The sequence below is a fragment of the Natator depressus genome, chromosome 5 (assembly GCF_965152275.1).
Source record: "Natator depressus isolate rNatDep1 chromosome 5, rNatDep2.hap1, whole genome shotgun sequence".
Lineage (NCBI taxonomy): Eukaryota > Metazoa > Chordata > Testudines > Cheloniidae > Natator > Natator depressus.
Genome location: NC_134238.1, coordinates 5,438,789 through 5,582,488, shown reverse-complemented (window position 1 = coordinate 5,582,488; position 143,700 = coordinate 5,438,789). Strand labels below are relative to the sequence as shown.

General features: G+C 50.3%; 1 protein-coding gene across 2 annotated transcripts; it reads right to left on the bottom strand.

Moving 5' to 3' along the window:
- Positions 1-68,287: 68,287 nt before the first annotated feature.
- On the bottom strand, positions 68,288-141,499 carry NOL6 (nucleolar protein 6). 2 transcript variants are annotated; one of them, XM_074953878.1, is made up of 26 exons: positions 141,363-141,499; positions 138,829-139,050; positions 137,104-137,220; positions 136,412-136,591; positions 135,332-135,500; positions 134,101-134,235; positions 133,362-133,525; positions 132,487-132,607; positions 131,971-132,029; positions 131,541-131,642; positions 128,067-128,182; positions 127,343-127,520; positions 126,537-126,659; positions 125,220-125,368; positions 124,354-124,429; positions 120,122-120,262; positions 119,137-119,254; positions 118,762-118,916; positions 110,445-110,608; positions 108,525-108,677; positions 107,618-107,715; positions 98,235-98,359; positions 97,688-97,777; positions 80,054-80,254; positions 70,215-70,316; positions 68,288-68,771 (listed from the first exon to the last, which is right to left on the bottom strand). In XM_074953878.1, the coding sequence occupies exons 1-26, from the start codon at positions 141,417-141,419 to the stop codon at positions 68,619-68,621; spliced, it is 3,468 nt and encodes a 1,155-aa protein (XP_074809979.1). In that variant the 5' UTR covers positions 141,420-141,499; the 3' UTR covers positions 68,288-68,618. The 2 variants fall into 2 exon arrangements, with proteins under 2 accessions (XP_074809979.1, XP_074809980.1); XM_074953879.1 differs by lacking the exon at positions 141,363-141,499 and adding an exon at positions 141,005-141,092.
- Positions 141,500-143,700: the final 2,201 nt, after the last annotated feature.

Below are 143,700 nucleotides of genomic sequence, written 5' to 3'. Positions count from 1 at the left end.
AATTGGCCTGGGCTACCCCAGAGCTGGAAATCCAGCATTTACTCACCATGATCAACCAGCTCCATTCTCTTGGCTCAGTCAATAGGTCAGTGAAGTCAGCAGTGTTGCCAGGCCTCATGATTTTGTCATGAGTGCCGTGACAATGATCGGTTTCCTTAAAGCCCCAGCTCCTGGAGTCAAGTGGAGATGTGACAGTTTCAGCCTTCGCTCTTAAAGAAAAAGTAAGTTTCTCGCCCTCCTGGCTGTGGGGAAAGCTTCAAAATGTGACCCTAGGGCACCCTAAAGGCTCAGAAAGTAGAAGGCAATTCAAAAAGGCCACCCAAGCTCTTCTTTTCACAAAAGCTCATGGTTTTAAAGTCAATCTCCTGATTTTTGAACTTTTGGAGCTGGCAATACTGAGTCGGTGCCATTGCACCTTTACCCTCACACCCACTGACCCTTTCAGGGAGTAGAAGAAAACCACAGGGAAAGTCCACACTTCATGGGCCAAATTCTGCCATCAGTGGAGCCACCCAGACATAAGGGTGGGCGGAGTTTGGACAGTAGCAAAGAAATATGTAAGTGTAAGTGTTGCTAGGAGCAGGGAATAATTCTGCTCGTCTGCTTGATCCTATGAAATGCTGACCCCGCTTTGCCCCAGCCGTCAGGGTAATGATGATGATGGTTGTCTTTGGAACACTCTAAATGGCCTCACTGGTGCTCATAAAAGCTGAAAGGCTGACAGCATGGCCAGAAATAATCCTGGCATGCGGCTCTGATGGCAGGCCTCGATTCTGACTCAGCTCACTGCTGAGTTCTAGGCCCCTCCGCAGCTCTCTGTGCACCATGAATCAACCTGAGCTGGGTCCCTTCCACACAGCCCCGACAGCGCACCTCAGTCCTGACCTGCAGCCCCTCCTGGGACTCGATTGCCGCATCCCCTGCACACAGCTGTGCTAATTCGATCGTGTGGCTGGGCTGCAAGAAAATTATAGTAAGCAACGGCACTGGCTAAAATGCATGTGTTGAAGTGTGTGTGTGTTGGGAGGGAGGGGGGACTTGTAATTCAGAATAGCGCCACCGGAGGGAAGCAGATGGACCCTGCTGTGTCTGAGGAAATGGTGGGCGTGCTGCTGTGTGATATCACCCTGACTCTGCATGAGAGGCCATCATGGTTTGAAAACATCCCCAGTACATTCTTGGCTGTGTCAAAGCTGCATGAAAACAGGCTACTACTCTGAAACCTGTACTAGAGATGAAGAGCTCCTAGCAATGTAGGCTTTTTCTGCAGGCAGAATATCTACAAGCAGCTCGCAGCTTCCTCCAGTTCATTCTTTATTTCGAATCGCTAGAAATTCCTTTAGTCTGAGGGTGGATCGGGAACAGTCAGTTCTCACTAGTCGCTAGTTTAGCCATGTTGGGTAGTTGTGATTGGCCAGCTCAGTATTGCTTCTGTTTCACTATCCGGACAAGTGCCACAAACACTGCTGTTGTGGAAAGTCATGTACGTGACTTTGCAATTGGCTTTGGGCCATCAATCGTGTCAGTAAAACTTCACTGCGTCTGACTCGGCTTCCCAGTGGGAACGCTCCATTGTTTTGGAGACTTTGCAGAATCCCCCTACTCTGTTTTTCACTTCAAACACTGACCCACTCACCTTTAAATTAAGGATTCCAGGTATTGTAGTCCGACAGGCCTATCCTTAGAGCTATGGCTACAAAACTCAGATCCCCAATTAAATTTTATTATCCCTCCCTTGGCTAATAATCTCATAGCAATCAACAGAAACTTTTGCCTGCCTAAGATCTGAGTAGGGCAACAGGAGTGAGCAGTATGTGCACGTTACTGAATTACGAGCTAAGATCACTTCGCCTTGGTCTACACTACACAGTTAGGTCGAGGTAAGGCAGCTTATGTCAGCCTAATTATGTCTGTGTCTACACTAGAATGCTGCTTCCATGGAAGTAAGTGGCTTGCTACACTGACATAACAACTCCAACTCCACGAGGGGTGTAGCACTTATGTCGATGTAGTTAGGGCGATGCAGTGCAATGCAGTGTCCCTGTAGGCACTGCGTTATTTACCTCAGCTGTTGGCTGTCATTCTTGTCAGTTTCAGGATCTCCTTCAACCCCAAGCTCACAGCTGGAGCAGTGAAATTGACAAGAAGGTCAATTTCAGGGCTGGCAGGTTCCCTGCTGTGAAATTGAGCCTGCACCTGGCTCACAGCTCAGGCGATCATCCTGGGGCGGGTGGGGGTCTCTAGCTGTGGGCCCTCAGGGCTGTCAGTGCCCCACACTTGGCTGTCAGCGCCCCACAATGCTCCACTTCAGTCAGTGCAAGCGCTCCTGGTGAAGACGCACCCCACCGGTAGAAGTAGGGTAGTGTGGACACCAGCAGCAGATCAAATTACTGCGGTGGCTGTAGATTGACCCAAATAAAATTGACCTAATTTTGTAGTGTGGACAAGCCCTTACATTAGGGGTCAATTTCCTCGTGCAAGTGCTGGAGGAACCAACTAGGGGCAGAGCTCTTCTTGACCTGCTGCTCACAAACCGGGAAGAACTAGTAGGGGAAGCAAAAGTGGATGGGAACCTGGGAGGCAGTGACCATGAGATGGTCGAGTTCAGGATCCTGACACAAGGAAGAAAGGAGAGCAGCAGAATATGGACCCTGGACTTCAGAAAAGCAGACTTTGATTCCCTGAGGGAACTGATGGGCAGGATCCCCTGGGAGAATAACATGAAGGGGAAAGGAGTCCAGGAGAGCCGGCTGTATTTTAAAGAATCTTTATTGAGGTTGCAGGAACAAACCATCCCGATGTGTAGAAAGAGTAGTAAATATTGCAGGTGACCAGCTTGGCTTAACAGTGAAATCCTTGCTGATCTTAAATACAAAAAAGAAAGAAGTGGAAGATTGGACAAATGACCAGGGAAGAGTATAAAAATATTGCTCAGGCATGCAGGAGTGAAATCAGGAAGGCCAAATCACACTTGGAGTTGCAGCTAGCAAGGGATGTTAAGAGTAACAAGAAGGGTTTCTTCAGGTATGTTAGCAACAAGAAGAAAGCCAAGGAAAGTGTGGGCCCCTTACTGAATGAGGGAGGCAACCTAGTGACAGAGGATGTGGAAAAAGCTAATGTACTCAATGCTTTTTTTGCCTCTGTCTTCACGAACAAGGTCAGCTCCCAGACTACTGCACTGGGCAGCACAGCATGGGGAGGAGGTGACCAGCCCTCTGTGGAGAAACAAGTGGTTCGGGACTATTTAGAAAAGCTAGACGAGCACAAGTCCATGGGGCCGGATGTGTTGCATCCGAGAGTGCTAAAGGAGTTGGCGGATGTGATTGCAGAGCCATTGGCCGTTATCTTTGAAAACTCATGGCGATCAGGGGAGGTCCCAGACGACTGGAAAAAGGCTAATGTAGTGCCCATCTTTAAAAAAGGGAAGAAGGAGGATCTGGGGAACTACAGGCCAGTTAGCCTCACCTCAGTCCCTGGAAAAATCATGGAGTAGGTCCTCAAGGAATCAATTCTGAAGCACTTAGAGGAGAGGAAAGTGATCAGGAACAGTCAGCGTGGATTCACCAAGGGCAAGTCATGCCTGACTAATCTAATTGCCTTCTATGAAGAGATATCTGGCTCTGTGGATGAGGGGAAAGCAGTGGATGTGGTATTCCTTGACTTTAGCAAAGCTTTGATATGGTCTCCCACAGTATTCTTGCCAGCAAGTTAAAGAAGTATGGGCTGGATGAATGGCCTATAAGGTGGATAGAAAGCTGGCTATACCATCGGGCTCAATGGGTAGTGATCAATGGCTCCATGTCTAGTTGGCAGCCGGTATCAAGCGGAGTGCCCCAAGGGTCGGTCCTTGGGCCGGTTTTGTTCAATATCTTCATAAATGATCTGGAGGGTGGCATGGACTGCACCCTCAGCAAGTTTGCAGATGACACTAAACTGGGAGGAGTGGTAGATATGCTGGAGGGTAGGGATAGGATACAGAGGGACCTAGACAAATTAGAGGATTGGACCAAAAGAAATCTGATGAGGTTCAACAACGACAAGTGCAGAGTCCTGCATTTAGGATGGAGGAATCCCATGCACTGCTACAGGCTAGGGATCAAATGGCTAGGCAGCAGTTCAGAAAAGGACCTAGGGGTTACAGTGGACGAGAAGCTGGATATGAGTCAACAGTGTGCCCTTGTTGCCAAGAAGGCTAACGGCATTTGGGCTGTACAAGTAGGGGCATTGCCAGCAGATCAAGGGACGTGATCATTCCCCTCTATTCGACATTGGTGAGGCCTCATCTGGAGTACTCTGTCCAGTTTTGGGCCCCACACTACAAGAAGGATGTGGAAAAATTGGAAAATGTCCAGCGGAGGGCAACAAAAATGATTAGGGGACTGGAACACATGAGTTATGAGGAGAGGCTGAGGGAACTGGGGATGTTTAGTCTGCAGAAGAGAAGAATGAGGGGGGATTTGATAGCTGCTTTCAACTACCTGAAAGGGGGTTCCAAAGAGGATAGATCTAGACTGTTCTCAGTGGTAGTAGATGACAGAACAAGGACCGATGGTCTCAAGTTGCAGTGGGGGAGGTTTAGTTTGAATATTAGGAAAAACTTTTTAACTAGGAGGGTGGTGAAGCACTGGAATGGGTTACCTAGGGAGGTGGTGGAATCTCCTTCCTTGGAAGTTTTTAAGGTCAGGCTTGACAAAGCCCAGGCTGGGATGATTTAGTTGGGGATTGATCCTGCTTTGAGCAGGGGGTTGGACTAGATGACCTCCTGAGGTCCCTTCCAACCCTGATATTCTATGATTCTATGATTAGTTTCACTTGAGGCCTGGGTGGTAACCTCCATTCATATCCAGCTGGGGACAGCCTTGCAAAATTTTCACGAAAATGTACTGGCCCAGCGACAAAACCTATGTACCACCCCCCTTCCCATCACGAGCAAACTCAGAGAACTCGCCTGTTGAAAATGATGATGTGCCCCCAGCAAATTGAGGGGGTGCAAAGCTAAACCAGGTGCTCAACCTTGCACGCTAATCAGCCGCATTAACTCTGCAGGGAATTCATACCCCAGGGGCTTAGCAGCCCCTCTGTCAGCCACTGGGCTGATGCTTGGAGGAATTAATATGACCGCCTGCTTAGGCCTGTCCAAAATATTGCTGCCAGGGGACATGGATGTTCAACCCCTGCTCGGTTTTCCATGTCTGTTGACTCGAGTTCAATAGCTTAAGGCGAGCAGCATCAGAGGGTCCATATCTAGGGACCTCCTTCCAACTTGTAGACCCAAACTCACAGCCTGGGAGAATTCAGCAGAGTGCAGACACAATCCGGGGGGTGCTCAGAGCAGGCTGGTGTTTGCAGAGCTCTGGGGAGCCTGCAGCTGGGATTGCAGGGAGCGGGAGGGCTGCAGGTCAGGACTGAGGTGCATTGGAGAGCTGTGGGGAGGCAGGCACTGGAAAGACAAGGGGGGCTGCAGGTCAGGACTGAGGTGCGCTGGCAGGACTGGGTTTGGGGACGTTGGCACAGCACCTGCCTGTGCACCATACCTAGCTCCAGTGAGTGCTGTTACTAATCTGTCTCTTTCCCAAGCACTCCAGGAGGCCCAGAGAGTCACAGCTGCTGCTGAATTTCTGGAAGCCAGCCTTGTGCACTCAGGGGCGTATGCGTGGGAAAGCCCTTCCAGCTCCTTGGGCGGCTTCAGTGCTAAACCCATGATTGGGAGCAAGTTCCCTTGTTTTAAACAGACCCAGCCTTGATAAACGCTGCTTCACCCACAGGGTCTTTTCTCCTGGCGCCTCCCCAACGTTAACCCCCAGGGGCCAGTCCCGAGTCATGGCCCTCAGGGGTTCGCTCAGTCCAAGCCAGCCAGCCCAGGTTGACGCCAAACTTCCTGCTGGAAGATGCCAGAGCAGATAAACGATGGGCTGTGAGACAGCAGAAGAGGGTGAGGGAAGCAGGATAGAGGGAACCTGGGTCAGTTTCACACCTTGCTCAATTGCTTGCCTAATCCCTGGGGGTACAATGCCTCGTGCACCCAACAGATGACTCAGTGGGACAGAAGGTCTCCCGTGAAGCAGGAGGCACGCAGCTCTCTGCTCAAGCCACTGCGTTTACAGGCCCCCCACAGCAGCCAGCCTGCTCCCACCCCACCTTCTCCCTCCCTCACGCTTTGCTGACACGTTCCAAAGCTTTGGCCCACCCGCCCCGGATTTGCTGGAGCTCACAGAGTGCCCCCGGGGTGCAGTGCCTACCTAGAACCGGCCACAGGTCATTCCCTGGGCACAGGGCACTGCATAGAACCACAGAAATGGAGGGCCTTGAAGCAGGACCAGGTAAATCTAGACCATCCCTGACAGGTGTCTGTCCAACCTGTTCTTAACAACCCCCCAATAACAGGGATTCCACAACCTCCCTTGGAAACCTACTCCAGAGCTTAGCTCCGCTTTAGAACGTTTTTCCTAATATCTAACCTAAATCTCCCCTGTTGCAAATTAAACCGATTCCATCTTGTCCTCCCCTGGGAGGCCAGGGAGAAAAACTGATCACATAAACAATAACGGGGGGGTAGCCGTGTTAGTCTGTATCCACAAAAACAACAAGGAGTCCGGTGGCACCTTAAAGACTAACCGATTTATTTGAGCATAAGCTTTCGTGGGTAAAAACCCCACTGATGCACCTGAAGAAGTGAGGTTTGTACCCACGAAAGCTTATGCTCAAATAAATCGGTTAGTCTTTAAGGTGCCACTGGACTCCTTGTTGTTTTTATAAACAATAGCAGCGCACAAGATGGGGAGCCAGGACAGCTGGGATCTCTTCCCACCTCTGACACATTGTGTGAACTTGGGCCAGATCCTTCCCTTCTCCAGGTCTTCAACCTTCAACCACGGAGTCTCTGGTGTTTCTCCCATTTCCAAAACTGCTTGGATTTTTGGTGTAGGGTTGTTTAAAATGTTAATTTAATTTTACTGAGGTTTTTTTCAGGTGGCTTGCATTCAGGGGTTTTGGGTTCGTGGAGGCTGGCAGAGGGTCATTCTTAGGGTGGAACTCATTTTCAAAGAGGAAGCTTTTGCAGCATTCCTAAGTCTTGGGCTATGTCCTCGCTGCAAAAGGGACATGTTTTTACATGGAGATCACTGGCTCAGGGTGAATCCTAGCGCAGACAATTTTACCTCGATGTAGCTAGTCAGGGTCAACCCTATCCCTCCTACCTGGGGTGGATCCTGACTCGTTACGTTGCGGTGGAAGCTACCGGGCCTGGTCTCCCCTGGGATTTCACACTGAGATAGTGATCTCCATGTAAAAACACCCCTTGTTTTTACAGTGACAGAGCCTCGGTTACCCTGTCTGTAAAATGGAGATAATGCCTGAGCCACCTATGTAAAGCACTGGGAGATCTGATGAAAAGAGATCCCAGGTCCATCTCCATTTCCATTAGCCTTCATGCGTGCTCCTACCCTGCTATTCTGCTCACTGGGCTTTGACCTGCTGGGGACGTGAGAGGTGTGACAGTGACTTTGCTACACGAACACCCTGCCAGTTTGACTGCAAGGAAAGTTGCAGGACAAGGTGGGGGCCTTGAGCCATTGCTTGTAAGGCTCATGCCTAAAGCCAGCCCTGTCCAGGGCCAACACACCAGTGCTAGCTCTGATTGAGCTAGCGCACGAAAAATAGAAGTGTAGCCCCAGCAGCGGGGGGGAGCTAGCCACCTGAGTACGATCCCCTCTGAGACGTTAAGTATGTATTTGGGTGGCTAGCCCAGCCCGCTGCTTGCACCACGGCCTCCTTTCTATTCTTAGCACAGTAGCTCAGCCTGGGTTCATGTGGCCATGTCTCCTCAGCCTGGAAATTCCACCTCCAGCTCGAAGTGGAGACTTCCCCTTAGAATGGGGGCCAAGCAGTGACGCCTTCTACTCCCATTGCTGGAGTGGGGAAACAGGGCCTCCTCCGACAGCCTCCCGGCCAAAGCAGGGGAAATCAGCTGGCAAGTTGTCTCCCTCTCCACTCCCACTGCTTGCGGGTGAGGGTTGAGGAATGAGTCACTGACGCTATCAAAGAGCTGTCGGAAGCCCAGGGTCCAAGCAGTCTCTAGTCTTGCTTGTGTTTTAAAATAACCTCTTTGCCACCTTCATGATGAAGGCCTGGAAGGTTTGTGTATTTTGTAAGAAGTGTGCGTGGGTGGGAGAAGATCTGCTTGATTAGCTCTTCCCTGCTCTGGAAGTGGGACAATTCGTGAAATGACATCACAAGAGAGGGAACGTTTAGCAGTTGAGAAGGGAAAGGAATTTGCTTCTCAAAAACATTGGGTTTTGTTTGCTCTTGTTAACATCTCCTTGGTCCAGTGCTTAACGAACACTAGGGAGAAAGGACATCTTCGGTAAAGACTCACTACCTGTCTGCGTACACACACTTGGGAGAAACGACAAGCTCTCAAAGATTCACACACACCCATGCCCAGACACACACTGCCTTTTTAGTTCAGCTTCAAGAACACACAATACACATCCCTGAGACCTCCAAGGAGGTCTCCAACAAGGACCAGACTGGATAGTCCTACGGTGAAAAAAAAAAAAAAACAGAAAATCACCCAACTTGTTTTTTTAACCTTTCAGGCCTTCTTTATCCATTACAATAAAAAACTGCACAACCCATTTTTTAAAAAAACCCTTGTAGGTCACTGTGACAAAGTTCCTCCTCTGCCTTGGTGGGTCCAGCGCCTTTTGGCAGATTTGCTCGCCTCAGAGGTTCACGGCAGCCCTCAGTTTGGCCGCTTCTGCTAGCGGCTCAAACCTGACATTCACTCAGCTAACCTCATCGCTGGCCAGCATGAGGGAAATGGAGAACAATCCCCACAGGCTCTGTTGTCCCACCTAGTGGGTCAGGGACAGGCCAGATCCCTTTCCAAATTAGACCTTCCCTTCTGGTGTTGCTCACGGACCAGGTCAACTCCTCCTGTGTCTGATCAGGAGATGGAGGGATGCAGGGAACCCAGGCCCGCCCTCTACACCGGGTTCCAGCCCAGGGCCCTGTGGATAGCAGCTGCCTACGTCTCCTGTATCAGCTGCGTGACAGCTATATCAGCCACGCCCTGGGCTACTTCCCCATGGCCTCCCCCCACCACCTTCTTTATCCTCACTACAGGATCTTCCTCCTGAAGCCTGATCATGCTTGTACTCCTCAGTCCTCCAGCATCATGCCTTCTCACTCCCTGCTCCTAACATGCCCTCCACTAACTGATGGGAGGTCCTTTTTAAACCAGGTGTCCTGATTAGTCTGCCTGCCATAATTGATTCTAGTATATTCTTAATTGGCTCCAGGTGTCTTAATTAGCTTGCCTGTCTTAATTGGTTCTAGCAGGTTCCTGATTGCTCTAGGGTAGCCCCCACTCTGGTCACTCAGGGAAAACTATTCATCCAGTGGCCAGTGTATTTGCCTTCGACCAGACTCCTGCACCCCACTGGTCTGGGTCTGTCACAGTCACCTCTGAGGCCACCCCAGCTTCCTTCAGTGTCTCTCAGTGCCAGCAGCTTCCACTCCACCAACTTAGGTACTTACATGACCCCTGGCATCACCGACACTTTTGTTAATCCATTTCCTCCTTTTCTAGTCTGAATTTTGCAAAGGGACACTCGGTTCAACCATACCCAACTCTTTACTCACAATTCTGCAGGCTGGGAACTTGCTGCATCACACTGGGGGTGAGGACATGACTCCAGGAACAAAGGCAGTGAAGGAAGATAGATCCATCCCATAATGCTCAAGGGTAACCCAGTTAACCCTATCAGGACCACTTTACCCTGAGCCTGGGCAAAGATTCCCCCAGCCAACCCAGGACTCTCTGTCTCCTCGTATTGCTTGATTCATACACATCTCTCTGTCCAATTAGCTGCTTGTCAGCACCTCATTATCCTTAATGTATTTATCCTTGCAACACCGCTGTGAGACGGGGCTCTTTATTAGCCCCACTGCACAGAGCAGGAACTAAGGCACAGAGAGACTGGGGCTATGTCTGCACTGCACTTTCATTGCTAAACCAGTTGTTGCTCTGGGGTGTGAAAAAACCACACCCCTGACTGACAAAAGTTTTACCGATGAAAAGTGCCGGCGGGGACAGCGCTTTGTTGGCAGAAGACGCTCTCCCGATGACAACGCTACTGCCCCGTGCTGGGGGTGGTTTTATTTGGTCGGCAGGAGAGCTCTTTCCTGCCGACAAAGGGCAGCTACACTGTGAGGTCTGCAGTGTAGACATAGGCTCAGTGACTCGCCCAGGGTTACACAGGAAGTCTCAAATACATTTGTTAGTCTCTAAGGTGCCACAAGTCCTCCTTTTCTTTTTGCGAATACAGACTAACACGGCTGCTACTCTGAAACAGGAAGTCTGTGACAAAGCTGGGAATTGCATCTGGATCATCTGAGCCTTGGTGTGGTGCTTTAACTACCAGACCATCCTGGCCAGCCATAGGGAAGGGGGCTGGTGCTGGGGGCATGTGGACCATATGCTATGTAATAATGTGAAAAGGCTCCATTCTTGTTAAACAAAGCTGGATCTTAAAGCAATTACTTATAGAGATGCTCCGAGTGCGGCTCCGTGCTTAGCCATCTGACTCAGGCTGACTTCCCACCTCCTCTTCCTCCCAATTCGTCCCTTGGGGAACCCAAAGTTCCAGGCAGGTTGCTACACATGCGTACTGCCCCCACTCCAGCATCACATTCCTGTCCTGTCTTCCCTCTCTGGCAATCAGCCCTCTCAGCTGGGGACAGTACAACTATTATAGCGCAGACAAGCAAACCAGCTGGTAAATTGGGTCCTAGTGGCATGACATTTTCCCACGCAGGGAGATGGGGCCATTAACCGGAGAGTGACCTTTGTTTGAACTCTCCCTCTCGATTGATTCTCATCCTACTTTTCAAGATGATTTTCCTTGGAGTTCTCAGCACATTCCCATTTCGTGTTATTAGGAAACGTTACCCATAAGCATGCTGCGTGTTGCACAGAAGAACACGGTCTCTGCTCCAAAGATCTCACAAGTGCAGGTTTAGAGATGGTCCAGCACACACAGGTGATTATCCAGCCATCCTCCCTTCCATCCAGGTGCATATACAGCCGCTGTCCCCTCTGTATCTGAACATCTTGAGCATCCGGCTTGTGCTGCTCACTCTGCTCGTATGTGGCATCAGTCCCTCCTCTCCCCCCGTCCATTCTGCCTATTTAGACTGTAAGCGCTTCAAGACAAAGGCTTTGTCTGCACTACACAGCGTTTAGCGACACGGGCAGTGTAAACGCTGTTTGTCGGCACTTTTGCCGACAAAATACTTCCACCCCCTACGAGTGGGGTTTGCGTTGTCAACAGGAGAGCGCTCCTGCCAACTATGAGCCGTTTGCACTGACATTTGCCACGGCAAAACTTCTGTCTTTCGGGGGGGAGGGGGGGAAGACTTTTTTAAGCACCTGTGAACGACAAAAGTTTTGTTGTTCAATTGGCAGTGTAGACAAAGCCAAAGGCTGTGTCTTAGTCTATGCATGTACCGCACCTAGCACAATGGGACTCTGATCCCTGACTAAGGCCTTGAAGCACTACTGGAATCCAGCTAAATAATGTGTGAAACATCCAAAACAGAAAGGAGGAGATGGGTCGAGGCCGGGTGAGAGTTACAGTGATGATAGGCAGTCACTTTAGGTGTTTTGATTAATATATGCTGGCTAGCATATATATACACACAGCATATTAATAACATGAATTATCTGCACCATATATGAGTATGCATTAAGCACCAGTAACATTAAGCACAAATATTGGAACAGTGATATAGCCTAAACTGGCCTATATTATAATCCTGTTCTCTTCTGCCAAGTATCCCATAACTCCTTGCATTTGCTGAAGTAATCACTTGGCAGAAGGAGATAGGAAACTTGTCAAAATAAAGATACATTCGTCCTATGTCTTAGTACAAGTTAGGGACGTACCTTCCCGGGTCAGCAGCTGGCATGCTAACCTCCAAAACAGAGATAAGGGAAGAACAGAACAACAAGTTAGGAAACTAACGGATCGGTTGGATTTGAGTGATGTGTAAAGAGATGTGTAACTTGTAAAATAATATCAATAATACCAACCAAAATGCATAACTTGGGGAACACTTCTGTGTAAGGTGAATGTAACATCACTGTCTGAGATGGCTTCCCGGAGACTGGTGTCAGATAGAAACTTTTTCCTGTACTAGTTTATTATTGGCTTAGAGCACTAAACCTGACTGACTTTGGTTATTTGGTCTCTTGAGTATATTTCATAACGAACCAAAGTGTGGGCAAGTAACTGACTATACCATTTATCACCAGCGTGTGCATATCGTGATGGTTTAGTGAGGAGGGATGGTGTTGGGAGTGGTGGTCACTTTTCCTTCCCTTCTATGCACATAAAAAACAAGGCAGGGAAAGACATGGGATGGTGAGCATTGGTGGTTCATTTGCTGTTGTAATCGCAGGAGAGGTGAGTCTTCTGGAGGGATTTAAAGCCCTGATTCAAAGGCTTCTAAAATCAATGGGAGCGTTTCCACTGACTTCAGCTGGCTCTGGATCAGGCCCTAAATGAGGACAGGGCGGTGGGTTGGTGGGCTACAGTGGAGAGGGTGGTCCATATATGGGAGGAGATACGAAGATGGTTTACAGAGATGCCTGGGGGAGGAAACAAACATAAAGGACATCCAGGCTGGCAGCACTGGCAGAATGGTGTGGGCAGGAGGTGGCAGAATAAGATGAGATGGGAGAACTATGGAGGGGCAGCGTTACGCAGGGCCTTGACGAGGAGTTAGAATGTGAGGTGATGGAGAAGGGGGAGGCAGTGCGGAGGTTCAGAAGGGTTGGTGCTATGGTCAGAGCAGCATGGGAGGAAGATCCAAGCCATGCCTAAATCTTGCAGATTCTTTCTTCACAACAGCTCTGTGGGTCCGTCCGCAGCGCAGAGGGGCACGGACTCCCCAGCGCGAGTAGACAGACAGGCGCCAGCTCTGCTCGAGCTAGTGCACTAAACTTAGCAGTGCAGCCGGGGGTAGCACAGGCTGCCGCTGGGACTAGCTGCCCCAGTATGTACACAGGGGGTCTGGGCAGGTTTGTACTCAGGCAGCTAGTTCAACTGCTATTTTTAGCACCCTCACTCGAGCAGAGCTAGCGCGTGTCTGTCTACCTGCACTGGGAATCCCGCTCCCAGCTACAGTGCCGACGTACTCTGAGGTACGGCCTTTTCTCTCCACCCACCCAGCTAAAACTCTTGTGTCTCACCAAATCACGTCTCAGTTATTGCCACAGCCTTTTCTCTGGCCGTGGAAAGTGCAATCTTGCCCTGCTTCGATGCATCCAGAATGCTGCAGCAAAGCTCCTCCTCCTAACCCATTGCTTTGGCCACGTCACCTCTCTTCGCATCCCTCCGCTGGCTCCCTCTCTTCAATCACATCAAACAAAAGCTACTTGTCTTCACTTTCCAGGCTCTGCATGACACAAGCCTGCCATACCAGCCGTCTCTTGTTCACTGTTGAAAGGTGGACTCCAGTCTTCAATTTTCAAACAAGCTTCATTGTGCCATAGGCGCCAACTCTGTGGGTGCTCTGGGGCTGGAGCACCCATGGGGGAGAAATGGGGGGTGCTGAGCACCCACCCGCAGCCCCCCTACCAGCTCCCTCCCAACCCCCAGCGCCTCCTGCCTGAGGATCAGCACCTCCCCCTCGCGCCTCCCGCCTGCTGGGATCAGCTGTTTGGCCGTGTTCAGGAGGCTCTAGGGAGGGAGGGGAGGCACGAGGACACCCGTGCTCAGGGGAGGAGGTGGAATGGAGCAGGAAGAGGCTGAATGGGGCAGGGGTGGAGTGGGGGCGGGAAGAGGCGGGGCGTTGGGGGAAGGGGTGGAGTAGGGGTGGGGCCTGGGGCAGAGCCGGGGGTCAAGCACCCGCTCATCACTTTGGGAAGTCGGCGCCTGTGCTTTGCCCTCTCTCTCACGTTGCCCTTCATGCTTGGGAGGAGCGACCCCTAAACATCCACAAAATGAATGTGTTCTCCTTCTTCATCTCCCTCCTTAAGACTTTCCTTTGCCATGAGTCCTTCCAAATACCAGGCAACGGTGCGCTAAGACCACTACAGATCATGCTGACCCATCTTGTTTCATTGTACTGTCCCCAGGTCTATCCCTGTCTGGATCCATCTCCTGTCTCGTGCTTAGACTGGAAGCTCTTTGATGTCTTTTTTGTTCTGGGTTTGCATAGCACCTAGCACCGTGGCCCATGACTGGGGCTCCTAGATGCTGATACAAATAAAAAATCAGATGATAATTTGGCAATCAAGTTTGGGATGTGCTGGATTGGGGTGAGGAAGGTGTCTGGAAGGTCGGAGAGCAGGAGGCTGCAGTCGTCAGGATGGGAGATTATATGGGCATGGACAATCTTGAGGGAGAACCAGCAGGATATAGAAATGGCCTGCACATCAGGGGAGAATTGGAGGGACAAGTGGAAGATGACCACCAGGTTACAAGTCTGGGCATCCAGAAGGATGGTGATAGACTCAGCTGAGGAAGAGGAGGGTGCGTGGGTGGGAAGAGGAGGTGCTCAGGTTAGTCAAATTAAGTTTAGATTGTTGGCAAGACATCCAGGAAGAGATGTCAGAGAGACAGGCTGGGATTGCACTGAGGTCCTACATTCACTATAGCAGCTCCCATGTTGAGGGACCTAGCGATTACAGACGTGGTTTGGGTGGATGGGACCAAACTGTGTTTTAATCGTGTCTCTGAAGAAAGCTCTGCAAATACAAGGTGCTACCACAGATGGGGGACGGATGGTCTTTTGGTTGAAGAAGTGGACTGGGCCTCAGAACGCCTGGCTTCAATTTCCTGCTCTGCCACAGACCAACTGTGTGACCTTGGACAAATCACTTCATCTCCCTGGGCTTCAGTTCCCCACTTGTAAAATGAGGACAATAATCCTACCTTCACTCTGTCCTGTCTATTTCCACTGTCTGCTCCTCAGGGCCAGAACGGCCTCTTGTTGTGTGGTATGCAGCATCATGTACCCTGAAGCCTATAATCATTAATGTAACACAAATAATAATGAATGCCACAGTTTGGTCCTGACTCCACTGCAAACCCTAAGTGTGTTTTAACCATGAGTGAGGAACAAACATGTCATGACTTGAGCCTCTACCAAGATAGACGAGACTAAGGCATATATAGGACCAAAAATAGCAAGCACTTTATTTTCCTTCCTGTTTTGTCTCTATTTAGTTTTTGGAGAAAAAAGAACCAAAAACACTTAGAAAAAATAAAATAAAAGACGTAGCATAAGCCATCAAACAGGACACAGGTTGCCTGCACTGCGCTGACAGCTAATGATTCACAGAGGCATTGGCAAATCACCATGATACGTCCCGTGCTGCAAGTAAAGACTTGTGCTCCTAGCAAATCTGGCATGGCAGAGACCCAGTCAGTGCCAGCGGCAGCCCAATCCAAACATTACACCTGGGGGATAATGACTAATGCGAGATCAGAGACCCCACAGATTCATTTCATGTTGGCCCAGGGGCCATGGAGATTCCCGCCAACTTTTTTCCCCAGCGAATGTCAGTTTTTCCACCTGTTCTGGATCGAGCAGCTGGTTTAACCAATCAGCGGGAAGAGGTGGGGTTTGGGAATGCCATGTCCTCAGGCAAGCCCATTTTCATGAGCACCTGGCCATGGAGGGTTTGCGTATCTCATTAGCCTGCCACCGAAAACTCAGCTCCTCCCACCCGCTGTCACTTTTCTAATGCAGCTGTTTCATAGTGTTTGAACTGGGGGAACGAATGATGAGACGCCCCTATTTCCCACAGCCAAACCAGCTCCTGCTTTTCCCACAGCCATCCTCCCGTCTTGCTCCAGCTTCCTCTGGCAGTACACGAGCAGACGTTAATGCTGCTGGCACTCCCAGCTACAGCAGGGGAACAGAGCAACGCCCTCCCAGCCCAACAGAGAACTGTGCACAAAGCAGCCCCCCCTCCACATCACACTTTAATAGGCAAGCGAAACACCGCCCTCCTGGCTCTATCTGAATGCAGGTCGTTTGCCACTCAGCTCCCCAGAGGGAATATTGCATGAGGGGCTGCCAACTCCGCAGCATCATCCCATGCTGGGGCCGATCACTCCCTTCTCCTGTCCACACCGCCAAGCCTTCGTAGACCAACCTTTGTGGTAAAGTGAATGTTGCAATCTGCTCCCTTTGACGGGCATTACCAGTGACCCTTGGGCCCCTGACCTTTTGCCCAAGCAGCCCATGCCTGGGCAGGTTTGAGTGCAGCTGGGATACAGATGCTGTCCCCTTCATTAACCAGCTGCAAAGAGCCTTGAAGGTGAGGTCAGCAAGTGTGAATCACAATGCTGGCAAGCTCATGCATCACGCTTTTCTCACAGCGCTTCACGAAGGAGGGCAGTACCATTATCCGCATTTTAAACGGGAAAGCGAGGCACAGAAAGAGGAAGCGACTTGCCCAGGGTCACCCAGAAAAACAGAAGCAGAGCCAGGAATTGAACCCAGTTGTCCGGAGTCCTTGCCCAGTGCTCTAGCCATTAGGGCCCAGCGGAGGGAGTCAAAGAGGGGCTGTTGAGATCTGAGATCATACTTAGTCCTGCCATGAATGCAGGGGACTGGACTAGATGACCTCTCGAGGTTCCTTCCAGTCCCATGATTCTATGATTCAGAGTGGTGAGATCAGGTGCGGTGGTCAAGCAGACTAGAGTGGCAGAGGTTGCAGTAATGAAGGTGCTAGATTATGAGGGCCTAGCTGAGATGTTTCCTGGTGTGGATGGAAAGAAACTTGTATTTTGGAGGTATTAGGGAGGAAGAACGAGCAGGATTCAGACATGGCCTGGAGGGGTGGGGCAAGAGAGAGGGCGGAGCCAGAGATGGCTGCCGGGTTGTGGGGTGGGATGGAAAGGAGGAAGAGGGGAAGGGTTGGGAGGAGTGACAAAGTTCAGCTGCGGCCATATTAAGTTTAAGCTGACGACGACCTGTCCGGGGAGGGCTCAGAGCGACGGGCCGAGGAGAGGGACGCAATGGAGACAGGTCGGGAGCAGAAAAGTAGATTCGCTAGGTATTGGCGCAGAGCTGAAAGCTGCACAAGCAGATGAGCTCAGCTAGGGTGGTGAGTAAGAAAAGAGGGGCCAAGCATAGAGCCCTATGCCTCAAGTGACTAAATCCCACCCTGCACACACCAGTGTCAAGTGCCAGGACATCCCACTCCCAGATGGCCTACACCTGTTACATGCGTCTTCATATCAAACTTCCCACAAGGCCCTGCCTAACCCATATCCAGCCCAGATTTCCAGTCTCTGTCTTCCACCCACAGCTGGTGCTCTGAGTTCCTTCCCAGGAATTCCCATGGATCGGCATAAGGGGCTCGATATAACACGCTGCCATCTGGCTTTAAAACTCTCTATACATATTGCCTGGTTCTAATTACCTCCAGGCACTCAAGCACATGACCTGGGTGTCGTTGTGGAGAAGTCAATGAAAACCTCTCTTCCATGTGCAACTGTGGTTTAAAAAATAACTTGCAAATAAAATATTAGAATTTTAACTAACTATTCCAAATTCTTCCCCGCCACTCGCTATGACATCCTCTTGGTATTTCCTTGGTATTTCCCTGAATGCGATATCACCAAGTGTCCTTGCAACCCATTCTGACATGTGATGTGACAATCATGAATTTCATGTTATCTTCACTGGACCAGGATGTACTGAGCAGATTTCCCAGAGGCTTAAAAAAAAATTCAGATGTTTAGTTGCCCTAATACCCCCCCATAAGGTGGTTCACGGGGCTGCTCAGGGCATAAATCGGATCTTCATTCAATATTCATTTTTTACTTTGTGGATCACCTTCAAGTGGTTAGTCACCAGGTGCTAACCACTCTGGCAGTCAGGCAGAAATAATCGTCATCACCATTTACATTCCTTTAGCACCTTTCACCTGAAAAGTCCCTACAGAGCTTCATAAACAGCCCCAATGAAGTTCAGCCACTTACATGGTGGAGGGCAGCTGCCAACGCACAACACAGAGAGGGGAAATTTGAGTCCATGGGTGTTTTACTATCCTTAGTCAAGAAGAAACCAAGACCAAGAAGCCCAGTATGACATCTAAGTCCTACCAAGAGGTCCATGGATGTATTCAAGTCCCACTGAGGTAGAGCCAAGCCCCAAAAGCCCAGTGGAACTCCGCAGAGTGTGCACAGTCATTATTTGAACATGTGCAAAATCTATTGAGAACAGCGTCTCATTTTGTTTCAAATGGGTAGAACTCATGTTGTGGGTGGAATTGGAAGAGCAGCACAAACTTTTGTTTTTTTTCCCAGTTTGAGCGCCCAGAGGAGACACAACTTAGGGGGCTGGAAATAAACATGGAGATGTCCGTTGCGTGAAAGGAGCACAGTATCTACCCCATGTTGCAGCCTCTGAAGACACCACTATGCAGAACAACAGCTACCACTGAGCAGAACTGTTAGGAGCAAAAGAGTATCTCCCAAGTGCATCCATTGTAGCTGCTCAGACCAGACAGTGTCAATCTCATAATATGAACCTCCCTCTGCTTTCAGACGTGCTTTCATGAGAAGTGAAATGTTGAACGTTAACTACAACTGGGCAGTAATTGCGGATTTTTTCCCACATGGTAAATGTTGAGTTTTCATCGAAAAATCGAAATCTGAACTATTTTGGCTGAAAAATCAAACTATTTTGATTCTGAAATGCTGCCACAGTGCCTCATGTTCACATTCTCCTCTGCAGGCTCGGCTCCCTGGTAGGACTACATCTTCTTGATGAGGTGGTACCCTCCACAGATGCTGCAGGAATAGGCAAGTTCATTTCAGCTCCAGTCAAGAGCTCATCTTGTGAAATTTCCCTTACTTGTGCCTTTCACACTGATCTTAATCAAGTCAAATTGCTCGGCTAGAGGATCAAGTTCAAGTTGCAGGGTCAAATCAAAGAGTTATCCATTTCCTTTTTCTGCACACCTGCATTAGCTACCTTCTGTCGGGTTCCCCCACTTACTGGAGTCTCTTCCAGCAGTTCTAGCTCCATGGGTATTGGGTCAATTGCTTTAGTGTTCAAAAAATTGACAGTCTAATCGACTTTAGCCTTCCTTCTGAGACAACACTCAAAGGTCTGATGATTCCTCTCTACCGCTCATATCATTCAAGAGCATTGTTCAATACAATTGGCCTCTAGTCAACTCTAAAGTTCTTCTTACTCCCGTGTCCCACAACTCATCGTGGATTCCATCCAATGCTCGGTCTCAATGAGTGTAGGGAATCACTAGCGGTCCCAAATCTCCTCTCCTCCGAACTTTCCTGTATAAAACTCCATCTGACAGGAGAAGGTTTGCACATTCTAGTGCTTACCTTTCCTTAGACTTCTGAGAGGTCAAATGTCCTTCTGAACTGTGTGCAGCAGGTCCTGGCCTAGCTAGCTCCAGTTCAGCTCAGCTTGAAGATATTTCTCTTTCCAATCTATCTTTGAATTGCTCCATCAGTACTGGATGTCCCTTCCAGTTCCTTCACCAACTGAAGGCTAGCTTCACCACTGGGTGTCCCCTTCTTTTCCTCTCTTGACAAAGTTCTCTTCTCCTCAACAGAGCATTCCTTCTTGACAGCTCTCACTTCAATGAGTCCTGTATAAATCTGCTTCTCTGTTGGCCATCTGTGCTCCAGAGTGTGGCGAGCAATAATTCTGCCAACAACTTCATAAAAGAGTATTCAAACAAAAATCTGTCTCCTCCCCACTGCTTCAATCCTTTTCTTTGCACTTAAAAATATAATCAGACGCTGCAATATAAAGTATATCGGTTACACTAGCACCTACGGAGAGGAGTGGGGCAGGTCACGCCTCGCAGAGCTCTTGTTTCAGGCTCTGCAAAGTGCTTCCATTACACAGCCGTGTTTTGAAGGTTTTCTTTGCAGCTCTAAAGCATGTTTTGTTTTGTTTTTTTCCCAAATGAAAGCTGAGATTCTGGAGAACCAGCAGGTAGCATGAGAGAGGTGCTACTTCATCCTAACCCGGTCGGAGCCCCAATCATCTCCCTCGCTCACCCACAAGAGGCATGTACCCAGGTGACATGGTAGCCCTAGCTGTGTTGATCAGCTTGATGTCTATGAAGAATGCATCTGTAGAATGCCATTTGCTGGGCCCGAGGGCCCCATGGCTATTTTTGGCAGCCATCGGTATTTGCTGGCTATTTCTAATCCAGTGTTTGTTCTGCTACAGTCTGGGCGTGTATGTTTCCACTTCTTGAGCAAGGATGAGGTGAGGTTCACACCTGCAATGACTCATCAGGCAATATGAATAATTACTATGCTTCGTTAGTTTGCATTATGCTTGCTCAATGCACGAACCCTTGAAGATAAATTGGATTTTTGTCCCATTCTGCAGAGGTCACATGTTCAACCCAGGACTGTCTCAGTCACACTCCAGCTCAGAGCCACTTCCGCCATGATCCTATCCACCTCCTTGAAAAGATACATATAAAGGGCCCGATTTACCCCTCTCCTTTGCTCCAGTTTTACAACAGCATAACTCAGCTTAAAGCATGAGTCCTGAGTCACACCAGCGTAACTGAAACTCAGAGTCAGGACTAAAGCCTCTTTCCTTCTTTAACTTGCTGGGGGATTTAGTGCCGGTGGCAGCTAGGCTGGTGGCCCTGGAGACTGAAAGCTATCGATCCCCAGAAAAAGGTAGGGCACATTCCATGACTGCAATTTCCCCCGGCCCTAGAGACCACACCGAATGTGGTGTCCAGTCTCCGAGCCCATTCACTCCTTGACCTTTAAGGCCAGAAGAGACCATTGTGATAAGTCTGATTTCCTGCATATCACAGGCTATGGGATATGTATTAATTCCGGCTTCAAGTCTATTAAACTGTGGTTAAATCTGAGCACATGATGAGACTGTGACAGCTGCAGTGGTGGTTACCGTACCATCGGACAGCCAGGGACTGAGAACACACCTGCATTGCTTTGGAGGAGGATTCACTCTGGTGGATTTGCTACTGTTCACTGAGACCTTTAGGGGGCAGATCCCCAGCTTTTGCAAACCCAGATGACTCCACTGAAGACAGTGGCAGAATTACACTGAATTACACCAGCCGAGGCTTTGATCATTGAACTCTACCCTCTGTGGCTCTCTGAGCACCCTTGCAGCAGCTCGTTGCTTTGGCCCGGAGCCATCTGTGCACCTTTACCCCGCCCGCCACCATGCGGAGGAATCAACCTGACATTGAACTGGATAATGCACTGAAGAGATGTTACATAATAAACCCCGAATTACCTAAACCGCATTACCCAACCATCTGTTACATAATGTGCAAGTCCCAGCCCATCCGGAGAGCCCTCGGCCCCACCACATGGGGGGAAAAGACAAAACAAGACACAGTAAGGAAATAAAAAAAGGAAAAGAAAGGCAGTGACTTCAGGGCAGCTTCACGCCCCCTCCTCCCAGACCAGGCAGGCAGGCCAAGGGGATGCAGCTGCATTTTGAGGACAGCTCGAGGAAGGGGTATGGTGCTTTTTGCACCCATTGGTTATGCTGGTTCAGTTACAGTAAAACCCATCCCTGGCTGCCACTGGGGCTGCTGCCCAGATGCTATCTGGCCACTAGAATTTCTTTGGGCATGTCTCCCGGGGCAATGGACCTGCATAACCACAGCGGAATGATTATTCTGCTATGGCTATGCTGGTATAACTCCTCCAGGTGGACTCTATTCCAGAGGTCACTTGTATAGTGAAGCCAGTCAGTGTCCCTATGTAGACAAGCCTTTTGCGTCGTGAATCAGTTTGCAGGGGTCTTTGCTGTGGAACAAAGGAGTGTTTAAAAAGAGACGAATGGGCCAGCTCTCTAACTGTCTCTCTCTAACACGCGTACTGCACACTGGGTAACACACATAAGAGGCTAGTTCAGTCTCCATTCCTAAAGCAATGCTGGTCTTCTCTGAGGCTGCCAGCAAGGTGCCAGTCCCAGATGTGCTTTGTATGCAGGCACGTGTCCACCGGGAAGCAGACCAAGCCCTCCCACCCCCAGTTTATAGGCCATTGACCACATCATAATAATGTTCAGCCACCACTTACCTGGGCTGGATTTAATGTGGTGATATAGAGGTAAAAGATGCCGTATTCCATTAAATTGGGCTTAAATTGCAGCAAGGGAGGTTTAGGTTGGACATTAGGAAAAGCTTCCTAACTGTCAGGGTGGTTAAGCACTGGAATACATTGCCTAGGGAGGTTGTGGAATCTCCGTCATCAGAGATTTTTAAGAGCAGGTTAGACAAACATCTGTCAGGGATGGTCTAGATAATACTTAGTCCTTCCATGAATGCAGGGGACTGGACTAGATGACCTCTCGAGGCCCCTTCCAGTCCTATGATTCTATGATTACCAAACCTCTGAGCCATCAAGTCTTCAAGGGGAAAAAAAAACTCCACATGAATAATGTTGTTATCAGAACAAGTTTCTCCAACCCCAATTCCTCTTCCATTTGAAAGTGGCAGGGAATAGCCATAGGGGACATTTTAACACAGATTCAAATATCAAACTTCAGGGTGACAGCCTATGGGGCTCATGGGGCTGGGACAGACTGTTAACCTTTGTACTGGAGATAGACTCAAGCCACAGAGTCAGGACTTAGATCCAGACTTTCCAGTCCAGATTGCAAATCCTCCACCTCAAAGTTCACAGATTCACACATTTTAAGGCCAGAAGGAATTTTTCAATCAGCTCTGCAAATTTGATTGATGCCATCACAGAGCTGGCAGACAGCCACTACCTCTCTACTCCTTTGTAGAAATTCAGGACCACATTAGACTGGGTGAACTAAGGTTTGAAATTGAGTCAGGATATTAACAGGAGCAACGGGCTCTCAGCATGTAACCAAAAAGAATGAGATCATGAGAAAGAAGAGTTGCTCTGTTCAACTTAAAATGACCCTTGGAAATACCGGTGTTATCCTATTTAAGGTTTGGGCTAAAGTAATAAAATAAAACACAGTTAATTGGGTACCAGGTTCAGTAAATAATTGGCTGTATAAGTCTTTTTCATGTATTATAAAAAAACCTGCTTCATCTGGCCTTAGCTAAGATCTGACATTTGGCAATGACATCACTTGAATGTTAAACGGTATAAAAATGGTAAACTCTTAAAGGTTTCATTGTTAATATCTGCCTGGCCACGTTGGAGCCAACCAATATGGATTTAAGCACCCCTGGGGTTATAAGTATTTCTAATCAAATGCTTATAAATGTTTTATTACTGTTTGGATGTAGTGAATTGCTTATTAGTTAGGCTTTTTAGGCATGTTTAGAACAATCATAGAAATACCATTTGGCCTATAGATTTAATAAAGGGATTTCGAGTTAAATTGGTATCATGGTAGTATCTTATGGTAATAATAATAACTCCAACATCTTTGAATGTTATGTGTCATCACCGTGCCTATGGCTGGTCTTTCTACTGACTTCAATGGGTGCTGGATCGGACCTGTAGATTGTAAATTCTTCAGGGCAGAAACCATGTCTCCGTAACAGTTTCCACAATGCCTAGCAATGCATAACGGGGCCTGATCATGGTGGGGCCTCTAGCCACTGCTGTTTGTAGTGGGTATTCCCCTTACTCTTTGATGTTTGGAAGAGAGGCAAGACTGCCTGTGGACTTGTGCTTTGGATTGTCTGCCGGTGGAGTTTACCCTGAAATCCCCCTCTGGTATGTCACCCACCTGAGAGCACAGTTGAAAGAGGCCTATAAAGTAGCAACAGAAGCTGCAAGACAAAAACAGAGAGCCCAGCAAAGCCAGATGTGATATCCATGTGAAGCATCAAGCTCTACAACCAGGGGACTGGATCCTGATACGGAATCTTGGAATCCAGGGAAAGCATAGAATTGATGACCGTTGGAAGGCTGAACCCTACATCAGAGAAGAGAGGTTGCCAGACCTTCCTGTCTACAAAGTTTGGCTCAAGGAGGGAAGAGGGCCTAGCAAGACTCTCCACAGAAACCACCTGTTGCCAACTGGACAGCTACCCCCCAGTACTAAAATTGCAGTACTGGAACCTCTCCAAAGATCTCCTGTCTCTCAGAGCAGGAAGAAAGCTTAGGGAACATGAGTTTCCTGAGCCACCTCCTGATGCAGCTCATTGTCCAGATCCCAAGAAGGGAAGTCAGGGACAAGGGTCAGAGCAGGGGCAAGCCTGAAGCTGGGAGTAGCAGAGGAGTTCATAGGCCCAGGCCATGGACAATACCAAGGGTCAGAGTCTGAGTCAGGCTCCAGGGGCTGAGTCAGGAGGTGAAGTCCAAATCAAGCCATGGTCAAGCCAGGAATTCAAAAGAAAACAGCAGGAACAGCCACGGCAGCTACAGAAGATCCACACTGTTGCCTGGACACTTCCTGGAGCGCCCCTTGGGTTTATATATGGCAGGGAGCCAATCAGGTGCCCTAGGGCTGCTGTCTGTCAAACCCTTGAGGTGGAACGTCCCGTGGTCTGCGTCCGCAGTGGGTCATGGAGAGTGGAGTGCAGATTGGTCACATCTGCTGTTGGGTGGCAGCCTGGAGGTGCCAGCTACCGGGTAGCACTGCAGGCCTGGGTTCTAGACCCCTGGGGCCTTACATTCCTTCACCTGTGGCCGAGGAGGAGCCTGTTGCTTCTGAAGATGACAGCGAGTGCAGTTTCCAAGGTGGATAATTATTTTATGAACGTGCCACTCAGTTGACTTTCAGGTGGAACAACCCCTGCAGAGAACCTGAAACCCCCAATAGCTAACCAGTCCATCCCTGATGCCCCCCAATGTGAATTGAACTCTCTACCCAAACCCTTCACTCCACCCGAAGAAACAGCCATGGACAGAGTGTGGGACTACCTCCTGAGGGAGAAATTGTGGAACCTGAGGTAGGAGATGCGTGCCCTGCTCGGAATCAGGGGTGGTACAGGAACAGAATAGCGGGAGACACAACACATGCTTTGCCAGTGTGTTACATCTGGAAAGGTTTACTGGTCCTGAAAGCGTTTGTCCTGATACCTTCCCCCAAACCCTTTTTTTTAAGCTAGGATAGGGCACAAAGTCTCAGGCCATCTTTCCTTCCCCTGCGCCCAACCTCCAAGCGCACACACACACTTAAATTCCAAGTTGGTTTCAGCAGCAGATCTGTCATGAACTGCTATAGAAATAGAAATGAATGCGTCTAGCACTGAGAGCTGGGATTCTCTTTGTTTTCAGATGGGATAAAGCATCAGTTTGCAGCTCGCTAATGGTTAGTGTGGTAGTTAGCACTGAAATTTTCCTGGAGCTGAAGTTGGGGATAGAGGAAGATGTTAATCCAAGATAAAATATCTGATGGTCTACAAATGAATGCTATTCTCCTGGAAAGCAGAAGAGCCCAGATCTCCAATACTGCATTCATTCCTATCCCCCAGGGGTTCATGAAATATTGGATCTTCAAATATCACAGGTCCTTCATTCTACAATGTGCCTCAGTAAAGCAAAGCCATGACTAGGCTGTAATGAATGTAAAGAGGTTTCTCCTTACTGAAGCTGCTGGACACAGCCAGAAACTGTGGTTCTCTCTAGCACCTGTTCTATCCAATGTCATACCACAGGGTCTCCTGGATTCCAGGCCTTGTCTAATCAGTAATGGGAAGGATCCAACTACACTCCAATGTCAAGCACTTCTGGCTTTTGTACTTGCCCAGGATTGAATAGAGCAGGTCTGGAATCTCAGACCAGTGTAACTTTTGTGCCCTGAAGTAAATTATGGTGGATTTGGGTGTTCAAAATGGCACAAAACAACATTTGTTCAAAAATTCCACAAAAGAAAAACTGTGAATTTTGCAGAGTTGATTGTTACACCCCTCTCCTCCCCTGGCATGCAGCGTCAGGTTGTGTGTGTTGTGTTTGTGGACCCCTCTCCCTTTTCTGGGCCAGCCAGGTGTCCCATTGTAAGGAGGGGGAAAACGGTGGTGGTGCTCTTCTAAGCTCCACCCATAAAAGAAGCCCCACCCATGCGAGTCACCAAGATGAGACATTACAGTAGATTGCGCAGATGTTCCAAATATGATCACTCCATCTGGTTGAGGTTGGTTCCCCCTCGCCTCTGGTTGAGCTTGGTTCCCCCTCGCCCCTGAGCAATGTAGTTATACCTACCTAAGCACCGGTGTCAACAGAACTGCTGCCTCTCGCAAAGTGGATTAATTACACCGATGGGAGAGCTCTCTCCCATTAGCAAAGAGTGTCTTCATGAAAGCGCTAGAGCACCGGGGCTGCACAGATGCAGTGTCTGAAGTGTAACACTGCCCTTACTTAGAGTTTATTGGGGTTTCTTTAAATTAAAGCTGTCGTCTTTGTCAGCTGCTCTATATAAGGTGGCAAGACAAGATCAGCAACGAATGAGGATATTTTCAGCTGAACCCAGCAGCCGCTTCCATCATCACTGGCACAGTGGCTTTCTTGGTGCAGGCAAATTATTAGGATGGAAGACCAACAAATGGTGAAAACATTGACCAAGGAATGTCACTATGCAGCCGGTGACCATGTGGTTGGCAAAAGTTTTGATGGTGCAATAAGATTGCCAGTGATGGAGACAGACTGAACACCCTGACTGACTGTCTTAAGGACCTACTAGAGACTGGTTGAGTGGCGCTCAATCTGCCAGGAGGCTACGACTCTTTGGGATTTGCCTTGATGATGATGGGATTCTAGAGAACAAGCTAATAGCTTCAGAAAGGTGCCAGTGTGGCGTACAGATGTGCACCAGCCGTTTCTGAGCCCTGGGGCCAGGTCAGTATTAATAACTCCTCCTGCATTAGCCAGATGGGACCATTGGTTCCTACAGCACGCTCAGCAGCCTTCCACCTAGCAAACAGCCCCAGCCCAAAGCATGGGACCTGGGAAGAAAGAGATGTTGCTCAAACAGCAGCATGTGGCTTATAGTCCCACAGCTGTTCTCTGCTTCACAGCTAGCTGGCAACAGATCCTGGGGCGGAAAGGCCAGAGAGATCATTGTGCCCTTCACCAGCATTGTGTCTCAGAGGCTCAGATCCCAGAAAGTAAAACCTCAGGGAACATTTGGAGCTGATTAAGGAGCAGAGGAGGCTGGGGATGGGGTGGGGCGGAAATGAAAGGAATCCAGAAAATAAGGAACTGTTGGTCCCCAAATGGATCCTTAAAAAGCAGACTGTACTGAGAGTGATGAGGAAATAATCAGACGGAGATAGAAACAGAACAAAAGTGAGTCAGTGAGAGGTTAGCCATGGGCATAAAGCTAGAGCAGTGAGTTCTGCTGAGACCTCCCTACTTGGCTGGCATTGCCCAGCTGCTGCAGTGAGATGGAGAAGAAGCCCAAGGAGGCCCCAAGAAACCTGTTTACTGGAAGTGTCTCCTTGGCATATTCGTGCCCAATGGCCATGGACGGAGCCACCAGTATAGGGGTGAAACTGGCATGGCTACCAGGTAAAGATCGTACTGTCTCCAACTGCATCAAGCAGCCTCCACTGCGACCCTGGTTTTTAATAGCTATGGCCACCAGTCTGCGTCTTCATCCCTTTCCCCCAAAAGCAGTTTCTGTTGCAGCTGTGGGTGGCTTAGCTTGCGTTGGCTTTTCTGTGTTGAAGTTTATTTTCTGACTTGCTCAGCAAGTAGGATCTGATTGCCAGGGGAGATAATGTGAGGTGATACGTGTCACGCAATAGTAAGGGGGAGCTATTGCGCAAGGCTAGCGTTAAACTAGATGACTGGCATGACGAGATGCACCAAAGGTGACTGTGGCGTTTGTATTCGAAGTAAAATTTCCTGGGAAGAAGATGGACGCCGAGCTGTAGGTTTCCCCCTGCTAGTCTGGTTTGTAAACTGCTTCCAAGGTGCAGCTGAAGAAAGTGTCTCGAGTAATATTAGCATCAGTATCAGTCTGACTCTATGTGTGGAATAGACCTAAATTGCCATTTCCATTCACACGTTCCACAGCATGGCACACTTTCCCTCCTCTGCCTCTACGCATCACCAGAGTCATCCAGTCAGTGGATCCTCACTAGCTAGAAATGCAAGCAGGCTTGCCATTGGCAGTTACACAAGTCAGTGAAGATAATGACTATGATTATGATCATTAATTATGGGCTGGAAGCCCTTCCTCACCCAAAGCTCCCATCAAAGTCTCTAGCCAAATGAAAGTCGATAGAAATGGGTAAAAGGGTTTCAGGGCTATGCAAGAGGATTAAACTGAATCAGAAAAAGGCACTCATAGAATGAGTGTGTCCACACAGGGAAAAAAGAACAGGAGTACTTGTGGCACCTTAGAGACTAACACATTTATTAGCGCATAAGCTTTCGTGGGCTACAGGCCACTTGGTCGGATGCATAGAATGGAAGATATAGTAAGAAGATGGATATATACATACAGAGAAGGTGGAAGTTGCCATACAAACTGTAAGAAGCTAATTAATTAAGATGAGCTAGTATCAGCAGGAGAAAAAAACTTTTGTCGTGATAATCAAGATGGCGCATTTAGACAGTTGACAAGAAGGTGTGAGGTTACTTAACATGGGGAAATAGATTCAATATGTGGAGTTATTGCAGAATAGCTGTACTTTATTCCACAGTAGCTGTTCCAGTCAATTTCCCCGTGTGGCCAGACCCTTAGCTTGCATAACTACAGATGCCGGTAGCAACGCTGAAACCCTTGTACCCATTCATACTGATTTGATTGCAGAGAGAGAACATGCTCCCTTCCAATGACCGAGGGTGGAGAAGAGCAACCCAGGAATTATCAGAGTGCTCGAGAGATTTGCTTATGGGGAGCTATGGCAAGAGCTCATTGTGTCTAGCTTGGCTAAGCTGGGGAGCACAGAGTAACAGACTACACGTGGCCGAAGAAAGGCAAGGAACTCCTTCAGGTGAGACAAGGAGGTGTAACTAGAAGCAACTGGATGAAACTCAGAAAGAAAATGTAGGCTATCAGGAGAAACTTCATGACAGTGAGATCTATCAAGGGGTGGAACAGTCTCCCAAAGAAACGCCAGACATGTAAACTAGAGAGCACACTGAAACCCCATGTAATCGTGGACCACTCTGTGCAGGTTCCAGGAGATGGACTAAATCCATCCCTTACGCATGTGATCCATAAAGCCACTACCTTCCCCTTTAAGTCCTTTTAGAAGGCTCATTTCTACCACGATACCTACAAGAAATTAAGATAATAAATTTTGGGGGGTGGTTTGTTTCCTCTTCTAATACACGTTGGTACAGCACATGATAGAACGGAGCCCCTACCAAGACGGGTGGTTTAATATTATGGTACTAGCCTGCAACTCATGGAAACTGGCTCCCTGCTCTGCCAAAGACCCTCTGGGCCCAGACCCACTGAAACCAATGGGAGTTAGGCACCTAAATACCTTTGAGGATCTGGGCCTTTGTCTCTCTGTGCCTCAGTTCTTCATCTGTAGCACGGTGTTTATAGCCCTGCCCTACCTCACAGAGATTATGAGGTGCTCAGATACTACAGGGCTGGGGACCATACAAGTACCCAAGACAGACAGACCTGGCTGAGGCCTCCACGGGCTGCTGTGATGCAAATACATCATAACTAATGACAGCTGACCACGGGGCATTTGTGGGGAGTTCTTACTTAAAACAGCAAAAGGCAACTTTGGAGAGTGGGTCTTAGACTGTATACTCTTCGGGGCAGGGACTGGGTCCTGATGTGAGTGAGTGTGTCATCAGAGCCTTGTGCATTGCAGATGCCACCAGGATGGAACAATTTCTTCCATGCCATTTCCAGGAGGATAAGGGATAAGAATGGGAAGAGATGTGGGTTTATGGTGACAATTAACAATTACTTTCACATTAGTTGTCACTTCCCCGCTGAATTATTTTTACATAAATGTATCTGAAGCTCCCACTTGTTGACATAAACAGGCCACTGTCTTTATTGCGTGCTATAAATTAAAAGGCATTTTGCAAGCTCAAAACCACACCCAAAGGTCAGCTGTGTACACAGCACCCGTTCCAATGGAGATGATTTACAGCATCTGAAAATCTGACACACAGCTCCTACTGGGCCTCTGCCCCCCCAGTTTTGTGCCACTCCTTGGCCTGAGAACCAAAGCCTTCCCAGGGGGTAGCACAGTGGAAATTCTTAATAAAACTGATTGGCAAGTCTGGTCTTAAATCGTGGCAGGAGCATCAACACTCGGGTAATTATCTACTCATTGTGGTACTTGCACCACTGTCTTGCCAGGGCATGTTTAGGACCTGGACACAGCAAGAAGGGTGTGGAGAAGAGAAGGCTGCCATGCAGGCTGAACAACTGAGCTGATCTCCTTCATTCCCTGGAGAAAGCCTGGATTTTTTTTAGGCACCGGTCCTGAGTTTCCCACCAGGCCTTCATCTTTAATGTCCTCTCTTCATCCCTTTGATCATAGATTCCAGGAACAGAAGGGACCACTCTGATCATCTAGCCTGACTTGCAGAACACAGACCAGAGAAGTTTCTTTGTTTAATTCCTGTTTGAACCAGAGCATAACTTTCAGGAGAAGATCCAACCTTCTTTAAATATGTTAAAAATGGCCAGTTATAAAGAACCCAGTACAACCCAGTACAACCCTTGGTAAATTGTTCCTATGGTTAATCACCCTCACTGTTAAAAATGACAGGTTTCAGAGTAGCAGCCGTGTTAGTCTGTATTCGCAAAAAGAAAAGGAGGACTTGTGGCACCTTAGAGACTAACAAATTTATTTGAGCATAAGCTTTCGTGAGCTAGTGAGCTGTAGCTCATGAAAGCTTATGCTCAAATAAATTTGTTAGTCTCTAAGGTGCCACAAGTCCTCCTTTTCTTTTTACTGTTAAAAATGTACGCCTTATTTCCAGTCTGAATTTGTCTAGCTTCAAGTTTCAGCCATTGGATTTTGTTAGACCTTCCTCTGCTAGACTGGGGAGCCCATTATCAAATATTTGTTCCCCATGTAGGTACTTGCATTGCACAGCTGGTGAGGCATAAGGAGAAGTGAAGGTAACACCTCCCTGTGAGACATCAGGTAGTGGTAGCCCTGGTCGTACTAGACAGACCATTGGTTTGATTGTAGAACATTTCACGTCCAATCCCTTCACAGGGTTAGCCAGCGGTTCTTCACACCCTTCTCCACCATTTGCACGAGTTTAAGGGCTTGATTCTGCTCCCACAGAAGTCCAGAGCCCAAATATATAAAATATATGAGAGGCAGATCCAAAGAGAGTGTAATGGTCAAGTAGGTGGGACATGCAAAGCTCCGAATATTGTGCACTATGGGGGAGTTTTACAAAGGCAGAAATGGGGACTCAACCAGCTTTTGTGCCTTTGAAAAGCTCCCCCTTTATCTTTATCCCAATAACCAGTCTGGTAAAAAAAATTGCAAAGAACTTTGTGGAACTAGTGTGACGCAATGACAAAGTTTATGTTGTATCTCCTTCTAGAGGCTGGCCCAACAGAGAACAACCATCTACTTCTGTGCCCAGCTAACCAAATTATTCCTATAGCTCAAATGACAGAGGCCGGAGCAGCAGTGTTGCAGGTCTCGGAGTATGAGCTGGCAGGGAATTTCCACTGGGAAAATCTAAATAAAATATTTCATTTCATGTCAGGCTGACCCAAATCAAAACATTTAATTTCCGGTCAGTTTCGAATTAATCTGGGTCCCCTATGCTGCCACAGTGTCTCATGGAAATTATAATTTGAGTGTCACATACCCTCATTCTCTTCTATGGACTGGAATTCTGACCGCACTATAACTTCCATAATGCACTGCTTCATGAGAGTTCCACAACCACAGTGCATCATGGGAGATGTAGTCCATCCAAAGAGCTTGGCCCATCAAGGAAAACGGGAGCACAAGGCACACAAATTACAACTCCCAGGAGGCACTGCAGCAGCTGAGGCAACAACAATTCACTCTTGAACTAGCTCAGGATGAAATATTTTGACATTTCTGAATCAAAATTTTGGGGAACTTTCCATTCTGCAAAACCACAAAATGATATTTTGACTTTTCATCCTGACTTGGGATGAAAACAAATATCAAAATAGTAGAATTTCCCCACAGAACGGGAAGCTCTAGCTATGGCTCATGTAGTGGGTGGTTATGCTGATGGTTACATGGCTGGTGTGGATCCTTCCCTCCCCAAATATCGTAACAGAGCCCAGGTAGATTAACATTTTGCAGAATGACCTGGCTTAGCTGCCAACTTTCCCATTTTGTACCTTTCACAGGCCATGTTTCTGAAGATGCAATTTCCTGCCCTCTCCCAGTCTAATATTTGCTGTGCCTGAGATAAACCCTGCACCTGGCCTCCCCACCACCCTAAAGGTCAGGCCGCACTGCTCTTCACTTTGCCATTTTATGAGTCACAAAGGTTTCATTTTACAATCGCGCCACCATTTAGGCATAGCCGCCTCTGCATTCCCGCCAGCCTTCTGGGAGGAGGGTCGTCATTGCACATAGGTTGCATGTAACTTAGTAGCAGGTGCAGCCACCTGTTGGAGCTCTACCTCAATGGGTCACAGTAACACAGCCAGGTTTTAGGGCAACTTAACAAGTAAACCCCGTTGCGATGCTGGTGTGATCGAGCCTGGCTTTCTTCTCAGCCACAGGCTCCTGTCTGTGTAGCAGAGTCAGAGAGAAGCACAGTGATGCTTCGTGTCCTCCAGGCTGGGTGGCCCCTCTGAACTTCCTGCGGAGGTTAAACATTGAAGGCGTAACTATTACAGAGCTTTGGTATGCCTCCCATTCTGCTCCATTCTCTTGTGGCACAGGAACTACTGCTGCTGTACATCTTCCCAGCCTGCCCTGTCTTTAGTCTTGCAAGGTTTCAGGTCGTAGGGCCTAAACCTAGGAGGAACTCAGCATCCTGCAAGACTTGACCTGGCTCCTTCGGGGCAAGGCCTGTCTTTTTGTTCTGTGTTCCTGCAGCACTTAGCACCAGGCGGGGGCTAGGACTAGGGAGAAATTATTAATAATAATGTCAATCACGGCCGATTTCACCTTCTGCCCCAAAAACCGGCGCGACGAGTTTTAAAAGGCTGTTGCGAATTGGCCGCGTTAATAAGAGCTCTGCGTGGGAGAGTGAGAGAGATCCGTGCCTGCCTTAGCAGCACTAACAAAGGATCCTGAATCCAGCTGATAAAGATTTCTTACCCTTCGCCGGCTTGGGGACAAAACAGTCAGCCACCCCCAACTCTGTTTCACCCTTCTACACGGGCTTTTTTTAGATCACAAGCAATGTGGAGAAGTGACAGGCCTGGCCTGGCCCTGCAGGGTCCGCTACCCCAGTGGCTCAAGGATCACAGGCTCCCACCCCCGCTTTGGTGTCCCACTGCAGGCCCTACCTGCCCTATTACAGCTGCCCAGGGAAGTATTCATCTCTCCTGCCACACCCTCACACAGCTGGCTGGGCCCCCATTCATATCTTCCAGAGCCAATCATCAACTGCTGCTTAGCTGGATCAGCTGTCACACCTGTCCCAGTGATTTCTTCCAGGCGAGGGTTGGGCATGCGGCCCGGGGAGAGAGGGGAAGTTTGAATTGTTACGGCCTGTGCAGCATCCATTCTTTGGATAAACAAGACTTCAGGCTGCAGAGTGGTCAAAACCTAGCACTGAACAAACACACACAAGCATTAAAAAAAAAACCACCACCACCACCACCACCACCGCCTCTTACATGTCACCATTTCTGCTTCTCATTCACCGGGAGCGCCTAGCTCCTATCAGCCGATTACGCTAGACATGGCGATTTCGCTTTCTGGTTCTCATGCATTAGTCAGTGCTGTTGACTTTGGGTCTTCGTCATGGCTGGGAGGGTCTTTTTTAAATTCACACTCCTTCCAGCCCGTTTTAATTGAATTTTTTTTAATTCTAATGAAAATATTTCCATTTATATTGGGCTTTGTAAAACCTTTAAAACATCTCAAATGTGGGCCCTCCACTTGATATAGAAAAATATTAATTACTCTTCATATGCGGGATATGTAAGGACTATCCCCAATTTAAAGAAGGGAAAACGGAAGCACAGGGAGGTTAAAAGATTTTCCCAAGGTCATGGAACTTGGATCCCATGCATGTTCCCCTGTCTCCAATTTAACTACTGGACAATGGTCCTGTATAATTAGCAAGGATTCAGCCTTCCAGAGGCTTTTTCTCTCCCTTATGCAATAATTTGACTAGATAAAAATACAACTCATAGACTTTATGGCCAGAAGGGACCATGATCCTGATGATCATCAGGCCACAGAAACTCACCCATCCCCTCCTGTAATAGACCCATTGCCTCTGGCTGAGTTACTGAAGTCCTCAAATGGTGATTTAAAGACTTCAAATTACAGAGAATCCACCAGTGACACTAGTTTAAACCAGCAAGTGACCAGGGCCCCAGGCTGCAGAGAAAGGTCAAAAACCCCCCAGGGTCTCTGCCAATCTGATTTGGGGGGAAATTTCTTCCCAACCCCAAATATGGTGATCAGTTGGACCCTGAGCATGTGGGCCAGACCTATCAGCCAGACAGCTGAGAAAGAATTCTCTGCATCAACTCAGAGCCCGCCCCATTTCGTCTCATCTCTGGGCCCATTACGGATATTTGCTACTAGCTGTTGCAGATGGGCCATTGTAGGCAATCTCATCAGACCAACCCCTCCTCTTTGTGGATAGCTCCTTGAAACACTGGACTAACAAGACCAAAAAGCCTGAATCATTAGCTTCACCATTAACTCTAATTTCAGAAAAACTGTACTTCCCTTCAGCATATGAGGGATCCAGCCACTGGAATCTGGGAAAGACGAGGAAGCAAAATTCACAGCCAGTTATTTAAAAGGAGAGTGGAATTATCACCCCAGAGAATCTGCAGACTAAGTGCAGATCAGCCCTTACAATTGTCCCTTCTAGGCTGTAGATAAATCTTTATTTACACTAATAGCTCTTAGAAAGCCAGCATTCCTCTGAGCATCCCTGACTAGCCCTGGGAAAGATTCTTGTGAGAGTATCAGAGTAAAGAAATCCCTCTTAAGACCTAACATTTCTCACTCTTTGATTCTTCAGTAGAAATAAACTACATGGCTGCTTGGAAGGAACAGGGTTTTTGACTGATAAATGTTGAAGTTACTTTCTACATTTTTTCACTTGAGTTAAAGTCTTTGCACTAACATAAAATTGGATGTGGGAGGGGGAGGGGGGTAATCACTCGGTATTTATTCAAAAGGTTGGTAGCTGAAATAGTCAAGGTTCCCAACAGGTTCAGAGCTTAAATCCTGGGGGAGCAGTTTGCTGTGATGTGTAAAAATGGAAATGTAGCAGGACAGGCTGCTCTTTTAAGGGCTTGTGGAGCCAGGGAGCAGCAAGCCCTGGCCTAAGGAGAAGCCCAGCAGATTAAACGGCCCCTTTGTACCTATTGTTTTCTCTCTATGAAGTTACTTATACTTGTTAAGTCACCTCTTGATCTGTAGAGTAAGCTGCTTTGCCCAGGCTGCCAGTAAAAGGAAAAGTTATCACCACTCACAGCCCCTGTGATCTGGACACCGGTTTAGTGGGAGCTAGATGGATACCCACCAACTTGCCTTACCACCAAACAATTACATGGTAGCTGTTTTCAGTCACTAAAGTGATCTGGATTCAGATAGTGACGTAGAGGGAACAGACTTTTTCTACTTATTAGCAATCCCCTGGGCTAACCAGACCCGTCAAATTCTTCTGCTTTGAACAATTAAAGGGGGTCTGACCATCAGCAATCCAAGAGGTGACAGTGACTGTACAATGGGGTTATAGGTCTTTAGATATGAGTTTGAATTATAGAGCTCTCTCTTTGCTGGTCTCAGTCTCACTCCTCAGTAACTTCACCCACTTTGTTCTCACATGCATTATCATTAAATCCTCTCGTCTGACCTCCTGCATAACACAGGCCTGAGAATCTTGCCTGTGGATTGAGGCCGATAACTTGTGCATGGCTAATGCAGCTCTTCCAGAAATGCAGCCAGCCTTGATCTGGAGACATCAAGAAATGGAGACTCCACCACTTCCCCATGGTAGTTTGAAATCACCCTCACTGTTAAAATTTTGCCCCTTATCTCTTATTTGGAGTGGTCTGGCTTTATCTTCCAGCTATCGGTTCTTGCAATGCCTTTCTCCCCTAGGTTAAACGGCCCCTTTGTACCTGTTGTTTTCTCTCCATGAAGTTACTTATACTTGTTAAATCACCTCTTGCTCTTCTGATAAGAAAGGTAAAGATAGATCATTTCCAAGGTTGGTGGTTTTTCTTATCAGTTTTCAAAAACAAAAGCAAGATTTGGGATTGAGGACCTGAGCAGAGTGTGAGGGGAAGGATGGTCCACTGTTTACAGCGCCAGCCTAAGATTTGGGAGATGGAGATCCCCTGCTCTGCCACAGACCTTGCTGTGTGACCTTGGGCAAGTCACCTAGCCTGTCTGTGCCTCAGGTCCTCATGTGTAACATGGAGGTCACAGCACTGCCTTACCTTACTGGAGCGATGTGCTCAGAGCCAATGGGAATGAGGGCCATATAAGAACTGTAGATAGATGTTTCAGTGTTGTCAGTTATACCTATGCAAACTGCCTGGAGAACCCGAGCAATCGGATATGGTAGCATTTTAATCCTCCTAAATGACTGCACAAGGTCCAAAGTCAGCCCCGTCGACTTTGGCCTTTGACAGCCGGGAAGCGGGAAATCACAAGTTCTGTAGCTGTTCCCGTTATCAGTCTGTAACATGCAGACTCTTTGAAAATGAACAGCGAATACAAAAAGCCATTGTGCCCGCATACGCAGTACTGGCTCCAAACCGCTAACTCCTGAATATCCCCAGGGCTGCCACACTGCACTTCAGTCAATAGACCCTTTCATCTGGCCCTCCCTAAGGGCGTGACAAGCATTAAACAAAATCCAGGCCTACAGCACCCTGGTGAGGGAGGCAAGGGATATTAGATAAGGCATCCCTTTAGCCACCGCTCAGTTGCACCCTCCTCCAGGATGGGACACACTAGGTGTTTACCAGCATGCAGCCACGTTAAACCAGCATTTGGAGCGCCTCATATCAGTGCAAAACCGACCTGCAAGCCTGGCCTGAGACATCATTGGCTTTTCTAGATTGGTGCAGAATTGGGAAGCAGTCAGAGTGGCTAGGAAGGCTGCCAAGGTTTGTAAGAGACACAGGTGCTGTGGACGGGTCAGCGCTCATGAGTCAAAAACCAAAACCAAACAGCAACAACAATGAAATAAGCACTGATCTTTCGAAGCATAATAAATTCCCGGGCTGTGACTGACAGCTTGGCTGACGCGATGCAATGTGTGGCGCAGGCTGGGTTACCTCATCATTCTTTTGGCAACCACCAGGTCAGATCTTTCCTGAGAGTCAGTTACATAGATCTCTGCCTCTTGTAGGTCCCAGGCTGAAGCCCACCCGAGCTAAAGGCCCTCCCCCTTAGCCAGGGGAGGGGTCGGTGGACCCCGGCTACAACCAATTCCGGGAGACAACAAATGACAAACCAGGGACGGGAGTAAAGGTCATCAGGCCAAAAATCAGGTGGCCAGAGACACTGAGCAGCGAGCCCCAAAAAGAGCCCGCTGCTCCTCAAAGGTGCCTCGGGAGTCAGTGGACATGGCCCAAAGAGGCGTGACTGGACAAGAGAATGGAAATAGGCCCAGCAGTCTCAGACTACCCCCATCCAGCTTCCTCCTCCTGATATGGCTCATGGCCGTTTTGGCCAGCACCAGGAGGAGGCTGACGAGATAGTCCCGGGACTTTGTGGGGCCACGGATGGGGTGGGAGCGGACAAGGAGGTGCAGAGAAAAGTGCAGCCAGACGCTCAGTCAGAGGTTCTGGAGGAGCCGGAAGAGGGGCTGCAACCTGATGCACTCAGCAAAGATGTGCGCCAGGGTCTCCCTCTCAGCACAGAAAGGCCAGGGGTCGGTGGAATCGCTGAGCCCCGCCAGGCACACACCTCCATGAAGGATCCACCCACAGAGATCCCCGGCAGGCTGTGGGACCGGAGCGGGACACAGACTGGCCCACCAGGGCTCCTCGCCCTCCTCGGGTGGCAGCAGGTCCTGCCGCTTGGTGTCAGGCTGGGACACACGGGTGAGGACATGAAGCCCGAGCAGGCGCAGATGTTCTCTGGGTGCAGTTCGGAGGCGGATCGGCAGCATGGTGTTTAGCTGCGCGTCGGGGGAGGCCAGGGAGGCTCGGGGGGCAGGGGCCCGATGACAAGGTCCGGAGAGCCCGGGGTGAGAGGTGGGTGGGAAGCTGACACAGGAGCCACTCGAGGAAGGCAAGAGAAGTGGGAGGCAAGGCTGCCCTCACCTCCTAGAGCAGACGACAGGGGACACATGGGGGGGCAGCCCCATGCACTGACTAAGCATACCGGGGTCCACCCAGTCCCTTCAATCGTAGCCCAGGAGGTCTCCGACTCTAGCGGCCCCAGCCAGGACCGACCTCTGGCGCACCAGGGGGGACTCCGCCAGCTGCACACGAAGGTCTGGGTTGTGCAGCAGGGGCTCCGTTAGGAGGTCCTCCCCTCAGCGGCCGCTACAGACCTGGTCACCGAGATAAGCTCCCAGGTCCTGCGGAGCTCCTGCAAGAAGACCAGCAGCTCGGAGACGTCTCTGGGAAACCCCTCGGGTGGAGATACAAGAGCTGCCGGGCGTATCAGAGCCCTGGGAGGTGGGAGAGGAAAGGGTGTGCCAGCATGCTCCATTCCAGTTACTGCACTGCAGTACAGTCTGGGCAGGGTCTGAAGGCAGAATGAGTGAACCTGGCTGTTGATCCAGACCAGGCCCTGTCACCCCTCCTCCAGTGAGAGGCACAGGACCCCCCTAGACACCCAGTGCCACCATGGCCAGAAAAACTCCAGGATCTTCCTCTGGAGGCTGGCCAGGGTTCCTGGGGTTGGTTCCCAGGGTGTTGAACAGGAGCTAGGGCATGGACAGGACCAGCTGATTGAGCACCAGTGTTCCCCCCCAAAAAGGGAAAGGCACCGGAGCAGCACCGTCCACCTCCACAACTGGCCAGCCACCCTGGCCTTCGGATCACTCCAATTTTCCAGCGAGGAGGATCAGTGGCAGAAAGGTAGATGCCCAGACACAGCAGCAGACCCAAGCCACACTGGATGGCCTGGAGTGCACACAAAAGGGGCGGGGGCTTGCTTGCCATCCATCCCTGACCACCAGTCCAGAGCTCCTGACCCAGTTGACCTGGGCAGAGGAGACCACCAAATAGATGGCTTGGCAAGCCTCCACCCAGGCCAGGTCTCCCGGAGCACGTCGTCCTCATACGCCACCAGGATTACCCACAAGTCCGGCTCTCAAAACACCAACTCAGTCATCCTCTCATGGAGGAGACAGAGGAAGGGCTCGATTGTAATGGTGTGGAGCTGGCTGGATCCATGGAGCTGGGATGATTTTGCATTGTGCTGCACCTTTATATTTCTAAAGTCTCCACCTACCTTTCTGTTGCGAGGCCCCTTTCCTTCTGGGAAGCAGGTCAGCTGATGTGGATGCAACATGTTGCAGGGGAGACACACAAACTGTGCTCTTCCTGAAGACTTCACGTTTGTTCTTTCTTGTTCCGTATGTTCAATAGCCTGCACAGCCACACCACGTGGTGGCAGGGTGGATATCTTATTTCTCTCCTGCCTGAACACAGCAGATGGTTCCCACTGCCCACAGAACCCCACCCCAGCCAGACTACTACCTCCTCCAAGCATAGACCAGAACCCAAGCCCTCCAAATGGATCAAGATTTTACCATCTCAGCTGACCCCCTCAGCTCACTGTTGTGGCTTTTGCTCTTTACACAGCAAAATAACATGAAGTCATTGCATTGGCACAGCTGGGTTCTAAATACCGCTCCTCCAATCGGTTCAGGGTGGCTTCTAAAACATAGAACTCACACCGTGTGCACCACCTGACCCACACTCATCCCACAGTGGCAGTTCCTGTCCGGCAGGGCTGGACCCGGCTTCCCGCTCTGGGCATTGTCACCTGGGGTATGGGGTTGCAGCACTGCTCAGGTATTGGCCTGGCCACCCCTCCATAACGGTGATGGGGCGTCCAGGCCAAATTTGAGCGAGTCGGGATGTGACCCCATGCGCCAGGTCGGGATGCTACTCACTCAGAATTTTGCGACTGTAACAAATTGATCACCCTTGTTACATTTGCGAGCATCCTCAGAGACAGCCGCACCATATCCAGGGGCATGATGAAGAGCAGAATCTGACCCACAGTACCCAAAGCATTGAGGCTTCTCAGAACCCCGCAGCGGTTTAAAATGGACAAGTTAGACACAGCTCCGGAAATGCTGAGCTGAGTCCCTGATCCAGAGGGCTGCTACATTCCACCCCAGAGATGGAGCCATTTTAGCAGTGATTGAGCAGTACCATGGGTGGTGGGTATCGCAGGCCAGAAGAGGCTGAGCCTCCCCAAAGATCCAGGCATGGCCCTGCCCACACTCTGCCCCGAGGCCCGCTCCTGCTTCCTACTCTTTCCGTGGCTGGGGCTGAGCTGGGGCTGGAGCTGGGGCAGGCCGGCCTGCAGCCTGGGACTCCAGGCGGCTGGGGCTGCCCACCTGGCACTCCGGGGGCGCTGGGACGATGCCAACCGGTGCTCCAGGGCAGGGGGCACTGGTACAGCCTTCCCATTTATCCGGGGCTGGGGGCACTCAGGTGGCCTAGGGCTGGGGTAGGGGGGCTGGCAGCCATGGTGGCAGGTTTGGGGCTCCAGCAGGGGAGGGGGTCGAAGGGGCGGGGCCTCAGGCAGAAGGGGCTGGGCCATGGGCTAGCCTCCCCGAATGGGCAGTTCACGCACCACCCCTGAGCAGTACCTGGATGTATACTGAAGTTAATGGAACTTCACCACTGATCTCAGTGCTTGCAAGGTCACTCTCGCTGTCTGATCTTTGAGATCCTTCAGGATGAAAGGTGACTATAAATAAAAGTGTTTTTTAATTTGTCTCTCTCTCTTAACTTATGAGTAGACGTGATTGCTTTCCCCTTCTGGTATTAGTTTAATTCATTGCATTTTATACTTCCCAGCACTGTGCAGCTTCTTCCCAGTACACGAGGTTCAATGTTACCACTGGTATTATGCGAAAGACAATCAAATATTGATACTGTGAAAAGAGCCAGGATAATGACTTGAGGCAACTCAAGATGTAACATGACACAGCAGAGAACAGAAAGAGGGAGTGGATTTCTCCGACTCTGTTTGCTTTAGGTTAGAGCTGGTCAAAATACTATTTCAAAGAAGAAGAATGGTAGGAATCATTAGGAAAGGGAGAGATAATAAGACAGTAAATCTCATAATGCAACTATATAAATCCATGGTACGCCCACACCTTAAATTCTGTGTGCAGTTCTGGTTGCCCTACCTAAAAAAAGATATATTAGAATTGGAAAAGGTACAGAGAAGGGCAACAAAAATGATGAGGGGGATGGGACAGCTTCCATGTGAGGAGAGATGAAAAAGACAGGGACTTTTCACCTTGGAAGAGAGGTGACTAAGGGGAGATATGACAGAGGTCTATAAAATCATGACTGCTGCGGAGAAAGTGAATAAGGAAGCGTTATTTACCCCTTTATATAGCACAAAAATCAGGGGTCACCCAAAGAAATTAATAGGCAACAGATTTAAAACAAACACAAAGCAGTATTTCCTCACACAATGCACAGTGAACCTGTGGAACTCATTGCCAGGGGATGCTGTGAAGGCCAAAACTATAACTGGGTTCAGAAAAGAACTAGATAAGTTCATGGCGGAGAGGTCCATCAGCAGCTATTAACCAAGATGCTAAGCCTCTGACTGCCAGAAGTTGGGAGTGGACGATGGGATGGATCACTCGATAATTGCCCTGTTCTGTTCGTTCCCTCTGGGGCACCTGGCCTTGGCCACTGTCAGAGACAGGATACTGGGCTAGATGGACCTTTGGTCTGACCCAGGATGGCCTTTCTCATGTTTCTTAAAATCTTGTCAAAAGATTTGATTTTTTTTCTAAAATAAAAATTGACATGAAAAATCATGTATTACCACAGCATCTCAGCGCCCCTGTCAGTCACAGACCAGGACCCCATTGTCCTAGGCTCTTGTTCTGTCAAACACAGAACAAAAAGACAGCTGCTGCCCCAAAGAGCTTAATTGCTCCTCTTATTTTTAAATCAAAAATGTTATTGAAAGTTTTTTGGTAAGCAAAAAATATTTGAAGGTATTTTCAATTAAAATATTCCCAGTAAACATTTTTTTAAAACCCCAAATGTGTCAATTTCAAGCCCTTTCTAAACCAAAACAGTGACATATTGAAATTATTCATCAGATTCCCCCCACACACAGACACAGACACACACTTTCTTTTAAAGCCACCCCTGCTATAAGTGGTTACGTTTTGTTTGTTTACGGATGGAGTTTAGAGAAATTTTACCTTCAGTTTTGAATATAGGCTCCAGTCCTGCACAAAACTCAACCAGAGGCAGAGCCTTCACCGCACAGAGCTCAGAATCTGCTTTTACCTACAGGCAGTTTCTGGGGGCTCTGATTCAAACCAAATTTACTACACTTTCTACTACGGGTTCATTTGTCAGCAGCTTATGAAGGGTTAATAGATGATTAACCAATGTTATAAGAGATGATTAGTGTGCATGATAAGTCATGGTAATAAGCAACCTATTGGCTTCTATAACAATGAGTTACAATAGCTGTTTTATTGAACGGAGCTCAATTGTCTCTCTCTCCAAAAGAAGCTTGTCCAATAAAATACATTATTGCGTCAACCACCTTGTCTCTCTCACATCCTGGGACCGACACGGCCACAAAAACATTGCAAACGACAATGGAAGATATCGAATTTTGCCGTCTGAAATGGAAACTCCACACAGGCCTGAAAAAGAGCTCTGGGGAGCTCGAAAGCTTGTCTCTTTCACCAACAGAGGCTGGTCCGATACAAGATAGTATCTCACCCACCTTGGCCTGACCTACACTACAAACCTATATCAGTAAAAATGTCGCTCAGGGGTGTGAAAAATCCACACACCTGAGCAATGCAGTTAGACCAACCTAGCCCCTGGTGTAGACAGCGCTCTGTCGCTGGGAGGGCTTCTCCCATCGATATAGCCACCACCTCTCAGAGAGATGGAGTAACTATGCCAATGGGAGAAGCTCTCCCATTGGTGTAGTAGTGTCTTCACATCAGCTGTTTAGTAAAACAGCTCTTACAGCTATTCATCATGTTTAACCCTTTACAAACTATTTTAAAATGTACTCAATATACAGTGTGACTGATTTTTCCAATGCAACATTTAATGGGTGTTCTAGGCATTCATTATTTTGCCAGCCAGGGGTGAAATCCCCACCCTATTGAAGTCAACGGCAAAACTCCCATTGACTTCCATGGGGTCGGCATTTCATCTTTGGTGGTAAGTGAATGCCACACTCACCCACCTGCTCTACCTCAATGAGTCACCCTTGTAGCTTTGGTGGGCTCACTTTGGGTGGCTGATGCCTGAAGTCACCACCGCAGGCTCAGTGGTTTCCTTTGCCGCTCTTAGCAGGTTAGCATATGGACTCCTAATAGATCATCTGTAAGTGTCCTTGCAGGTGCATGGCAGGGGGATGGAAAGTGCAGGGCACCACCAAGAGATGGGGAAGAGCCAGAGGGGAGGGGAGCACCCCCCCCCCAGCACATTAGAAAGTTGGCACCTATCCTACCACACCAAGGTGCCTTGGAAGATCTAGGGGTGAGAAATGAGGTCAGAGGCCAGGGTCCATTCAATCCTCAGCCTCTCTGCGGAGCCTGCCAATCTGGAGGCCAATTATTAAATGTGTTGGTGTTTGTGGGCAGATATCTCAGGGGTTAAAGTATGGGGCAACACAGCTAGACACTCCCTTCCTAGCTGGATCCATGTTAACACTGTGGATCTATGGGACACTTGTACCCTAGGGATTGGACTGACATCACCAAGCTCCTTTCACACCAGTCACCACAGAGCCATCAGGAGCCGGGGGTGATGGCATTTGTCCTCAGCTCTTCCGGCTGCTCGACCAACCTCAGCTACAGTTGAGCTGGCAATTGGTCCGTTCTCTAGTCCCTGGGCTGGTTTGCGCAGCTGATTGGCTTTGGGAAGGACGCATTTGCAGGTTATAAAAGTGAACCGCTCGCCCTCACCCTTCCATTGGCTCTCGGAGCTCACAACATGGCACTTGGTGTAGAACAGCTGTGAGGTGGCAGGGCATTCTGGGTAGTGACATGCAAATCACTACCCAAAATGCTTTGTCCGCTCCTCGCCCTTTCAGCCAGAGCTTATACCTGTGCTTTGTTGAAGGATTTGGGGCTATTGGGCATGTGCATTGGTCCTCCTCTTGGGGCTTTGCCTTTTGAACCTCCAGAGTCTGTGTCAGGTTAAATTAACCAGGAGGTCAGATAGCCCAATATTTTGCTTAGCAATGGGCCTGGCAGTAGAAGAAAACACAAAAACAATTGTGGGAGCATCTGAAAATGAGGGTGGTTGGCATCACTGGCAGAGCTGAGGGGGCAGCCAGCAATCCACGAAAGTCCCTGAGCTTACTATAGACTGAAAACAGGGAGTAACAGCAGATGGAAGGTTAATGTCTCCCTGTCACTCCCATGTAATCTGAGAATAGACTCTCCTGTTACATTAATTTCTCCAGCAGTATAGTGTGTGCTGCTGGTTTACACCTGCGTTCCTCCACCTATGTCACTTGGCTTAAGCTGTTTCTACTGGCAGCATGTGCTGCCTAGGATCATGTGTCTTGACACATGAATGCATCCTAGCCGCATAGGGAAGTCAGATTCCCTCCCACCGGTGTGTTGCAACACATTTGTTATCGTGCATTGAACAAAGCAGGACAGGACATGCTCAGTTCCCAACAGATGATGTTTGTCTGCCTGCACAAAGAGAACTGCAGTCAGAGTAGTGGGAAACCCAGCAATCCTGGCTCACAGGGACTCATGAAAAATATTTTGCTATTCTTAGAAGCCACGAAATGTAGAGCTGGCTCTGACTTTGCCCATCACGGAATAGGCAGAAAGTTCAGATTTCAGGTTCTATTTCATTCCCTTTAGTTTGTTTCCTTGGAGGGGGGTTCATGCCCCTGTGAGTTTTCCTCTTGATTTTCAGCTATGAAGGAACCCTAGAGCCTCAAAGTGAATCTCTGCTGGTGTCCCTGGTTTTACCCCAGATCAGGTTGCAACTTCCATGTTCCTCAGGGATCCCAGCTGAAGCTTTAAATCCCAGATTAACTCATCCCAGAATTGCTGGAAAAGGTTCAGAAACTTCAGAGGGCATGGCATAGCCAAGCCCAGAAAACCCAGATCACCCGATACATGTGCTGGCACTTCAATCATGAGAACACTTGGTTCTGGGGGTCCTAATGTAGCAGCCCCCATGGGATAGGTTCTGCAGCAGTGCTGCTCTTTGCAGTCACGTCCGCTCCACTTTGCCCCGGGACTGGGTCAGCTGCATAAAGGTAACATACCCTGTCTGGGGATCTGTTTGCTTCCCCGGGGGCTGCTGGGGCACCTTCTATTTGTCTTCATACTCTAGAGAGGTGGCCACTGCTGGGATGTTTGTCGGGGGCTGGGGAGACAGATCAGTCGGGCTGATCCTGAAGGAGATGGTACAGCTAAGAAGGGTCAGAAGGTGACATCTTCAGAGCGCTTAAGTGACTTAGGAGCCTAAGTCCCATTTTCCAAAGTGGCGGGCATGTAGCAGCTTATGGCTCGTGGGATGCCAAAGGGACTTAGGAGCCAAAGTAGCTGAGCTGCTTTTGAAAATGGGACTTAGGCAATTTTGAAAACGCTACCAGAAGCTTCCACTCAAGCCTAGAGTCCTTCACAGCTGTCTGGCAAGCCCCTGTGAGGCTGGCACATCATGAGGGTTTGCGCAGGGTGGCTGGCCCTTCTCTCTACCTGTTATAATGAGCTGGTTGGTCTGGGATTCCCCTACCTGAGGAAGAGCATCCCGAGCTTCAGAGACTTTCCAGTTGAAATCCCGGACAAGCCGCCACTTGTAACACCGACAGACCCCAGTCATCGGTGGGCGGGATCGAACCGGGGAACTCTGGAGCTTAGTGCGTGAGCCTCTACCGCATAAGCTAAAAGCCAACCGCAGACTCATTTAGAAAACAGACTCATTTAACTCTCTCTCAGTGGTCTCAGTGCCACTAGATGGGCAGAACACCACACCCAGGAGGTGTGTAGGTTACAAAAGCACCACCCGATCCAACCAACTCTCATCCAGCGGGGCCCAGATGCTCCTGTCACTAGACCGCTTGGTGCCCTGCTCCCCGGGCAGACAGTGTTCCATTAGCAAGCCTCAGGGCTTCCAAGGCCCATAGCCTCCAAGGGATTTAGGAGAGTTAGGTGCCTAAATTCCTGGGAGGGTCTGGCCCTAAGTCACCATCTTCTCTAACAAATATTTTTTCTTCTTCTCTTTCCTTCCTTCATTTGACATCGGTCTGCTCACCGAACTGCTCGCACCACCCAGGTTCTCAACCAGGGTCTCCCCCTTGTGTCCCTGGCTGGGCCTGGTCCCTTGCCCCTGGAACCTTGTCCTGGCTGACTGCCTTCAAGTCATGGAGAAACGCCATAACCCCGAAGGTGGTGCCGGCCCCACCCTGCTGCTGGGGACACTCTACAATTATCTGCTTTACAGTTCTGAGATGTTACAGTTTGTGGAGTCAGCTCTGTTTCCTGCTGAGGGGTCAGTTCTCTGCTTCTCTGTGATGGGGAGATCGGCCATGGGGAGCAGCATTAGACACATCTAAAAACAGAAGCAGCCCAGTCTGGGATGCCAGCCACATTTGCCCGGTGTCTTTACCCTGCCACGCCAGGCCAGCAGCTGCTTTGCTGGGCTTTAGCTTCTACAGTGAAGACATCCTCGAAGCCTTCCTTGGGTTCTCCTCCTCCCGCTGAGGTTTTCTTGGTGCTCTCCCTCCCCTCCCTGCTGCTTGGCCCTTTCATAGAGCTGCTAATAATTTCCAGCCACCAATGAGCAGTAACCAAGCCATCTGCCATTTCCTGGGGAGGCCACACTGCAGGAACATCCAGCAGCTAATGCCATTCAAGCATGGCACTATTTAGTCGTCAGCACCTGGAAAAACAGTCAGCTTGGAGCTCATCAGTTTCCACCCTGCCCACGGCCGCTGAACCAGCTGCTATACTAACACTTGCTGAAATGCATTAGCCGCTTATTGGAGCTGAAAAAAGATCAAGGACGTTACTGCCGGATAGTCTATAATGGATTTTCCCTGAAACTCTGCAGTACATTGAACAGGTCAGTTAGACATGCAAACACCCATTTGGAATAAACAGAAACTGGCTGCTTGTGCTTATTTTAATTTTAGTCTTTGGACAAAAGCACTTGCCCATTAGATTATTCAGAAGCAGCCTGGAGCAGAGCGCAGTCTTGTTAGGAGAATGGTATCAGTTTGAGGCTGTAGTTCCCCCCCCGCCCAGCCCACCTCCCCCAAAAACTAAGGAAGCATTACCTATTAGCTGGAGGAGCAAGAGACATCTGACTTCTAATCCCAGCTCTGCTCCTGACTCACTCTATGACCTTGCCCAAGTCACTCTGCCTCTCTGTATCTCCATTTACCCGTCTGTAAAATGAGGGTAAAGATCCATACCTCACTGGGCTGGCCATAAACAGTATTTCATGAAGAGATCTGATATCTGGAGATCACAGTGCTATAGCTGGGAAAGTATCATTATAACCCACAATCGTGCAGTAAAATCAAGGGGCTTTTTATAGACTTTGATCTGCCTGGAGAGAAGGCAACAAACAGTAGGCATGAAATCTCTCGGGGAGGAGTAACCATGAGTGTGTCAGAGCGAATATGAGAGAAAATCATTCATCATGTCCACATTGATTCAATCTGTGATGCCCAAGCAAAACTGGGCACGACCAGCCTGAAGCCAGATAGCGGAGTGCCCTGATACCCTTGCAAGGGGTGCTGTATCACGCTATGGGCACAGGGAACATTTTAAACTTTCCCCTCTGCAAGAGTGCTCAGTGTGCATCTGAGAGGCGGGGCAGAGGTCACACCAACGAGCACAGTAGAAAAACAGTACCCGGGTGCTCTGACGGGGGAGCTGTGCGGGCACTGATCCCAGCTGAACAGCGAGGCAGTGAGCACCTCGGGAGGTGCGCTCTAGAGAGAAGAGGGAAGAACAGGCAGGTGGGGAGTGCTGTATTGTGAGACTCTGCTGGAATGAAGTACCTAGTTTCATCCTCATGACTTGCTTACTCCAAATCAAAATACAACAAGCAGCCATAATAGCAGGCTGCTCCTGGGCCTTCTAGACATCCAGCCCGTGGCTTCATTAGGTACGTGGTACTCTGGCTAGAAGACTTTCCCACTTCAAGCTTGCCAATGTCCCTGCCCCACTCTCCTTAAAAGACCCCTTCTTCCAAGCACCCTCCTGGCCTTGTTTTCATCACCAGCAATCACACCGCGCTTTCTCAATGGTACTGCTGCACAGTGCCTCAGCTTGTCCGTCTGTCTTCAATGGTAAGCACTTCAGGGCAGGGAAAGTATCTTACTCCCTGTTTGTAAAGTGCTGTGTAAACCCGCAGTGCTAGATAAAGGATAATTACTCATGAAAAATAACGGTAGTGACTGGGGTTTATTGAGTGTTACTTACTGGGGAAATTATTTTAAGAACATAAGAATGGCCATACTGGGTCAGACCAAGGGTCCATCTAGCCTAGTATCCTTCTTCCGACAGTGGCCCATGCCAGATGCTTCAGAAGGAATGAACAGAACAGGGCAATTATTGAGTGATCCATCCCCTGTCGTCCAGTCCCAGCATATGGCAATCAGAGGCTTAGGGACACCCAGAGCATAGGGTTGCCTCCCTGACCATCCTGGTTAATAACCATTGATGGACCTATCCTCCATGAACTTATCTAGTTCTTTTTTTAACCCAGTTATAGTCTTGGCCTTCACAACACCCCCTGGCAATGAGTTCCACAGGTTGACTGTGCATTGTGTAAGCAAGTGCAGCCTCTTGTCTGTTTTAAACCTGGTGCCTATTAATTTTCATTGGGTGACTCCTGGTTCTTGTGTTATGTGAAGGGTAAATAAAACTTCCTTATTCACTTTCTCCACAACAATTGTAATTTCATAGACATCCATCATATCTCTGCCTCAATCGTCTCTTTTCCAAATTGAACAGTTCCAGTCTTTTTAATCTCTCCTCACACGGAAGCTGTTCCTTACCCCTAAGCACTATTGTTGCTCTTCTCTGCACGTTTTCCAATTCTAATATATCTTTTTTGAGATGGGACAACCAGAACTGCACACAGTGTTCAAGACGTGGATGTACCATGGCTTTATGTAGGGGCACGATGATATATTCTGTTTTATCATTTATCCCTTTCCTAATGATTCCCAAGATCCTGTTCTCTTTTTTGACTGCCCCTATACATGGAGCAGATGTTTTCAGAGAATTAGTCACAACTCCACAGTTTCTTTCTTGAGTGATAACAGTTAACTTAGGCTCCATCACTTTCTATGTAGAGTTGGGGTTATGTTTTCCAATGTGCATTACTTTGCAGTTATCATCATTGTATTTCGTCGGCCGTTTTGTTGCCCAGTCACCCAGTTTTGTCAGATCTCTTTGTAGCTCTTCGCAGTCTGCTTTGGACTTAACTATCTTGAACAATTTAGTATCATCTGCAAACTTCACCACCTCATTGTGGCAACCTCTTTTTCCACATCATTTCTGCATGTGCTGAACAGCACTGGTCCCAGTACAGATCCTGGGGGGTCCCAGTTATTTACCTCTCTCCAGTCTGAAAATTGACCATTAATTCCTACCCCTTGTATCCTGTCTTTTAACCAGTTACTGATCCATGAGAGGACCTTCCCTCTTATCCCATCGCTGCTTACTTTGCTTAAGAGCCTGTGGTGACGGACCTTGTTAAAAGTTTTCTGAAAGCCCAAACACACTATATCCACTGGATCCCCCTTGCGCACATGTTTCTTGACCCCCTCAAAGAATTCTAGTAAATTGATCAGGCATGATTTCCCTTTACAAAAACCGTGTTGATTCTTCCCCACCAAATCATAGAAGATTAGGGCTGGAAGAGACCTCAGGAGGTCAGTTAGTCCAACCCCCTGCTCAAACCAGGACCAACACCAACTAAATCATCCCAGCCAGGGCTTTGTCAAGCCAGGCCTTAAAAACCTCTAATGATGGAGATTCCACCACCTCCCTAGGTAACCCATTCCAGTGCTTCGCCACCCTCCTACTGAAAAAGTTTTTCTAATATCTAACCTAGACCTCCCCCACTGCAACTTGAAACCATTTCTCCTTGTTCTGTCATCTGCCACCACTGAGAACAGCCGAGCTCCATCCTCTTTGGAACCCCCCTTCAAGTAGTTGAAGGCTGTTATCAAATCCCCCCTCATTCTTCTCTTCTGCAGACTAAATAAGCTCAGTTCCCTCAGCCTCTCCTCGTAAGTCATGTGCCCCAGCCCCCTAATCATTTTTGTTGCTCTCCGCTGGACTCTCTCCAAATTTGTCCACATCCCTTCTGTAGTGGGAGGCCCAAAACTGGATGCATTACTCCAGATATGGCCTCACCAGGGCTGAAGAGAGGGGAATAATCACTTCCCTTGATCGGCTGCAATGCTTCTATTAATGCAGCCCAATATGCCGTTAGCCTTCTTGGCAACAAGGACACACTGTTGACTCATATCCAGCTTCTCCTCCACTGTAAGCCCCAGGTCCTTTTCTGCAGAACTGCTTAACCAGTCAGTTCCCCAGCCTGTAGCAATGCGTGGGATTCTTCCATCCTAAATTCAGGACTCTGCACTTGTCCTTGTTGAACCTCATCCGATTTCTTTTGGCCCAGTCCTCCAATTTGTCTAGGTCACTCTGGACCCTATCCCTACCCTCCAGCGTATCTACCTCTCCCCCCAGCTTAGTGTCATCCGTGAACTTGCTGAGGGTGCAAGCCATCCCATCCTCCAGATCATTAATCAAGACGATGAACAAAAATCACGTTCATCTGTGTGTCTGACAATTCTGTTCTTTACGACAGTTTCAGCCAACTTGCCCAGGGCTGAAGTCAGGCTTGCCAGCTTGTAATTGCTGGGATCACCTCTGGTTCTTTTTTTTTAAAAATGGCGTTACATTAGCTATTCACCAGTCATCTGGTCCAGAGGCTGATTTAAGCCATAAATTACATACCACGGTTAAAAGAAAAGGAGTACTTGTGGTACCTTAGAGACTAAACAAATTTATTGGAGCATAAGCTACCGCTGTAGCTCACGAAAACTTATGCTCAAATAAATTGGTTAGTCTCTAAGGTGCCACAAGTCCTCCTTTTCTTTTTGCAAATACAGACTAACACGGCTGCTACTCTGATACCACGGTTAGTCGTTCTGAAGATTTATATCTGAGTTCCTCCAGAACTCTTGGGTGAATCCCATCTGGTCCTGGTAACTTATTACTGTTTAATTTATCAGTTTGTTCCAATACCTCCTCTATCGACACCTCAGTCTGGGACAGTTCCTCAGATTTGTCACCTAAAAAGAACAGTTCATGCGTGGGAATCTCCCTCACACTACCTACAATAAAAAGAAAAGGAGTAAGATCAGTGCAGACAATTCTCCACAATGGCCTTGTCTTCCTTGAGTGTTCCATTAGCACCTTGATCATCCTTGATATAAAGAGATGATCCAGCAATTAAGGTGCTAGCCGGAGACTGGGCTCAATTCCCTGCTTCCTGTGTGCTATTGAGCAAGACACTTAGCCGACTTGTGCATTGGTTACCTCACTCAGGCTTTAACCTGTAGCCCCATCAGACCTAGCTAGCCTGGGTTAAAAGCACCAACACACTCAAGTAAGAGGGTTTTGTGTGTGGACCGGAGAGGGGGGACAGGGGCAACACCCAAGTAAGAGCCCACGTTAACTTCAGGGAAGACAGATCCTTACAGAAGGTCTCATGAGGTCAGAGGCAGGACTTTGCATGACTTCACTCTGCCCCAGCATAGAGAGACACCGCCGCAGAGCTGCCTTACGACCAGTGAGGTCACCACCAGTCCCAGGTTTACAATGGCTCCAGTGGCTCCATGGAGCCGGGCCTATGCTCAGAAGGGGCCCCAGCCTGCTCCGCTTGCATTGCACCCCGAGACCCCTCTGGCTCCCCCTGCCCACCACTTGCTCCTCTTGGCCTGCCCGCCTGCTGCGTCCTCGGCCCCACCCCCCTGCTCCTCTCTGCCCCATGGCCGGACTCCAGGGCACCTCCGGCTCCGGGCAGTCCCTGCTTCCCACCACCTGCGGGGCCCCACCTGTCCCCCCAGAGCTGAGCTGCCTGGGAATGGTGCAGAATCCTGGCCCGTCTCAGGCTGGGGCCGGGGGGAAAGGGGACAGTGCGGGGAGTTTGGCTGGGCCCCTCCTGGGGAAGTGAGTCTTGAGGGAGCCCAGCTGGGGCAGGCCCTGGCCTGGCTGATTGCACCACTCCTGAGGGACCGGAGCAATTCCCCGGCACGGGACCAGCCCTGGCCGCTCAGCCTGGCAGACGCAATTGCCTCCCAACGGGCCAGTGAGTGCAGCCGGGAGGCAGGGTGTGGGGGAGTGGGTTTCTTGGGTGGGGGGGGTGTTCTGGGCTGTGAGGGGGCAGGGAAGATCTGTATGTTGGGGCACTAGGGAGTGGGGGTTCTGTGGGGGGGGGGTGCTGGGAAGTTGTGGTGGGGCTGTGGGCAGGGGGGCGCTGGGCAAGGGCGGTATTGTGCAGGACGCTGGGCATTTGTGTGAAGGGGCTGTGGGGGTGCTGGGCATAGTGGGGCTGGGGGGGCTCTGGCAATAAGGAGTCGGGGGGCATTGGGCAGGGGAGGGGCATGCTGGCAGCACAGGGCCAGGCAGGCCACTGTGTGTCTGGCAACTGCCAGTTTGCAAATAGTGCTCTCGCACTGGGTTGGGCAGAGCTGGGCGGCCCCTGCCATGCCATGCCCCATTGCCCTGGCTGACCCCTTGCTCCGGGGACTGACCTCCCCACGCCATGCTCCATTGCCTCCATGGGGCCCCACAAATAAGTTTGGCGCCGGGCCCACAAAAGGTTAATCCGGCCCTGGTACCACGCTGCTCTCTGAGAGCCAAGATCCCAGCGAGACTGCCAGCACCAAGCCTGCAGCCCAGCAGAGCCTGCCCCAGTTTGGTGCTATATCAGTGCCTCCATTCTGGCTTCCCCAGTGGACCTCCAAGGGCAGGGTTTGGTGCAGCTCCTCCACAGCAGAAGTGCCGTCCTAAGGTTTCCTCCAGCTAGTTTCCTGCCAGGTTGGAGTGACTCCGAATTGATCTGATTTCGCAGTAGGTCACAAGTGGACAAAAACAAGGGACAACCAACCAGGCCCACGTCCCTTTCACAAGACAGCTCTGGGTCTATTTTGAAGGAGTGGGAGACAGAGACTCATGCTGCTACAGGCTACCAGGCAGTTTTATTTACTTACAGTGCTGGTACAACATAGAAGCATCTCCTTCAACATTGCCTTGGTGGGAGCGACTGCAAAGATCAGAGGGTAGTTCAATCCCAGTGGCTCAGTCCTGAGATTGCCAGCAAAGAGGCCAACTAGTGCCAGTTGCATGGTCTGCGCACCTTTCCGCCAGGAACTGGACCGAGCTCCACCAAACCCATCTGACAGCAGAGCAATGACCTAGGCTGGATTTGAACCTGTGACCAGTCTCGCAAGGTATCTACATATTCCCTTCCCATCAGCTCAGAGTGGGGACTCTAGACATTTCTGGTGTGGTGCCAACTTTTGGGGGGCTATTTTTAGCCACTTGTGGATGGTCAGAGACCATCACCAGCAATGTGTTTTGTTGTCACGGCAAAACCAAATCTCTCCGTGTGTCACCTGCCTCATTCCATGCAGCATAGCGAGCCCACTGGCAACACAGCGTGCTCACACAGCACATCACGTGTTCAAAGCTCTCAAAGGGGACCCAGGGCCCATTCCCAGCTCTGCCCCGGACATGTTGGGGAAACTCAGGCAAGTCCCTGCCCCCATCTGTTTCCCCATCTGTAAAATGGGGATGAAGCTATTTGCCTACCGCAGAGGGTTCATGAGTTAATCTTTCTAAGGTGCTTTGAGATCCTCAGATGGAAGGCGGTAGGACTGGGATACGTAAAGGAAGGGGTTAAATACTTACACAGCACCTTAAACATACACCTCCATGTGCAGAGGATGTAGAGGCAAGGACCACGCTCCCACTGACACTAAAGCCTGAAGGGCCCATGAGGTCATCTAGTCTGACCTCCTGTGAATCACAGACCACCACCCAACACCCGCACACAAAACCCAATGACTGAAAAGAGACCAAAATAAATGAGACCCACAGGAGACTAGACTATTATGTGTCACAGGCAGAGACTAGGGGGACCAAGGCGCACTGGTGCCCGAAGGCCCTGCAATAGCAGGGAAATGATGGAGTTAGGATTATCTGGGTATATCTGGCAAGAGATCCACACCCACGTGCTGCAGAGGAAGGTGAAAAAACCCCAAGGTCACTGCCAGTCTGACCTGGGGGACACTTCCTTCCCAACCCCAACTTGGGTGGTCAGTTAGACCCTGACCATTGAGCAAGAACCAACCAGCCAAGCATACATGAGAGAGAAGGCTCAGTGCCACCTTGGAGACCTGGCCCACAGTCCCATCTCCAGCCAGGACCATCCCTGATGCTTCAGAGAAAGGAAATAATAAAAACAAAAAACCTCCCAGAATACATTGGGTGAAAAGAAGTCCCTGCCTGACCCCTGAAGGTGGCACTCACCTGCTGAAATTTAGTTCTTCACATAACACAAGAACCAAGGATCATGCAATTAAATTAGTAGGCAGCAGGTTTAAAACAAACATAAGGACATACTTCTTCACACAACACAAAGTCAACCTGTGGAACTCCTCGCCAGGGGATGTTGTGAAGGCCAAAACTACAATGGGGTTCAAAAAAGAATTAAGTTCATGGAGGATGGGTCCATCAATGACTATTAGGCAAGACGGGCAGGGATGCAACCCCATGCTCTGGGTGTCCCTAGCCTCTGCCTGCCAGAAACTGGGAGTGGATGACAGGGGATGGATCATTCAATGATTGCCTGTTCTGTTCGTTCCCTCAGAAGCACTTGAAAGGGAGTGGGTGAGCTGAGGCTATTTGGTGCTGATCCTTGCATCTGGTATGGCTGTATTTGGAGATGAAGACGGGCTAGCCCTAGCGCGGTCTCCTGGAGTTACTCCCAATTCACCCCAGCATTGCCAAGAGCATGATTTGCCCCAGCAGGCTGTGTTTAGGTAACAACTGAAGAACAAAGTCTGTAAAAGGTACAGGCTCTGACTCCATGTTCTCACACTGCCCATCATCCTGGTGTGCTCCTGGCAGCAGGAGCAGAGGCCGCACCCATGGAATCATTCTGCAGGGCCATTTCTCATCAACCATTGTGTTCTTGTATTTGTGCCCTGGTCAACACGCTGCCTCCCAACACCCTCGCCCTGACTCGGAGAGAGGATCGTTCAGGAGCAGGACACAGGCCGAAACGGAGGGACCCCGGCGTTAAATTGCTGATTATTCCACCTGGGCAAGCCTTTAGACAAGCTCATTAATCTGTCTCCGGGACATAACTAAGTGATTTGGATTGGCCCCTAAGTCTGTTTGTTGGACAGCTGTTGTATAAGCCTTGCCCTGCTCCTCCTGTTCTGATACTACCCAGGGCGGACGAGATGCAACATCATCCACCAACATCTGAGCAGCTCCATCGGAAGGGTGGGATACACCCCTCTGGTGCAGGGGTTGTAACTCCACTGGGCACAGCTAACACTGTATCCCAACATTAATTAATTCGCCAGCTGGAGCCACTTGGCGGGACTGTGACACAAATAATAATGAGCCGTATCTAGAGAGGAAGGTGAATTCAGCCAGAGGCCGGGAAATCCCGACAACCACAGCAGCGCTTCAGAGCCGTGTGCAAACCACCCTAAACCCAGCAGGATGAGAATGGCGAAGCAGAGGGATGAGCCAGAATATGAGGGCGACCGCCAGCCTCCTCGTGTCTGGAGATTTTAATCCCATTTGGGGCTTGATGAAACCTTAAGGCACCTTGACTTGCTTCAGTCTAAAACACGCCCCCCCACACTTACCAGCTAACAGAGCACCTCACCGAGGCCAGAAACCTGTCCAGGCAGTTTCAGAGCAGGCAAAGAAAAGTTGCCCAAGCTCCAATCTGTATTTTTTTAGCAGAACTAATCAGGAAACAAAATTATGGGGCCACGAAAAATGTTGAATTGTTGGCAAATTTTTCATCCCAAACTGGGAGAAAAGCCAAAAAATACATTTCACCCCCCCAGAATGGTTATTGCACAATTTTGTATTTTGGAAACTTTCATTGTTTCCAACACAAAATACACACGCAGGCAGTGCAGGATGCCCAGCTCCATGGCAATCCACCATGTGGGTTACTGAAGAGCCAGGCTACTAAGGAGCCAGGCAGGCTGCCAAGATGTCATGTCACTGGGCAGGTGTGTCTAGTGGTTAGAGCAGGAATCGGCAGCCAGGAATCAGAGCCAAGGGTCAGAACTGGGGCAAGGGCAAGGTTGGGCCCAAGCCAGGCTGGGCACAAGCGGGCCCAGGAGCTATCATGGCCACGGGGAAATGCTTTGAGCAGCCGCTGAACTGCTGCTGGGTTTACGAGCGGGCCTGCTGACTCTTGCCACCAATGAGGCCACATAGCCAGTTTGGCAGCCTACTATAGGCCAGCGATGCTCGTTAGGTTTCCTGAAGACTGGCTCTGATTCTTGACACACGGAGCCAGGGACCCAGGGCACTGAGGAAGAGGGCAGGAGGACAACTGGGGGGCTGGGCAGCTCACCGGCCAGCCAGCCTGCCTCTCGGCCTGGCTTCCATTGACACTTTTGACACATTCCCATGGAATGTTGCGGTTTCTTCCTGATCAGCTCTGAGGGGAATGAGGGTTGGAGCCTGAAACAAACCCCTGGTCCAAATACCTCCAGTCTTGGATAAAGTTTGGCTTCATTTGCTCCATTCTTGCCCGGAGTTAGGGCCCTGTCCTCCGCTGATGTGGATCAGCATTGGTTCACTTGCTTCAACTGGAGCTATACCACTAGCTTTGACGCCAGCCCTCCTGAATTGACTTCTGATATCACGTAGCAAAAGCATGACACACAGAGGGGAGGCTGCGATTTATGTCCTAGCCCTAGTCGCATGGCATCCCTCAGGGTTACAGAGGGCTAATACCCATGTCATGTGCTCCTTTGCAGGTTGCGTACAAGTCCACGAGCAACCTGCACGCTACTTCAGAATTGGGACAGCCCAATGTACTTAACTGAAGTCCCTGGCAGCCCTCAGAGGGGCACTAAATAAGGTGGCCCTTGTCCATTGCCTTGTGGTATTGCTCGTGTCTCTGAGTAGAACTGCTGGAGTTATCAGCATGAAGCCTGACTACACAGGAGGTAGGAGAACCTGCCTCTGCCCAGCCTCAAATACCCCATCCCATGCCATAAGAGATCTATAGTCTACCTAGGAAGGAAGAACATACAGTAGGCAGTTATTAAATGATTTGCCCATCTGAGAGGTTTCTGATTAACATCCATTAGTCAGGGACTGGCTTATGCCCAGAAGCAGGAGGAACTCTGGGTGCAGGAAGGTTTATTACATCTCTTCCAGACATTGCGGTTTGAATCCCAGCGATCGGAATTCAGCCTGTGCTCACGGTCCGTGGAATGGATAAGCACTTTTCAAGCAACTTAGCCAGCACGGATAGAATCCAAAAGAGTCCTTACAGCTTCCAATCTGTTTTGTCCTCTCTGGATCAAGACCTCCCTGCTGCCCTTCCTGATAGATGAAGGATCTCTTGGGCAAAATAAGTAATGAATTTAAAGGATCAATTGCGGACTTAACCTGGAATGGAACAGCCAATATAAGACACTTTGGATGCAAGTGGCCTTAGCTGGGCATTTTTATTCAGACTTCTCTCAGGCAAGTCTTATTAACTTCCCCACAAGGAGCTGGCCACAAATGAAAACCCAAGGGGCTTGGGTCTCCTCTCACATATACTGATGTAAACACCTCTGAAATCAATAGAATTATACCACAGCAACATTGGTGAGAGGGAGAGAAGAATCAGACCCAAGCCTGTATGTCCATAGAATGTCAGAGACCCTGACACAAGGAGAGGTTAATAAGACTGGGACTGTTCAGCTTGGAAAAGAGATGACTAAGGGGGAATATGAGAGAGGTCTACAAAATCATGACTGGTGGGGAGAAAGTAGATAAGGAAGTGTTATTTATTCCCTCTCATAACACAAGAACTAGGGGTCACCAAATGAAATTAATAGGCAACAGGTTTAAAACAAATGAAAAAGTATTTCTTCACACAATGCACAATCAAGCTGTGGAACGCCTTGCCAGAGGATGTTGTGAAGGCCAAGGGTTCAAAAAAGACATAGATAAGTGCATGGAGGATAGGTCCATCAATGGCTATAAGACAGGAATGGTGACCCTAGCCTCTGCCAGAAGCTGGGAATGGGCGACAGGGAATGGATCACTTGATGATTACCTGTTCTGTTCATTCCCTCTGAAGCACCTGGCATTGGCCACTGTAGGAAGACAGGATACTGGGCTAGATGGACCTTTGGTCTGACCCAGCATGACCCTTGTTATGTTCTCTAACATAGAACAGCTTTGATAGCTACGATGCTCACCTCAACTTCAGAGAGTTTAAGGCCATTCGATCACCTAGTCTAACCTTCTATACCACACAGGCCATAGAATCTCACCCCGTCCTCCCGCAATGACTTTAGTTAAACTGAAGCATTTCAGGCCCCAGGAGACTAAACTGTTGTAAGCCATACGCAGAAGACGGGAGAGACCAAGGTGCCACTAATGCCTGACACCCCTGCAATGGGAGGGGATCAATGAGATGAGATATGCCCAGATGATCCCAGCAGGTGATCCACGCACCATGCTGAAGAGGAAGGTGACAAACCTCCAAGGTCCTTGCCAATCTGACCCGGGGTGTAAATCCTTCCCAACCTCACATCTGGAGCTCAGCTGGACCCTGAGCTTGTGAATAAGACACACCAGCCAGGTATCTAAGAGGGTTCTCAGTACCACTGCAGAGCATAGGTCCACCCCGGCTGTTGTCTTGTGGCCAGCTGTGGCCAATCTCTGAAGCTTCAGAGGAAGGTATTGGGAGAATGAGGGGTGGGGGAGAAACAGAATATATCTGGCCAATAGTGCATCGCTGGGGGGGGGGGGGGGGGAGGAGGAGACTTCCTGACCCCTGCAGGAGACCGGCTGAAGCCCTGAAGTATGAGCAGTGTCTTACTCCAGAGCTGCAAGTGAGGTGAGCATTTTGAGGGCAATAGTTTCCTGCTGCTCCATGGCCTAGGAAGGAATCATAGAATATCAGGGTTGGAAGGGACCTCAGGAGGTCATCTAGTCCAACCCCCTGCTCAAAGCAGGACCAACCCCCAACTCAATCATCCCAGCCAGGGCTCTGTCAAGCCTGACTTAAAAACCTCTAAGGAAGGAAACTGCACCACCTCCCTAGGTAACCCATTCCAGGAAGTGGAGGAACAGGTATGTTCCTTCACATATTTCAAGCCAGAAGGGACTACCATGGCCATATAGCCCGAATCCCTGTGCACATAGGCTATATAATTTCTCCCAGCAACTGGATTAAAGCTGCTTTTTGAAAAAGATACCTGATCTAATTTTAAAGAGTCCACGCAATGGTGATTGCACCACGTCCCTGGTAAGCCATCCCCACGTTTAACCACCCACTCTGCTAGGAAACTGTATCTTATTTCAAGGATAAATTTGCCTAACTTCAACTTCCAGCCATTGGATCTGGTTATGCCTTTGTCGGCAAGATTGTTTACCAGATATCTTTTCCTTTATGTCTCCCTTCCCACTAACACCGAGCATTACTCTGACTGATCGTTCCTCTGCACTGTTTGTTCCTGGTAAATACGGAGCCAATTCTACTCAGTGCAGCAGCCTGTCTTGAACAAACATTCTGAACTGATTAAACGAAAAACGAAGACGTCTCGTGTGCTCCTGGAGAAGGTCTGCAGACATATGAAAAACTGGGACTGTCAACGTAGAACCAGAGACCCAAGGTGGGTGAGGTCTGGATCTGCGGAAGATCTTTGCGTCACTCGCATGCTTGTCTCTCTCACCAGCAGAAGTTGGTCCAAACAAAAATATAACTTGTCTCTTTAATATCCTGGGACCGACACGCCTACAACAACACTGCATAAAGTAGAACCGGGACAAATGGTCACTTGAATGTTACCGAATTCTAATGGAGACTACATAGACCAGGGGTGGCCAACCTGGGGCTCCGGAGCCACATGCGGCTCTTCAGACGTTAATATGCGGCTCCTTGTAGAGGCCCCGACTCTGGGGCTGGAGCTCCAGGTGCCAACTTTCCAATGGGCTGGGGGATGCTCACTGCTCAACCCCTGGCTCTGCCACAGGCCCTGCCCCCACTCCACCCCTTCCTGCCCCCTCCTTTGAGCTTGCCGTGCCCTCGCTCCTCCCGCTCCAAGCCTCCTGCACGCCACAAAACAGCTGATCAGGAGGTGCGGGGAGGGAGGGGGAGGCGCCGGTTGGCAGGGCTGCTGGCGTATTCCTGTGGCTCTTCGGCAATGTTCATTGGTAAAGTCGGGTTCCCTCTCAGGCTCAGGCTGGCCACCCCTGACAGAGACACTTGGGTGCAAACAGCGCACTGCAATACGGCTTTGTTTTGTACAGCATTTTTTACACAAACCGTACCCTGGGAAGCCTTTACAAGAGGTGCTGATCACCGGCAATTCTGCACACTGCTGGCGTGCAGAAATAATGACCCAGTAGTAGCACTCTCCCACTGAAGCCGGTGGGAGTTGCGGGTGCACAACTTCAGGCCCTGTAACGATAAGCAGAGGAGAGCAGAGGGAGAGAGAAGTTAGGCCTAGGCTATGGTAGAAAGACAGTGTTAGGGGGGTTGGGTGTAACCACCTTTCATTCAAGGTCAAAGGAAGTGCCTGAAACAAAAGCCCTAGCACCCAAAACACAGGCACACAGAAAAGCTTGAGTAGAAGCTGAACTGTGTGACCCAAAGGACCTCAAATGCAGGGATTAGGGCGGGGGGGGGGCAAACTTTTTGGCCCGAGGGCCACAGCAGGGTTGCAAAACTGTATGGAGGGCCGGGTAGGGAAGGCTGTGCCCCCCCCAAACAGCCTGACCCCTGCTCTCCATCCGACCCCTCCCACTTCCCACCCCCTGACTGCCCCCCTCAGAACTCCCCACCCATCCAACCCCCCCGCTCCTTGTCCCCGGACTGCCCCCCCCGGGACCCCCAGCCCCTAACTGTCCCCCGGGACCTCATCCCCTATCCAACCCCCCCCCTGCTCCCTGCCTGCCCCGACCCCTATCCACACCCCCGCCCCCTGACAGGCCCCCCGGGACTCCCATGCTTATCCAAACCCCCACCCCCAGTTCCCCTGACCACCTCCCCCAGAACCTCCGCCCCATCCAACTGCCCCCTACTCCCTGTCCCCTGCCCACCCCCTAGGACCCCCTGCCCCTTATCCAACCCCCCAGCCCTGGCCCCCTTACCATGCGGCTCAGAACAGCATATCTGGCAACCGCGCTGCCCGGCCAGAGCCAGACATGCTGCCATGCTGCCCTGCCACCCAGAGCACTGCTCGCGAGGGGAGATGAGGCTGTGGGGGAGATGGAACAGCAGGTGAAGGGCCGGGGGCTAGCCTGCCCGGCCGGGAACTCAAACACAAGGCAGGACGGTCCCGCGGGCCGGATGTGGCTTGCGGGCCGTAGTTCGCCCACCTCTTGACTAGGGTTTTGATTGGCGGGGAACTGCTTTTGTCTGTATGCGAGAGAGAAGGGGCAGGATGGAAGAGAGAGAAGGGGCCAGAAGGCCAAGCAGACGATAACAGAAGTGGTGATAACACGACCCTAAGAGAAAGCTTTTTGGGCACAGAGTGCTGGCTGGAAAAGCACGTTTGAAACAGCAATCAAAAGAACCGCCCCCTGCTGTTTGGTTCCTTACTGCGTTCAGGGAAACAGGACTTTGGTCCATGACTTTGGTACGCACCATGGTAATACAAATAATAAATAATAATGTACAAAGCTTTGTAAATAAACAAGATTGCATCAAAGAAAGTACCTGACTCTATCAATTTCTCCTCTAGTGGAAACAACCCACAGAGCCCCAAAATTGGGCTAGCCCCTGGGATCAAAAAAGGTTACAACAGGATTTGACGATGCAGAGATACAGGAAGGCTATTCCAGATTATAGGAACTGCAGAGAAGACTCTGGCATCAACAGTGATCGGAGGGAGTGGGGGCGGTGTAGAGAAATGTGAATGTCAGATAAGCAGGGTTTTGGCGTAGAAAGAGACAAGATCTATTTTAAGAGGAAGGTCATTTTGGAACACTACAATAATTTGGAGGAAACAGTCCTGCATTGACATTAGGCCTAGCAGGTATTTTCTCTCTCTAATTCCTGTGATCCTACAGTTTTTTACTGGGTCGTAAAACATACAGGCGGGCAGCTGTCTGAAGAGGGAGGTGAGATGGTCTTATTCTTTTGTACCCAGGAGAAGGCAAGCAGCAGCCTTTTGCAGACCCTGGCATCTGAAGAGTTTTTCCCGTTTCCTTAATGTCTCAAAGGTTGAGAATCCACAGCCGTGGCAGCATAACCCGGATTTCCCTGAACCTGTGCATTTAAAATGGGTGCACGCTCATCACAAATTGGTACATCTTCACCTTCAGAAGCTAGCCCAGCTGATTCCTGTCTGCTTTTTGAATGCCACGCAAAACCACTGGCTATTGTCTACATCTACACCGCCCAAAAATAACGACACTGCTCGGAGTGTTGTGTCCAGGGGACGCCCTCTTCATCTGGACAGTCCCTATACAAATAATAACCTGGACAGCGAGAGACAATCCTGCTGTTTTCAGCACCCTCACAGGCCTGCAGAGTAGGTATCCATTTCTCAAAGGCTATGTTCTCCTGATGTTTAAGATGAATCATCGGGAGGTTATCTGTAAATTGTAATTAGATAAAGGATTCCAGCACTTTGTCATGCCGGGGCAAAGCTTGTCAGCAGTGAAATGATCCCGCTGAGTTGGTTTACCAAGAGCTCTAACAATAGAATTGTGACAATCTTCCACCTCATTTCTGACTTTAGTTGATCTCTGAATGCAATCTCCTTCAACAGACTTAACCCAGCTTGATTAGACCTGAATGACAGGGGGGATCTGCTTGGGGAGCTGGGGAGAAATAGCCAATCCTGCAATAAATAGCATCTATAGAGTATCTATAGATCTAGGAAGTGCCACCCAGCCTGTTCTTCTGTCAGGGCAGGTTTACTCCTATTGTATCATTCACCTGTGTTCCGACCAGTCTAGCTGGGACTGCGCCAAGCAATGCAGCTTGCATCACCTCTGAAAGACAGTTCCACAAGCTAAGAGCGCATGCCTGATGCTCACACATGGTCTCTGTTTCTGAAAAAGGGGGCTGAACAAAGCATCCCTAATTTTGATTTTTCAAGAGTTTTGTTTTGCCTCTATTTTGATCCCCCTCTTCCCCCGTGCACTTCACCGTTCAATTGCTAAAAAGTCTGCTGTCGGCCATCGTGTGAGAGGCAGAGTGGGGCGCACGCAGTTCAGCGAGCTGCAGTTTATCAACGCTAACGCCTAGCCCTCAAAACTTCCCAGCTGAGACACGTGTCACCGTCTGGGGAAAACCACTTCCCTTCCAGGGCATTTCATCAGAATTTTCTTGAGAACCAGGAAATGATGATGCAAACAGAGCTACCAAAAAGATACAGGGTTAACTCCTCTGCAGAAATGGGAGTCAGTGAGACACAGGCCCCTCGGTATGCTAAAACCCCACTGTAATGGGACAATCCTCAACCAGCTCAGCGTGGGGCCCTGGACCAATTTCCTTCTCATGCAAAGAAAGCTGCTCGGACGTGGAAATTCATGCCACGGTTTCCAAAAGTGACTAGTGATTTTAGGTGTCCTAGAGCAGCCAGATTTTTAAAGGGCGGGTGCTCAGCACTTCTGAAAATCAGGCCCCTTTAACTGGGCTGCCAAAAATACAAGGCACCCAAGAATCTCCTTGAAAAATCTTGGCCTCTAATCTTAGCTCAATAAAGAGCTACTGCTGGTATATTTAAAGGCATGGAAGACCCTAAAACATTCAAGTAGCCCTGAGTGTGTCTTCACGGCTGTGCCAGCTCATAGATGCTTCTCTTGTTCTTTCTAGTTTGGGTTCCCTTTATCTTAAATAAAAAGTCAGTCCAGTGAAGGTCTACGGCTGCTCATTGTGTACGGAAAACAATGGAACAGGCCGGGGGTCCAGATCAAGAACTGAACTTCCCTGCAGTTTGCAGTGCAAGATGTATTCATTTGATCTGACTTTGCCTGTATCTGAGTGGATTCTTATTGTCAATGGGGGGAGGCAGCAGGGGAGAGCTAATGATCTCTTTAGCACTCAACAGACCAGCTATCTTGTGTAAGATAAAGGATAATGATACTTATCCGCCTCCTGGGGTGGCGTGAGAATTTGATGTTGCAGTTATTTGAAAAGTAAAAAGCACTGTCACTGACTCAGGTGGGAGAGCACCCACTGGTGAGTCACCAGCACAGCAAGCTGCACCGTAGGAAGAAGATTGTCAGTCTCCAGGGTCCCTGCAATTATTTGCCTTTCTTCTGAGCCTTCAGCACTGCCAAGCAGCGGTAGCAGCTTTTGGACCCTGCACAGCCGTCCCAGTAAGAACTGGACTGAGCCGCCCTGGGATCTGGGTGTGCTTAGAGGCCACAGTTCTCAGCGGAAGAGACTCAGACTCCTGGTGGGCGAACCACCCTCCAAAATTACGGTCTCAATTTCCGTACTATCGATCGAAAGTGTTTTGAAAAATCAGGCCTCAAAAAACCAAAAATCGTGAGAATGGATTAAACAACAAAATGATGTTATTTTTTTTAAAAAACACCTTTGGGTTTCTTTTCATTAGCCTTCTGGCTTTCAAGCCTCTAGGTTACACTCGAGTCACACTTCCAAGCTGCTCTCTGCAACCATGAGGTTAGAAATTTATTTTCTTTTTCAACTGTTGTATGAAGTGTTGTTGTAGCCATGTTGGTCCCAGGATATCAGAGAGACAAGAGCTTGTATTCAGGTGTAAGATCAAAAGCTCGTCTCTCTCACCAATAGAAGTTGGTTCAATAAAAGATATTACTTCACCCACCTTGTCCTTCTTTTTTAAGTGAAAGCTGAGATTCTGCTCTAATCACATGACTCCAGGAGCTAGGGCTTTAAGAAAAGCACTAAGACCATGAGACTCATGGGAGTTGGCCACACTACAGTTTGATATCACTGACGAGAATACAAAGATAAGAGAGGAGGAAGCCAGATCCCTGGAGTGAAGGTGCAGTAGAAGGTAAATTACGTTACATAAACCCAAAATATTACTAAGGAAGGTAATCTGGGGCACCTATAAAGGCTGACCATGTCCCTTTAACTGTTTAGTGGCTGGATCCAGCACACCCTTCAGTAGAAGCCTTTGACCTTTTGTCCTGGATTCCCTTTTCATGGCTGCAAGGGGATACTTGAAGCTTTGTGTTGTGATATAATTCTCCCCCCAGTAGAAGAAGAGGGGGAAATGCCCAGGGGTGGGACATAGCTGCATCACAGCACCACAGCTTGTGTCTACCCCACCACATAGACTCGCTCCTACTTCACCGTGGTAGACCATCTCTCACAGACTAATTGCAGCAAAATGGATCACTACAAGGCAAGGTCTACATTTAGAAGGTTTTGGTAATACAGCTAAACAAGCATGCTACAGAGGCAAAAATACCCTTGGCACAGCTTATACCGACAACACTCCATGTATTTCAGTTCTGCCCCCAAGCAAAATAAGCTCTACCCCCCACCCCCGTGTCTATACTAGGGTCTTTTGCTGGCCCAACTCAGTCAGGGATCACACCTCCTCACATCCCTGACTGACATAGCTGCAACGGCAAAAGTTTGCAGTGTAGACACAGCCTCCGGGTTGCACCGCACTTGGGTACTGAACAAGGTGTTGTCTACATTTGGGATAATGGATTGTCAGTTAACTCAAGGGAGTTAACGCATTTGCAAAGACCAGCCTGAACGTTCTCCAAACTTTTGTGCCTTACCCTAGGCAAAACACAAGAAAGACAAGGAGGAGGAATGCTGCAGCATCACTGCAGGGCAGGGCAGGTCTAAAACACCTTACGGTCACTGCTACCACGAAGCTTTGATTTGCCTTTATGTTTCTAAAGGGAATTCAGTGCTGGCAAGAGGTGCTGGGGTGAAAGCAACGAGCCCACACACCCTTATAGGCCAACATCTGGTCATGGCTAGAATGAGGGCTATTTAGGAAGGAAAACAGGGACACAGGTTTTAACGTATTGAAACACTGAAGTGGGGGAGCCATTGGAAGAACTGGGGGGGGGGAATATGGCAACTGCTTGGCTCCAAAACAGGGACTGTCCCTCCTTAAATAATCCAGGGGCAGGTAGAGTACAGGCTGCAGCAGGGCTGAGCTCTCTCCATGCCCACCGTGCAACTGGACCTCAGCCCGGACCTAGAGTGGAAAGCGGAGCTCACCCCCTCAGCAGAACCTAGGGTTTACCTGGACCAGCTACCCAGGCTGAGAACTACAGCTGCCTTGCCTGCGCTAGGATTGTAACACATTAGAAAAGCCCTGATTGCCCTAGTGAGGGCAAGGCCACAATTAGCAAGAAGATGGTCCCTCCCACAAACCACCCACAATCGAAGTGGACAGCAGGTGGATACAAACAGACCAGGCAGGGAGCTCATGAGACCCGCATGAGAAGCAAAGATTCCCGCACACCAGCTGCCTAGCCACCGTCCAAGTTTTTCAAGGCATCGCAGCACAGGCAAGTTTTAAGGGGGAATCTGGAGCAGCCTAGTGTAAAACCCGCAGATTTCAATTCACAGGGCACTCCTCCCACACCTAAGTGTGAAGGGGCTTCTGGGTAAATCTGACAATGAACAATTAAGGCCAGGATGGAGGCCTCTAAGAGATGAGTAGCCAGGGCAAAGATACATTGTGAAGGGCCTTAAGTTAAAACTGAAAAGTAAAAGCTTTCAACCCTGTTCTATAGCTGCTCAAGCTGTTTGCTAATGGAACTCAATGTGGGCCTGTCAGCATCGTCCTGTCCAACCCCCCTTTCCCCCCCCCCAGCCACTCCCCCCCCCCCCACCCCGGTTCCCCAAGTCACAGCAGAGGCATAAATATGCTCTCAGATGTGACACGTGTTTCACCCACTAATTATATTTGACATTATAGCTAAATTGCACTAAAACTCCCTAGTGCAAACAGAACTGGGGGGTAGGGGTGGGGCGGAAAAAAGACTGCTACAACAAAGGATATTTACAGGCAATTTAACCCCTTGGGGGTGGCTTAGCTCCTGGCATGTCTAACTCCTCAGCAATATTAACATAACCAGCATTTAAAAATTGCGTCTGTGTCCCAAGAGACATGTTCCGACTTCTGAAAGCAATTTCAGTGAGAGAGGAAGACAGGCACTGCTATGCTACATCGGACCCACGGTCCATTTAGCTCAGTATCCTGCCTCTGACAGTGGCCAGCACCAGCTGCTTCAGATGCAAGAACCCTGCAATAGCAGATGTGGGAAAAATTGCCTCCATATTAAGTCTCATCCTGATCTCAAGTAGTTAGAGGTTGGCTTAAGCCCTGAACCATTAGGTTTAACATCCCCTCCAGAATGCTTGTAAGCAGGAACTAAATGGGTACTGAGAATATTCAAAGTTGTGTGTCCGATCACTAAGTTTTTGGCCTCAATGACCTCCTGTGGCAGTGAGTTCCACAGTCTAATTACACACTGCATGAAAAAAAAAGAGTATTTCTTTTTACCAATTTTGAATACTTCACCTTTTAACTTCATTGAATGTCCCTTTGTTCTTGCACTATAAGACAAGGAGAACAGAGGCTCCCGATCTACCTTCTCTAGCCCATTCATTGTTTTATATACTTTTATCATGTCCCCTGATTTCTCTTTTTTCACGATTCAACTCTGGATAATCTTGCTCTCTAACAAACTAACTAACTAACTAACTAGAGAGAGAGAGAGAGAGAGTGTGTGTCTTATGAGACACATGCTATTGGTGACAAAAATAAAAGCAGTTATTATAAATACCTCTTTATTATACTAGGAAATGCCCTTCCTGTTTTACATCCCAGCAGGTATTTGAGACATGGACATTTTATATAAACATTCACCATGAGGAAAAAATAGGAACATTTATGAACAATTCATCTCACCTTGAGATGATTTTGGTGAAGGCATAAAGAGGGGGTGTCTTATGTCTATAGAAATTATTATCCCTTTTCAAGGGGTGCAATGTTTCTGTGAATGAGAGGTGTACCAGATTAACAGGATTAGAGATATTGCTCATGAGTTTTCTTCCCCTGAACAGATTTATAAACAGAAAGGGTTACAGATATGGTACAGGAAGCCTAACAAGAGCTCTTGATGGTCTTAGATAGTCCATTTCTCTGTACGTGCCTCCACTGATCTGACCAGACCTTCTCCCAGGATCTCAAAGTCTTCTAGAATGGCTTCCACATTGGGAACGGTGACTAGCTCCTCACAGCTTAGAGATGCCATCATTCTTCCTTTCATGTTGGATGCCTGTAAGACACATGCATATGGGTTGGGCTAACTGACATCTGCATTTTGTGCCCAGCAATGCTGTATTCTTCTCCAGAAGTTAAATCTCTAATGCAACTCCTACCCACGCCTACCCTTCCGCAGTGAGCGCAACATGACAAGTAAATGCTGCCGCTGTTCGCTCTCACCACTTCTCCTCCAATCCTGTCCCCTTTTGCTAGCACTACAGTCACTTTTAACAGCTCCTGTTACAGTCAAGTCAGCTGCAAAATACAGTGTAAACCAGAAGGGTGCAAAAGCACCCTCTTCAGAGCATACACAACCAAGCAGCCCATCAATATAGCAATGATGCAATTTCCAAATCACAATTACCCCTTATATGTGCGCACTCAACACTGGAAAATTACTCACTGATGATATTAGGAGGTGGGGATGGACCCAGGAAACCGATGCACAGAGGGGGCCTTAAAGGTCAACGGGTCAAAGACAACGTGTCTGAGCTGCCTTTGCTTTGATCTGTTACTGGGAGTTAAGAACCCAATCCAGCAAGCTACTGTAGGCATGGAGTTATCTCACTGAAGTCAACAGCTATTCAGATGTGTAAAGAGAGGCATGGGCTTGAGGGCATCATCTCATTTCATCGCAGTGAATGACTAGATTTCCAAGCAGAAGCACTGCAGGGCAGCAAGTGCCCCAGGCACAGAGAGAGGAGCTACACTTGATCCTAGGGAATGAAAGGGACGGCAGAACAGCCGATTACTGTGGGCCAGTAATCACAAGTTTCTTTGAGTCTGATGAGTTCCTCGTATAAAGCAGCATGACTCACGTCCACACCTGGTGCATCAGACCCACCTTTACCATCCCCCAGGGACTCTCCAAGCCACACTCTTGTTCCCAAATAGCTTTGCACGTCAAACTGCATGGCACAAACCCAGCATGATCTTTGGGATCCCAGTGCTGCCATCCTGGACATCTACTGGTCAGTGGGAGCTACAGACACATGGCACTTCTGAAAAATCAGACCCTTGGGTGTCAAACTGGGCAACCAAAAACACAAGCTTCCTTTGAAAATGGGGCTCTTTGCCTCAGTTCCCCTGTCAATGGAGAAAGCACTCACCTACTCTCCAGGAGAGCTAAGGAGGGTGTGTGTGTGTTAGTGTTGGTCAAAAGATGTGTGTCTTCGGGGGTATTATTGCCTAGTGGGTAGAGCACTGAACTGGAACTCAGGAGATCTGGGTTCTGTTCCCAATTCGGCCACTGGCTGGAAGGCCTTGGGCAAGTCACTTCACCGCTCTGTGCCTCAGTTTCCCTGAGTGTCAGATGAGAGGATACTGCCCGCCTTTGTAAAGCATTTTGAGACCTGCTCTGTGAGACTAGGTGACACTAGTGTTACTACAATCCCCTCCAAACTTCCCACAGCACCAGAACAAACAAGACACTAAAAGCAGAGGGTCAAAAACTCACCTTGAAAGGCTGGGGCGCGAAACTGGAGGGTTTCCACAAAACTCCGATCACCTCCCCGCCATGCGAGTCATAGAAGAACAAGGCCAGGTCTCCAAAGGCCTCCTGGAAGAGGATTCGAAAGGGAGTCATTTCAGGTGTCAGAAATCACGTCACAAACCCTGTGTAATGCTCCCCAGGAGGGAGATGCACCAAGGACACTGGCTCACAGCCAGGCGGGATCCGGCGAAAGCCTCTTGAAAAGCAGATTCTACAACTGTTCCATGGATCAACACATCCCAACTTCAATTAAAATGACCTGCCCTCCAGGGGCTGGCCGCAGGGCAAACCCCCGACCCATCCTGCAACAGAACGATACCAACTCCAAGGCACTGGAGCTCGTCACGCAGGAGGGGGCGGGATCTGCCAGCCACCGACTCTGCCAGTAACAAAGGTCACTATGAGGCAGCAACACCAGGGAAACCACGACAATATGGAACAGCTCCCTGCAGCGTAAGGGAAGGAAAGAGGAGTGCAGCCAGCAAGCAGCCCCCAATGATCAGGGTTTCTCTTTTGCGTCCCACTGCACGTAAGGACAATATAACAGGCGCTTAGAGCCTGGTGAAAGGTCAGTAAGAGACTTCAACCTATCCCAGAAGATCTCCTCTAAACTAGAGTCCTATGTCCCTCTCGCTAGGCTGGACATAAACAGAGGAGACTGCACATTTAAGAGAGAGGTGCAGCCCACAGTGAGTACGGTTCCCAGCAGGCCATGCTCCCCTGGATCGGAGGCAGGGCCGTCTTGCAGAACCATATGGTCTGCAACTGGCCTGTGTGCCATGCACTGGCCTTCCTTGCTATGAAGTTTCCGCTTGAGTGAGGCTAACTCCTTCAGGATGAGAGACGTCTCGTTCTGCGGCAGGTCGCCCTTGAAAGTGGGGTAGGGAAGCCCACTCATAGCGCGTCAATCGCTAGACCAGGGCACTAATGAAGCTCCTTCCCGCAGTTCCTCTGCCCCCACAGCTGAGCTCCCACACAAATACTCCAGGTGCGCTGCCAGTACTACACTGAAATTGCAAAATAATCACCAGGAAAGACTCGTTCCCAGCAATACAGCACCTGGGGTCACGGTAACTAGACAATTCAGCTTCCTTTTAAAAGTTTGCCACTAGAACTGCTGTCATACTACGTGGGGCTCTGCACGGACTTGCTCTCATGGAATGAATACTTCAACAATGTGAATGACCCACCGCCTGCTCAGGCGGCTGCCTGGAACAAGGGTTCAGAAGGAACGCTCACGAACCACGATAATAGCCCCAGCTTGATTGCCCTGTGCCCACACGACCCAACTCCCAGTGCGGCAGGCGTGGGGGGGGGGGGGGGGGGACGACTGAGATTAGTAAACAACATCAGGTGTGGGTCTACCCAAACGCGTGCCACCAGACACTTGGGGAACAGGGATCAGATCTCAGACACAGGGATAGCCATGGGAGGAATCACAGAAGATATGGGTTGGAAGAGACCTCAGGAGGTCATCTAGTCCAACCCCCTGCTCAAAGCAGGATCAATCCCCAACTCAATCATCCCAGCCAGGGCTTTGTCAAGCCGGGGCCTTAAAAACCTCTAAGGATGGAGATTCCACCACCTCCCTAGGGAACCCATTCCAATGCTTCACCACTCTCCTAGTGAAATCTTTTTTCCGAATATCCAACCTAGACCTCCCCCACTGCAACCTGAGACCATTGCTCCTTGTTCTGTCATTTGCCACCACTGAGGACAGCCGAGCACCATCCTCTTTGGAGCCCCCCTTAAGGTAGTTGAAGGCTGCTATCAAATCCCCCCTCACTCTTTTCTTCTGCAGACTAAACAAGCCCAGTTCCCTCAGCCTCTCCTTGTAAGTCATGCGCCCCAGACCCCTGATCATTTTCGTTGCCCTCTACTGGACTCTCTCCAATTTGTCCACATCCTTTCTGTAGTGGGGGGCCCAAAACTAGACAATACTCCAGATGTGGCCTCACCAGTGCCAAATAGAGGGGAATAATCATTTCCCTCAATCTGCTGGCAATGCTCCTACTAAGGCAGCCCAATATGTCGTTAGCCTTCTTGGCAACAAGGGCACACTGTTGACTCATATCCAGCTTCTCGTCCACTGTAACCCCTAGGTCCTTTTCTGCAGAGCTGCTGCCTAGCCATTCGGTCCCTAGCATGTAGTGGTGCATGGGATTCTTCCGTCCTAAGTGCAGGATTCTGCACTTGACCTTGTTGAACCTTGTTGAATCCACTTAGAGCAACTCCTAGGGCCAAACTCATGGGAGCGGCTGCCAGGAACAGATTCATAGATTCCAAGGCCAGAAGGGACCGTTGTCGCCCATCTAGTCTGACCTCCCATAGAAGACGGGCCAGAGAACTGCCCCAAAACGAATCCCTACAGCAGAAACATCCCATCTTGATTTAAAAATGGTCAGTGACAGAGAATCCGCCATGACCGCTGGCAAATTGTTCCCGTCGTTAATTACACTCATCGTTATTCAGCTTCCAGTCAGGGATTGAGTTGTACTTTCCTCTGCTAGCTCTGCAGACTAAAGTCCACCACTTCTCCACAGAACGGTTAGAGCTTGGGCAGTGGCAGTACAAGTTTCCCACCACGGCCCTGCCAATATGACACAACCCGCATCCCCAGGAGGAGGAGACCCCCCTCGAGGAGTATAACAATTCCACGCCATGCCTAGTCACATCTCTGCTGAGACAGCCATCAAGCGGCTAATAGTGGGGTCCTCTGCAAGGTGGGTGCTTGCATATAAACTTTCCTAAGTGCCCCTCTACTCAGCTGCTGCCACTGCTCTGATATCCTTGTACACATCACAGTAGAAGTGGCTCTTAATGAGTAGCAGCCTTGCCAGCCATCTCAGAAAGGATCTTGTCTGTGCAGGGGCGGGCACGGAAGAAAGAACACATCAGTGTGGAAGGAGCAGGTGAACCAGGTTGGCATCCTTGGCACTGGAGCTGAGTGGGTGAGGACAGGGGCGTCTTAAGAGGCAAGAGAGGATAAAAGAGGAGTGGCAGAGTCATCAGGCCTGAAAGGCAGGGCTGTAAATCCGAAGTGGTGCCGAAAGGAGGGATTCAAAGCAGAGGGTGACGTGCTTGGCTTGCTGGGATGGAAATGGACTGATACCCGCCAGCTCATCCCATCAACAGGGCGTTCATTCAGGCTAGGCTAGTCAGGGGACATCTTGCCAAACCAGTTTTAAAATCAGTGCCTCCCAAACAAAATTACCCGCCCACACGTTCCTAGACGTGGGCAAATCTAGAATGTTCAGAGGTAGGTTGATACCAAATTCCTCTCGGATGAAAGGCTCACACCAGCAAAGGGGGACAAGCAGTGATGAGCTGCCAAAATCTTAACAACCGGTTCCCTCCTCACCCCATGAGGGGGGTCATGGCCCCCCCGCCCCCTGCCCCATCCAACCCCCGCACATTCCTTGATGCTCCCCGGACCCCTGTCCCATCCACCCCCCTCCCCTGTCCCCTGACTACCCCCAGAACCGGGCAGGAGGGTCTCGTGGGCCACCGTAGTGGGTGCCCACCCTACTCCTAAGAGCCAGAGGCACCTGCCAGGGGGCGAGGTGGGGAGTCCCAGCAGTGCTTACCTGGGGCAACTCCCAGGAAGCATCCGGCAGGTCCCTCTGGCTCCTAGGGGTGGGGCAGCGTAGCTGGGGGGGAGCACGGGGAGCAGCCACTCCCCCCACTGATCACATAAAAAATGGCGCCTTAGGCGCCGACTCCGTGGGTGCTCCGGGGCTGGAGCCCCCACGGGGAAAATTTGGTGGGTGCAGAGCCCCCACGGGGAAAATTTGGTGGGTGCAGAGCCCCCACCGGCAGCTCCCCGCCCTGCGCCCGGACCCAGCTCACCTCACCTCCACCTCCTCCCCTGAACGCGCTGCCCCACTTCTCCGCCCCCTCCCACCCCACCCGGCTTCCCACGAATCAGCTGTTCACGCGGGAAGCCGGGGAGGGCAGAGAAGCAGGCGGCTGCTTCGCACTCAGGCCCAGGGTGGTGGAGGTGAGCTGAGGCGGGGAGCAGTTCCCCTGCGCACCTCCCCCGGGTTACCTGCTGCGGCGCGGGCGGCCCTCCTCGCGCCCCCTCACCCCAGCTCACCTCCGCCTCCCTGGGCCTGAGCGGGAAGCTGCCGCCTGCTTCTCAGCCCGCCCCGGCTTCCCGCGCGAACAGCTGATTCGTGGGAAATCGAGGGGTTGGAGGGCGGAGAAGCAGAGCGGGGCGGCACGTTCAGGGGAGGAAGCAGAGCGGAGGTGATCTGGGGCCGGGCATGGGGCGGGGAGCTGCCAGTGGGTGCTCTACACCCACCAAATTTTCCCCGTGGGTGCTCCAGCCCCGGAGCACCCACGGAGTCGGTGCCTAAGGCACCACTTTTGGCTGGTTGTTAAATTTAGAAGCCCTTAGAAGCCCTTTTAGAACCGGTTGTCCCGCTTCTAAATTTAACAACCGGTTCCAGCTCACCACTGGGGATGAGCCCGTTAAGGGAATACATTTAAGCACACGTTGACTGTGCTGTGTGTGTATGTTTCAAGCCAGGGAAAGCCATCCCTCATAAAAGGGAATAAGGTCTCTGACAATCTGGAAAAAGCCCTGGTTATTCTAAGGGGTGAGTTCTCCAGAGTAACACACCGATGCCGATGTGCAGGGCTTGGAGGTGCTACACAGGCGTGTCTGGCTGGACGACAGCCATTAGCCTTCACATGATACAGCACTGAGACGGATTATTTCCCAGTAAAGTTATTGCTCTGTACATATATAGCACCTTTCCCCTGGGTAACAAAGGCCAGCACAGACATTAAAAGGGACAGTGTCTGGTCAAAAACCTTATTGAAGGGCAGATCTCTGAACCTGCGTTACTACCACCACCTGAAATCAGAAAACAGTTGGGTGGAGAGTCAGAAAGCCGCCTTGTTCAGCTACTTGAAAAATTACAGCCTTAAAAGGTCTAATTTATTATTTGCAGCCTCTGTGCTGTTTGTAGAGTACTTGTGTCTCACTAAACATGGAGTGTGAACGCAAAGGGGGTCGGCTTCCCTGACTGCCTCTCATGCTCTAGCCAAGCGCTGTAATTCTGAGGTTGCAAACACTGAGGGGGGAAGGGGGTAATTAAAAAAAAAAGTTTCCCCTGCAGTTTGGCTTTACAAGTCCATGAAAAGCTCTCAGTTAAATGATTTTAGGGAACCAAAATGTTGGTCTTCCATGACCTGGGAGCCTCTGATCTCAAGAACGGGGAAGGGAGGCCGGACTGTGGAGGGGGCGGATTTTCTGGAGAAGGGGTAGTAGTGCATGAAGGATGATTTAAAACTGTGTGACCTTGTTTTTCTAATCCTCATTCCCCCCCCTCCTCCTCTTGCTTCCCGGCTGCTGCTCTCGCTCATTGATTGCATCATGCCTGCCTTCAGACCGGGAGCTCGCTGGAGAAGGGTCTGTCTCTCACTTGGTCTTCGGAAAGAGCCCAGCACATCCACACTACTACAGCACAAATAATACATATACTAATTAAAGGTTTTTGTTCAGGGCTTTGAACACGCTAAATGCTCTCGTTAACAACCTGCCTCTAAATCCTAATTAAAATTAAACTGTAGCTATTTGCTTGAGATCCTACCTAAAAGCACTTGCCATTTGCACTCTGCAGGCCTCCCTGCCGGGATAATCACTCTCTTGACTGGCACTCTGAGGCTCAGGAGCATATCAGGAACTTGTTTTCCCAGGGTCAGTGAGAAGAGCCAGTGACACCGTCTAGGCAGCCAGCCAGGGAATTGTTTCGGTATCCAATGGCATTATAGAGGGAAAATTACACCAGGATTGGAATTTGCCCATAGAGATTGAAAGTCACCAAGAAATTTGGAAAAAAAAAAAAAAAAAAAGGACAAACAGAAAAGCTACCATTTTTGTGCAACACACTAAAAACCAATGGGTGGGTTCCCAGAGATTTGCGTGGGCCTGCCGACATACTGTTCCGCGTGTTCCAACCACAGAAGGAAAGCAGCCACGTTCTTTGGGCTGCATTAAATAAAAGGTTGCCAAAGGAGTCAGCGAATCGCACAAGATAGAGGCAGAAGAGCCCCACTGGGCCATCTCCCTGACAAAGGAAGAACTGTTCCGTCTAGTATTGTTTACTGGTGCACTGTCTTGTCTTGCAAATGTCGCACGTGACTGAATTTTCACTCCTTTCTTTGGAAGATTGCTCCACAGAATTTGTAGGGAGACAGTGTTCTGCAATTTCGAGAAGGGTGTTGCAAACGGTGGAGAATGAAGAGCACAAGTGACTAATAAAATCCTCTTAGCCGAGGTTAACCTCAGAGAGAATGTGGGAGAAAAATTGTTCCAAAATATGGGCGAGTATGTGTACATGCACACACCGACATCTTCCCGTCTAGTACGACTCACCGACTTGTTTTGCAATGTGACAGAGAATTTCCTAAAGCCACTTGCCAGATTCACCCGTCAGAGGGGCCTTTATTCAGAATAGAAACATTTCCTTTCTTCTAGAGGGAAGGGTCCACAGATTCCATCATATCCAGGACAAAAAACCTTCTTCATCCCCAGAAGTCTATTTTTTTCCTCCTCTCACAACGTATGAGCATGTACATTTGCCCACCCTTGCTTTAAGGCAGAAATAAAAGTTGCTTTGCAGTAGGAAATGTTCATATGAAAATTTCTGAATTTCACTATGTTCAATTACTCTTAGTTAATCCTTAGAGAATTCAGTGCATGGAAGCATCTCAGACCTACCAGGATCTTCAAAGGGCTGGCCACTCCCACCCTGCCCTGAGAGTTCTGGTTCTGACGCTCGGCAAACCGTAACATGAGAAGACTCACTGTACGGGGTCTGTGGACCTGCCCACCAGAAGGAAGGTTTTTCTTTTTCTTCTGCACACAGAAGATCCACAGACCCCTTACGGTAGGCTGTCCAGGAGCAGTCTGCAGTCAGGGAGGGTATGATATAACGAAACTCTACGCAGCTGAGTAAATAGACTCTTAATTTGTGGAACCACAGCGTGCAGAATCCTTTGCTCAAATGCTGCCTTTGAGAAGCTTGTAATACTCTGTAAACTTATGCACACTATGAAGAAAGTCCACAAGATCTTTCAGTCCAGGAGGTGGCCACTGGGGGAGCTCTGAGTTTCTGGCCTTGTAAACTTCTGTTTTGCACCATTTTATCCACCCGAACATCAATGGATGGAATAAAACAAAAGGAGTCAGTGATTTTCTGAACTCTTTTGTATCTTTGATGTAGATCTTCAACTCTCTCCTAACATCCAGGGTATGCCAAAGATTTTCAGTAGGATGTGGACAGAAAGATGGGAAGGACTCTCTTGCGTCCTCTGGAATACTGAATTTACCTTGGACATGAAAGCTGTATTGCTTCTTAAAACTCTGTCCTGATGGAAGGTGCAGAGCTGTGGTTCTACTGATGAGACTCCCAGTTCTGAAACTCTTCTTCCAGAAGTGAGTGCTATGTGAGAGCTACGAGCAAAACCACTTTTAAGGAAATAAGGACATTTATCACAGAGGTTCAAAGGGTTCTTAGTAAGCCATTTAGCACTAAGTTTAGGTACCAAGGGGGAATCCTGCAAATTGGAGTAGGGTTGACATGAGATACTGCTCTAAAAGATCTTGGGGGAACATGATCCCGTGTTTTCCTGTTGTCTGGAAGATACGGAGGTTGCAGTCACTTGAAATGTTAACATTTGAGGTTTAAAGACCAATGTGAGACCTTCGTTCAGGAATTCCAAAACATGTTTCACCTTAGCCTTGATAGGATCTATCTGCAATTCTTTACACTGGGTCTCAGATCTGGACCAAATCCTTCTTATGCCTTATTTGTTGAGCTTTTTCTGGATGCTAAGAGCATGCCTCTTAGGGGCTCTGAATATCCTTTTTTGTTTTAGCTGGAACCTCACAAATACAAAGAAACTAGATTCAACTTCCCTGGGTCGGGGTGGAGGATCAGTCCTCGTCATAGAAGATTCCATCAGCGTAGGAGAAACAAAGGATATTCTGCCTGCTGCACCAAATTTGAAGCCCAGGCTCTCCACATCCAAAGCAGGGCCACCAGAATTACCTCTGCCCTCTGCTTTGTATCCTCTGAACTGTGTTGGGGAGCACTGCAAATCGTGGAAAGGCAGACAGCAGCAGCCCTTCCAGCCACAGAAAGCGTGCATGCATGGCTATAGGTCAGTGAACCCTTCACCTGGGGGCAGAAAGTGGGAATCTCTGCATTAAACTGGGAAGCAAATGGGTGACCGAGGGCTCTGAGTATTGAGTCCAAGATCTCTGGGTGAAGACTCCACTTCTCTGGCTCTCTCCTGTCTGCTCGGTGTTTAACTATCCTCTTATGCCGAGAGCTCAGAAAGGGACAGAGGGTTCTTTTCTGCCCATGAACATAACAGGCTGGTTTCTCGTAACATGGCTGTGGACCTGGTGCCTCCTTGTTTGCTGACAAAAGCTACTTTAGCCGTGCTCGGACATCGTTAGAACATCTCTGTTGCTCAACTCTGCGCCTAGTGCTAGTAGGGATAGCTAACTGCTCTGAGCTCAAGCCAGTTAATGCTATGTCAAAGCTCCTTCTCCACCCATGCCGTTGTATGAATCTGTTCTTTGAATGAGCTCCCCTTTCTCTGAGACTGACATCGCCTGGAGAGAACTGCGGTGACAACTCCGAAATCTTGGGGCCCTATGAGTCTCTTGACTTCCAGACACCAGGAGAGGGATTTCCCCAAAGAGCCTACCCCCTGGATACGCAGAAGAGGTTTCAAAGTCCTTCCTTAAGAAGGGGGTCCATCTTCCCATCCATCTGGTCTTTGAGGAGGAAAACCACCCTCAGCTGGGATCACCGTGTCTTGTACTAGGGATGGATCTATGAACATTACTGTGCCTCTGGGCCAGTCTCCATTGCCAGGTGTGACACCAGTCTCCTGCTAATCGCATTCTGCACCATGATCTTCCATGCAAAGCTGGAAGCCATTCACAGGCCGTTCCGAAACCACAGTGCTCCTCGCACAGCAGCTGACGAGACAGGGCTGCATGCCTGCAAAGCATCTGCTGCCCAGATTGAATGCTGCTAAAGCTGCTGCCACGTGCCCACTGGGTGACTGACACAGGTAGGGTGATAAGGCCTTTGCCAGCATGCACTGGTGAAACGTGCTGCACGGATATCCTCTGTTTATCCACAGAGCAGGCTTCCCCTCGTTACCGTGCCTGAATCCAACCCTGGAGAGACCACCCTCCATGAGCGAATAAGGACTTCAGTTCCCACGGCCGATTCAATCCTTAGCTTCCCTGCTGAGACGACCACGGGGCCAATTAGTGCCAGCTGTAGTGGTTTCCATGTTGTGGACACCTGCAGCATCCAGACTCATGTCACACAGGCTACCCAACAGCCATCATGTGCAGCATCACCTAGATGTGGACACAGCCATCTCCCATGATCAGTCCTGTGAGCCACTCATCCCTCCCGCACCCTGTACTCCTCTTTTCTATCAGGCACCCGAAGAGAGCTCTCTGCAGTGATCCCACTGCTCCAGCACGGCCAGGTTAGGGGGCCAGAAACATTAAATTAACTGAACCAGGAAGACACTGTTAGAGCCATCATTTACACTGGGATTGTGAGGTCCCTACGCAGGGCTCCAGGTGCTATCTGCTATGGCAATTCTTTCACCAGCTGACATCCCCACTCCCGTGGACCAGGGATGCAATCACTATGTGCAGAAGATGGAGAGACTCCAGTATCCATTTCCTGCAGTGAAAGCAATCTGCACACAAGACACCCACATGCATCCCGGAGGCTCACCGCCACACTTACCCTCAGCTCCTGGAGATAGCACTGCACTGGATCATAACCCACCACTGGGAAAACGAGTGTCTTGACCGGAGCATCACTCTTCAGCATTCCCCGGCTGAATGACTTCGCCGGTCGGTCCACGCCCTCCAGGTGCCTGGGGATCTGCTTGGCATTCAGGTGGATAAGGATGTCATAGAAATCCAGAGGTGGGCGGAAGACCATCTGCAGAAGGGGAAGAGAGGAAGACAGAGGTAACACTGCTTGCAATATGCAGGATACAGTGTAGGAGCCTTGGATCTTATGCCCAGGTATCCCGGAGGAGGGAACCATCCCCCACCAAGTTCCTGGCATCATTAACTCTTCAATGTCCCATTCCGGGCCAGCATCTGTTTCAGTGCCTCTGCTGAAAGGGTTTTTTAATCAACCCAAGTGGTTAGAGTTAGAGATGCAAATAGCGTTTTAAAAACTTACTGTTTAAACTATTAAAATTGTATCGCAGGGGTCGGCAACTTTTCAGAAATGGTGTGCTGAGTCTTCGTTTATTCACTTTAATTTAAGGTTTCGCGTGCCAGTCATACATTTTAACGTTTTTTAGAAGGTCTCTCTCGCTAAGTCTATATATTATATAACTAAACTATTGTCGTATGTAAACAAGGTTTTCAAAATGTTTAAGAAGCTTCATTTAAAATTAAATTAAAATGCTGATCTGAGCGGCTCACGGCAGGGGGCTGGAGAGGATATGCCCCGATTCCACCCCCTTCCCCAAGGTCCCCGGAGCAGAGAGCGCGCTGCGGCTCCGCTTTTATCTCTCCCGCTCGTAGCCGCAGGGAGGGAGAGGAGGAGGGGCAGGAACCCAGCACGCTGGGGGAAGAGGCGGGGGGAGGGGGAAGCTTGCCTGCCCTGCAAGGAGAGCGCGGTGGGCGGGAGGGCGGAAAGGAGCAGGCCGCCGGGCTGGGCAGGATTTTTAGTGGCACGCTGCTGTCTGCCCAGGTCCGGCAGACAGCAGCGTGCCATTAAAAACTGGCAAGTGTGCCAAAGGTTGGGTTGCTGACCCCTGTTGTATCAGTTCAACGTTTAACTGCTAAGGAGTTCACAACAGAGGCGGGGAAGTAGGAGAGCAGGGGGGTTGCTGCAGCATCCCCATGTTCTACGTGGGGCTCCCCTGCCAGCCCCCAGCACACCCCAGGTCCCAGCTGCCAGGAGTCCTGGGACCATAGCGGAGTTTAAATGTTAATTGAATACATTACTGATAAGACTGAGGCTTATCAGTTAACATTTTACATCCCTAGTTAAGAGTAGAGGCCTGGGAGCTTGATCTAGTGACTGAAGCAGGAAGGAGTCAGGATTTCTGGGCCCTACTCGCAGCCCAGCCACTGACTTGCTACGAGACCATGGACAAGTCACCGAGGGCACGTCTACACAGCAAAGAAAAACCCGCGGCTGGCTGTGCCAGCCCACTCGGGCTCAGGGGGTCCAGGCTGCGGGGCTGTTTCATTGCTGTGTAGACAAGCTGAACTCTGGGACCTTCCCACCTTGTGGGGTCCTAGAGCCCAGGCTCCAGCCCGACCCCTGAAGTCCACACTGCAATGAAACAGCCCCATGAGCCCAAGTTGGCATGGGCCAGCAGTGGGTGTCTAGTTGTTGTGTAGACACACCCTTATTCTCTCCTTGCCTTGGCTTCCCCATCTGGGAAGTCAGGTTAATTGCATCTACCCCATAAAGCGTTTTGACAGCCTCAGAATGAAAGATCCTAAGAGCAACATATTGTGGTTACACCACCCGGGTCAGTGGCATGCAGTAGAGTAACTACGTGCATGTCACTGCAAACGAACTTTCCCTATGAATCAGATTCACATTACGGTGGAAACAGAGCAGCCCTCACTAATGGGTGCAGCAGGGGACAGGAAAACCCTCCAGCAAAGTCAAGCAACACGTGGATACGCTGACGAAAGGATTTAAAACCAGTGTCACAAACAGCATGTGAAGTTAAGTCGGGGTCTCTCTCGGTGTAGAACACTTCTGCACTACTTGCTCAGGGCATGTCTGTGAGAGTCATGACAGATTAAAGGGAGGGGGAATGGAAAGGATGTTAGATTATGCGTCAGCAGGCCATGGAAGAAAACGAAGCATCCTAAATGCATTGATTTCTGGTGGGTTGCGTGCTTCAGCTTCCTCTCTGAAAAGGGAACGAGAAGTTTGTGCCAAGTTCAAACAGAGGGAACAGGAAACAATCAAAAAACAGGATTCCTGGAACCATGCTCAATGCTGCCTCCCTCCTCTCATCAGCCTGGGATTTTCTCTCTGTGGCAAGGCCACTTGAAGCCAGCCATGAGGAAGGGAATAAAATGCACTGCCCAGCTGCTGTCGTGCAGTAAGAACTCTCTCACCCACACACAGTTTGAGAAGAGCTGGTCGCAATCTGGTCACATTGGATGATTGGTGCAGGAGAGAGGGCGGCTGCTTTCCACACATATCTGGGCTCCCTGGCCTGCTGAGAGACCTAGCCAGTATGTTCTGGCCAGGTGGTGGGGAGGGGCGAGCTGGGCTCTGCTTCTCACTCCCCGGCCCACTGAAGCTGGGAGCAATGCTGATCAACAATACCACTAGCTCAGAGGAGAGGAGTATGGGAGTCCCAGACCCTCAGGCAGCCCTGGCCAGAAGATCTGACAGCGGCCTTCTTAGAGACCAAGCATATCCTCTCCCATCCTGGCTGGGAGGCTGGTGGACCCACGGGGCTTCCTTAGTGTGTGAGACGAGGGTACGGCCCAGGAGACAGAAAACTGATTGTCCCTCTCCCAATGTCAGGGACCTTCAGGGGTGCAGTAAGGAGGCACCTAAAGATCATGGAGGTCAAGGGTGACATTGGCTAGGGAGACAAAGAGGATGTAGAGTGGTGCGGACTCCCAGCATCAACAGGCTCCCTGCAGAGGGCATAGGGAGCTGAACTAAGCTGAAGGGCATCTCTAGGGCTCTGTAACACAATGAGACAGCCGCCTCCCGCAGAACCCCCGAGCCACTGCGCCAGGGGACGTGAGGATTCCATCTCCGGCCTTCCACCACCCCAGTGCTGCAGCCAGTCCCTCAGAGGACAGCCGAGTCTTCGATCATGCACAGGCGGACGAGGGGACGAGTTTATTATTAACAGAGTGGAGCGATGCCGGAGAGATAAATATTTGGACAGAGAGGAGATGTGGGGATTTGGCCGCCGCTGTATTAAAATGGAAAAAGCAGCTCATCTGTGGAATAAATGACGTCGCCAACCACAGGCCCATCATCAGCACAGAAACGCGTGGGTTGAGGGAACGCCACCCAGGAAGGTTTGGGCTAAAATTACGTGTGGGGCTTAGAGGCTGGTCAGCAGCCAGGCTTTGTGGAGGGTAACAATTGGACAGCCTGTAATTCTTAGCAGCACCGTAGCCTAGTCTGCAGGACCAGGCAAAAGAGTTATTCAGACTGAGCCTCTTCCCCTGGGGGAAGCTGCCGCAGAGCATCTGCCAAGGTCCCTTTGCAGATGGAGGGCCTCCGGGCCTTCAGCTTGCTCCATTCGGCCTGCTCTGCCCTTAGGGAGAAGGAAGGTAAGAGCCTGGCGGGTAGTCCTGTCTAGAGAACAGGGCCCAGGGGTCCCGCTGCCCTGCGCAGCCCAAGGCAGAGTTCTGGGGCATGGACAGAGAACGTGGTGCTCAGCCCCACGACCTGTCTGAACTGCAGCCCCCAGTGTCTCAAAAACATGAGAACGGTCAGGGTGCAGCGTGGCCTGGTGACAGCAGCCAGTCCCTGCTCCGCATTCCATCCCTTCTGGTTCAGCTGAGGAGGGCACAGCTCGCAGCTGCATTTTACAAGGCGTTTTTTCTCCACGGCCCTGGAAACCGTGTCCTCTGATCTCCCCAGAGAACGTTACAGCTCCGACGGTATAAAAGCAAGCGTCTCCCGCGCTGCCCTGCTAAGGTGACTCAGGTCTGGAGCGACCACCTCTGAGACAGAGAGGAGAGTTCCATTTTCATAGCCCATGAGATCCTCAACTACCCTGTTGAAACTGCCAATTAGGGAACCCACGAATGCCAAGCCCCCTGGTTGGGGCATTGTGATGTTAACGCCCAGCCACAGGGAACCCAGTCCCACCAGCTCCTTTCACTAGCCACAGCTTCCCTTACCTCTCTGCTGTATCCTCCAACATGCTGCTGAAGTTTTGGTCTGAGAGTCAGATCAACCACATAGAGCTAATTTTCAGGTACTGCCAGACCCCTTCCAGCCAGTGTCCAAAGTAAAGGAATCTAATTTAGGCCACTCTACACAAAAAGTTGCACGTTTAACATCGTACAACATCACACCTTTAGTCGAAACAGGTTCAACTCTGGTGGGCAGACAAGCCGTTAGTCTGATGAGAGGGATTAGCCGCACTCTGGCTCTGCCTTTTGGTACGGCTGCCCTGCTCCTGTTGCTTGGCTTCTCTGTTACTGGAAGTTTGCAACCAGAGTAGCCCATTGTGCTAATCTCTTTGTGGATAAGTAGCCCTTTTGATCACCCAGGATACTACATCATCCATCCACAATCTTCTCTTTTTCTGCCTCATGTTCTTCTGCCATTAAACTTTCCTTCCAGTGCCCATAAATATACACCACCCACTAAAACCCCTTAAAAATGTACCCTTCAAATCAAATCTCCTTTTCCATAAGATCTCTAACTAGAGTTTGCTGATTTCCAATCACCTCCAATACTTTTTCATTGATTGTGCCATCTATCCATGATATTTTCAGAATTCTTCTATAACACCATACATCAAAGGATTGTATCTTCTTGATTCTTGATTGTTTGAATGTCCATGTTTCACAGTCATAATTTAACACAGACCAAAAGTAGGTTTCTAAGAGTCAGACTTTAGTCTTCAGATTTTTGTCTCTTCTCAGATGTTTATTCTTCCAGGATGTCTCTTTTGCTCTTATTATGCTTGTGCTAACTTTAGTATCCAATCTTCCATCTTCTGTAATAATGGTTCCTAAGTAGTAATAGTTTCTCACTTGCTGTACAGCTGTGTCATTCACTGGAATATTGCATGTTTTCCCAGGATCCTTGCATAACACCGTAGTTTATGTCTTGTCTAGAATTCTTTGAGGGGGTCAATAAGCATGTGGACAAGAGGGATCCAGTAGATAAGGTGTATTTAGTTTTTCAGAAAGTCTTCTACAAGGTCCCTCACCAAAGGCTATTAAGCAAAGTAAGCAGTCATGGAATAAGAGGGAAGGTCCTCTCACAGACTGGTAACTGGTTAAAAAAATAGGATACAAAGGGTAGGAATAAATGGTTAGATTTCAGAATGGAGAGAGGTAAATAGTGGTGTCCTCCAGGGGTCCGTACTGGGCCCAGTCCTATTCAACATATTCATAAATGATCTAGAAAAGGGGTAAACAAACAGTGAGGTGGCAAAATTTGCAGATGACATAAAACTACTCAAGATAGTTAACTCCCAGGCAGACTGCAAAGACCTACAAAAGGATATCTCAAAACTGGGTGACTGGGCAACAAAATGGCAGATGAAATTCAATGTTAATAAATCCAAAGTAATGCACATTCAAAAACATAATTCCAACTACAGATATAAAATGATGGGGTCTAAATTAGCTGTTACCACTCAAGAAAGAGATCTTGGAGTCATTGTGGATGGTTCTCTGAAAACATCCACTCAATGTGCAGCGGCAGTCAAAAAAGCTAACAGCATGTTGGGAATCATTAGGAAAGGGAGCGATAAGAAGACAGAAAATATCATATTGCCTCTATATAAATCCATGATACACCCACATCTTGAATACTGCGTGCAGATGTGGTCGCCCCATCTCAAAAAAGATGCATTGGAATTGGAAAAGGTTCACAAAAGGGCAACAAAAATGATTAGGGGTATGTAGTGTCTGCCATATGAGGAGAGATTAATAAGACTGGGACTTTTCAGCTTGGAAAAAAGATGACTAAGGAGGGATATAATTGAGGTCTATAAAATCATTACTCGTGGGAGAAAATAAATAATGAAGTGTTATTTACTCCTTCTCATAACACAAGAACTAGGGGTCACCCAATGAAATTAATAGGCAGCAGGCTTAAAACAAAACAAAGGAAGTATTACTTCACACAATGCACAGTCAAGCTGTGGAACTCCTCGCCGGAAGATGTTGTGAAGGCCAAGACTAACAGGGTTCAAAAAAGAACTAGATCAGTTCATGGAGGATAAGTCCATCAATGGATATTAGCCAGGATGGGCAGGGATGGTGTCCCTAGCCTCTATTTGCCAGAAGCTGGGAATGGGCAACGGGATGGATCACTTGATGATTCCCTGTTCTGTTCATTCCCTCTGGGGCACCTGGCATTGGCCATTGTCGGAAGACAGGATACTGGGCTAGATGCACCTTTGGTCTGACCCTGTATGGCCATTCTTATGTTGTCCCACTCAACTCTAGACCAGTGGTTCTCAAACAGGGGTCCAAGGCCCCGCTGGGGAGCCGCGAGCAGGTTTTGTGGGGGCTGCCAAGCAGGGCCAGCATTAGACTCGCTGGGGCCCAGGGCAGAAAGCCGAAGCCCTGCTGCATGGGGCTGACGCCCGGGCCCTGAGCTCCGCCACCTAAGGCTGAAGCCTAAGCCTAAGCAATATAGCTCTGTGGGGGCCACTGTGGCATGAGGCCCCAGGCAATTGTCCTGCTTGCTACCCCCTAACACCAGTTCTGGTTTTTACATGCAGAAAACCAGTTATTGGGACACAGGTGGGCCATGGAGTTTTTAATAGCATGTTGGAGAGGGCCTCAGAAAGAAAAAAGATTGAGAACCCCTGCTCTAGACTATACTCCCCTGCTACATTCATTTATCATCTCCACGAACTTCATCAGACATTCTGAATCAGCCAACAGCACTGTGTCAATCTCCATAGCAAATGTTATTAACCCATTTTCCATTCATCTTAATACCCTTTTCTGTTTCTCAATTAATTTCATAAAACACTCGCTAAAAATGTTGAATAAAGTTGGGGACATTATACAACCTTCTCTCACTCCTCTGAATCTCCATTAGATTTCCATTTCCATCTCCCATTACAAACCTCTTCTGACTCCAGCATCATTGTTTTATTACTCAGCATTCATTTCCATCAATCCCTACAGATCTTAATATAATGAGCTATTTGTAGTGACAGATTCTGTCAAATGCTTTTTGGAACTCAATGGAACACAAGTAGACTGGTTTCCCCATTTCAGCTGATCTTTCTAATATGTGTTTCAAGTTCATAATGGTGTTTATCGTGTCCTTTCCACATTTGAAGCTGTATTGTTGTTCACTGACTTATCACTCTTTCCTTGTATTCAGTCTTGAACAACTCACAGGAGTATCTTAGAGGCCTGTGATACCATGCTGATTATTCTGTAGTCTTTACAGTCCATAGCATTGTTCTTTTGGGGGATGTGGATAAACAATGAGGTTGTAAAATCTTCTGGCAGTTTTTCCCCATCTCAAACACATCTTTCATAACCTCTGGCAGGGCTTTCAAGCCTTCACTGCCTGTAGTTTTTAATAATTCAGCCAATATTCCATCACATCCTAGTGTTTTTCCATTCTGAAGTCTTTTTACTGCTTCCATGATTTCTTTATCCATTACTGGTGCACTTGGTTTTTTCAGGCCCATCGCCACTATATAATTCCTTGATATATTCTCACTATCTCTCATTCTTATCTTTAGGGTCTGTCAAACATTGTCCATTTATGTCCTTAAGGATCATACTGATCACCTTTCTTTTGTAATTAAAGACCCGTATCTTCTAATGCATCTTACTTTATCTTCATCCAATTGTTCAGTTTCATTGCATTTCTCATTCAGCCATTCAAACGTCGTTAATCTGCATTTATCCTTTATCATTGTATTAAATCTTTGCTATTCTTTTCCTGTTGTCAATCCGGGTGCTTTTACTTTCCCTCTTTTGACCAGCAGAGCAAGAATTTAATCTGGGATCAATGTTTTTTTGTTAGCTAGTAACATCTTGCCAACATGTTTATTTGCAGCTTCTTTACAGCACCTTCCAGATGTCCCCACGTCACTTGGTGCTTTGCTGAGCCACAAACATTGCTTAATGGGGGTCATTTTGCTCAAGCCTTTGCACGACGGATATACTTATTCCCAGCATCAGAAAGAATTTCCATGCCACTGCTATAGTGAAAAGAAAACTGAATTGGCAGCTAGATAAAGATTGACTAAATAAGACTATATATTACTTATATATCACTTGATCATTGCCTGTTAGGTTCGCTCCCTCTGGGGCACCATTGGCCGCTGTCAGCAGACAGGATACTGGGCTGGATGGATCTTTGGTCTGACCCAGTAGGGCCATTCTTATGTTCTTAAGGAAACTGCCAATTCCAACTGGCCCCAAAGAGTCCTTATTAAAATGAGTTTTCACAACACCAAAGACCAACAGAAATGTTTTGTTTTGTTTTTTTTTAAGTTTAACAACTAATGAGTGACAGGGGATGGATCACATGATGATGACCTGTTCTGTTCATCCCCTCTGGGGCACCTGGCACTGGCCACCGTCAGAAGACGGGATACTGGGCTAGATGGACCCTTGTTCTGACCCAGTAGGGCCGTTCTTATGTTCTTAACAAAGAGGGTATTTAAAAACAAAAAACAAACCTTCCTCTTGCAGTGTTTCCAACCCAAACATAAGAGCACTGAATGAGACCCCAAAAAGGAAAGTTGACTAGAAACTTATTAGACACAAAGGTGAAACAAACTAGTCTATTTTCATTGCCCAAACTGAGAGAAATGGAAAAAGTGAGGTACTAGTGTCAAAAATACATTTGACTCAACTTAAATATCCTAAGATGTTACTTCTAACATTGGCAGAGGAGACAGTTTTCCTGAGGTTTTATTTTCCTTTAACACACAGATTGCGATTTTCAAAACTGTCTCAGGGCTTCAGGCACATTTCTTCCACTGGTATTTATGGTGAGTTTCTCTACATTCCCTAAATTGCTTTGAAAAATCTCAGCTATGGATTTTTAATCTGGCTGAGGCCTGTTAAGCAAAACAGGGGGTTTCAAAAATATAGGCCCCCCCCCTTCATACTCTCTCTGTATCCATGAACAGTGCAGGCATTTCCCGCAGTGGAAGTTAATCTTTTACTTATCATTCATCACACTGGAACTGCTGGGAATGGAATAGAGGCACCAGCATTGCACAGTCTGGGAAAGACGCAGACTTTCCGAGTTGTTGTTAGCTCCGTTCTAATGGCAGCTGGTCAACTTCTTTGTTTTAAAACTAATACACTTCCCAGCACCTCTGGAAGTCTGGATTTCATATCCCAGTTTGATTTGCTCGGCACTGCCAACCCACCCAAGAATATAAACCAGGTCAGCGCAGCTGTTTCTTGACAGATTTGTGGGCTCAGGAATTTGTTCTTCTCTAGCTACTATGAAAAACTTCTCTGCTCTGAAGTCTTTGTGGTTCCTGCCTGTTGACCTTCACAGGTCGATATGACCCATTGGTTAGAGCAGAGAATTGACGGGTCCAGCCCTGCCAATGACGCACTGGGCAAGTGAGTGCATCTTTCTGTGCCTCTGTTTAATCACCTGTAGAAGGGGACAAAAACCTCTTTCACGTTTTGAAAGACTTAATTCCTGTTTGTACGTTGCTCTGTTATTATTCGTTACAATCTACATAGGCAAGACAGGCAAAGAGCAGCAGGGGAAACAGCATCACACAGAGGGGAAGTGACTTGCTCAGCATCACACAGAAGGGAAGTTACAGAGCTGGTGTCACGAACACCTCCCCAGTGCCCGGAGTGAACAGGTGACATGCAAAAAGTATCATTTAACTGTTCAGCAGTAAAACGACAGTGCTTCTGAATAAGACACGGTGATGACGTGGTGATGGCAGCATAGCCTCCCCCTCTCTCCACCCTTATCCCCACTTCCAATGGCTCCTATGGTCTTAATACAAATGGTTTTCCCTGCCTCCTTGCTAGCCCACATATAGGGCTTGTCCTGCCTCCTGTCAGGACAGGGCGCCATCGCGTGCCTCACTCAGGGAACCAGCCTCAGAAGCAGGGGCCGGAGCAGATCTGGCATGGAGCCGGGGGCAGCCAAAGAGAGTCAGGATGGCAGGGGAAGGAGGCAAGGGGGGAGAGGGGTTACATGAGAGAGAAGCAGATGAGGAAGCAGAGAGGGGGCAAGGCAATGGCTGGTGCTTTCTTTCAGCTGCAGTCCCTCTTAGTAGGGTCCTAGGACTGCAGCTAGATGGCCCAGCAGGTCAGAGCCCCCTTGGGCAGCCATTCTGGAAACCACACCGCTTTCAGTCACAGACTTACGAGTTTAGAAAAAGCTCTGCCCTCGTGCCCGGCCTGAGGGGCTCAGGAGCCAACCGGGCTGGATCCACACATCCCTACCCTGCATGCTGCCCTCAGCAGCGCCAGAGTCCCACCCTGGAAAGACAAGGCAAGCTTCACGGGCACTGCCCATGCCCACCTCCTTCCCCATGTCCTGCTTCCAGATGCCTTTTCTGTCCAGCTGAGTAATTTAATATAAAAGCCAACCCAAGCTAGAGGCAACCTCCTCATGGAAACAAAACAGCAGCCAACAAAGGTGGCTCCTGAGTTATTCTAGGCAACTTTCCACCAAGTTCAACAGGGAGAGATGCCAAGACACACGAAGAGCCAAACTCCCCCGTAAGAAGGGCCCAGGCTAACCGGGGAAGAAAGCTGTCAATCCCTGACCCAGTGGAATGCAGGGCCTCACCCAAGCTGCTAGAAGCCCTGCCAATTGCTGGCTCCATGGAACACCTCCACCTTCCTCTGCAGCAACATGGGCCGATGGAGTAACACAACCAGCCGTTGGGGGTAGGGGGGAAATAAGAGGGTGTGTGCACAAGGGGATTACAGCTGGAGCACTAGTGATAGCTGGAGTCCCAGCTGCCCGAGCTGTCCCACATTAAACATGACTTTCTGAAGTTTCCACTGCTCAGGCTGGAGCATTCCAGGCTTGGCTTCTGCCCCATGGAACACACACACAGAGTGTGAGAGTGAGAGTGTGTGTGTGTGTGTGTGTATGCGCACATGCAAAAATTTCAACAAGAATACTCGAGCTATTTCTCACGGGCAAAGGAGATTACAAATTCCTCGGTGTAGTGGGGCACCTGCCCCACTCCAGCAGAAAAGGAGTTAAAAGCAGCCCTGGGAGAGGGCTGCAGCAGGGGAAAGGATTAAGAACAGCTCGGGGAAGCTGACTGAATAGCTGACCACAGCTGTGGCCAGCTCAATTAGGGCCCAGCTGGCCCTGATAAGAGGGCTGTGGGCCAGAAGCTGGAGGTCTCTCACTCTAGCCCTGAAGTGGGAAGGGCTAGCTGCCTGGGAGCGAGGTACCCGAAGTGGAGCAGTGCTGGGGAAGGGCAAAGGGAGCTGGAGAGCGCCAGCCTGGTAAACCCCCAGGCTGCAGGCCTTGTGCAAGGCCTAAGGAAAGGTACTGGGGCTGCAGAGGTGCAGCCCGGAGACAGGCAGAGGCAGCTGGTCCAACCCCCTTGCCAGTGATGAGTAGCCATTACAGACTGCAGCCTGCCCCAGTGAGCAGGGGCTACATGATGAATGGCAGTAGCCACTGAGGCAAGGTAGGTCTAGAGGGTTGTCGGTTCCCCAGGGAGGGGAGACCCAGAGTGTGGGGGTACTGCTGGGGGCAGGACCCCGAGGTAAAGGGCACTGGGGTTCGTGAGGGACACGGGGCCAGTGGCAGGCAAGACACCGGCCTGCAGAGGGTGCTCCGTAAGCCGGAAAAGAGCTAATTCCCAGCAGGAGGCACCGCACCAGTGAGTCTTGATCTCGCTACACCCGGTATTTAAAAAAAATGGTTTTTTATTCCCTTTTAATTCTCACCCCCACCAGCTCTAACATCAAAGTAGATGGGGAGCACAACGACAAACCATGGCAGGGAAATGGACAGCCCCTCACGCAGAAGGCCCTTCAGCGATCCAGCAAAGGCTGGCTCCGACCTGGCAGTGAGCAGTCCAGGAAGTGTCTCAGCACCTTCAGCCATTTTTTTCCCCTATACGCCCCACCCAAACCGAAAAGGAAGTTAAGCGTAAACCTAAAAAAAAAAAGCCATTTTAAAAGCAGCTTCTAATTCTCGGCAACTCCAGAGGCCCAGTTTCAGAGGTTCTGAGCATTCATAGAATCATAGAATATCAGGGTTGGAAGGGACCTCAGGAGGTCATCTAGTCCAACCCCCTGCTCAAAGCAGGACCAATCTCCAATTTTTGCCCCAGATCCCTAAATGGCCCCCTCAAAGATTGAACTCACATCCCTGGGTTTAGCAGGCCAATGCTCAAACCACTGACCTATCCCTCCCCCCAAACAAGAGGGGGGAGGGACACCTTCATCGAGAGTCATCGGCAGTTGCACTGGTGCTCAGAACCTCGGAAATATCTGGCCTTGCTCGTCTCAAGGTAGGCACCCACAGTGAAAGTGCCCCAAATTAGCAGACCCCTTGAAAAATGCACAGCATCCATAAAACACCACGAACTGAGGTAGGAAACGTACAAGAGTTGGAAATTCACAGACATGGATGCCACAAGTTAACATGACCCCATATAAAGCCTAAGGGATCACAGATGCCCCCTTGCGCACACACACAAATCCGGAAGTCCTTACTAGCAGTGAAGTCAGAAATAACTAGGATACACTTATGTAGAACTTGAGAGCACAGACACAGAGCACAGAAAACAACACACATGCTCTAGGGCTGCTGGAGCTGCAGTTGTCACAGGAACCAATTCCCATGCTTTACATCTCCATTCTGAGGTGTCATTAACATTATTATTTTGCACTTAAAGTCTCTTTCCCTCGCCCCTCTTGGTTTCCTATTCTCTGCAGAAGTTGGCTGCCAGCTCCCACGCTGCCATTTAGATGAGTAAGAGGAGCAGGAAGGATTAAACAAAAGCCACTGTTTTATAGAGAATCCTTGGAACTGCACGCTGTCCCTGACCTGGTTCAAAAAATAAAACTTAAATTAAAGCTTTACCACAGTTTATTAAAACCCAAGATCAACTTGGACTCGGGAAGAGGATTCCCCAAGCCTCATACGGCAGTTACAAGAACACAGTCCAGAAAAACAAGACACATTTGTTATTCTTTAGTTGTACCTCTTACATAAAATTAAACCCCAATCCTGCAATCAGATCCACGCAGACACCTGTGTCTACGTAAAGCTTTTGTCTCCCAGTGAGGCTCAGTTCACAGACTCCAGGCCGAAGTCACTGACCACAGTGGGGATCCTCAGCCACATAAGAACCATTTATTTTTGGTTTCATATTTAAAAAGCTTGGTGTCTATGGTCTACCAACGCAAGTTTGTGAGCATTTTGCCAAAATAAACCCATAGAGCCCAACCCTACAAGGTGTGTAGGGCCAGTAATCACTCCTTGTTTGTACTGCAGTAGTGCACAGAGGTTCCATCTCTGATCAAGCCAGGAGCTGTACAAACAAACGCTTAGTAGCAGACAGACACTCCCCGCACTGAAACGCTGACAATACGAAGCGGCAGGACAGGCCAAGTGCTGGAGAAAGGAAGTGCTGCCGTCCTCGTTTTACTGAGCCCAGCTAGAGATGAAGGCCCAGGTTTTTAAGGCTGTTCAGGCGTTGCGGCACTTAAACGCGATGCTGATTTTAACGACGCCCAAATAGCTTTACAAAGCTGGGCCCAGGGCCACCCAGGATGTCTGTGGCAGAGCTGGAAATTGAACCCAGATCTACTGAACGCCAGTCTACTGTCTTAACCACAAGGCCAGTCTTCCTCTTACGCCCTGCTAGCTTCAATGCTCAGCACCTCCTGGCAATCAGGCCCTGGAAGCTTGCCACACAACACTGCAGAGGAATAAAATAGAAAATGTTTGGGGCCACATCCTGCTCACGCTTACTACCAGGCACAGGCTCAGATTTGCAGAGCTCCGCAGGGATTGCTCCGCTCGGGGCTGCAACACCAACAAACCAAAGTCCCACTGAATCCCCGTGACGCAGGCTCCGATGCCAATTTTGAAAATGAGACTTGGGCCTTGCAACACCCAGCACTGCAAGAGTTCAGAATCTGGGCCTATTCTTGGTGCTGTGACCAGTCTCATTAGAAGTCATTAAAGGCTGCTCATGATCAGATGCCCAAAATTTTCCTCCTCAATAACAACTTGCAGGCTCAATTAACGTTCTCCCTTTACACCACAGCATCCAAAATGCAGGTAATTCTACTGGGTAAAGCTCTGGGTAAAGCACTGGCAACCAACAAATTAACTTCCTTTGAAAACAAGAATTCAAGGAATAGGCAGCAACCAATGGGGCTTCCCCACAAGAGGCTGCTCAGAGACCGGAGGTTTAAAAACAGACCTGCTCTGGAAATGGAAAGTGGGGAGAGGGGACCAAACGAGAACTCACAGCGTCAGTAAAGGACTGCAGGGTAAAGATAAGGGCAGCCAAGTGAGCATCATGTGTTCATGCTAATCCAAGCAGGCTATGATGTGGTCTAAACCCTCTGGTTTGTTCGCGGAAAGGGGTGCTGGGGAGAAAATAAGTGTGAATAAATGATGAAGAGAATGGAGTTAACGACTCAAGTTGGTGAAGACACTGAACCAAATGACGTCACTCACACAAGCAGGGAGTCCTTATAAAAAATAGCTCCTATTCTCCAGGACATTCTGCATGGGTGGACCCATGTGCCTGCACAGACCCCACTGACTTCAACAGGGTTCTCGCCACACAGGGAAACCAGCAAGATTGGGGCCATAGCTCTTAACAGAGAGCAGATAAGAGGATCTGAGCCAATCAGTGACATGCACACGAAGAGAATGAGTAAACAAACGTATTGCACCATGGACGGTGACATTTGAGGAGACACAAGGAACTATGGATGGCGGTAGCATAGAAACAGGAAAAAGGAGACTCAGAACAGATCTTCAGGAGAGAGGAGTGTGACTCTGGCTATTACGATCGTCTAGGTCTAATCGGTTCTCAGCAACTCTTCAATTTGTTAGTGTAGACAAGACTTAAATATCACTGTTAATTAATTTTGCTGCTGATCGTTTTAGCAGGAACAGACAGCTCCTCTGGGCTTGTAGGAGGAGTTCAGGACTGTGAGCCGAGCTTAGGGCGCTTCCCACATGTACACGGTACAACCCAACGCTCACATCTCCCTTAGACTTCTCTTGCTAAGCTGTACTGATCTCAATATGTACCGATACCATGGTGCGTTGTGCTCCCATCTAACAAACTAAGCAGGGTCCACCAAGACAGATACATATTTAGGCAGGGTAACCATGCGTCCCGAGAGCAAACAGGACAAATGCCCACTTTTGTCAAAGAAGTGGGGTGCAGAGGAACATGGGAAGGGGTGGTGAATGGTGATCCCAGCTCCACGCAGGACGGGAGGCAGGGCTCAGGTGGCGGGTAGGCAGGGCTCGAGCGAGCAGCAATGCCAGCTCCAGCCTCATGCTGGGGGCAGGGAGGGCTCGGGCGAGCAGCCACACCAGCCTCATGCAGGGAGGGGGGTCCAGGCCAGCTCTCTCCGGGGGGGGGGGGGGGGGAGGGAAGAGGGGAGAAGAGAAGATGGCTCAGCTCCGCGCAAGGGAGGGGGGGCCTCAGGCTAGCCCCATGCAGTGTCCCGTTTTCCTTTTGGGAAATATAGTCACCCTATGTTTAGGAGACCTCCACCAAGGAACACTTGACTTCTCCAGGAAGCGACACTGGCCATTGAGCGAGGGGTGCTCCTCCTGCCGAGTCATTCCCAGACAAATGCCCAAGCCTGGTTTTAGGGGGTGCTATTTTTCTGCTGACAGGTTAAACCTGAGATCCTTTTGCAAGAGTCAGGGCATCAGCCCCAAAGTCCGGGCCACATTGTTACTCCAGTCATTACATTCTGCCTCCCAGAATTCCACCTGCACTTTCAGTTAGATGCACCATCCTTCCCTTCCCATTCTGAACAGCTGTGCAACGCTGCTGTGCTCGAATGTTAAACTGCTGTCAAACTGCACCCCAGAGGTGGTTTTATTTCAGTGGTGGAAGAAGCAATTCTGTACATCCCCTGCCTACCACACAGGAATGCAGGTGGCTTAATCCTCACCTGGGGAGCTTCAGACTCCTCTGAGCAATATTAAGCACCTCAAAACACAGCAGGGAACAGCTACGGAAGATCATTACTGACCCCACATGGCTCTGGCCTAACACAAAGAGTTTTTCATTTACAGAACAGCTGTATGGTACACGTAATCATTCTCACTTTCCCAATGCTTGTCTGGGAAGAGGATCAGCTGCCTGAAGCAAGCGCCCCTCTTCTGAGCTCTTTGGAGAACGGCCACTTCCAGAGCAGTTATTTTTCAGAATACAGCTCCCGCTCCATGATGCTAAGTAACTCAGACTGCAACATAATGAGGAGGAGGAAGACCCGGGAGAGTGAGCTAAGAGGCTACCATTTGGCACGGATTGCCCATTTGGCACGGATTGCACTGAAAAGATGCCCAGCACCTCTATGGAGAAACTCTACAGAGTCCCACAGGGATCAAACTTGGCTCTCTTTTCTCTCAACAATATCTACCCTTGTCTTGGGCCTAACAGCAGGTGAAAATTTTTCAACCAAGACAGATTTTCATACAAAAATGGACTTGAAATTTTCAACTTTTTGGCTAAATGTTGTTGACAACATTTTTTAGGGTTTTTCCTCCCTCCTGCCCACAAAACATCACGTCACCTGATGAAATGAATAGGCAGCAGGTTTAAAACAAACAGAAGGAAGTACTTCTTCACACAACGCACAGTCAACCTGTGGATCTCGTTGCCAGGAGTGTTCATGGACGATAGGTTCATCGAGGGCTATTAGCCAAGATGGTCAGGGGTGCAACCCCAGGCTCTGAGTTTCCCTAAACTGCTGACTGCCAGAAGCTGGGATGACAGGGGATGGATCACTCGATAAATTGCCCTGTTCTGTTCATTCCCTCTGAAGAACCTGCCATTGGTCACTGTGAGAAGACAGGATACTGGGCTAGATGGACCATTGGTCTGACCCAGCATGACCATTCTTATAAAGCACAGGGCAGGGGTTCTCAAACTGTGGGTCACGACCCTGTTTTAATGGAGTCGCCACGGCTGGGGTTAGACTTGCTGGGGCCCAGGGCCAAAGCAGAAGCCTAAGCCCCACCCCCCAGGGTCAAAGCTGAAGCCCTCAGGCTAAATCCCTCGGTAGCAAGGCTCAGGCTTCGGCTTCAGCCCTGGGCAGTGGGGCTCAGGTTACAGGCCCTCTGCCTGGGGCTGAAGCCTAGGGTGGTAGGGCTCGGGTGGGCTCAGGCTTTAGTCGTTCCCCCCCAGGATTGTGTAGCAATTTTAGCTCTCAGAAGGGAGTCGTGGTGCAATGAAATTTGAGAATTGCTGGCATAGGGAAAGGATGTGGGCAATGACCCCAACTGCAGAAACAGCTAGAGGCCACTCACCCCTGCGCAGCCCCTCCAGGGCAGGGGTGAGGCACAGCGGGGTGAGGGTGAAGAGCTCTCACGACTGCCTCCATGCTGAACCTGTTCTGGGGCACAGGGATGCCCATCTCCAGAGGTGGCGCATGCAGCTCCTTTCACCAGCCCCAATTCACAGGCACGCTCTGCTCAGGTGCGCTAAGGAATTACCTTCACATCCTGGCTCCCAAGAGGGTCCGTGAGCTGCTCCTCCAACGCCCGGAGGGATTCCAGCGCCAGCACGAGAAGGCGCTGCAGGATCTGAGGAGGGGCAGAGAGTTGGAGGGTAGAACCAAGGACAACCCCAGACATCACACAGCCCCTGCACTGCGATAGGGACACTTGCTAGGTGCTGGGGCAGGTGCCCAGCTCCAACGGGGCAGGGAAGACACACTGTTCTCAGCCAGAAAACAGTGCTACAGTGAGGGGCATGAGGAAGGGAGGGACAAGGGAACAGGTGCTGGGGGTCAGTTGGGGGCATTGCTCAGGTGCAGGGAGCAAATAGAGCCTGCACAATACCTGCCTCCTGGATAGTGGCATCTCTGCAGCAGGCCCAGCAAAGAGGCACATCTGGAATAACCCTGACAGAGGAGGGGGATGGGAATCAGAGCACTCCAGGGCAGAGAGATCTGAGGGGGAGCAGAAATTACCCCTGGCTGGCTGCAGGCAGGCACCCCAGCATAGCAGGAACAGCTGGGCGGGAGGATGCCTGGCTCACCTGCGCAGAAGGCCGCTCTTTGGTCCACACTGAGCTCCGTTTGTCTCTGGGGGTGGCAATGAACATGACGGGGAGGTGAGGCCGGGCAGCCACAAACTCGTTCCTGATCTCCGTGTAATCTGCATCTGGGGAACAAACCCAAAAGCAACATCCAAAACCCTGTCCATCAGCCCTGCCCTCTTTGCCCCCAGCAGCCCTTCCCAGCAAACACAGCATGGGAAGCCACCACTCTGCATTCTCACCATAGGAACACAGGACTGGCAGGGGGACCTCCAAGGTCACAGAATCCAGTGCAGTGCTATCCCTGGCAACCCAGTCCCACAATCCCCTGGATAAACTTACCAAGCTTCATTTTAAATCTAGGTTCCAGAACCTCCCTCCTCTGCTGGTTAGGAACCTTCTTCGCATTTCCAGACTAAATTTACCCAAAGCCAGTTTATCCCCATTTGCAATTGGACCAACATTGTCCTTTGGCTGCCACAGCTCTTCCCCCTCCCTGGAGTTTGCCCTCCCCGATGTATTTACAGAGGGCAATCAGCTCCCCTTCAGCCTTCGTTCTGCTGAGCTAAATAAGCCAATCTTCTTCAGTCTCGTCTTGTAAGACGGGCCCTTCATCTTTCTTGAACACGGGTGTTCAGAACTGGTCACCAAACACAAGGCTGAGCAGGGAAACAGTCTGGGACGTGGGCAGCAGCCCTAGTCTGCATTTTCTGACTCTCTTAAGTTGGTCAAAGCCAACACCTGAAGTGGAGAAGCAGAGTGAGGAGACTGTGGGGGTGTATAGAGCAGCACCAACTAAATACAAAGCCCACAGACCAATCCTGGCCAAGATGCTTCCACTGACGTGGCCCCAGGGTCACTCGCAGCCCGTCTGAGGTCAGGGATACGTACAGCGTTATCGCACACTAGCGCTGAAATCTCCGGTACCACTGACCCTACAGTCAGTGTCTGATGCCAGCTGAAATAGCTTAAGAAATATAACAGCCTCAGCCAGCACTCTGTGCCACTGGCTCCCCCTCTCTGCATCCAACGACTCCACGCAGCAAAAGGACCTGGTTACAAACATGCCCCTCCCGGGCTCACCAGACTTTGTATAAGAGGTTTCACCCCACACATTAAAACAGCCAAGTAACAGGTCCCATAGCAGACATTAAACTCTGAAATGAAGAGAGTCTTCAGACTACTGCAGAATTGCTACCTAGGCACAGAGGCTTGGGGGGTAAGGGAGATCCCCTGGCTGCCCATCAAGCGCGCCTACACTGCAAGGGAAGGTGCGTCTGTAGTACGAGTAGGCATATCTGTGCTAGTTCAAAGTTGGCTAGTTCACAGACCAGTAGCACAGATGTGATGGCAGGGTTCAGCACAAGCTAGCAACCAGAGTACACACCTAGGGTCCCGGGCAGGCCTGTACTCTGGCAGCTGGCCCACAAAGCCATGTCTACACTACTATTGTTACCCAGGCTAGCTAGACTAAAGCTTGCCCAGCTATGGCTATTTGTGCTACAAATCACACCTGCCATGTGGACATATGCTCAGAGCTCCTGTCATCAGACACAGTCCTACTTCGGGGGTGCACAAGATCTTCAGGAAGTGTCCCCGATTTCTTGTTTACAAGCCCAGCCCACAGTCCCCTCTCTTGGGCAGGCACAGTACAGAACCTAAGAATGGCCATACTGGTCAGACCAATGATCCATCTATCCCAGTATCCAGATAGAGGCCAATGCCGGATGCTTCAGAGGGAATGAACAGAACCAGGCAATTTCAAGAGATCCATCCCGTCGTCCAGTCCCAGGTTCTGGCATTTGGAGGTTTAGGGACATCCGGAGCATGAGCTTGCGTCCCTGACCACCCTGGCTAATAGCCATTGATAAGCCTGTCCTCAGGAACTGATCTAGTTCTCTTTCAAACCAAGTTTTACTTTAGGCCTTCAAAACATCCCCTGACAATGAGTCCCAAAGGCTGACTGCGTGAAGTACTTCCTCATGTTTGTTCCAAGCCTTCTGCCTATTAATTTAATCAGGTAACCCCTAGTTCTGGTGTTATGTGAAGGAATAAATAAAACACTTCCCTATTCACTGTCTACACACCGTTCATGTCCTCTACCATATCCCCCCGCCCCGTAGTCTCTTTTCCAAACTGAATAGTCCCTGTCTTTTTAATCTCTCCTCACATGGAAACTGTTCCATCCCCCTCATCATTTTTCTTGCCCTTCTCTGCACCCTTTCCCATTCGAATATACCGTTTTATTTTTAGACGGGGGACCAGACCTGCACACAGCATCCAAGGGGTGGGTGTACCATGGATTTATATAGTGGCATTATGACTTTGTCCCCTAGATCCCGGAGAGCATGAAACAAAGAACAAAATATCTGAGTGTTGCTTAAATTTCATGCAAGCCAAGGAACAGGATAGAACTATTTTTACTCATTGATTGAAATGCATCTTTTCTCCCAGCGCCGGGGCTTCTCTACCTAGCAGCTGGCTTGGAAGGACACCTGCGAGGAGCCAGGAACAGCTTAGAAACCTGGGTGCCACATGGGAACTTGCTACACGACACACAGCACGTCATAAGGCTTCCGGATCCATGCTCAGTTGCTGGGTCGGTCTCCACAGGCCTGTGGATATAACCACTGGGAAGCTCCAGTACAAGAGCTGCAGGTCAAGAAAGGTTTAGAGGTGGCCATTAAGGGGAAGAATCGCAAATAGGACTTAGGGCCCGATCCAAAATCCACTGACGTCAACGGGAGTTTTAAAGGGTTTTGGACCAGGCCCTCAGGACAGAATGTGGCCTTGGCATCACTACTATGGGATGGCTGCTCTGTAAAATGACCTCATATTTCACCTCCACCGCGCTCGTTCAACTACAGTCCCCGTGGGGAGCTGCTACTGTTGAGGGGCCGCAACATGGAATAATTTGGTAGCGCTAAGTCCAATCCCCACAGGGCCAGATATCCCACAGGGCAAAAAATCGTACGCCACAGGTAACCATCGCTGACTGTCACAGCCAAGGCACCAAGGCCTAAACTTTCTTCTAACCCCTTCCAAGTGGTCACTGCAGAGCAGAATTGAACCTCATTGGTAGGGCAACAGGAACTTAAAATGGAGCTGCATGCGTAGAACGGGTTCTGCAGATCAATAGAGAGCTTCAGTCACCTACATGGTCAGGCTGGAATCTTCTGTCAGCACTAAATTCACTCTTAGGGCTCCTTTCGTCTCTAGCCATCTACGTTTATAATGCACTATACTAACTCTGCACAGGGATCACGCCACCGACCACCGAAATGCAGCCACCTCCGAGTGGAGCACGGCACCTGTTTAACAGCGAACAGCAACACCACGTAATCATTTTTAGGAGGGGAAGTTTTCTTTCTAGTCCCTTACCAAAAAGGCCTGTTGCTGGTGCAAAATGGCTGCTATATTCCACCCAAAGGCAGTTGCATTTTGTGGCGGGCAATTCTTCACAACGCAGTTTAACGTATGTAAAAAGTGTCGGGATGGAGGATGGCTCTAAATGCAGGAGTTATTGTTAATAACTAGAGCAGCACAACCGTGGGATGCACCAATACTGCGGAACTGTTGAAATTGAACAGAGCTACTCAAAAACTTTTGCATCTAAATACACTTTTCTCCTCTGAAAAACGGTTTTTGAACCAAACCAAAAAAAAAAAAATTGTTTTGTTTTTTTTTGTTTGAGATTTTCTTGGTTTAGATGAAAAAAAAAAAAAAAAAAAACCTTGCGGTTTTGGGTAAACATTTTTGGTTTTCAAAAACCAAGTTTTTCCCTCTTCTTTTAAAATAAAAAAAAAAAATCCCCCTCCTCCCCCCCCGAAAATTCAGGTATGTTTATTCCTACCCTAACACCGAGAGCCAAACATTATACACTGGACCCTCGCTAGAACGCGGGGTTTGGGATCCATGCCAAGTACCGCGTTATAGCGGGGACCGCGTTAAAATGAAATTAGCATCAAAACTAGCAAAATTAGCAGTTAGAAAGGCGCTTTGCCTCCTGTCCCGAAGCTGCCGGGGCCGGAGAAAGGCATCTCTCCCATCCCCAGGTTGCTGGGGGTTAGGGTTAAATTTGGGATCCATGGCCGCAACTACATTATAATCGAATTCGCGTTATATAGATGCACGTTCTAGCGAGGGTTCAGTGTATATATGGCTTGTGCTCACTGGGAAGCTGCAGAGTTTATGGCCACCTGTGGCTCCCAAGTAGAGTTATACAATATTTTCATACTGTTGCTTTTGACCAGTAAAAATAGTTTTACAACAGACAATATATTAAATAATTAGGGCTGTCAAGTGATTAAAAAAATTAAATCACGATTAATCGCACTGTTAAACAATAACAGAATACCATTTATTGAAATAGTTTTGGATGTTTTCTACATTTTCAAATATATTGATGTCATTTACAACACAGAATAGTGTACAGTGCTCACCTTATATTTATTTTTGATTACAAATATTTGCCCTGTAAAAAAAAGTATTTTTCAATTCACCTAACACAAGTCATCATCATCATCATCATCACCACCACCACCACCCCCCCACCCCCCCATAACCGCATTGGTCATTAGGGCACCATCACTGATGAGCAATCAACCAATTGTCTCCATCCCTGACAATTTGTGTCAGTACTTGAGTCTCCGTGAAATCCATTCCTGTCCACTCGTATGTTGTCAATCCATCTCTTCTTCTATCTACCTCTTCTTCTCTTCCCCTGTACTGTCCCTTGGAGGATGACCTTTGATAGGCCAGATGATCTTGTTACATAGCTGTACCACTTCAGCTTGTGCTTCTTCACAGTTGTCAGGAGGTCTTTATATGACCCAGCGCGTTAGGAGATGATGTTGCGGACCTCTTCATTAGTGACGTGGTCAAAGTAGGAGATGCCCAGGATTTTAGGGAAGTATCTCATCTCTACTACTTGTATTTTCTGTTCAAATTCTGCCATAAGGGTCCGCGTCTGGCACACATACAGTAAAATGGAGATGACCAGTGCGTGCAGCAATTTCTGTTTGGATTCCAGGGAGATGTTCTTGTTCCTCCAAACTGGCTTTAGCTTTGCCGCTGCTGTTTGTTCAGTTCTCGCCAGAATTTCTGCCTTGGATCCTTCACCAGTGATGACTGCCCCCAAATACTTGAACTATCTCACTGTCTCCAGCTCTTGTCAACCGACAGCGACATGCGAGCTGATCCAGTCACGTTTGTCTGTCATCAGCGTGGTCTTCTCTGCACTGATTTCCATGCTGTATTTTGTGGAGGTTTCGTCCAATCGTTTCACAAGGTTAGTAAGTTCATCTTCGCTGCCTGCCAGGCAGTCAATGTCATCAGTGAACCGAAGATTTGAAATTGTTCGTCCCCCAGTGCCGACTGTGCATATGTGATCTTCGAGGGCATCAGTCATTATGCGCTCCAAGGAGATGTTGAACAGTGTGGGCGAAAGAAGGCAGCCTTGCCACACTCCAACAGTTGTGCGAAACCACTCTCCTATTGTGCCATTGGTGAGAACTGCACAGCTGGCCTTGGCATACAGTTGCTTAATGGTAAGAATAAGCTTATGACCAACATTGTAGTTCTTCATGGTTGCCCAGAGAGCTTCATGCCATACTCCGTAAACCGCCTTCTTTAAGTCAACAAAGACATGGTAGATGTGCTGCTGATGTTGTAAGTACTTTTCACGTAGAACATGAAGATTGAAAATGTGTTCTGTGGTACTTCTTCCAGTATGAAAGCCAGCCTGTTCTTCAGCGATGATATTCTCCACTTGTGGCTTCAATCTGTTCAGTAGGACTTTCAACATCACTTTGCTGGGATGGCTAATCAAGCTTATGGTCCGGTAATTTTGACAATTGCAGGTTGCCTTTCTTTGGCAGAGTGATGATTAGTGACTGTGTCCACATGGAGGGACACTCACCAGTCTGCCAGATCTTGGTGAGTGTATCTATTACTATTTCTTCTCCGAATTTCGTCAGTTCGGCTGAGATGTTGTCAATACCTGTAGCCTTTCCGTTCCTGAGTGATTTCACAGCTGTCTCCACTTCTTCACGCAGTATTGGAAAGTCATCCTGCTCTGTTGAATCTGGGCTATCTAGGACACTAGGATTCCATTTGTCTGGTGGTTGTATAGATCTGAGAAGTAATTTGTCCATCTATTGATGATGTCCTTTTCTTCTGTAAGATTGTTCCCTTCTTTGTCTTGAATTGCATTAGCTTTGGTTCATCTTTCCTTCATCAGATCTTTTACAATCTGGAAGGCTAATTTGCTATTTTTATTATTGATACACTCTTCAATTTTAGAGCATTGTTTTTCAATCCGTATCTCCCTTGGCCACCTTCTTTCCTTTCTTGATCTTTCTGCCAATTGCTCTGTACTGGTCAGCCCCCTCAGTGCTGTTCTTATTTCTCTTGAGTTCTCTTTTGTCTCACATTTGTAGTATTTCATTTGTGACCCAAGGTTTTGTCTTCTTACAGAGTTTCCCAAGAATGTCCATTGCTGCCTCATTCATTACTGCGTTGAAACTGTTGGTCATTGTTTCTAAGTCTTCCTCTAGAGCAAGCAACAGATCAAATTTTCTGCCGATCATTGCTTGCAATGACTCTGCAATGCTTCAGTCTCTAAGTCAAACTTGATTCTGGTGAACTTTGGCCTGATGATTTTCCTTAGCTGCAGCCAAAAGTTTAGCATCACAAGGTCATAATCACTTCCAATATCAGCACTAATACAAGTACTGTAGTGCAATCTCTTTATCATGAAAGTTGAACTTAAAAATGTAGAAGTACGTACAAAAAAACCTGCATTCAAAAATAAAACAAAGTCCACTCAGTCCTACTTCTTGTTCAGCCAATCGCTCAAACAAGTTTGTTTACATTCACAGGAGATAATGCTGCCCACTTCTTGTTTACAATATCACCTGAAAGTGAGAGCAGGCATTCACATGGCACTGTTGTAGCTGGCATCACAAGACATTTTGTGCGCCAGATGCACTAAATATTCATAATTCCCTTCATGCTTCAACCACTGTTCCAGTGGACATAGGTCCATGCTATAATGGGTTCTGTTCAATAATCATCCAGAGAAGTGCAAACCGACGCATGTTCATTTTCATCACAGGAGTCAGATGCCACAAGCAGAAGGTTGATTTTCTTTTTTGGTGGTTTGGGTTCTGTAGTTTCCGCATCGGAGTGTTGCTCTTTTAAGACTTCTGAAAGCATGCGCCACACATCATCCCTCTCGGATTTTGGAAGGCACTTTAGATTCTTAAACCTTCGGTCGAGTGCTGTTGCTATTGTTAGAAATCTCACATTGGCACCTTCTTTGCATTTTGTCAAATCTCTGGTGAAAGTGTTCTTGAAACGAACATGTGCTGGATCATCATTCAAGACTGCTATAACATGAAATATATAGCAGAATGAGGGTAAACCAGAGTAGGAGACATACAATTCTCCCCCAAGGAGTTCAGACACAAATTTAATGAATGCATTATTTTTTTAATGAGCGTCATCAGCATGGAAGCATGTCCTCTGGAACAGTGGCCGAAGCATGAAGGGGCATACAAATGTTTAACATATCTGGCACATAAATACCTTGCAATGCCAGCTACAAAAGTGCCATGCGAATGGCTGTTCTCACTTTCAGGTGACGCTATCAATGCTGCCTGCTTCTTATTATCTCCCGCAAATGTAAACAAGTTTGTCTGTCTTAGAGATTGGCTGAACAAGAAGTAGGACTGAGTGGACTTGTAGGCGCTAAATTTTTACATTGTTTTGGTTTTGAGTGCAGTTATGTAACAAAAAATAATAAAAACTTACATTTGTAAGTTGCACTTTCACCATAAAGACATTGCACTACAGTACTTGTATAAGGTGAATTGAAAAATACAATTTCTTTTGTTTGACATTTTTACAGTGGAAATACTTGTAATAAAAAAATAAAGTGAGCACTGTCTACTTTGTATTCTGTGTTGTAATTGAAATCAATATATTTGAAAATGCGGAAAATCATACAAAAATATTTAATAAATGTGAATTGGTATTCTATTGTTTAACAGTGTGATTAAAACTGTGATTAATTGCAATTAGTTTTTTAATCACAATTAACTCAAAAAAATTAATTGTGATTGACAGCCCTAAAAATAATACCAACACTAGCTCCTATATAGCACTTTTCATCCACAGATCTCAAAAGGAGGTTAGTATCCTCAACCCCATTTTACAGATGGGAAAACTGAGGCACAGGGAGTGGTGGTGACCAGCCCAAAATCACCCAGCAGGCCAGTGGCAAAGCCACGAACTGAACTCAGGTCTCCCAAGTCCCAGTTCAATGCCCTATATTATCATGTCCACATGGCGTCCCAGGTGGCGGTGCTAGTAAACATGTCTGACAATGAATAGACTAGAGCTCAGGTATTGCCTCGAGGCAAACTAGGAGGAAATGAGCCAAACGCCTTGGAAATCAGAGATGGCTACACCAATAGATCTAAGCAATAAAACAAAGAACCTACCTTCCCCCACCCCCAAACACCTGGGGGATTAAGACATTAAAACCTACACGGGAAAAACAGAACAAGAAACCAGCCCACATCCCAAGCGCCTTGAGCCCCAGATAATCTGCTGCTTGGGTTCCCAGCCAACCACTCCAACGAGGAAGGCATTCCCAGCCAGAGGGAGCTTTGGTGACTGGTAACAGGATACGGAGGTTTTCAGCTTCTGCCTCCAAACGGGCCCCAATCAGCGGCAGCTGAAAAGCAGCTTCTTCCAACAGCTGCTGGGTGGCTGCAGTGAAACCAGGGCAGGCAATCTCGATTTTGGCTCCCACCCCCAAAATGGCAACCCAACCAGCCTCTGAATAGGCCAAGTCCCTGGTCTCTTCCTGAACACATACACAGGGATCGTACAAAAACCCTTCCCAGAGGGTTTAACTGAGGTAACAAGACCCTGAGGCAGGACAGTATGAAGGCTTTCCTCACACGGCCCAGTCAATGCACCTGTCTCCTGCCATGGAGAGATCTCCCAATGGAGAAGTCTCCATGGCAGCCACAGTGCTATTAGGGCCAACAGGGACAGTGATTTTTCTCTAACCTGTCTACAAGGAAGCGAGGCCCATCGATCTTATTCCACAGAGCCTGCCTGCCAGCCACAACAGATGCAGGCCACTTGGGTCACAGTGAGCCCCACAACCTTGTGGTGGAAGGCTCCATATACCCCATTCCCAATCCCGAGCCACCTATTAGAAGCACCATCTGCAGGGCTCTCACGGAGAACAAGGCAGGCCACGATCTGCTGGCATCTCTCATCTCCTCATGGCCAGACCTGAGCTAAGGGCAGCCAGAGAACATGCTGCACAGCACGATGGGCCGCACGGGGCTCCATCGACTCACCTTTGAGGTCGGCATTCAGGTTAACGATGAGGGGGCTGTTCTTCCAGTCGAAGGTCGTGAGCAGGTGGAGGAAGCGAAGGAAGCCCACCTGAGGGGAGCTGCGGGCAAGACAGAAACCAATGTAACGGGGTGAGAGGGAGAGAGAATGCTCCCCCTGCACAGAGAGGAGCGCCGAGCCAGGCAATGGTACATCAACGAGCCAGGCTCTGCGGAGCCCCAACAGAGAGCCCCAGCTAGGGGAGCTAGGAAGGAAATTGCCTTAATCTGTCACTGGCCTCGACTAGCAGGTAGGAGACCCAGGCTGGGGCGCTCCTGGCAGCATGGGGGAGATCCTACCCACGTGCACCTCCGGGAACCTCCTCTAACTGCAGGAAGCTCAGAGGCCAGCTCTGAAGGCAGCGCAGAAGTGAGGGTGGCAATCTTCGGGACCCCCCCTCCCCCCCAACAACAACAATTTTGCAAACCTCCCCCTCACCCTGATGCCATTTTGGGTCAGGACCCCCACGGTTACAACACCCTGAAATTTCAGATGTAAACATCTGAAATCGACCAATTTTAAAATCCTCTGGCCCTGAAGTTGACCAGAATGGACTGTGAATTTGGTAGGTCCCTACTCATAGCCCATGGTGGCTCCGGGCTTTGGACCAGCCACCCATTCAGCTTCTCAGGACTGAACTGGTCCCCAGCTGCACTTCATTAATAAGCCATTAAAAACAGTGTGTGCTAGGGCAGGGCTCCCAGCCCCGCCCTCCCCGCTGGCCAGGCAGGACTCCCAGCCCCGCCCCCCCAGGAGCCGGGCAGGACTCCCAGCCCTGTCCTCAGTTTCCCCACCCAAAGCATCTCAAGAAAACAGGAGGAAGTTAATCCAACACAAAAAGCAGTGAGGCCAGGGAGCCCTGGTTCTCACCTCGGCGGGGTGAAAGGTGCGGGGTGCAAGAACAGAGACGCCGCCAGCAGATCCACGCACTCATCCGAGAGGCTGTCACTCAGCAGCTGGGCGCGGACCCAGCGCTTGGCTAGCCGGCAGGTGCCGCTGAAGGCGGGGTGTTGCTGCTGGAGCCTGCAGGGAGAAGGAAGAGAAGCAACAGCATCACCTTGTTATTCCAGTCACCCAAGCCACCCCAATGGCCTCTGATTACAGAGCTGTGAGTGGATGGATCGTTCGCTGTGAGCAAGCTGCAGGCACTGGGTTTACTGGGGTTTTCTAGAGAGGGAAGGGGGAATGGGTCAGTCTCATTCACTCCATAGCGACTGCCCAGACCCACTGGTTGTCATAACTGGAGGGGAAGGTGTCTCAGATCTAGCAGAAAGCTGCCCATCAGTTTCCTACCCACAATGCACTCCTCTCTCCCCCACAGTGCTCTGCCCATTCCTTATAGGTGTGGAGAGCTGGAGGACCAGTTCCTGACTGTGACACTGATGCAGAAAGAGTTACGCAATTAGTAGGCTAAACGACCCAAATGCAACCTTTAAAGACATATTAGAAAAGTACGTAACTAGTCATTAGGGCCATTCCTTATAAATAGCTAACATAGCCATGTCCGATAGACTAGAGCTTTGAGATGCAAACCTACATTGTTAGGTAATTAGAGGTAAATACTAAAAGGTATTTGTATGTGTTTACTTATATCTTGTTAGAGACTAACAATGTAACTAGATGGTTCCTGTCTGTTACTATATTCTATTGATTAAGAGATCAGAAAGGAATTATTAACATTTAGATGGTGTAATAATACCATTGTCTATGTTCCTCTTTGAAGTTTGTAGTAAACTATCTATGAACTGCTTAATGGATAGTTACCTTATGCTGACGAATGCAACTAGTTACCTAGGCAACTCCCTTCTTTTCATGTGCCAATATATATTTATGCCTGTAACTGTAATTTTCACTCCATGCAGCTGAAGAAGGGGATTTTTTACCCGCGAAAGCTTATTCCCAAATAAATCTGTTAGTCTTTAAGGTGCCACCGGACTCCTCATTGTTTTTGTGGATACAGACTAACACGGCTACCCCTCTGATACTGTGTATACACAGGAAATAGAAGGTTTTACCTCAAAGCCCAAGGAATAGCTGCTGTCAAGAGGCTATTGATAGCCTGCCAGTGATCTATAAAATAACTCTGGGGCCCTGATCCTGCATCTGAGATCTGCTTAAGCTTGGTCAGGGGAAACCTGAGTCACGAGATGGAGTTCTCCAGCTCCAATCTGGATTGCCCTGCTATTTCCCATGGAAGAATTTGAACAAACTCTTTATATGGACTGCCTATTCGGTCTATAACCTAATGAACTGAGTCTGGAAAGAACTTTGTGCATCTCTACTATGAAACTGACCTAAGACTTTTATTTATATCTGTATGAATAATGATCTTTTAACCATAATACTCTCTCTTTTTTAAAAAAATAAATCTTAGTTTAGTTAACAAGAATTGGCTGTAAGCACGTATTTGGGTAAGATCTGAAATACTGATTGACCTGGTGGGTAATGTGTCTGATCTCTTGGGATTGGTCGCACTTTTTATATGATGAACAAGATTTTTCGTAATCTTCATATTTGACTTGGCTGTCTGGGTGGGAGCCCAAGGCTGGGTTGCTTTAAGGGAGCTGTGGTTTTGGCTTCTTGGTAACCAGGAAGGTATTGTAGATGCTGTTTTGTTGCTGGCTTGGTGAACCTAATTATGAGAATAACCACTAGTTTGGGGGATCGTGTGTCCCATTCTTTGCAGTTTGCCCCCATTAAGCAATCTCAGTATGGCACCTCCAGGCACCAATGGTCACACCTACCCATAATGCACTCCCCTCCCCCTGCAGGGCATACCCTCTTCCTTACCCGTGCAGAGAGCTGGTCAGGTAGGGCAGGTGGAGTGTCTCCAGCTCCAGCTGCTGAGACTCCTCTGTGTCCCGGTACTTCAGCATCCCCTCCGGAGTGACCACCTCCTTCAGGATGTGGGGCTCCCTGTGGTAGGCCACTTGGAGACGGAAAACATAGCCATCCTGGGAGAGGGCAGGAGAGTGAGCCACGGTGGGTGGGGGCAGGAGCCCTGAGCAACATACACGGGCTATGCCTTGAGCTTGGTTACAGCCCAAGCCAAGGTACGTCCCTCTGAGGCAGGGACGATGCTGTATCCCCAAGTCAAGGATGCAGAAGAGAAAAGTTACTTATAGTATCTGAGGTTCTTGGAGATGTCTCGTCCCTCTCCGTTATCCACGTGAGCATGCACGCATGACATGTGCCCAGAGCTGGAGAAGTCTGAAAGCACCAACTGCTAGTCTGTATATGCACCCTGGCTCACCTGGTGCCTCCGACCAAAGAGATGAAGGGCGGGGAGGGCCGACCACCTCTCCAGTTCCCTCTCCACCACCAATCACAGAAGATCCAAAGCAGAGGGGAAGGAGGGTGGGTAGTGGAACACAGAGGGACCACGCATCTTGAAAAACCTCCAGTTATTACAAGGTAAAATAACTCTCTCTTCTTTTTTGAGTACTGGTCCCTCTGTGTATTCCACTGTGGGCAACAGACAAGCAAGACTCCGAAAGGAGGGGAGTGTGAGGTCGTGGATGGCAGAGCCGAACCAAGGACCACCACTCCAGAAGATGCACCAAACAGACGAATCCGCTACCAAGCTGTAGCATCTCACAATGGTGTGAAAGCCGCTCGAGGTACCCACCTTGCAGATATCAAGTAAAAGGCACTTCCTGAAGCAACACCATGGCCATTGCCTGCACTCTTGTGGAATGAGCTCTTACCCCAGGAGGAGGGGAAAGATTAGCCAGCCAGTGGGCTGTATTTTGCTTTGCTGAGATCCATTTGGAGATTCTTTAAGAGAAGACAGCCTCACCCCTGACCCTTTCCACTTTGGTGACAAACAGTCTAGGAGAATTTCTGATTGGTTTTGTACTCTGCGGGTAAAAGGCTCAGACTCGCTGACCATTGAGGGATTGGCGCCTCCTTTCTTCTGAGGGTGAGAGAGGTTTTGGGAAGAACACAAGTAAGTGAACTGACTAGTTCAGGTGAAATGCAAACTGCTTTGGGGGCAAATTCAGGGTGTAAACTTAATGAAACCGTGTCCTTATGGAATATAGAGTAAGAAGGATCCGCCATCAATGCTCCAAGGTCACCAACCCTCCTGGCTGAGGTGCTGGCAACCAGGAATGCAACCTTCCTGGATAAGAAAGACAAGGCGCAAGAAGCTAATGGTTCCTGACTGTTTGGGAGATAAACAGGTCCCTGGTGGCGTTTCCCCACCGAGCCAAAATATTGTTCATCACAGCGTTGTGTAGCTCCCACTCACGATCAACAGCACAATGTCTACTAAGAAAATCCACTAGCACATTCTGGTTTCCTTGGAGGCAGACTACCAACGCACCTGCTCCGCAGACTGACCGCTTCTGCGCACAGGGGAATGGATCTCGCTCCTCCCTGTTGGTTGATATAAAAGACTGTTGTGATATTGTCCAACATCACAATGGCACAGTGACCTTGAATGAGCAGGAGAAAAGCTTTGCAAACCCTTTGAACAGCCCACAACTCCAGAACATTGATGTGTACCCTGGACTCACGAGCAGGAGAGCGAAAGAGGGGAGGGCTCCTGCCTCAGACTAAGAAAGCAGGACAAACAGAGAGTTATCTCAAGAGCTTACACACAAATGAAAAAAGCCTGGGAAACAAGCAGGGAGAACTGGAAGACCTGGCACAGTCAAGGAATTATGATGTGATTGGAATAACAGAGACTTGGTGGGGTAACTCACATGACTGGAGTACAGTCATGGATGGATATAAGCTGTTTAGGAAGGACAGGCAGGGCAGAAAAGGTGGGGGAGTTGCACTCTATGTAAGGGAGCAGTATGACTGCTCAGAGCTCCACTATGAAACTGCAGAAAAACCTGAGAGTTTCTGGATTAAGTTTAGAACTGTGAGCAACAAGGGTGATGTCGTGGTGGGAATCTGCTACGGACCACCGGCCCAGGGCGATGAGGTAGATGAGGCTTTCTTCCGGCAACTCACGGAAGTTACTAGATCGCAGGCCCTGGTTCTCATGGGAGACTTCAATCACCCTGATATCTGCTGGGAGAGCAATACAGCAGTGCACAGACAATTCAGGAAGTTTTTGGAAAGTGTAGGAGACAATTTCCTGGTGCAAGTGCTGGAGAAACCAACTAGGGGCAGAGCTCTTCTTGACTTGCTGCTCACAAACCGGGAAGAATTAGTAGGGGAAGCAAAAGTGGATAGGAACCTGGGAGGCAGTGACCATGAGATGGTCAAGTTCAGGATCCTGACACAGGAAATACAGCAGCAGAATACAGACCCTGGACTTCAGAAAAGCAGACTTTGACTCCCTCAGGGAACTGATGGGCAGGATCCCCTGGGAGAACAACATGAGGGGGAAAGGAGTCCAGGAGAGCTGGCTGTATTTTAAAGAATCCTTATTGAGGTTACAGGGACAAACCATCCCGATGTGTAGAAAGAATAGTAAACATGGCAGGCGACCAGCTTGGCTTAACAGTGAAATCCTTGCTGACCTTAAACACAAAAAGGAAGCTTACAAGAAGTGGAAGATTGGACAAATGACCAGGGAGGAGTATAAAAATATTGCTCAGGCATGCAGGAGGGAAATCCGGAAGGCCAAATCACACCTGGAGGTGCAGCTACCAAGAGATGTTAAGAGTAACAAGAAGGGTTTCTTCAGGTATGTTAGCAACAAGAAGAAAGCCAAGGAAAGTGTGGGTCCCTTACTGAATGAGGGAGGCAACCTAGTGACAGAGGATGTGGAAAAAGCTAATGTACTCAATGCTTTTTTTCCCTGTCTTCACGAACAAGGTCAGCTCCCAGACTACTGCACTGGGCAGCACAGAATGGGGAGGAGGTGACCAGCCCTCTGTGGAGAAAGAAGTGGTTCGGGACTATTTAGAAAAACTGGATGAGCACAAGTCCATGGGGCCGGATGCGCTGCATCCGAGAGTGCTAAAGGAGTTGGCAGATGTGATTGCAGAGCCATTGGCCATTATCTCAGATGACAGAACGAGGAGTAATGGTCTCAAGTTGCAGTGGGGGAGGTTTAGGTTGGATATTAAGAAAAAAAACTTTTTCACTAGGAGGGTGGTGAAACACTGGAATGCGTTATCTCGGGAGGTGGTAGAATCTCCTTCCTTAGAAGTTTTTAAGGTCAGGCTTGACAAAACTCATGGCGATCGGGGGAGGTCCCGGACGACTGGAAAAAGGCTTATGTAGTGCCCATCTTTAAAAAAAGGGAAGAAGGAGGATCCTGGGAATTACATGCCAGTCAGCCTCACCTCAGTCCCTGGAAAAATCATGGAGCAGATCCTCAAGGAATCAATTCTGAAGCACTTAGAGGAGAGGAAAGTGATCAGGAACAGTCAGCATGGATTCACCAAGGGCAAGTCATGCCTGACTAATCTAATTGCCTTCTATGACGAGATAACTGGCTCTGTAGATGAGGGGAAGCAGTGGATGCGTTATTCCTTGACTTTAGCAAAGCTTTTGTCACGGTCTCCCACAGTATTCTTGCCAGCAAGTTAAAGAAATATGGGCTGGATGAATGGACTATAAGGTGGATAGAAAGCTGGCTAGATTGTCGGGCTCAACAGGTAGTGATCAATAGCTCCATGTCTAGTTGGCAGCCGGTATCAAGCGGAGTGCCCCAAAGGTCAGTCCTGGGGCCAGTTTTGTCCAATATCTTCATTAATGATCTGAAGGATGGCGTGGACTGCACCCTCAGAAAGTTTGCAGATGACACTAAACTGGGAAGAGAGGTAGATACGCTGGAGGGTAGGGATAAGATACAGAGGGACCTAGACAAATTAGAGGATTGGACCAAAAGAAATCTGATGAGATTCAACAAGGACAAGTGCAGAGTCCTGCACTTAGGACGGAAGAATCCCATGCTCCGCTACAGACTAGGGTCCAAATGGCTTGGCAGCAGTTCTGTAGAAAAGGACCTAGGGGTTACAGTGGACGAGAAGTTGGATATGAGTCAACAGTGTGACCTTGTTGCCAAGAAGGCCAATGCCATTTTGGGATGTATAAGTAGGGGCACTGCCAGCAGATCGAGGGACGTGATCGTTCCCCTCTATTTGTCATTGGTGAAGCCTCATCTGGAGTACTGTGTCCAGTTCTGGGCCCCACACTACAAGAAGGATGTGGAAAAATTGGAAAATGGCCAGCAGAGGGCAACAAAAATGATTAGGGGACTGGAACACATGACCTATGAGGAGAGGCTGAGGAAACCGGGATTGTTTAATCTGCGGAAGAGAAGAATGAGGGGGGGATTTGATAGCTGCTTTCAAATACCTGAAAGGGGGTTCCAAAGAGGATGGATCTAGACTGTTCTCAGTGGTAGCAGATGACAGAACGAGGAGTAATGGTCTCAAGTTGCAGTGGGGGAGGTTTAGGTTGGATATTAAGAAAAAAAACTTTTTCACTAGAAAGGTGGTGAAACACTGGAATGTGTTACCTCGGGAGGTGGTGGAATCTCCTTCCTTAGAAGTTTTTAAGGTCAGGCTTGACAAAGCCCTGGCTGGGATGATTGAGTTGGGGATTGGTCCTGCTTTGAGCAGGGGGTTGGACTACATGACCTCCTGAGGTCCCTCCCAATCCTGATATCCATAGAATATCAGGGTTGGAAGGGACCTCATGAGATCATCTAGTCCAACCCCCTGCTCAAAGCAGGACCAATCCTCAATTTTTGCCCCAGATCCCTAAATGGCCCCTTCAAGGATTGAACTCACAACCTTGGGTTTAGCAGGCCAATGCTCAAACCACTGAGCTATCCCTCCCCGCACATAAGTACAGCCCTCGGCCTGACATCTGCCACAACCCGGAGCCACGCAGAATCATAGAATCATGGAATCTCAGGGTTGGAAGGGACCTCAGGTGGTCATCTAGTCCAACCCCCTGCTCAAAGCAGGACCAATCCCCAATTTTTGCCCCATATCCCAAATGGCCCCCTCAAGGATTGAACTCACAATCCTGGGTTTAGCAGGCCAATGCTCAAACCACTGAGCTATCCCTCCCTCCCTTGAGCTATCCCTCTTATATTCTATGATTCTATGACTCTCTAGATGTCCAGTGCTATACAGTTGTCCTTCTGGACTCCCCAACCCAACAGGGGCGTGTTAATAATGATCCTTCTGTCCAGAGTGGAGGCGACGAAGAGAACATCAACACATACCGGCGGGGATTCTGCCACCGTGACAGGGATGGTATCACTTGGACAGGAACAGTCACTATGGTGTTCAAGGACTGCCAGTTTGGCAAGTACACTGTTTGAAGCCACACTTGTAGGCAACAGAGATGGCGTCTTGAAAATGGCATGACATAATCACATGAAGCCATATGACCTAGGAGAGAGAAAAATCTTGACAGGTATTCGGAGGCTGCTTATGACCTGGTAAATAAGATTGGTCATAGCCTGAAACCTGTCCCTCAGCAGGCAAGCCCTTGCTGTGACTGAATTTAAGGATGACCTATGAAGTTGGCATGGGGCAAGGACAGATTTTTTGGCATTTACACTGACCCCCCCGAAGAGGAAAGGGGTAGCAGGATTGTCGAGTCAACACATAGGTCTCTTGGCGTGACCTGGCGACAAGGAGCTGATCATCGAGGGAGAGGAAGACAGTGACACCACGGCGTCTGCTACAGGCTACTACTGTAGAGAACACCTCGGTAAAACCCCCAGGGGTGGTAGCAATGCCGAAAGGGAACTCTCTGTATTGAAAGTGGTCAGAGCCCACCATGAGTTTGAGAAAGCGTCTGTGAGTAGGGTGGATGTCCATGTGAAAATAGACATCCTTCATGTCAAGGGCTGTAAACCACGTCTTTTTCCAAGGATGTAATTACAGATGCCACTGTGACCATGCAAAACTTGAGTTTGAGAATAAAGAGGTTAAGATGGCAGAGGTCGAGAATGAGTCTCCAACTGCCTAGGAAATACATCGAGCAAACCCCCCCCCCCCCCTTTGGTACCGAAGAACCCACTGTGTCGCTCCGCACTGTAAGAAGGACTCCACTTCTCATTTGAGAATATTGGAGACCGAGAAGACAATCTCATCCGTTCCGGTGAAGCCAGCAGATCCAACGCATACTCCTCCTCAGTTGGGTTGCGGGCAGATCCAGTTGCCCGCTCAAAGGGGAGGGAAGAGGAGACTCCCTAGCAGACCAGACCAGCTCTGTGAGATGGTACTGGTCCCACAGCCCCAGAATAACCAACTAGATGGATCGAATGGGGGTTGCAGAGGTTCCCACGGCATGGGGTACTGACAGTTACAAGGCAGGTGATGAGTAAGTCTACGATTTAGTCACAGAGGTCACGGAATCTGTGACCTCCATGACTTCAGCCCTGGCAGCTGGGAGCTGCAGGGCAGTGGTGCCCCCAAGCTCCCAGCTGCCGCGGGCAGGGTAGTACTCCGCAGCTCCCTGGCATTATGGGGGATCCCCATAGCTCCCCACGCCACCAGCAGCAGGGGGATCCCTGCAACGCCCTGGCTGCCACCGCCCATCACAGGGGGATTTCCACAGCTCCCCATGGCATGGCAGGCAGGGGGATCCCTGCAGCTCCCAGCTGCAGGAGGGGTGGGGGGGCCTGGAGCTCCCAGCCATGGGCATCTGCCCAGCCCCTTCCCATTTTGTCATGGATATTTTCAGTAAAAATCAGGGACAGGTCACGGGCTTCCGTGAATTCTTCTTTAGTGCCCATGACCTGTCTCTGACTTTTACTAAAAATATCCGTGACAAAAATCTTAGCCTTAGTGATGAGGTGGAGGTTTGGTCCCAAACTGGTCCAGGCCTTGTGACCAGGAAGTTGTGTCTTGGAGGAGGGAGTGATGGTTCACTGGGTGGTTCAGAATCTCCTGATGAGAAGAAAGCTGATTCTGGGTCCAACAGCACCACTGGAGGGAAGTCATAGACCGACAAGGGAATGGGAGACCAACTCCTCCCAAAGGTCAGCTCTCCTGGGGGAGTCATAACCTCTCTCAAGAGGGAGGGACCAGAAGGAGGGGAGATTCAGCCTGGGAGAAAGAAGTTGTTCTCAGGAGGAGCGCAGGTCTCAGCTCTTCCTGGAGCGAGAGGGGTCCCGTCTGCCCGAACCACCGGAGCCGCAGTGAGACAGTCTCAAGCACTGCCATGGAAGACAAGGATGGTACCACAGGTAACCGATGCTCTCAGTGATCTCTGTTCGGTCGGTGGCTCATGTTTGCTGCCAGATCGCCATCTGGTGCCGATGGGAGCCCTAGACTTATGAGCTTTCACGCCGCTGAGACTTAGGACGTACTACGTTTTCTTGGGCTGGGCTTAGAGACTTGCTCAGTTTAGCCAGGCCTTCTTCCAAGTGGATTTGGAGGAAGACTTAGTCTCATGCTTATGAGAATGCTCCCTGCTCTCCTGAGAAAACCCAGACATGGGATCTGCAGTAGAGTCCTTCGCTCCTGATTCAGACCTTGTGGCAGGGGGCACCCCTCGCTGAGTCAGGTCGATGTATGGGGGGGCTGCCCCACTCTGGGTCTGATCAGCCCAGAGTCTTGCACACAGCCCACTACTGGAAAGAGGGGTGGGGTGAGTGGAAGGAGAGCTCCCCAAGCCTGGAGAGCGATTAACTTAAAAACAATAAAAATTATCAGATAAAACTTTTAAATTCAAACCTCTAAAAGCTACTTAGAGCTACCTCACTCTGTGCTCACAGATAAAGGAATAAAACCGAAGCTTCAGACACTGGAGGTTATGACCACGACCACGCGGCAACGAGAAGGAACTAGGGAGGCCATTGGTCCGCCCCGCCCTTTATCTCTTTGGTCAGAGGCAGAAGGTGAGCCAGGGCGCATGTGCAGATCAACAGACGCTGCTTTCAACGTCCTCAAGCTCCAGGCGCACGCGTACCCACGGTAGAATACATGTAGGGACCAGCCTTCCAAGAAAAAGAGCAGCACGCCAGCCTCATGCCTGGTGGTCCCTGCGACCCACCAGCCAGAAACCCAGCTCTGCAGCTGGCAGTGCCAGCTGCTGTACCCACCCCACAGCTCCTTTGGCTCCCTCTCAGAGAGCCAGGCACAAAAGCTCCTTGACTCCTGAGACCAGACCAGCCCATCAGAGAAGGATCCCAGCCTGCCTGCGCCCCAGGTTCCCGTGTCTGTACCTTGTACACATCTGTGTGGGTGGCCACAGGCCGGCAGAGGAGTTGGTGCTGCTGGCTGAGGAGCTCGGCCAGCCGGAGGTGGAAAGCGGCTTTGACACGTTTGATGGCTTCTTTGTCCTGCGGCCACTGGCCGCTCCCTTCCATGTGGCACACGACTGAGGGGTTAAATCAGCAACAGGAACAGGGTGAGCCCGGGGCAGCAGTGAGAGACCAGGTCACAATGCAGAGGGCTGGGCAGTTTAGTGGCTAGAGCAAGGCACTGGGAGCCAGGACTCTGGGGTTTCATTCCCAGCTCCAGCACTTCACATGTAAACTTGGGCAGGTTCTCTCTCCCCTCGGCCCCCATGCCTCAGTTTCCCCTCCTTGCTACCCTACCTTTCATTGGGGCTATATACGCCGGGCAGGGCTTCTCAGCCAATGGAAGCAACGACTCCTTATCCTTGATCCTCATGTGGTACGAATAATCCGGTTTCATGGGGGTTGGAGGGAAGACCTAGGACACAGCCAGACTGGAGTTTAATGGGGTGATACTGGAGAAAGCGGGGTGCACACAGCAAGGCAGCACGTCCCTCCCAAATACGGTGCCATACTCGTGCCCACCATCACAGCCAGCAAAAGCACAGCCACGCAAGCAGCCATGTGCATAACACCAGCACCGTAGCTGTCAAGCCTTGTGCTCCAGGGCACAGGTGGGAGATCGGCTGGGGAAGCCGCACAGGAGATGAGAGAAGCCACTGGGCCTGTTCCTCCGTTGCAGCTCCTAGGATTCCTGAGAGCGAGCGCACGTACAGCGCCCAGCGCAGTGGAGCCTTCTCCCCGACCGGGGCCTAGGAGAATTACTGCCATACCAGGAGGAGACAATTCCCTATCACGGTACAGTCAGGGCACCATTCCCATAGCTCCCCAGGTGCTGGATCGCCCACCCCTGAGGGGCCACCATCCAAACCCCAGCCATCCAGGGCTGGCTTGGGGCCTAGTGCTCCCTATGGCCACATGCAAGACCCAGGTTGGCCTTCTGAACCAGCTCTTCCGCTCCACAGGGCAGGGACTGGGAGTGCTGTGAAGGCAGGGGGCTCAGGTCCTGGAGGGGAGAAGGGGACCAAGCGCTGCTCCCTAGCAAGGCTGGTTCCTCTGGCCAGGCTGGGTCTGAAGCGACAGCCGCAGCCTCAAGCCCCTTCCAGTACCTCACAGCAGCCATTCCCTGCTCCCAGCCTTCCACTCCCAGCTCCTGTCTCCATCACATTTGGCTCCTCACCATGGCTAGGATGTTACCCAGCACGCCCAATGCTGAGCCTGCTGCGGGGCGAAGGGGACACAGTCATTCCCATCCCTCCTGCTCTCCCTGCCACATTAGACTCACGTCCGTGTATCTGAGGGTCGGGTGGGTCCCCTGCACAGCCGTCACCATCAGCGGCAGCCCCTCCAGGTTCCAGAGCTTGCGGCTCAAGTCATCATAGGAGCGGACGATGCTGACCATGGCCTCCTCCCCAGTCCCTGCAGGCTGAGAAAACCCCAGACGGTCAGATGGCGGTGCTCAGTCCGCCCCGCCCCACTTTGTAAGTGCAGGTGCAACAAAATCAACCAGGGACCCCTCCCCTGCATCCTCAACCACAGCAGTGGGGAGCTGCAACCCTCCTGCTGCTTCTCCCACTGCGCAGCTCTGCCAACTGACCAGTTCCCCCACCAACTTCTCTGCGTCCTGCCAAACGCAATCACCAGGCCAACAGCATCAGGGACAGCGGGAGCAGGCTGCTGCTCTCTCCCACCACAGCTCTGCACGACAGCGAGGGAAAGGAGTACAAGGAGCCAAGCGCAGTTGCCATGTCCCACCCCAGAAGTGGCTGCTTTTCAGTGGTGGAGGAAGAGATCCCTGTAAAAGGCACTAAAGGAAGCACAAAGAATTATATTGTACGCGCTAAGGGAGAAGCTGAGGAAGTAGCAAGGCTGAAACAAACACACACACACACACACCCCCAGTAGGAGGAAGAGCCAGTAGAGAACAAATTAGGAATGCCCAGAGCAATGCAACATCGGTGCAAATAAAGGAAAAGCTGCCAGGGGAGACACTATCATGGAGAAGGGAGGCACGAGTCCCTCCCGCTGCACAGCTCAGCTGTTGCATTCCATTCCGGGTACCACACCACCAGAGACAGTCACTAAGAGCAACATCCGATGAGAGGGCTGATGGGTGGGACGGACAAGAGCCCAGCCTGTACAGCTGGCGAAGCAACAACTAATGGGACAGGCATCTGCCGAGTGCAACACTGAGGAGGGAGAGAAAACCTTGAGGGTACTAGAGAGCCCAGTGATGGGCACATAGTCAGCACAGAGGAGAGAGGGATTTCCATCCACCACCCTCAGGAGAGGGCCTGGAACAAACAAAAGAACAGGAACGGAGACAGATTTCAAAGGAGCAGCTCAGAGGGACCGTGCTAAGGCAGATGGATCCGACAGCTATAGGATGCCTGATTTTATGGGAGAGCAGGAGTACCCTCTGCCGGACCAGTTGGTAATTGCAGACTGAAGTCTTTAAAAGGCTGCCCCAACAAAGGGTAGCAAGACGGTTTGTTCACCCTCTCTCCGCTGTCTCCCTCTCATTGCCCAATGTTCCCAAAGTTGCCTGGCCTGGCTAGCAGGGGACATGCAAATAGGCAATACAGAGCCATAGCCTCAGAGGGTAGGTCTACACTGAAATAAAACACCTGTGGCACCAAGTCTCAGAGCTTGGGTTAGATGACTCTGGACTAGCGAGCTATGGAGCTAAAAATTGCCGTGTAGACATTCGGGCGTTTGGGCTGGAGCCCGGGCTCTGACACCTTCCCCCTTTGCAGCCCAAGCCCAAATGTCTGAACAGCAATTTTTACCTCCGTAGGCAGAGCCCGAGTCAGCTGACCCAGGCCAGCCACGGCTGTGCTGAGGGTCTCTTAACACAGTGTAGATGTACCCAGGCAGTGCAACAGGCTTGAAGGCCACACTAAATGGGAATCACTGGCCTGGATTAAGCAGCAGGTGAGACCAGATGATTATAACTGTACTTTCTGGCCTTACTGGCTAGGAAACCCTGCACCTCAAGACCCTCCCCACCCTTGCTCCCAGGCCCCATTTTGGATTCCTTCTTGCTCAGCTCCCAGAAGCAGCATTCGTAGATGGAAGTTACTGGAGTGTCTGTGCACAACCCTAGCAGCTCCTCAAATCCAAATTCTGTATCCTGGCGCTAGCCTGCCATCCAAACTGCTCCCTGCTAGAGACGGGGGACACAAAGATCAGGCCACAGAACAGGTCTGGGTGGGGACTGGGTTTCTCTAATGCCTCCTCCCATCCCAACCAATGCTGATCCAAGTTGTCTTGGAATACGCTATCCAATTTATCGGGTGACAAAACTGACCTGCTTTACATGCTGGTCTCTTACCCCAAGTCACAAGAGGGACACTGTAAAAGCCTCCTTCCCGCACAGCTTAAGTTAGAGGTAACGTTAGCAGAGCTTGGAGAGCCACCCCCAAGGAAAAGGGAAAGGGCAATATGGATCCCTCTCAGGGCTACGGCTCCTTACGCTGAAAAGCACCAAAGCCACCTGGAGACGTTTTCTCTCAGATGACTGTGGGCCATGGACAGCATCCAAGGGCAGCCACAGAACAAGCCACAGCAGGACCTGGGCAGCATTATGAGCTCATGGGCAAGGAGTAAGGCCCGTGACCTGTCCCCGACTTTTACTAAAAATAACCATAACAAAATGGAGCCCCGGGGGCCTCCACCACCTGACAGCTCCAGCTCCACCACCCCGGGGCTGAAGCAGAAAATGTCATGGAGGCCTCTGGAAGTCACAGAATCCATGACCTCCATGACATAATCTTAGCCTTAGTGATACGATAAACAACTCTGTGCAAATCTGCTTTGGATTATGGAAATTAGAGATGGGTCCCATCAAATTCATCCCCCAGGGTCATGGCAGGACCGCTTCCAATGGTGCTTTTACAGCTTTTAAGGCAAGCAGCAGGGCTGGGTGAAAGTTTTCCATCTAAATTGTTTTTCAACAGAAAATTTGATTTTTGATTAAAAGATGTTTTTCAACAAAAAGCAGCTGTTTTCTGTGGAAAATTTCGAATTTTGGTAGCAAAAATCAAACACCCCAAAATCAAGTTATTTTGTCTAAAACCTGAAATATTTCTATTTAGATATCCTGCATCAAGAGAGTTTGGTGCCTCATGGGAGTTGTAGTTTGGTTTCCTCATGTGCCCATTCTCCTCTAGGGGCTGGGCTCCTCAGATGGGCTGCATCTCCCAAGGACTCCCATGATGAAGAGAGACGGGGAAACTGTGGTCCATCATGGGAGATGTAGTTCAACCAGAGAGTTGGGCCTATAGAAGAGAATGGAAGTATGAGGAATCCAAACTACAACTCCCATGAGGCAGCAAGGCACCATTTTCCAATCAAAACACTGCTGGTTTTGGCTGAAGTATTTTTGCTTTGGATTTTTCACTAAAAAGAAACTTTTCTGTGGAACATTTCAATAACATGCTTGGTGCCGGTGGGGAAATCACACTGAGCCTTCCCTGTTGTAATAAATCAGTCCCGACAGCCAAGGCAGGAACAGTTTCTCGAAGAGAGGAGCCCAGCTGCTGGAGCCAACGTGCCGAGCAACAATGATATTCTACCTGCGACAGACAGACCAGGGCCAGCTCTGGAGTGGGGATTGGCACGGGCAGTAAAAAATCATGGATATAGTGCTCTAAACTTACACAGCCCTTCACAGGGACAGACGCTTTCCCTACCCTGATGAACTTAATATAGAAGAGATGGGAAACGTAGGCTATGAAGGCCCCAGGAGGGCTATTCTCAGATGGGAGAGAGAGAGAAGGGCTCCTGGAGGAAAGAACGTATGCAGTGAGTTTTAGGGAGGGATTTGGAGGAGAGGAGGGTACCAAGAAGAAGCATGAGACTTTCCCTAGGGGTTGGGATGTGAAGAGGAGACAGAGAAGAGAACTGGGAGGTGCACAAGGGACATAGGCAGGGTGAGATTACATAGCTCCTTAAAGGTCAAGGAGGAGGCACTTGGCTTGGATGGGGGCACAGCCAGGGAGCCAGCTGGAGAATGGAAGAGAGGGGACTGAACAGCTGTAGAGGACGTTAGCAGCAGAATCCTGGAGAGAGTGGAGGGGAAGGAAAGGAGGTTACAGGAACTAGAGCAAGGCAAGCTAGTCTCAGACCTGGAGATAACAGAGGAAAGTGCGGATTTCAAAGGGGAAGAGGTGACAGGGAGCCCCACAGCTGGAAAAGCAGGAAGGTTCTGGGTCAGGATCGAGGGCGACAGGAGGCGGTGTTTGTGTGGGGAGCCTCAGGGCTGGAATAGCAGGGGGACTGCAGGAAAGGATTATGAGACAGCCACAGAACCAATGAATTTGCTGCACTGGCTCAGGGCCTCACTGAGCGTTCAGACAGGTACATTTCCTGTCCTTTTGTTAACCTCAGCATCTCACAAGTAGCAAGCCAGGAGTCTCTAGGCCCCAGAGCTACACCCCTCACACCCTGCCTCCTTCCACAAATGCCAGAGAGAAACCTCCTGCGCCAGCCCTGGGATTTTAGACAAGACCTCACCTCTCGCCCAACTCTGATCACAGACTCCAGCACAGCTCCTGTGTAGCAGATAGAGGATTCAGGAATATCTGCATGGCTACAAAGACAAACCAAAGCAAGAGGAGCTGTGAGATGCACGTGGCCCCACCCTCGGAAGTCCAACCTCCTGCAGAAATCCCACCCCCCATCACTGGTGAGCGCCTGCTGGAGCCCTGGGAATTCATCACCCAAGGAAGGTTAGGGTTACAAGATGGTCACTTCGTTTCTCCCCGCCCAGGACAAGGCATTATCAGGAACATACCCGAAGGAGCATGGGTTCAGAACCACTGGAAGAACTCAGAACAGGCTTGCTGGGTTCACAGCCAAACCTCCCAACCTGCCAGTGGCACTGCAAGCTGCAGCTGCTGTTCTCGGATCTCTGCGGGGCGGGGCTCGAAGGGATCAGTAGATCCAAGGGAAGCTTTTAGTTCCGGGCGAGGGTCTCGTTTTTGGACACTAAGCCTAAATTGCCAATTGCGGGTGTTCAGAGCACTGGGTGGATGAACACCCTGCACGGATACAGCACCTGCCATCTTAAGATCTCAGAGAACTTTACAAGCAGGTAAAATCTCCCTTGTAGAGATAAGGAAACTGAGCCATGGAAGTGCAAGGCGACTCCCCCACCGCCCTAAGGTCACATAGAATCCAGGAGTCCCTACTCCCAACAGCCCTGGCTGTATCGATGGGGTAACGGTGGCTAACTGACGTCAGCATCCTCAAGTCTCAAACCTCACCCAGTTATCCCTATCCTGAGCCCAGTAACTTGTGTCTGAGAACAGTGTAACCAGCTGACCCCCCAGCTCCATAGCACTCCTAACCAGGCAGCGCGGCGGTCACACCCTACTCACAGCCACAGCAGGTGCTTGACAATCTGCTCAGGGATGAGGCGCTTCTGGCACATGGTTTCCGCGCCCCATACCACGGCCTCGCAGATAGCGCCGTCCTGGAACCGCCTTAGCTCAGACTTCTCCCCCCAGAACTTACGGAACTCGGCAGCCTGCGGAGAGAGCGGTCAGAGCATGGCTTGGGGGAGCAAGCCGCAGATGCGAATGCAGCCCATGGCGATTGCAACTGCCAGCTCTTACCACCTCATGTCTGGTGTGGGTGTCTCAGGCCAGTTCCCTCTAGACAGGCATTCAAAAGCCACCCCTCTATCTGGCTGCCAACCTTGTTAGCAAGGCCCTGGAGATGGAACGCCCCCCATCCGTGGAGGCGGGGACCCTCCTGGTCACGGAGACACACGCTGGCAGGGCGGACATGGAAAGCTCAGACTGTGCCCTGGGGCACCGCAGCCAGTAAAATGGACTGAGCAGAGTCGGGCACACAGGGGGCTTGGTAGGCAGAAAGAGCCTGCTAGGGAGTGACCACAGCCCCCAGACCTATTCCAGTGATGCCCCAGCGCCCCCGTATGCCCAGGATTCGGCTAAAGCTGATGCAGCAGAGACCCCCCCCCCAGCCCGTGGAACTGCTCAAAGGCCTGAGGATTTTCACTGTTATTACGTCAGAGTCGGGTCCGATCCCGATCCCCGGAGCGGGGTGGAGGAAGAGACCAGGTGCAGGATCTCAGTTCAGCTCCATCGCTCCTCTTCCGGACTCATCCCTTTGAGTGCGTTGCCCCCTCTTTGCATCCCTCCCCGGGCGTCCCCTCCTCCAGCACAAACACACACAGTGTATTGCTCCCCGCACCTTAGCTCTGCCTCCCCCTATCGCCACCCACAAACCGAGAGCGAGGGCTCGGCTCCCCTCTCTGCTTTGCCACTGCTCCCAGTCGCGGTGTCCGATTTCCCTTCCGACACCTTGGCACTTCCTCCCAGCCTGCCCCTACACCGGGACAGCGCTCCCGGTAGACACCCACAAAGCTGCCACGCCAGCCTCCTTCCGACCCCTCTTTAACTGGCCCTTGCTGCAATGCTGACAGACTACTCGGCAGCCAGCGTGATGGGGCCGCTGCTTAGCATGACGATCGTCTGCCATCACCTGCTCCTCCACCCGCATCTCTCTGCGGTCTCTGGTACATGCGTCATAAGCTGCTTGTGCCAGAAAACCGGCTTTGTTAGCCCTTTGTTCAGAACCTAGCAGGACAGAACCCTGAGCAAGGCTTCCAGGGGCTACTGCAATGTAAGCGCCACCCTCCCAACCCTGGGTAGGAGCAGCCTCGCCCTCACCTCTGGTCGATCTGCCTCTGGTCCCTTCTCCAGAATGCTAGTGGCAAACTCAGGGGTGAGTAAGAGCCCGAATGACAGGTGTCCGGCATCCTTGTGCTTCGGGGGCTCGGCGCTGATAGGCCACTGGGGAGAAACGGGGAACACAGCATGAACGGAGCCACCTTTGGCAGAACGGCACCTGCCTGGGCACCACTGCCCCTCTGCTGGGTAGATCCCCCCAACCGTGCTGCTCCCCAGAATCCCTGCCCTCTGGGGCCAGGCAGACAGGGCAGCCATGCACTCAAAACCTCTCCCCCATGCAAGAGCCCCATACCAACTTCTGCTGTAGTGCTGCCAAGCAGCAGCTTGGTTATCCAGATCAGCTACAGCCCAGCAATGCAAGTTCTCTCACTACCTCCATCACCAACGGGTCTCAATCCCTGTCTGGAAGGGACTCCACCGAGAGAGGGAAAAGGGGGGTGCAATCCCCATGGCCTCTCTGCTGAGACCACCAAGCCAGGACAGCTGGGAACTGGACGGAGCTCCACCCAAATCGGTCAGCAAACAGCTACAACTTTTGACCCTGGGCTGGATTTGAACCAGCAGCCTGGATGCAAAAGGCACGATAGGCTGCACCCCCAGCCCCCTGAGCTAGCCAGCCCCCTCTGAGAGGGGCACAGGGCAAGGACTCTCCCTTCCCACCTTTCCCCAGGCAGCACAGCAATGGAAGGAGTCAGGAGGCCCGAGGGAAGAGTCGGCAGGAGAGGGAGCTATCAGAGAAGCAGCTGCTGCGTTACACAGGAGGCTCTGAGAAGATGGGGGGTTACCTGCGGCGCCTGGGGCAGGGAGTGGGTCAGCAGCAGCACCCTCCCGGCCAGCCCTCGCGCCAGCAGGGAGGTGACGAAGGGCAGGGCCGCAGCTACGTAGTTCCCGCCTCGATCCATCAACTCATTCAGCAGCTGCATCTTCTTGCAGGCCCCTTGCAGCTTGGAGACGTGCTTCAGGCTGCAGCAAGGGAGGAGAGAGCCTCAGTCACCTTGGGAAACGCCCCTGGGCTTCCCCCTGCCAAGCCAGTTCAAGGCAGTGGCACCTGCAGAATGCTCCCACGGTAGGAGGGATGCTGGGAGGGGGTCACGGGCCAGGAACTGGGCCACAGTCATGGGATCAAGTGCACCCAGCATCATCCAGCTGGCGAGGTAAAGTCTGATACAGCCTGGACCAGCTAAGCTGGGATTCCCAGCTCTCTCCCAGCGTGTACTGGAGTTCCCAGGCCTCGCAGCTCAGGGGAGATCAGACCTTGAAATGGCCACCTAGGCTAGCCAAACCAAACTGCTGGGATGTGTGCATAGCACACCCTTTCTGAGGCGGGGGAAGCAGGGGGCTGCCACCCTGACCTGCAGGGGGAGTGGGAGGCAGCTGGGGGGGGGGGGGCAGATGATGACCAGAGTTACCAGGCCACATCTGTGCTGCGCTTTTGCCAGGATCCCGCACTGAGCTTGGGACAGCCAGCTGCTCTCTGACTGATCCCCAAGCCACGGCAACCAGACTTACTGGAAGACATGGTCGAAGGTCCTGATTAGGGGCTTGGGGGTCATAAGCAGCAACTGGAATCCATCCACCGTTCGGTCGTCCAGGACTTCCATCGAGCGCTTGGCTTCGAACTGGACCTGAGGGAGGGGCAGTTGTGAACGGAGGATAGGGAAGAGTTCATTCCACTGGCAGCCTGAGCATAGGTCCTTCAGCGCCCAAGAGCACCCTGGCTGCCCAGTCATCTGCAGCCCAGCTGCAACCCACACCCACCCTGATCTGGGAGGAGCCCAGAGGGAGTCCTGGCTCTGAGCCCAGCCAATCCTCGGCCCCAGATCTCACTGTTGGGCAGGATGAACCCTAAATAAAATGACTCCAGGTTGGAGACAATTAGGCTTAGGAAGGAGAAGGCACAAGGTGCCTGTGCTGAGCTCTCAGATCCACCTCTAAAGCATCACACACAGTTCTGGGGCTAGAACCAGGAACAGCCGTGCCTGGGGAGCGGGACCCGGATCCCTTATCGCGTCCAACGGTGTCTCTGCGTGGCCAGCTAGAAGCAGCAGTTCCCCCTCCCCAGTGACTGGTTATCTTGGGCCCCGGACACTGGCCTCCCATCGCCCTGGGGGGTGGCAGTATGGTCTGCACCTCGAGGAGTTCAGAGCTGTTAATCTAGAGACGTTCACCAGCACTATACACACTTTAAAAACCTACAGAGAGAATTTTAAATAACGGCCCGTTGCCCTAGGAGCCCAAAGCAGCTTACACAACACTAGTAATAGAAAGGAATCGATTCACCCACACCACTGAAATGCAGCCACCTCTGAGGTGGAGCACAGCAGCTGTTTAAATGCAACATACCTGGGCATGAAACCTACAGCACGTAGGGAATTCCAACTAGTATAAAATGCTGCCAGATGTCAGCTCAGCACCACAGCCTATGGTGAGCACATCACACCCACCTTCTGCTGTCCACACTGGCTTCCCCTAGAATTGCTAATCAAGTTTAAGGTCTTGGTCCTTGTCATCACAGTGCTCCATGGCCTGGACCCAGGGTACCTAAAAGACCATTTACAGCTCCAGGACGAAGACCGTGGCTGACAACATCACTCCTCTGGCACAATGGAACTCTTGCTAATAAGGGTAAAGCTCGTCTGTGCAGGAGACGGAACCGTCTCTTGGGGCGATCAGAGACGGCAGAATGAACTGCCCCAGGAGCTAAGGACTATCACAAACATCACCACTTTCCACTCCAAGAGCAAGGAGCAAGTCTTTGATCTGCCTTCTCCAACATGAACGTAAGAACAACCACAGTGGGTCAGACCAATGGTCCATCTAGCCCAGGATCCTGTCTTCCGACAGTGGCCAATGCCAGGTTCAATGAACAGAACAGGGCTATTTTGAGTGATCCATCCCTTGTCGTCTAGTCACAGCTTCTGGCAGTTGGAGGTTTAGGGACACACAGAAGATTGGTTGCATCCCTGACCATCTTGACTAACGGCCACTGATGGGCTTATCCTCCCTGAACTTGGACAATTCTTTTTTTTAATCTAGTTATGCGTTTGACCTTCACAACATCCCCTTGTAACAAGTTCCACAGGTTGAGGGCGCAGGGTGAAGAAATACTTCCTTGCGTTGGTTTTAAACCTGCTGCCTGTTAATTTCCTTGGGTGACCCCTGGTTCTTGTATTAACATGAAGTGGTAAATAACACTGCCCTATTCATTATCTCCACACCATTCATGATTTTTCCATCTATGTGCCTCTCTGTTTCCCTTAGCCCCTCCAGTTCAGCCACTCTGGCCTCAGGCACAGGTGCTGGAACTAGGGATGTGGGGGGTGCTGCCACACCCCCTGGCTTGAAGTGGTTTCCATTATACACAGGATTCACAGTTTGGTTCAATGGCTCTCAGCACCCCCACTATACAATTGTTCCAGCACCCTGGCCTCAAGAGACAGTCCCATGTCTCTGAGGGCTATGAGGTGCTTGCAGTGTATGAACATAAGAATGGCCCTACTGGGTCAGACCAAAGGTCCATCCAGCCCAGTATTCGGTCAGCCAACAGTCACCAATGCCAGGTGCCCCAGAGGGAGTGAACCTAACAGGTAATGATCAAGCGATCTCTCTCCTGCCATCCATCTCCACCCTCTGACAAACAGAGGCTAGGGACACCATTCCTTACCCATCCTGGCTAATAGCCATTAATGGACTTAGCCTCCATGAATTTATCTAGTTCTCTTTTAAACCCTGTTATAGTCCTAGCCTTCACAACCTCCTCAGGCAAGGAGTTCCACAGGTTGACTGTGCGCTGAGCGAAGAACTTCCTTTTATTTGTTTTAAAGGTAACTGTACACGCTGCATTCGGTGCAACAGACGGGATCGCTTTCACTCTACTGCTGGACTTCTGCCTAGATTATTGTCACAGGTCGCTAGGCTCAGCATACAGCGCACACTATCCTTTTTAAACACACACACACACACACACACACACACACAGAGCAAGCAAGCACGCACACAACAAACTACCAGACAAACTCACCCCCAGGTTCACTCAGTCGCTCCTCCTTCACCTGGAGAACTCCCTCGCAAAACCCCTGCCCGCTAGCTCCTCTGGTCGCTTTGAAGCCAGCTTCTTAACCCCGTTCTCCCTAGGTTAGCCCCACTCCCTCATCACGGGATCCTAAAGGGGTTAAGGATCAAGGACAGCAGGCTAGAGCCTCATTAGTGAGCTCTCAGCCTAGGCAGCCGCTTGGCTCGGCACACGCAGCAAAAGGTGCATTTAACAGCAGCAACAACAAAAACCCTAGCAAAACAAGACACTCCTCCCCAGAGTGAGCAGTGTGTGTGGTGAAGAGGAGAGACCAGCCAACACACGACACACTAGTCACATTGCTTAGTGCGCTACTGGAAGGCTCTCAGATGCTACGGTGAAGAGTGTGATATGAAAACCGACATGGAATGGGAGAAAACACAACAGGGATAAGGGGTAGATGCTCATACTCGGATCCCAGCTCCTGTGAAAAGTACCTAAGATCTCCAATGACCACAAGCAGGCAGAAAGCCTGGTTCTACACAGTGTCAGAAGACAGCACTTTAAGCTGTACAGCAACCTCTAGAACCATGCTGGGACACTCACTTGATAGGAAGAGCACCACCTACAGAACCCCGTTCCTCTGAGGTCTCCCATCCCAGCACACACAGGGCCTCACCCTGTTTAGCTTGCTGGGCAGGACACAGCACAAGCAGCCAACGCACAAGCTGCATCCTTCCTACACTTGCTTGTCTGTAATACACTACAGCTGGGATAGAAAAGCCTCTGACTCTGAAAGGGGAGGGGCGTCCCAGGCAAGGGGAAATTAGCTCCTAGTACCAAACAGGCCTGTGCCAGGACAAAGCCACTTGGCAAGACCAGCCTGGAAACAGCAGGCAAAGAGAGCCTTATGGAGGAAAAAGAGGGAGGCGAGACTCTATGGGGCTGCCCATCCGTAACACTGCCAGTACCTGCTTGTACTTGCTAGCGGTCATGTCGGCACAGAGGTTCACCAACCCCGAGGGGTCCACAAAGACCACTTCGAACGCCTGGTGGAAGTCGGCCAGGGTGGGCTGGAAGAGAGAGCATGCGGCTTAGCACCCAGGAGCAGCACCCACAGAGATACACGCAGCAACAGACTCTGCACCACCCAGACCCTTAGAGTAACAGCAACTCGCAAACGCGGAGCACAGCCCATGTGCCATGCAGGCCATTCCCCTGCGCAGCACAGTGGGTAGGGGGGTATTTGCATCCCTGGACAGAGAAGACAAGGCACGGCAGTTAAGTGACTCGTCCACAGGCATACGCTCAGTCAACAGCAGAGCCAACAATAGAAGCCAGGTGCCCGTACCCCATCCTAGCCACCGGACCACGCTGCCGGGAGCCACACTTGCTCCTTACCAGCGAGCTGTCTGAGTCCTTTGACAGGCTGATCCCAGTTGCACTCAGGTCCGAGGTAGCTGCGAACAAAGAAAGGGTCAGTGCTCTGTGCTGGGGGGAGTATATCGTACCACACCTCAGGACTGGGCTGTAAAATACTCTCCCTGTACAGCCATTTAACCCTGCGGGTGAAGCTCAAGGCTGCATTTTGCTGTAAGTTTCCAGACCATCAAATCAACAGGACTGTCGTGGTTTCTTAACTCTCTCTCTAGAGATCAAATCACAGGGTGTCATCCTGCCTTCACCCTAGGGTGGGAGCTACAGAGGATCTGGCTGGTCTTGCTCAGAATTCTTATCCATCTGCCATAGGACATTTAACTGGGGATCCTACAGGGACAGAGGCACATCTGTCCTCCAGGCCCCTCCAAGCCCAGCCTTGGCTGCGTGGCACACTTAGGTTTATGCGCCAGCTTTACACCTTTGGGTTCTAGGTTCGGCTGTGATCCAAGCCAAAGGTGCTGCCATCGGGGAGCTCACCCAGGAACTGCAGAACGCTCCTCAGCACCTGGTAGCCGCTCATCCCCTGGCTGATCTTGTGCTTAGCCAGCAGGTAGGCAACCAGCATGGAGGCCATGAAGCCGTTGAGACACCCCAAGCCCTGTTGGGAGACAAGACACAAAGCTAGGGCAAGCTCCAGGCCTGCCCTGGAGTCACAGGCTGCCTTGGTGAATGCAACGGCAACTCCAGAGAGCCCGAGAGCACGCAGCCTGATTCCCTGCAGTGCCAGGCTCAGCTGAGTAACGACGCCAGCTTCGGCTGCCCTTCACCCAGCAATGCCGGCACGGGCACCCTTGCCTCTTGGACTGCTCCAGGGATCTAAGCGCCTTTCATCTTCTGTGGCTCCAAAACCCCTTCCCCAGGGAACCAGAACAGCCAGCAAGGGAACATGGCAGGGCCAGGCACTGATGCCAGAGACCATCACTGGACCCTAGACAGCAGACAGAGGGCCTGCCTGCCCCAGGGTGACACCCTGCCGTTCACACTTCCCCAGCCAGGGGAGCGAACCAATCGCTTGGACTGGTCTGAATGGAGCATCATGAGATCTTGAGGGACCAGGGACCAGACAGGGCCAGGAAGCTCAACCTCAATGGGGCAGCGACCCTGCACACCTTCCATTCCTATCTACAGAGCAGGAACCCGGGGGCAGGAGGGAGCTATTGGAGATCAGCGGGGAGCATACCAGGCTGGTGCGCCTCCCACACACACACACCAAAGGCAGAGTGGGCCAGGGACAACATGCCCCCGTCCCTTCCCCACTCCTCATGTGGGAATAAAAGAGGCCCGGCCCCACACACACACTGGGGTTGCAGGGGCAGAGCTGAGCAGGCCAGCCCATCCCCAGACGAGGCTACCTTGTCGAGCTCCCGCTGGTGCAGCCAGACTTTGAGGAGGGCGACTCCGTCCCTCATGCCGGGGAAGTCGGCGCCAGCGCCAGCGAGGAAGAGCAGGTTGGACTCCAGCCCCGTGTCACAGAGGATGGAGTTGTTGTAATGGGGAGTGGGGGACTCGGCGGCTCCTGGGGAGGGAACAAGGCAGCCCGACCCAATCAGACAAGTTACTGGCACTTTTAACCCAGTCGAACCCTCCGCATCCTTCTCAGTTAGAAACTCCCACAGAACCTGCAGCGCCACAAGGGGCTGGCTGCAGAACGTGACATCCCTTGCACCGGAGGACGGCAGCGGGGACTGGCTGCAGACTCGAGCTGGTGCTGCCTTGTAGCCTTCCCAGCTTTGCAGGGTGGGAGCAGCAAATTGCTGTTTCCCCATTGCGGTGGGAGAAGGTCTTAGCCAGACTGCAGCGAGCAGGGAAAGGAAACGGTGCAATGTGAGGGCAGACCCTCTGGTGACTCGATGCCCCTATATGGGGTGTACTGAGCCCACTGACCAGACAGGATCCAGCAGGGAATGCTGGTGGGTCCAGAGACCCTGCAGGGAGCGAAAAACCCACATACACACTCCCTCTCTCTGCTGCAGGCTACACCATGACCCCACCCGACAGGAAATTCAGCTCCCCTCCCCCCATGGCCTCTATCCCAGGATCAGCCACGCACCCAGCTCCCGCACACCCCAACTCTGAATGTCCCAGCCCTACCTTCTCCAGGGGAGCCCTGCTCCAGGAACCAGGCCGTCCGGACGTTGTTCTTGCTGGGGTACAAGCGACTGGGCTTGAAGAAGCCAGGGGCGGGGCAGGCATAAAGCCGGACAGTCACCAGCTTCTCGTCTTTACCTGCAAGCACCAAGGGGGAGCGAGGTCAGAGAGAGTGACACAGGTCAGGGGATTAACCCAGGAAGGGGCCACCACCCCCTTCTCCTTAGAGGGACGAGATCACCGACCTTTCCCTTTTACTCCTTAGAGCTCCCAGCAGGAGACTGAGACATTATCGGTAACGAGGACGATGAATCAACAGCGCTGACGATAACTCCTCCTAGTTGAACCTGCCCACGTCTCCAGCCACCCCGAACTCCCATCCCTGGGAGGGGCCAAGGGAAGGCACAGAACAACGCGTCTCTCATTCACCTTTCCTAGCCCCCTCTCGTCCTGCCCCCAATGCTCCGCCAATCACCCCTGGCTCTCCATTGCCGGACTTTGTGCCTGCAAGAGCAGGCCCTCAGCTTGCGACCCATGGCCAATGCAACGCCTGGCAGCGAGCGTCACGCCTAGCAGCGACGGCCCAACCCTAGGATTAACCTGGCTCCAAGGCCGGGGTGGGCCTCTTCCAGTTGGCCTGGAAAGAGTCATGGGCACAGAGGACGCTGCTCAAGCAGCAAGATAAGGGGGACCAGACGGGGTGCATCAGTGCTGCACACTGTGGCATTTCACTGGAGTCCCCACTGTTCTCCAGCCCTTTGCTAATGCAGCCAAACAAACCCCTATCTCCTGGAGGGCCCAGGATGACATTGGAAGGCCCATTCCCGCACCCCCGAATGCTTTGCCCAGGTGCCTGGGCTACTTCCAAAGTCTTCAGCCCCCAGAGCAACCCGGTCCCATTAGTGCCTCTGCACTGCCAGTTCCTGTTGATCGCTCTAGTCTGTGAGGCCAGGAGTCCAAGCCCGGCTCCCGGAGTGATTCACATCAATGTCGATTCCAGGCCAGTTTTCTTCCCAGCCCCATGTCCTGTTCACACAGGTACCAGTCTCAGACCCTTGGGCACAGCCCTGCCAGTGATATGGGGTGGGGGTTGCAGCAAGCACACAGACCTGGCATTGCTCGATGTGATGGCGCCACCGAACTATGCAACTTCACTGACAAGGTGAGAGGAGCCCTGGGGATCAGGAGGCCCTAGGGGAATGACGGGTGGGTGGGGAGTTCATAGACATGGTACCTTGAGGCTGCAGGAGCAGGATCGGCTTGAGATGGTTGCTGTTCATGTATGTGAATCGCACGCTGCCAAAGAGCTTTTCCTTGGAGAGGTGCTGAGCAATGTGGGCCAGGTACAGGGCTCTCTTCCGGTGGTATCGCTGGTTCAGGTTGTCTTTGTCCTGGAGGATTGCCTGAGCAAGAAGGGGACAGAAGAATCATCTCTGATGCTTCCAGAGCCCACTTCAGCCCAGCACACATGCCCCTCTCTCCTCTGTAGACATGCAGCCACCTCTGGGGTGAGAAAGTGACAGGCAGAGAAACAGCACTGCAGAACGAAGAGCCATCCACTCCAGCTCTAACAGTGCCAGCAAACTGCAGCCAGCCTGCCAAGCATTAGCAGACCGCATGCCTCCTGCAGGGAAGTGCAGAGCTATTCGGCTGACTCACCCTGACAGCCAGCCCAGGTGGGTCACTTTAGCTGAAAGCCAGGCACATAAAAGGCAGAGTCGTTCTGAGGAGCGAGCTGAAAAGAGGGACAGGAAGTCCTGGCACGGGAAGCGCTCTTATGCGAGTTCTTGGCATATAACCTACTACAAGTGCAGGTGAATGGTGCAAAGGCTTCACCTGCTCTTTGACACAGGCTCAGGAGCAGGCCAAGGGCAGGCCACATGGTGGCTAAGGAAGCCAGATTAATGCCAATGAGTTTGGGTGCAATGGAAAGGCCCAGTCCCTACCCCGGCAGAGGGAGCAGACAGGAGAAAGGGACAGGTTATCTGGAAATCAAGCAGCAGGAAGCTTTGATCTGGTTAGACTGGGAGAAGCGGGGACAATGGAGTCCCCGTGGGATGAGGTCCAACTCCCTTAACTTCAGGCACAAAGCAAGGCCTGAGACCGATGTATCATCTGATCTAAACCCTGAACGGTAAGCCTGGCACATCAGATAGAGAATCCGGGACCTGCATGCACTGGGCATCTTTACCCTGTGAAAGCACTCAGCGTAAACCTTCTACAGGACAAGACATCGGCCATGGAACACGGGAAGTTGCAGGCTCAGCTGTGGCACCATACCAACCCCACGCCTACCAGGGGTGCTTGGACTCACCCGGGGCATCGTCACTGCCAAGTCCACATTGATCTCCGGCTTGATGCATGTGCCCAGCAGGTAGCTCCCCACCACCGTCACCGTGGCTGGCGGCAGGAAGCGGAACTTCCCCTTTACGCTGGAAGGCACCTGGAGGAACGGAACCTTCACATCCTTTGGGAGCCAGGACTGGTCGGCGAGCTGTGGAAGGCAGGGAGGGGGGTGAAGAATAGCTCCAGATCCCAGCAATGGCTGAGCTCACCCAGGTACGAGCAGGGCTCTGCCAAGTGAGCTGGGACTCGGTCACCCACCAAAATACTGCTCAGAGCATCAAAGGGGGAGTGTAGGACCCTGAACCAAAGGCCGTAACTCAGTGGCTGGACACGGGTCCTGCAGGGATTCCCCCTTTGTTTCACAGTCCTCTCTCCTGTATTCTCTACCATACGTATATACATCCCAGCCATGATATCCATGGACCCTACAGCTACAGGACCCTACAGGGTGGGGAGGGCAGGATCTATGCACCCCAGAAACATTCTCCGGAGGGGGAACAGCAGTACACCCAGCAGGGCTGGAACCGCTGCACCACTCGGCTGAGTCATAAACACGACTTGTGAAACACAAAGGGCAAAGCCGGTTGGAAGTGGCTCATTGCCAGCACTGCTAGTTTGTAAGACAGCCCCGTCGCCTCCCCCGGCCGCCCCAGGACATACATCGGTTTCCAGGGTCTCTGGGACAGCACTCAGCAGGGTGTTGATTTCGTGGAGGAAGGCATCGATCTTCTGCTTCTTCTTCTCCTTTAGCTTCACCTCCTTCAGCAGCTCCTCGATCTGCAGAGAGAAGGGGAGACTGTGAAGGGCAGCCTCAGCAATGGAAATCACTGCTGACTTTTATCCTGCCCTTCAAGGGGGATTCCCAGTCAGGACCAGAGGGTAACGCTCTCTGTAGGGTAAGACGGGAGCTCCCAGCCCCTCTCAATGACTCCTCTATGCCAGGTAGGTTTCTCCAGCACCCGGACATACGGGTAATATGGTTGCATGATACCAAATACGAATTATTCTCCTCCAAGGGGGATCCTCCACTGGCCAGTGGTAATTCATGTCAGTCCCCGTGCTGCTGTTAATTGCTAAGCAGCACGAAAACTTACAAGTGTCAGTTCCGCTCTTGTTTGATGCTTACCCAGAACAAACGGGTTCAACTGACATCAGTTTCACTGTGGCTGGGAAGCGTGAAGGGAAAGAATCCCTGCTACAGCAAAAGACACTGCAGCATCCAGGAGCTAGGGCTGAGACGTAGGTGTGGGCTTGCCTGCCCAGCCATCAAGCTGGCACAGAACGTGGCTCAGAACTGCTCCTCTTCAACTGAGGGCGTTTAAGGTCAGAAGAGATCCTCAGATCATCTACCCTGACCGCCTGTCTATTGCAGACCATTAAATTTCACTCACTTAGCCCTATACTGAGCCCAATAACATGCATATATACTTTTCAGTTTTCCAGCCAGGGTTCATGCGGGGTTTGAACCCAAGGCCTCTGAGACCACAAACACAAGACAAACCGCTAGGCCATCGGGCCATTTTATCTAGCTCTGCAAATTCTACAGCAAATGCACATTCCTACACTTCCAAAACACTGTCCAATGCCTCCCCACCCCCAACAGGCAAACGTGTCCCACCCACACCCGAGGCATCCCAGTGCACTATCCACAATGCCAGGCACACGTTCAGCACTCACTCATAAAGTCAAGCCAATGTCCAAAGAGCAGCCAAAATCAAGGGCCTCCCCAACCACCTTCTTCCCCCAAATGGAGGCCCTGATCCTGCAATTAGGTTCCCCTAGTGCTGACCCATGGGACATTGCGGAACCCCAACAGGAGAAGCAGAATCCAAAGCTCGGGACCCTGCACTTCGCTTGACGGTAGAAATGTGCAGATAGAGAGGGCTCAGCAGCAGTGCTTCTAGCAGGAACAGTCTTGTGATCTCATCATGAAAACTACCATCTCAGGCACAAAAATCTATTTCAAAAATTCGGATCCCCCAAAATTAAGGCTTTTTTTGCCAAAATTTTCATACATTTTTCAGCCAGCGCTACTGTCTACCCATCATGCTGCAGGTGAAGAATCAGTGAATCGTTTGTTCTCCCGCTGAAAATGAAATCACCCCAAATGAACAAACCCATCAAATTTCCTTTCAGTGCTGCCGCCAGAGGCTCAATGGTGCCATTATAAGGTGCCATTATACAAACTGGAGAGAGATCAAGGGACTCACTCCATGGTAGCGGCCGAACCGGGACTGGAGCTTGGCAGTTCCCAGTGCCGTAATCCACCTGCTGCTTCCCAAGCCTCCCCAATCCCCAACACACATTCCTGGCTGGAAAGAATCGGGCTGCCGGGTCGAATGCAGCACAAAGTGGGTCCTATTTGACTCCCTGGCTTCTCCTGACCTGCAGGCGGAGAAGGCTGGAATGGAAGAGGTTCTCCGTCTCCTTCAGTTGGTTCAGCTCCTCATTGGTGGGCAGCTTGTACAGATCAGCCCGGCTGAGTTTCACCTGTTTCACTACGCCCTCCGGGGCTGAAGCCCTTTTCCTTCCCTGGGCTTTGCCTTTCTTGGGGAGATCCTGATTCTCCTCCTGTGTCTCCATGTCTCCCTCCGCATTGTCAAACACCTGTGATGACATAAACAAGCCGATCAGAAGCCATGCAGATCTGATCATAAATGCCATTGGGAGAAAGCATGAGTCACCAAAGCAGAGTCAGTAAGAAACCTCAAGGTTGGGTGGGATTCAGCCCAGTTCCTAATGGGTAAGGGACCTTAATACCCAAGCCACCTCCAGGACTGGCACCCACAGACCCACCATAGAATAGTCTAGGACGAAATGGGCCATGGAGACTGAATGAAATTCTCTGCCTTACACAAGAGGGTTGAAGCACAGCCAGCATGAGATGGAGAAGCTGGCACTGCCCCGGGAAGGTAATTTATATACCCAATCAGACTATCAAATGTCTTTTACTTCTTACCCACAGCCTTGCCCTCTGAAAAGTGCTTTACAAACAAAAACACCCTGGAGAGGTCAGTAAATGCTATCCCCATTTAAAGAGGGGGAAACTGAGGCACTGAATTTAAAAGAAGAGTCACTTCAGACTATCTTCCCTATTAGTGCTCCAGTTACGAACACCTTGGGAACGGAGGTTGTTCGTACCTCTGAAACGTTCCTAACTCCGAACAAAACGTTACGGTTGTTCTTTCAAAAGCTAACAACAGAACATTGACTTAACACAACTTTGACACTTTACTATGCAGAAAAAAATGCTGCTTTTAACCATCTTAAATTTAAATGAAACAAGCACAGAAACCGTTTCCTTACTTTGTCAACTCTTTTTTTATTCAAGCTTTCCTTTTATATTTTTAATAGTTTACATTTAACACTGCACTGTATATTTTTATTTTTATTGGGGGGAGGGGGCCGCACGCGTCTCTGCTGCTGCCCGATGGCGTACTTCCAGTTCCACACAAGGTGTGTGGCTGACCAGTCAGTTCGTAACTCTGGCGTTCAAAACTCTGAGGTGCCACAAGTTCTCCTGTTCTTTTTGAGGCTCTGCTGTACGTGTCGCAACTGTGATCACAGTTACTCAAGTTAGAGGAAAAACAGCAAGGAGAGGTTTTAGCTGGTTTTCTTTCTGCATTGGCCAACTGTGCGTGTTGTGTGTCTGTGTTTGGATACCACAGTGCTTAAGCACTTCACACATTTTTAGTGTCTTTAGTGATGAGGTAGAACAGCGCTGTCATCCTCACCATACAGATGAGGAACTGTGGCACACACTAAATCACTCACCTAAAGGTCACACAGGAAGCCTGGGGCAGTGCAGGGAATTGAATCCAGGCCTGGGCCTAGCATCCTAACGGTTGGCTCATCCTTCCTCTGTAAAGTACTTTGGGATCTTTCAGAATGAGAGGTAATTCTGCATGGACTAGACGACCTCCCAAGATCCCTTCCAGCTCCAGCTCTTTGTAATATGTAGGCCCACATCTAGAGAGGCAATGCAAGTTACTCCACATTGCACTCACTTACCAGGATGTTTAACCCAGAGCAGAAATGGAGAGTCAAGAAACCCAGTGCTGGGAAGAATTTTGCCTGCCAGGCCAATGATTCACTAGCTGCCTTTGTCTAACAACTAATATAATAAGCCACACACACCATATCAGTTAATACCACGGACGCACTGCAGCCTCACCACACGGCTTGATCTGGGGCTTTTCAGGGCAAGCTCCTCTGGGCAAGGATTTGTTTCCTTTCCCCTGGCACAGCTACGGTGACAGTGCCGGGAGGCGTCGGCAGACTGCCTGAGTTTTCACTAACCACACGGACCCCACCTGAGCGCCAACCCCAGGCCAGGCTCCCGCAGCGTGTTCAAGCAGGACAACTCGCAGGATCGGGGCCACACGCCGCAGCCCCCGGGCACCTTCCCCCGGGGTTACGAAGCGCAGCATCCCAGCAGCGGGGTGCGGGGAGGTTACTCGGTTCAGGGTGACGGGGGCGGGGGGATTTCCCTGCTCCCCCCACCGCCAGGATTCCTTCCCCCCCAGGTAGCCCCAACCCACGCCCGGCCGGGGCCTCTCACACCCATTCGCGCGGCTGAAGAGCGAACGTTTCCCTTCTCGGTTCCAGGTCACAACACGCGGCAGCCGATCCCCCCCCGCCCCGGGCCCAGCGACGGGGGCCCGGAAAATACCCCGCTCCAGGCCAGGCGGGGACATGACGCCGCCGCCGCCGCCGCCGCCGCCCCGCCCGGGCCGTGTCTCGCCCGGGCTGGGAGGAGACCCGGCTCTGCCTCCCCCCCCCCGAGCCGGAAACGTCTCCCCACAGACAATGGGGGGAGGCCGCCAGGCCCGGGGGGGGAGAGTGACGACGAGCCCCCAAGGCGGGCTGGGAAGATGGGGGTGGAGGGGGCGTGGAACCCCGGTCTCCCCCGGCCCTACCCGCTCGCCGCCGCCGCCGCCGCCGCCGCCCGCGGCCGCTCTCGGCTCCAGCTTCATCTCCGGCGGCTGCCCTCACGCGGACAGCCCGCCGAGCCCCACGTGGAACGCAGCCGCCCCTGCTGCCGCCGACACCCGCCCCCTTGGCCGCTCCCGATTGGCTCAACGGGCGACTCCTCTCCTCTGATTGGCTAATTTGGCCCCCCGGCTCTGTGTTGTCCTCTTAGCCCCGCCCACGGGTGCCGGCAGCAATCAGCACGCTTGCCTGAGAGAAGACAGAAGGCTTCTGCCGCGCTCCTCCCCCGATTTACGGCAATTTCGCGACTTTGGGGGGAGTTTTTCAGCAGCCGGCGGTGCCGGGCGTCATGGCGCTTTACGGGAGCGGGGGGGCCTGGCTGGGTAGGGGCTTGGGCCCAAGCGAGCCCCACTTAGGGGCGGGGTGGTGCTCGTGGGCTGCTCTGGGTCCCCTTCCAGCCCCCTGTGGCCACCCTCCCAGGGCTCACCCCAGGTCCCTGTAGCCCCTTCTGCCACCCCCGGGCAGGCCCCTCGCCCAGCTGGGAGCTGGGCCGCCCTGAGACCAAACGGGGCCTGGGGTTGGGTGGGGAAGCCCTAGCGAAGAGCACCCGCCCCTGTTGGCGCGACCGGGCCAGGTTACGCCAAGGGGCTGAGGTTAGGCCAAGGAGCGTGGGGGCAGGGCGGTCTGCTCTTCAAAATGGTGCCCCCCTCCACCCCATGCAGCATGACCAGGCATTTGCCAAGGGAACGAGGTCTCTTCGTTCCCAGAAGTACCAGAGCGTCGGCGTTCTGGGGATGCGTGAACCGCCTCCCTATACCTCCGCCTCGCCTCCTGCCAGTGCCCACGCGGTAGGGCCAGAGGGTTGCCGCCCATCCCGCTGGGCTGGAAGCTGCCCTGCTGGAAATGCCAGCGGCTCTGCTCGAATCCTTTATCTGATCCCTCGGTTCCCGCGAGAAGAACCACAGTCCCGGGCACCGCTAACAGTGTTGCCAACTCTCATGATTTTATCATTCACCTCATGATATTTGAGGTTTTCCTTGATGCCCTTGCTCCTAGAGGCAAGTGATTACATGGGACGCGCAGCTTTCTTTTAAGAAAAGCAAGCAAGCCAGTTCCTAGCCTTCCCAGTTGCACAAAAAAGCCTGAAAATGTGAACCAAGGGCACCCTAATAAAAGAACCTAATGATTTTTAAACCAATATTATGATTTTTGGGAGCCCAACATGATTTGTTAATGCTTTGGAGTTGGGAATCCTGCGTCTAGCCCCACAAACCTGTTTATTTCATGCTGAAATTTAGTTGTTTTTTGGGACCAGAAAGAGTATGTCTATACTGCAAAAGAACACTCATGGCAGCAAGTGTCAGAGCCCTGGTCAACTGATTTGGTCTCATGGAGCTCACACTACAGGGCTGAAAATAGCAATGTAGATGTTCCACTCGGGTTCTGAGACCCACCTGCCCCACCAAGTTTTCAGAGCCCAAGTAGAAACATCTACACTGCTAGTTTTAGCCCCATAACACAAGCCAAAGTCAGTTGAACTTGGCTCTGAAAATTGCTGCTGTGGGGTTTTTTGCTGTGTAGACATATCCGGAGAGCCACTTGCCACTGGAACTTCCCACAGGGTCCCCTAATTTAATCCACATGAGATCCCAGAAACCACATTTATGAGACACATAGGCCTCAATCATTTTCATCAGATTTTCAAGAGAAAAGAATGTTTACTAAATGGGCTAACAAATGTATTGGACTCAGATTTTCAATCCAGTATCACGTGTTATGTGATATGGGAGGTATCTGTATCCAGAGGTTAGCTAAGGTTCGGGTTTGGTGCTAAACAAAGGCATCAGGTTGGGTTCATAGTGGATGGTGCCAAATTCTCACCAGAAAGTCTTATGAGATCTTGGCCATATATAGGACTCTTGCAAGATCAGCTGCAATTTGCAAGATTTTCACCATTCTGGGCAATATCTAAACTGGGGCAGGCAAGCAGCATGGCTGCCCTGGGTGCCAACTTCCAGGGGGCACTGAACTGCTGTTGCCACTGGGCTTTTTTATTTATTTATTTCCCTCTGCTGATTGGCCAGTTGTGTGTGGTGGGTGGTTGTTGTTGGTTTGCCTTGGCTGCTGTGAGAGGGGTGTCGAAAACATTTACCACCCTGGCTAGGGCGACGCCTGAGTCCAGAGTGCTGATGAATAGGAGCCAGGACTGGGAGTCAGGAAACCTGGCTCTAGGCCCATCTGTACTATTAACTGCTGCGTAAGCTTGGCCAAGTCACTTCGCTGTTTTCAGTCCCACCGATTGTTTATTTCAATTATAACCTTTTG

Excerpts from the sequence above, each read along its gene's own strand:
- NOL6 (XM_074953878.1), bottom strand. The coding sequence starts at position 141,419 with ATGAAGCTGGAGCCGAGAGCGGCCGCGGGCGGCGGCGGCGGCGGCGGC. Across the intron at positions 107,716-108,524 it reads GCACCTTTCACCCCGCCGAG|CTCCCCTCAGGTGGGCTTCC; the intron begins GTGAGAACCAGG and ends TCTTGCCCGCAG. Across the intron at positions 97,778-98,234 it reads AAGAGCGGCCTTCTGCGCAG|ATCCTGCAGCGCCTTCTCGT; the intron begins GTGAGCCAGGCA and ends GCCCCTCCTCAG.